Source organism: Schistocerca cancellata, chromosome 5, assembly GCF_023864275.1.
Source record: "Schistocerca cancellata isolate TAMUIC-IGC-003103 chromosome 5, iqSchCanc2.1, whole genome shotgun sequence".
NCBI lineage: Eukaryota > Metazoa > Arthropoda > Insecta > Orthoptera > Acrididae > Schistocerca > Schistocerca cancellata.
The window spans coordinates 433,503,650-433,647,828 of NC_064630.1; the positions used below are offsets into that span (position 1 = coordinate 433,503,650).

The 144,179-nt window shown below is 39.4% G+C and overlaps 1 protein-coding gene across 1 annotated transcript; it reads left to right on the top strand.

Annotated features, from left to right (window-relative positions):
- Positions 1-40,298: 40,298 nt before the first annotated feature.
- LOC126188136 (uncharacterized) lies at positions 40,299-96,752 on the top strand. The gene is made up of 4 exons (XM_049929627.1): positions 40,299-40,478; positions 85,260-85,496; positions 94,944-95,137; positions 95,247-96,752. Exons 2-4 carry the CDS (start codon positions 85,312-85,314, stop codon positions 95,432-95,434), a joined length of 567 nt encoding a protein of 188 aa, XP_049785584.1. The 5' UTR covers positions 40,299-40,478; positions 85,260-85,311; the 3' UTR covers positions 95,435-96,752.
- Positions 96,753-144,179: the final 47,427 nt, after the last annotated feature.

Consider the following 144,179-nt stretch of genomic DNA (forward strand, 5'->3'; position numbering starts at 1 on the left):
TGATTTGGAACCTTGTTCAAACTAGCTATGGAAGAGATACACTTCATTTCCTGCTGTAGTAGCATTTAGTCAAAATAATGAAATTCGGCTGTATGGGACGTTTGAGACCTCATTCCCAGCTGTATTACATGGGTAATTTGCTCCTAAAACGACTTGCATGTGGCTGCAATACTTTTTCTGAGACATTTCCTATGAGGTACCTATAAATAAAGTATAATTTAAATTACGGAGGCCAATTTGTTGACAAAAGTACCCAGAACGAAGAAAGTTATTACGTTGGGATGTAAAGAATTTCTGCTGTCTCAGTATGTTTGAAAATTTGTACTGAAATGAAGTTTTTGAAATCGAAACTGGCAGCTTCTTGCGTTTCCTTATCGCCACTCTGATTACTCGCGTCAGTGTGCGCTGTGGGTTCGGAACTTGCTGCTACATTACATCCACAAACTGTATTATTCCAGCAATAGTTCTCTGGAAAGGTATACAACTGTTTGCCAAGGATTCGTTAACATCGGTAACTCCCATTTGTTCTCTTCCCTTAATTCCTCGAATGACTTTTATTTCTGTTCTTCTAGTTTTTCGACAGAACATTTCATAAAAGCAAACAACATTTCAAATTTATCTTTCTACCTTGTTGTGTTATCAGTCTTTCTGTTAAGTGACGACATATATGGGTTGATCTGAATATTTTCGTGGTTGAAGGGTGAAGAGACTATCTTTTTGTCATCACAATCACCAAGATATTGAAAGCTTATAATTGCTTCGACAGCCGGCCGCGGTGGTCTAGCGGTTCTAGGCGCTCAGTCCGGAGCCGCGCGACTGCTACGGTCGCAGGTTCGAATCCTGCCTCGGGCATGGATGTGTGTGATGTCCTTAGGTTAGTTAGGTTTAAGTAGTTCTAAGTTCTAGGGGACTGATGACCATAGATGTTAAGTTCCATAGTGCTCAGAGCCATTTGAACCAATTGCTTCGACATGTTGTGGAAATATGTTTTCTGCTCTGGAATTGTCCACAGAATTTATGCTATCTGATGTCTACATTTAGACATCAGAAGATTTCGTTTCAAAGCCGCTAAAATTTGACGATTCTTCCGGGACAAGTGGTTCTATCCAAATTTCTCAATCTGAAAATTATTCTGCAATTGCTCCATGTTATTACCTGCACTATTGACTTGATATTCTTTTTGACTTCGAGTCATCACACCGTAAGAGGAAGTTGCCCCTAGTTAACATTTACTTTAACAACAAAAATGACTAAGATAATAAAAAATTATATGTACTGAGCAACATGCAAACCTGATACAAATTAATTTGCCTGTCACAAAACTATCTCTTATGTTCTCAGTTACAAAGTACAACGCCGAATTACAACGACGAGATGTAGTACAGAATTAAGCTGAAAATAACAAAAGTGCTTATTAGATGTGGGAGTGCTACACTAATAACACAATGCGACTACTATCTTTGAAAGAAAAATTTTAATTTTGAATTTTAGATGCAAATTCTAAGTTAACTTTATTTCATGACTGCTTCACAAGAGAAACACGAGATTTCGTATCGTGGCAGGGCCGCTATTTTTTGTGAAAAATGCCAGTTGCAGTAATTATTTTGCTAACTGTCCTCTGGCTCATATGTGTATATTGAAATGCCACACTACTCCCCTCGAGTTGAATCCCTGATAAACCTGTGCAAGGATTTAAAATCTGCTTCTAAAGGAGTGAATCTGACTGTTTGACCTTTATATCAATGTATTCGAAAAGGCTCCTGTAACTGTCTCTGCAGAAAGACCCATAATAGACACTGCTTCGATCCATTTGATAGACCTGTCAGTGGCCATGAGAATGTATCTGAATCCTTACACTGGTATTAGTGGCCCTACAAGGTGTATGTGGATATGAGAAAAATGATGTGTCATTTCTTGAAGGGAACTGAGAGACTTGTAGATGTGAAGACTGACTTTGACCAATTGACAAGGTAATCAGATTTTAACCCACAAACGACGATCGCATTGTACTTTCCAAAACAAACATAACTTTCTGTTCCCATATGAATAGCCATGTTGGCCCCAAAATGGGTGAGGCTGTGAATTGTGTCAAAAAATTGTTTCCTTCAATTGAAAGGTACAAAAGATTGGTGTGGGCTCTGAGAAACATCACACCGTAAGAGGAAGTTGCCCATAGACAATTGTTCCAGCTCTACTCCTGTCATTTGTTTTGTATGGAACACTTGTAGGTCCTTGTCTGTTGCCTGTGCCTTAGGTAGCTGGGTTAGATCCGCCCTTGCAGAGAGCACATTGATTCTTGAGAAATAGTCAGTAACCAAGTTGTCATCTCCTCACAGATAACGGAAATCGACAGTGAATTGCGTGACTAATTCCAAATGGCGGAATTGCTGAGAAGAGAAGGAATAGTAAGGATTCTTAAATGCCAAATAAACAGTTTACGGTCTGCAAAGATGGTGAAGTGGTAGACCTAAACTTGTGTTTGGTAGTGTCTAATTGCTTCGTAGACCACTAACAGTTCATGGTGGTAGGGACTCTAATTAGTCTGCACATCAGCCAACTTATAGGGAAAAAAAATAAGGGGCTGCCATGACCCTTTTACCTTCTGTTGCACCACCGCCTCTAAAGCTGTCTGGCTAGCATCGACGACTACAGTCAGAGCGCTGAAGGCAGAAGATGAGTAAGAAGTATTGCCTCTGCCAAGGAGGATTTGCCTTTGTGAAAAACAGACAACATTTCAAGTGTCCACATGACATAACATTGTCCTCATGAAGTAATGCCAGAAAACACTGCTGTGGGCGGTGCCTGAGCCGCCAATGAAAGTGCCATGTGTCGCCTGTAAAAATTAGCAATGGCTAAAAGAAAAGAAAAAAAAACACTGCAACTGCTGACATGTTTCTGGAATGGGAACCAACTGAAGTAATTCCACCTTAGATTGTAAGGGCTTCATAATTTCGGAAGTCAGCAGATATCTTGATAAGTCCACTGCCTATTTGCGAAGCACAGACTTGTCACTGTTTATCTTCAGTCCATAATCCAAAAGTCTTTCAAAAATAGTCTGTAGCTGAATTTCGTAGTCTGTAGCTGAATTTCGTAGTCTGTAACAGATGCGAAAAAAATCAACAAGTCATGAAGATATGCGTAGCAAGGATTCAGGCCGCGGATGATCTCGTTTGTTAAATCCAGCGTAGTCGTCAAAAATGGGGTGTCTAGGAAACCTGCTTTCTCGGATCGCTAGATAAAATTCACACAAATCATACTAATGAGTTTTATTACAAAATGAGCCTTTAACAATACTTAACTTTGCGTTACACACGTGTGTTGCAAGCAAAGGGCGACATAAGAAATAATCAAGTTTCTTCAGTATAACAATTCCCAAGTCCGTGTTACGTAGATTGTACAAGCAAAGTAACCAACGTCGATGCTGCTATAGAACTCGCTAATCTTGAAGCTACTCCTCAACTGGACCGCGACCAGTCGGGCGTGGCGCTTATGTTCTCTTCACGTAGGGGTAACTGCTGTCGCATTGTCGTCCTGGAGAGGAATCGGTCAGCGTGCAGTTGGCTGTCGTCTTCTCACAGCCCTCTCAGCTCTATCGTTCCCGACTGGCGTGCTGGCGCTTGACTTTACGCCGTAACATCGTCGTCAAAACCTTACCATGTTTGTGTGGCATTCTTAAGGCCGAATGACATCTGTACATACTTGTATTCAAAGAGACCACAAGGTGTGACTGCTGCTGTCTTTCATACATCTTCTGGTGCTACTGGAATCTGATGATAGGCCTTTTGGAAGTCAATAACACTAAATATCTGGGAGTTTCCAAGAGTGATTGTGAAATGTGACTGGGGAGAATATAGCAATCTGGTGTGGTGCGTGTATTTAGGGTGCAATAGCCGCCACATTGAAGCCATGATCTGTTCTTCTTTCGAGCTAGATGTAGAGGAGACACCCAACGGCTGTAGAATGTCTGATAATCCCTGTAGCCAATAATTATTCAAACTCAATCTCTGCAGCAGTATACTTATCAGGAACCAGGTGCTGGGCCATATAAACAGCCGGGGGCCCAGGTTTAGTGGGAATATGGTGTGGTGTGCCATACTTGAAACGGTGGTGCTGCGTTCACAGTCATACCAGCAGTGGTGTCATCTGTGAGTTGACGTAGATGATCTTGAACTATAGGAAGTATGGGAACACCATCTGAAAAACTTTATTTCAGTACAGATTTTCAAACATACATAGACAGCGGAAAGTCATTACATCCCAATCTAATGGCTCTCTTCGTTCTGGGTACTTTTGTCAACAAATTAGCCTCCGCAATTTTAACTGCACTTTATTTATAGGTACCTCAAAGGAAATGTCTCAGAAAAGAGCGTAGCGTTGCGGCCACATGCAAGTTATTTGAGGAATTCAAAGAGGCGTTCTTGGACAGATACTGGTCCAAAGCTGTTCAGGGGATAATAAAACAAGAAATTATGATTTGTAAGGATTTCGAGTCATCCAATTACAAGAGGTTCATGAAATATTTTGACACAATGACTGGATACACGTTGGAGCACTAGTGAAATTATATGCTTGTGCTACATGAGTTTACCATTATGGTATCAGCAGTCCTTAATAAAAAGTATGGTAGTGACAAGGAAGAATTCAAAAACTTATTTTGGGAAATAAAATTTCCACTTGAAGAAGACAGAGGACAATAGTTAGTTTGCCAGATCGCCACGTCATAATAATAATGGCAATGTCAGATACAAAAATTGGACCTTGGGAGGAGGAAATTAAGGATAACAGCCATATAACAGGGACAATAGAAACCGTTATCTAGACAAGAGACGTAACTGGCGGCCCCAGCCAAATAACCAAAGACAGAGGGTTTCATGATCACTTGGATTGTACTCCCTTGGATAACAGTTGTCATGATTTTTCGCTCTATGGAGTAATATTTATTCTCATTGGATTGATAATTCAAGAATAGGTTGTGAATAAAAACTCAAAACTAGTCATCATCAAGTAATAAAAACAGCTATTTTGCAACTTCGGCTGTTTGTCATATCGAAAGAGTATTAGAAGTTGCGGACCCTTCAACATCTGAGCTTGCTGGAAATCCGTAGAGCAATACTTTGCTGTTATGAGGATTTATGTTTTGGTCGCCGACAGTACAACATATTTGTCGTTATTGAGAAGTTTGGAGTTTTGGAAGGCTGTATGGTGCGCGAAAGTAGAACACTTTGTGTACAAGAGCACGGCAATGAGTGAGTAATCGTGGAATGCTGAGGAATTACCTGACCAAAAAAAGGGAATCATAGTCTAGTTCATGCTAGGACCACCAGAAGTCAATTAGCACGACGATGATTCAGGGAAGAAATTAGGCGACATAGACAGGGAAATTATAATTTATATACTTCTCTGAGAACAGTTACAGTAATCCAATGGTAATCTGGAAGACAAAGAATAAAACGTTAAAGAAGAAGGCAGGACTTAAGATTGCACAAAAAGATAACTAATAAAAATCGGAAGCTATAAACAAGGAAACCACAACTATAGGAGAAGAAAAACACTAAAATGAAGAGAAATAAACCATACCTCACCAAATCGTAAGTAGCACCAGCCAGGGTACACTGTGCATGTAGCGCAGTGAAGAAATTCAGTTTTGTCCCGTCATTTATATCAGCACTAATTTCGAAAAAGGCAATGTGTGGTTTACATTTAACTATCTATCTGTGTGTGTTTGATTTTTTTTCAGATTGGAAAAGTAGAAGATATTCATTTTATCTAAATTCCATGATAAATTAGGAGGTTGGATTCTAACTAACAGGTTGGAAAATGTATTTCTGAGAGTAAAGAAAAGGAAAGTGCGGAAATCAGGTCGCAACTGTGTCTTTACAAAACAATACAGACAGTAACAATTTCAAATATTTATCATAACATTGGTGGCAGAAGTAGATAGCTACATGAATTAGTGCTACAGCACATAGATAATAGTACAATCTACTTATATACCCATCCTGAATCACTGCCTACCCGAATGATAAAATCCAACAAACATAAAATATGTGATATATTGACAAATCTGAAGTAAATTTTGTACATATTATAAATGTAAATTTAAATATGACATTATATGCACAGACTGTGCGCTTAAGATAAATAAATTAATTAACCCTTCATCTATATATTATATAATGTGATTTGATTCATGTTTCTTTGTTTATAATGGTACAACCTGGACTCAGTGGTCTCAGACAGGTAAAAAATAATAAGTTAATATTTCAGAATGTTTGCATTTTTATGTCACAATTTGTTTCATACTTTTTTGTTCACGAAAATCTGAGCCAAGTGGTCCCAGATTTATAAAGTTAGGGTATTTCAGAATGTTTGTGTCATTTATGTCATGGTCATAGGCTATTTCTATTCATATACTATGTTGTACTGTAGATCAATAAGAGAATTCCTGTAAATTTGTACAGAGACGCTGAGCGCGACGAAGCAGACACACGAGCTCGTGACTGGCGAATGGAGGAAGTGGTAGCGGCTAACGACAGGCCGCAGCTAGTGACACTCTTGATGTCATCTGGGCCTTCCATCTCAGTGTAGCAGGTAGCGGCCAGCGCGTGGCTGACCGAAGGTCACCTCCTGAATAGGCCTAACTACAGCAGCACCGGGAATGAGTTAGCACCCCAGAGGCGTGACGCAGAAAGCAGTTAACATAGCCTACAGCTGATTCTCTACGAATGTAGAGCACTGGTGTTAAAGAGACTGCAACAAGCTTTCCACTTGCTTTGATAATCGTCAGTATGCGACAACGTATTAACATCAAAGCAGAGAAGAAACAAGGAAGAACCTTTCCGTTTAACCTTCTCCAACCATAGGAAATGTCAGCCCCTGGTAGCTGAGTGGTTGCCGGCACGGTAGCTCAGCGTGTTCGGTCAGAGGACTAGCTGCCCTCTGTAATAAAAAAAAAAAACTGAGTTAATGGATCACCAACAAACTGAAACGGGTGTCTTCCGACGTCCGCCCAGAGCAAATACAACGAACGAAAAAACGAACAACATGAGATTAAAAAAAAAAAAAAGTGGTCAGCGCAAAGGAATGTCATACCTAACGGCCCAGGTTCGATTCCCAGCTGGGTTGAAGATTTTCTCCGCGCAGGGACTAGGTGTTGTGTTGTTCTTATCATCATCATTTCATCCCCATCAACACGCAAGTCGCCGAAATGGTGTCAACTCGAAAGACTTGTACCAGGTGAACGGTCTACCCGACGGAAGGTCCTAGCCACACGGCATTTCCATTTACCATCGGAAATAATTGTGCCAATAGCGTGGTACTCTCGAGAAGCATCTTGTACCATATCATACAAATGAGACCAAACACCATGACCTATTTTGCATTTCTTTGTTGAAACGCGAAGAAGGAGTCCATAAAACAATTGACTTGTCATGCGCTTCAGAGGCAAAAGATAGCACACTATGAGCAATGTCAACACCTAAAACTACCAACGTTTCGGTCACTGTTGCAAGTGACCGAAACGTCTGTAGTTTTACATATTGACAATGCAGTCACAAACACAGAAAAAATTTATTGACTGGATCTGGCATGGTCTATGAAGAGCCCGATCTGTCAACATACTTCATGTTTCAGCAGTTGACGACATTTTCCAGTGGCCAAGCCTATGAGAGCTATGACTGAGTATCAAACCCGTGAAGGAAGAAGGCAACGACGCAGCGCCTTGTAAGCATTCAGTCAAGTTTCGTCAGTCTAAATCCATTTCCTCCACCGAAACAACTGTGTGGCAGTAACTAGAGTCCCAGTGTATATCTGTGCTCCATAAGCAAAACTTGTGCTAAGTGCGAAAATGTAAAGTTATGTGCAGATCGTAAAAAAACCAATTGAGTAGGATATCTCTTTTGTATTTTTCTTATTTTCAGTGGACAATATAAATGGACGTCCATAGCAACAAAATCGTAACATGTGTATACACTCTTTATCATTCATGTAGGTTCAAAATTAACGTCTCTACCACGTGCATATCTTTTCGAATATATCGTTTTTGTCTTCACATTTTATGTAAGAGAATACTGTGTAGATGTAACTGTCAAATTGTTTGTTATGCTAGCCTAGTGCGTCAGTAAAAATGTTGGAGCGCACAATTATGTCAAATATCGAAACTGAATTTAGAAGACAATATACTGTTTAGTTATACTAAGCGATAAAGATTGCGGCGTTTATCATGTTCCCTGTTGCTGCCATACTTCACTGTACTTGAAACAAGGTGTAACATCAGCCTCTCTTTGTCTGGTAGAATGTGGAATATGTTAACACTGGACTGACGATCGCCTATAATAATAATTACGAGCTGGACATGCCAGTCAGTTTCAACCTAACTTCTTGCATTGCTGCATATCTTTGATTTCAAAGTGCGAGTGCTTCACTGAAAGAGAGCAGGGTTTCTGCTATCATTAACAACGTAAATTATTTTTGGCAGCGACTTTGCTTTAAGCACTGTATTTTATTCCTTAAACTTACACACTTACAACTCGCACACCTATAACAATAACTTTTAACCTGGATGTTCTTTCAAAATCAACCAGTATATGTACTAGTATTGACATTCTTGGTGAGGACTAATTGAATATTCTATGGCGGTCCCTCTAAAACACCTTCAGCTGGCGGCAGCATGGAATAGTGCATTCCATCAGCAAGTGTAGACGCCCACTCACCGCTCAGACTACATAGCCAGGTGGTGCCTTATCTCACTTGACTATGAGGTGTGATTGGAAAGTTTAAAAATGTATTCGCAACTGCTTATTGGTTTGGCAGGCAGGTCCTTGAACGCCCTCTGACAGGAAACTGCGTTTCCTTTATTCCGTTCGCTGTGGCAGCTGCTTGAATGCGGGTCTGTTAGGGCTTGTTGCTGGATTCTGTACGCGTGAAAATGGACGTAAAAATGGAGCAACGAGTTTGTGTGAAATTTTGTTTTAAAACCGGGGAATCAGCTTCTGAGACTTACAAACTATAAAAAACAGCTTTTAGACATAATTGTATGAGCCAGTCAAATGTTTTTGTCTGGTTCAACAAATGTAAAAATGGTCGCGAATCATTTGAAGATGAACCAGGGTTCCCTGGAGTTATTCGCAGATTATGGTTAATTGTTTGCTTCTTCAATGGATTATAAATGCAGTCTCTCGCCGTAATGTCGAACGAGTTAGTTTAGACTCATAATGCCCGTTAACAGCGAAAAATATAACAACTTACTGACCATTTTTATGATAGTCTTCTCATTAGAGTTTTCTACCACTAATTCTTTTTTGTGCACAGTGATTACGCTTAACTACAGTCGAACACACACACACACACACACACACACACACACATTTAAAAATTCTGTTGAGTAGAAGCAGTTGTCAAGCAAATATAACGATTTCGGTTTGTGCCTGAAGTTAGTTTGTTGTGTATTAAACTTTTACTTATAATACAGTTCAAATCGCAACAAATGATAATTATTGTAAGCAGTTTCAATGATCTTGTCGATAGACAATCGTCATTTTGAGAAAAATTGTTCTTCACGTCTTCACAAAGCTGTGTCAGCTGTTCTCGCCTCTCGACCTCATGCAGAGTAAACCTGTGGAGCAGTGGGTGCATCATCAATACGTGAATTAACATTTCTCTCGCGACGACCGACCGAAATTGGTTTTAATATTTAATATTCCCCTCATAGATTTGAATGTATAATAGAGTGTACCGTAGGCAAACGAGCCTGACTGTTGTCCGCAGTAACGCAGTTCGGCAACGTGGACTCCGTTTTGCCCGCTCTCTTCTGCCACGCATGCGCAGTTCTCATCCCTCCACCGTTCCGCCTCTATGAGCGGAAGTGCCGTCTTACATGAAGTGAGCTATAATAAGTCAAAGACTACTACTATTGCTAATGTAGCTTAGTGGTGCCGGCACGGTAGCTCAGCGTGTTCGGTCAGATGGTTACGTACCCTCTGTAATAAAAAAAAACTGAGTTAATCGATCATCAACGAACTTAATCGGATGTCTTACGACGTCCGCCCCGAGCAGATATAACGAACGAAATGAGATTAAAAAAAAAAAAGAGTGGTCAGCGCAACGGAATGTCATGCCTAACGGCCCGGGTTCGATTCCCGATTGGGTCGGAGATTTTCTCCGCTCAGAGACTGGGTGTTGTGTTGTCCTTATCATCATCATTTCATCCCCATCAACACACAAGTCACCGAAGTGGCGTCAACTGGAAAGACTTGCACCGGGCGAACTGTCTACCCGACGGAAGGCCCTAGCTACGCGGCATTTTCATATACTACTGCTAATAATAATAATAATAACGAATCTTACTTTTTTCGCACACGATCTGGTAGACTGGGTATTTGGCATTGTTACTTGTAAAACTAGGTAATTCAATGATCCTTCTTCTTCCCGATTCGTTGGATACCATAATAGCATTCTCGGCTTTCAAGTATTCGCAGTACTCGTTTTTCAATTAAGGTACAAGCAAGAGCTGATAAGCGATACTGGATCATGACATTTTTCAAATACGATTTTTTCGCGTCTAAGACAAAAAAAAAAAAATTCTTTCAACTGAAGCAATTATTGCAGGAGCGGTAGCAATTACACAAAATAGTTTGAAAGCTAATGGAAGAAATTTGGTCCATTTTTTTCTCAGTCGTCTTTTTGATTACGTCTCCCAAACTGAAAGAGTGAAATGTTTATCTATGTTTTGAAGAAAATAGTCTGCAGTTCTTATTAAATGAACCTAATATCGTGTTCACAACCAGATTCAGTGTGCAGTCAACTGTGCAAGATAAGAAACATAGTGCATGTGATAAAATTCATTTATGAGCTGAATGTGAAACTATATATACGAGGAGTGGTACATCCGAAAGAATGCTTAACAACTCAATTATTGTTATGAAAGAAAAAGAGTCTGAAAGGCCTAAACACTTGAATGACTTAAATATCAAGTGTCTTTCCAGCACTGATACTAAATGTTTTGGCTACAACGCTGGTGGACCTTCTAAACATACAAAGAAATCTGAACGAAAAAAAAGTAGTTGTTATGGCAGACAGTCATGCTGGTAGTGTTGTTCGCCTTCTGAATGGTCAATCCAGTGTAGAAACAATCGCTTACATAGAGCCTGGTGCTTCTTTGTAGGAAGTTTGCAAGCATGTACAATCCACGGACGTTGCTGATTTATCCTCTGAAGACTTTGTTGTGCTATTTGGTTCGTCAAATGACGTGTACAAAAACGAAACACACAAAGCAAAACAAGAACTAAAAAGGTGCTTAAGACGGTTGACACACACAAATGTTTTAGTGCTGAACATCCCACATCGGCATGACTTACCATCTTGGTCATGCATTAATAAAGAGATAATTAATATCAACAACAAATTTCATTCCTTTGCAAACATTTCAGAAATATACAATTTGTAAATGTAAACAATATTGGGCAGAGACTCCACACACTACATGGACTGCACATTAACAACATGTGGCAAAATCTGCTTATCGAAAAAATTAAAGAAATTGTTAACAAAGGGCATCAAACACTCAAGAGCAATATCATCATCATCGTGGATTGCCCCCCGCCCCCCCAATATACAAAAAAACAACGCCGGCAAGACCTCAGTCACCAACATCAACAAAAACAAAAGAAGAAACCAGGTGCCTCCAATATTCAGTCACAGCAACAACAATGAATGCAGTAGCAGCTCCACCAATTGCAGACCCATCTGTAATACCAACAGCAAAATCATCAGCAGCAGAATCAACAACTGGAGCCGATGAACAACTAACAGGGGAGCCAGACACAGAAGACAACTCGGCAGCAGATGATAATAGAAGAATAAGTGCTGTAGGGAAAAGGAAAGTAGTACTTTCAGTACACCTGGATGATTTTTTACTGACAAGATAAAGGTAAGTGATCAATTAAATATGCCAAAGTCTAAAAAATCTTTTAATTTCATGCTGATTCATCAAAATATCCAGTCATTGCAAAACAAATTAAGTGAACTTGAAATTGATCAGATATTTATAAACACAAATGTAAATCACAAATTCTGTGTCAGAAATCTTAATATTGGCTTCAGTGATCACTATGCACAGTTTATTATTTGTCACACCAAAAGTGAAACAAATGAAAAAGAGGAAATTGGAAAAAAAACAAGACAGTTCACTAACAAATGAAGAAATGTTTTTATACAGGGACTAAATGAAGAAACCTGCTGTGAACTGTATACTTGTGAAAATACCAACAAAAAGTTTCAAAAATTCATGGACATCTTCATGTCATATTTTGAAGCTGCATTTCCATTAAAAAACAAACATGTCAACTTAACTTCAAAAAGAACAAATGGATTACCACAGATATTAGAATCTCTTGTGCAGAGAGGAGAAGATTACACAATATAGCAGAGACACAGAAAATGCCTCATGAATTTCATTTATCCCTGAAGAATTACAAGAAGATCCTCAAAAATGTCATGAGGAAAGCTAAAACAATGGCAAATGACAAATACATTGAAAATTCAAAAAACAAAATGGTTCAAATTGCTCTAAGCACTATGGGACTTAACATCTGAGGTTATCAGTCCCCTAGACTTCTAACTACTTAATCCTAAGTAACCTAAGGTCATCACACACATCCACGCCCAAGGCAGGATTCGAACCTTTGACCGTAGCAGCAGTGCGGTTCTGGACTTCAAGAAACAAATCTAAAGCTATATCGGAAGTTATAAAAAATGAAACAGCAAGTGAATCCAAACAATATAAACTTATGTTATGAAGGGTAAATGATTTCTTGCCCAACAAAAATTGCAGAGATCTTCAACAAATATTTTGGGAAGATAAGTGAACATAAGTGGACTGGAAGAACAAAACAAAATATCACCTTGAGAAATGTGTCTACATCATTGTTCCTTTCACCTGCAAATACTGAAGAAATTTTACCAGTTATGAAAACTTTGAAAACAGAGTACTCATGTAGAACTGATGGAATACCAGATGCAATTATTAAAAAATGCTGTCTTGCCTTAGCTGAACCCTTGACATACTTGTGCAACAGCTCACTGGCATCAGGAACCTTGCCTTCATGCTTAAAAACAGCAAAACTGAAACCACTCTTCAAAAAAGGAAATCCAGAAGATGTTTCACATTATAGAACAATAGTCCTACTGCCTGTGTTTATAAAAATTTCAAAAAAAAGTTTTATAAGAGTGAAAGGATACAATACCGCCCGACATTGAAGATAGGTACAACATTCTTCGTTATTCTTGTCAGTACAACATATTTTTTCTAATAATAACTCAATTTCAATTAATACAGCAAAGCCAGATACCAGTGTGGGAAAGAATGGCAATTTATTTATTTAATTGATCACATGTGCACTCCCACAAAATAAATCCCTACATCCAGTTTGGTGAGATCTGTGAAATGAATGAATGTATGGTCGTCTGCTAACCGCAGATAGTGAATGTGAATATATGATCATCTTTGAGACGATCTTTTGGTCACCTATGGTGGAACCAAAGAGATGAAATTTACCGGAGCTTTGAGCGCCTGAAATTCGGCTGACCAATGGGTAGCATGGTCTTCCCCCACCTCGACGGAGGTGCGAGACGACCTGAAGAACGGCCATGTTTCAGCACTCTGCAGCTGGATCTTGTGTTGGTAAGACCTGTCTTAGGTGTACTCCGTAAAGACAGAAGAATGGAGACATGGTATGTACGTGAAACACTTAAGAGTAGTTTGGAATAATAATTTCTCTATTTCAGGAACTTTTGTGTGGAGAATTAAATGTCAGGCAGGTAATCTTCGGAAGTGACTAATGGTCGCAATGAAACCACGTGTAGCAATAAGTTGAAATACTTCCGAGTGCTTAAGTTAAGCTGAATTACTAGCGTGTGTACTATAAGTTGGAAATATTTAAGAAATGGCGTGTGCAGGACTTGAAATTAGAGACGAGTACTTCCATGTGGTGAGTACTGTGTGAGTCTCAATCTGTGTATGTGACAAGGGATAAAGAGAAGTACTCGCCCATGGTATCAGTTGAGGACTAGCGTATGTGATGAATATGTTCTTAATATTACTTTGTGTGTTATGTTTCCGTGTGTCGCTTGATTCAAACTATAATACTCTGAGAGAGAAGCAAGGTGAGTCAGCCGTCTATCCAGCAACGCCGCTTAGCTTGCATTGCACAGGAAGACTTGCATATGTCCTCCAGAATTCATAGTAGGAAAGAAAAATTACAAAGTGGGGCAGTGTCGTGTGAAACTGGGATAAATACTAATTGAAGTGGGAAAGCTGAAAATGGTGTGATTATAAAGTTGTGACTATTCTTTGTATAGTATGTTGCCAGTGTGATGTATTTCATGAAATTTAAAAATGTGTGGTTGGCATGGGAGAGTAACAAGATAGTTTCAGAGGCAGTGGGTTATGCATGTTCCTTTTTGTACCGCTCGCTCTGGAGGAAATTTTCGTAATGATGGGTGTGAGAGTCGAAGTGTGAGATATAGAAAAAGATCCACCATCCTATCCAGAAAGTGCTCTGTAGCGTTAAATAATTACGAGACCATAAGATAGAGAATCACCAATGTAAAGCCATGCCCACTGGGCGGAATTTCTCATATGTTATTGTTGTAGGTTATAGAATTTGTGTGTTTAGGTTATAGAATTTATCGGAATAAATAAGAAGTGAAAAGAAAAAGATTGGTGGCCTTTTCCTTCGAATAGTATGTTGTCACGATACCCAGAATTTATAATGTGTGCGCCATTCATATTCAGTGCGATGGCCACGTGTTGATCAAAGCCGTTAAATAAGAAAGAAAATGTGGTATTGCCAGTGCGTAACGAACAGTCAGAGATGTGTAAATTACTAATAGTCAGATGTGCGTTTCCGTACCCATTGCGTAATATTCAAACAAGAGAATAACTTGTAACTTAATTGTGAGTACTAGATTTCATGTTACTCGATAAATAAGAATGAGTCCACTCGCTTGGCAGACCACTCATCTTGCAGGCCTGACTGCTTGATGCCACAGTATGAGCAAGGCATGTGGGTGCCTCTCATAATTCGACCTTGCCAGGATTTTGCTGTTAGGGTTTGCTGTTAAGATTTTTTTTGATGGAATATATTGTGATAGAGCTAAGAAGTAAAATTTTTTTGTTTGCAATTTCTTTCTAGATTGGTGAGGATCTTTTATTTTTTTATGTAATTAATTGCTATATCGTCCAAGGCTGGAAGATAGTTGTATAATTTTTTTTTTTTGCGTAATGTCCGTAGTAACTAGGTCGCAGTCGAAAAGTGTAGTCACCATGGAGGAGAATGATTCTGGGGTGAATGTAGCAGTGGAACAGGAAGTAGGTGTCGACCTTGGGTTAATGAGCGAGAACGGCAAACACTCGGAAGGGGCTGAATTGGTCAGCGGACCGGGGCTAGGTGATCCTTTACGCGGCGGGCTTTGTCCACAAACAGGGACTTTTCCCGACGGCGCGGACGAGCCGGCACTAGGTCGGGTATGCAGTGAAAGTGTAGCTACCCTTAGCGAAGCTATTGCTTCTCAGGCGAACGAGGTGAGTGCGTCGAAAGTAGTAAATGACAATGTGCTACTGCAGTTTTTACAGAGGATGGATAGAGATAATAAGGAGAGAGATAGGGAGACTAAGGAAAGGTTGGAGGCGAATAAGGAAAGATTGGAAGCGATGGATAAAGATAGTAAGGAAAGATTGGAGGCAATGGATAAGGGAAATAAAGAGACAATGAGGAAGCTGCACTCAGTTATCGATGAGCGTCTGTCTGCAGTTAATAATCGGTTAGACGAGGGGGAGAAGATCTGGGTGCGTTGAAGCAAGTATGTGACGCTGTGGAAGAAAAAGCCAATAATTTGGAGGTACGAATAATTGCAATAGAGAGTGATATTACAGAACGTAGGGACGTGTTGCCGGATGAGCGAATCAAAGAGATAGTGGAGGACTTACTTGCAGATAAACAAGGGGCATTAGACAGCGTGGAAGCTCAAGTCACCCGGCAGGAAACGGCGCTAAATAAACACAGGGATGAAGTTGCGGAGGTAGTGGTCAGAATGAATACGATTAGTGCTGATGTAGAAAAGATTAGTATAAGAGGCGAAACAGATTCTGACAGTACGCAGCGAGAGGTTTATGCCGACCAGGAGATACAATCACTATTACAGTTTAAAGAGGCACAATTAGAAATAAATAGGAAACATAGGGAAGAACTAGCACAGTTGCAATTAGCGTGCGGTAGCGAAGGTGAAACACCACCAGGTAGATTGCAGAGGGAGAGTGAGATAAATTCAAAAAAAGAAAATAGGCAGAAAGAGGAAGACGAACTCAGAGAGTTAGAAGAACGGTTGTGCCGGATAAAGCAGGTGGCAAACCCAACTGGATATAGTTCAAGATCGGAAAACATAAATGCGGAAGAAGAATGTAGGAGGCACTTTGTGTTGGTACAAACGTACACTTGTTTTCTGGATCCAGATAACTACCAACATCCATGCCTGTGGCTGTGTCAATTTCAAGATTCATTACCTTCATAGTGGGGACCGCTCTTCAAAATGAAGTTTGTGTGTAACCATTTGAGTGACGAGACTAGAGCGAAAATGCCGGAAGTTATTAAAGACTGTAGTAGCTACAAGATATTTTGTGACAAGTTTTTAAATGAATTCTGGTCGTAAAGTAAGCAAGACCAGGTTAAGCAAAGCATATTGATGATGCCAAATTGTAACGAAGGTGGTATAAGAGATCCTGTGCTGTGAAATCAGGAAATGCTGCGACGAAATAGGTATTTGGATGTGCCATACGAACCTGGGGAGCTCATTAGGATCTGTATAACGAAGTTGCCAGTGAAATTGCACAGAGATATAGTGATAGCAGGCAGAGGCTTAGACGATTCTGCGTCATTTCAATACTTGTTACAGGAACTGGGTAATGAGAGCAACATTGTGAACGGAGACACGACTCATAGGATAGGAACGGCACAAACTATCAGAATGACAGGAGAGCATGGAATCCTGGCATTTCATTCTTGTCATAATGGATTGATGGATAGGAGAAACTAATCCAACATATCAGCCCTTAGCATCTTGCCTTAAAACACATGCCGCTGGCACTGAAAATTGTCTATGTAGCAGACATACTCTACTGATATGTAGGAATGCAAATACCTTACTTCTGATCATAGAATAAAACAGCAGTGACTGTATCTGTTAGGCTGGTCTCTCAGAGCAAAATTTGCAAATTTTTATTTGGAACACTAAAGTAAAAGGACTGTTTCTCCCAAAAAAAACCAGTTGCTAAAAATGTTATGTAATAATGCCAACGAGTCCAGTTTAATTAGTGCGATTTGACTATTGCAGGTACTTAGCACGTAATTTAAAAAGTCAACATTGTGATCGAAGTTTTTAGATTAGCTGCCATCTGATCTGTAGTATGTCATTGTCATAGTGACATTTATAATGAAGTGCTGCGTATGGACGTTCGGAATCTGGTTTCAGGGAAAGAGGCCACTAGCACCAAAGTTTCTAACACTTGTGCTGTCCCTTTCTCCCAGCTTTTATATTCTCTGCACATATTTAGTTTTCATGTAAGCACATATTCCTAACTAGCAAATTCTTTATTGTGTGCAGTGGACTATTCAGAGTGAGGCGGATTGCCCGTGAAAATGCTGTACTTATTGAGGCGATCAAGGGAAAACGATCGTGTGGGCTTCATCACATTTCTAACATCAAATTATGGAAACGTTAAGGATAGATAGAAAGTAGGCAAGTTATGGTAGATAGTCAGTGTATTTATTTGTGGTGTGTAACGTTGTGCAGGGTACAATCGAAAATACGAATTTTCAGGCGGGAAGTCAGGAAGTATGACGGAATAGACTGGTCGAATGAGTCGTGAACAGGAGTCGACAGACTGGTGTATGTACGTATTTTTTGTCATATGAATAAGGATCAAGCAGAAATGACGTGATGATTAATGAGTAGATAAAGATGGTAGATAGTGAGAGAAGCGATGTGATAAATAGTGGTTGATAAAGGTGATATTTAAGGAGAGAAGCGACGTGAAGTAGTGTGATTAATAAAGAGAGATTCGACGTGATGAAACAGTCGTAAATAAATGTGAGTAGAATTAATAATGTGGAGATGTCTTAGATGTATGTTACAGAGAGGCCTGTGTATGCTGCAATCGAGATTGATGCGAATGGCGAAGGAAGACCAAGACGAAATGATGGAGTAATGGACGGACAGAGAGCAGAAATACGAATGAAGAGATGAGGACAACTGCGCAACGTGAAAGGACATAAAGGGAGTATGAGATCCTGACGGTGAACGTTGTGGAATACTGACGTAAGATGTAATTTAAGTGTAAATCTAATTCTTACCATAACATTTGCAATATGGCAAAAATAATATTTATTTGTTGTTGCTGAAGCCTAGTACGAGTATAACTAATCAAAACGGTCGCAATAATATTTACAGTTATTTTTCAGGATGAATAATTTGTATTTTTTTGTTCTTAGATGAAATGTCGCAATTCTAAAGTGATATTTAGCAGGATGAATAATCGGTAAAGTGAATGCAGAGGTAAGCAGATGGAGAGAGGTGCCAGAGTGAAAGGACGAATTCGGAGACTGGAATGCTATTTCCGAAACAACTTCATGTGTTATGTGGTTGAGTATAAGGGAGCAAAGGTATGGTATGTTGTCGTGAGTGTGGTGGTGTTAAGGTTAGCTGACTTCTAGACGTATTCTGTTGGTGTATTAATGGATTGAATGAGAAGGAAAATGTGATGTCTGGTGAGTGAGAATCGTTGAGTAGTGTGATCAATGCGCACACTCCTGTAAAGGGGATGTTACCGATCCATAACTAAAACATTATTGTGCTTTATCGTTTGATTTGGATGAACCTCGATGGCAGGTCAGGATATGACGGCATGTGGATGGTACATACATGTCCTAAAACTGTTGTTATATATAATAAAAGGTAAGATATGTAAAGAGATACTAATTTCAGTCTGTCACTAGCACAAAGGTGCATTGTATGTTGTAGATTTAGAGCCATCAGTTTCTAAAATGTTTATTGTGTTAGGAAGTTAAAGTAGTTTACTAATTAACATCATGTGGTAGGTAATTGTGAGCTGTGTAGATTGTTTCTTTTTTTTTTTTTTTTTTTGTTAGAACACTTTCAAGGGGCATTAATTTCAGTCTGTCACAAGCACAAAGGTTCATCGTATATTGTAGTTTTAGAATCAACAGTTTCTAATATTTTCACTGTGATAGGATGTTAAAGTAGTCTACTATTTGATATTATAATTATGAGCTGTATAGATTGTTTCTTATTCCTTTTTTTGACACTATCATGTTTTGTATGAGGGACGACAGGTACAATCAATAGCACAAGTGTGGGTTGCATATAGAAAAGGGATAAATGTTGATGATGTATGTGTAGAAAACTAGGGTGTATGATTTTATGCTTTTTAGAACAAAGATTCTTTTATTACCAATGTATCTAATAGATCATTCATGTAATCAATGAGTATTTAAATACTGTAAGAATATCCTTTTGTCTGTAATGTTGCGAGATACACGGAAGGGTCTGACTGATTGGGTGTCGTAGCGCTGAGGTGCCCACGCAGAACGCGCTCGTACCTACATAAAAATGGGAGAGGCCAAGCTGACGTCGTCATGGGAGAGGCGACAGAGCTGCAGCGCTCCCCACTCCACTGCCGGTCGAGGTACACTCCACGCGTCCGCTACAATGGGTCAACGGCCTGGGACGACACGCACCTACCACTGGCTGCCATTCATAAGTTGCACCACCCTTATGACTGGAGACAGTATCCCGTGGAGGCAACAGCTGGTGGTTTTTTCTGCTCAATGGCTCGCATGGCGGCGGAGAGACGGCAGAATGAACAACGCGCGGGAGAGTCCGGCGGGCATTTTTAAACAGCAACTATTAACTAGTACTGGACTGTGGAGCCGTGAAACAAGATGACTGCTCGTATGTCTCCATAAGGTGGAAAGTGAAGGACTGGTGTTTCCACGTTGTGAGTGGTGGAAAAGATTTTGTCTTTAGCAAACAGGACGATTGTTTTGTTTTGTCTTGACCACTGAACGGTGGGATCCATAAACTTTTGGCAGTGACTTGTTAAGTGTGCTTTGTAAATTGCATGTGGGACGCTTGTTATACTTAAAGAGGACAGTTGTTGTATGGTGACTAATTATTGTCTGAACGCAAGAAACTAAAGTGGGACATTGACATTTGCATTTGTAGTAGGAGACATTTCTTTAATTGGTGCGGGAATAAGTGCTGTATGTTGGAACTTACGACTTTAAATTACACCATGAACTGAAAGGACAGAATCGTGGGTAATAGTAGTTGTAGGGCCATTCCTGGACGACCAGATTCGTGTGGATGGTACTCTGAGAGTGACTATGACATTTGTGTTTCAAATGCCGATTTGAGTGACTTAAAGACTTTCGTCTGGGTAACCATGGGAGAGCTTTGGCACCGAGACAGTGTTTCTAGGAGAACTATCAGCAACTTTTTGACGCCAAGAAAATCACAGAATGAAATGATTCCGTGTGATTTGCAAGATAGGGAATAATGTATTTGTACTTGTAATTGTGTAATTTTTTTTATATGTTTCATTCCTGAAGGGACAGCAAGTGTAATTGTATTTCATTAACATTTGTGTTTAGAATAGTTAGTGTTTTTTTTGTTTGTTCTGGGTTATCAAGTTCACGTAGCATGTTTATTAGACTATTTGGTACAATGATGCTTTAATTATTAGCCAGTGGCGTAATACTAACGTAGTGGTTCTTGTTGCTTTGGCCAGTAGGGTTGTCACAGGGGACAAGAGTTTGCACTGCACAACAAATATCGGAATTAACTGATGCATTTTGATGTCGTGGACAGTAATGATCTTGTTGGTGTGTTGATGAAACCACTTATTTGCATCATCACAGTGGTGATATTTCACATTAAAGTGTAAGGAAGGCTAGTCGAAATGCAAGTTCTTGTCATCTAAATGTGTAACAACAGAGAAATGAGCAGTAGAGTAAGATACGAGAGCTACTGGTGGATTCAAGCACTTATTGCTAACTATTTACTGCGTGTATTGATCAAAGTTGATGGACTGACTAGCTCAGCAGCAGGTATTTGTACTGGTGGACAAGGATAAGGTTAAACTCACAGTTGAGTAGTGGTGGCAATTGCTTAAGTGATGATAGTTAATGAGGTATGACATGATGTCTTGGATGAACTATATTACGTAACCAGTATGTAACTTGTGGTATATTTCATTGTTTTTCTTCTCAGTTTTATTTCTCTGTAGGTTTGATGTATATTTTAGAGTAATGGTATGGAGCCTGACATTCCACATGTAACTAGTGTACGCAATGTTTTTCTTTTGTTGATTTTGTTTTGTATTTAGACTTTGCGGTGTAAAGGTTTTTACCCCACAATTTATGAATGTTAGATTACTTGCTCTGTGTTTGGACAGTGAGCTATTTTAAATTTCATGAGTACAATTAGTATTTTTTTTTTATTTGTTATAGAATTAGTGAAGTTTGGATTACTCAAAAAATAACGAAGATCCCAATAACTAAGCAAATTTTATCTCAACATTATTTTTTATTTGTATGATGTAATGTTTTATTTGTCGTGTGGATTGTTGTAAATTTGTATGTGTGCGTTAGTCCAGATTGTGGAGAGTACAATAATGCAATAACTGGGTCAATAATTTGGTAAAGTAACAGCATTTGATCGTCCATTTCAGGTCACCAGGGGTTAAGGTCTCCTACTGGATTAGATTAGATTAGATTAGATTAATACTAGTTCCATGGATCATGAATACGATATTTCGTAATGATGTGGAACGAGTCAAATTTTCCAATACATGACATAATTAAGTTAATTTAACAACATACTTAAGTTAATATAACAACTCTTTCATTTTTTTGTGTTTTTTATTTTATTTATTTTTTTTATATTTTTTTTTGTTTTTTTATTTTTTTTTAATTTATATCTAAAAATTCCTCTATGGAGTAGAAGGAGTTGTCATTCAGAAACTCTTTTAATTTCTTCTTAAATACTTGTTGGTTATCTGTCAGACTTTTGATATTATTTGGTAAGTGACCAAAGACTTTAGTGCCAGTATAATTCACCCCTTTCTGTGCCAAAGTTAGATTTAATCTTGAATAGTGAAGATCATCCTTTCTCCTAGTATTGTAGTTATGCACACTGCTATTACTTTTGAATTGGGTTTGGTTGTTAATAACAAATTTCATAAGAGAGTATATATACTGAGAAGCTACTGTGAATATCCCTAGATCCTTAAATAAATGTCTGCAGGATGATCTTGGGTGGACTCCAGCTATTATTCTGATTACACGCTTTTGTGCAATAAATACTTTATTCCTCAGTGATGAATTACCCCAAAATATGATGCCATATGAAAGCAACGAGTGAAAATAGGCGTAGTAAGCTAATTTACTAAGATGTTTATCACCAAAATTTGCAATGACCCTTATTGCATAAGTAGCTGAACTCAAACGTTTCAGCAAATCATCAATGTGTTTCTTCCAATTTAATCTCTCATCAATGGACACACCTAAAAATTTGGAATATTCTACCTTAGCTATATGCTTCTGATTAAGGTCTATATTTATTAATGGCGTCATACCATTCACTGTACGGAACTGTATGTACTGTGTCTTATCAAAATTCAGTGAGAGTCCGTTTACAAGGAACCACTTAGTAATTTTCTGAAAGACAGTATTGACAATTTCATCAGTTAATTCTTGTTTGTCAGGTGTGATTACTATACTTGTATCATCAGCAAAGAGAACTAACTTTGCCTCTTCATGAATATAGAATGGCAGGTCATTAATATATATTAAGAACAACAAAGGACCCAAGACTGACCCTTGTGGAACCCCATTCTTGATAGTTCCCCAGTTTGAGGAATGTGCTGATCTTTGCATATTATGAGGACTACTTATTTCAACTTTCTGCACTCTTCCAGTTAGGTACGAATTAAACCATTTGTGCACTGTCCCACTCATGCCACAATACTTGAGCTTGTCTTTATGATGACTTGCTACGTTTGTTCGAATACAGTTTTCTTAAAAAAATGTTCAGAACTACCCTCGCATTGCAAGGATAGTACCATGCCATTTTTTCTGCATGGGTAGCCGGTGGTGAAAGGGTACAGTACTGCCCGACATTGAAAATAGGTACAACATTCTTCGTTATTCTTGTCAGTACAACATATTTTTTCTAATAATAACTCAATTTCAATTAATACAGCGAAGCTGGATACCAGTGTGGGAAAGAATGGCAATTTATTTATTTAATTGATCACATGTGCACTCCCACAAAATAAATCCCTACATCCAGTTTGGTGAGATCTGTGAAATGAATGAATGTATGGTCGTCTGCTAACCGCAGATAGTGAATGTGAATATATGATCATCTTTGAGACGATCTTTTGGTCACCTTTGGTGGAACCAAAGAGATGAAATTTACCAGAGCTTTGAGCGCCTGAAGTGTGGCTGACCAATGGGTAGCACGGTCTTCCCCCACCTCGACGGAGGTGCGATATGTCCTGAAGAACGGCCATGTTTCAGCACTCTGCCGCTGGATCTAGTGTTGGTAAGACCTGTCTTAGGTGTGCTCCGTAAAGACAAAAGAGTGGAGACATGGGTTATGCATGTTCCTTTTTGTATCGCTCGGTCTGGAGGAAATTTTCGTAATGATGGGTGTGAGAATCGAAGTGTGGGATATAGAAAAAGATCCACCATCCTATCCAGAAAGTGCACTGTAGCGTTAAATAATTACGAGACCATAAGATAGAGAATCACCAATGTAAAGCCATGCCCACTGGGCGGAATTTCTCATATGTTATTGTTGTAGGTTATAGAATTTGTGTGTTTAGGTTATAGAATTTATCGGAATAAATAAGAAGTGAAAAGAAAAAGATTGGTGGCCTTTTCCTTCGAATAGTATGTTGTCACGATACCCAGAATTTATAATGTGTGCGCCATTCATATTCAGTGCGATGGCCACGTGTTGATCAAAGCCGTTAAATAAGAAAGAAAATGTGGTATTGCCAGTGCGTAGCGAACAGTCAGAGATGTGTAAATTACTAATAGTCAGATGTGCGTTTCCGTACCCATTGCGTAGTATTCAAACAGGAGAATAACTTGTAACTTAATTGTGAGTACTAGAGTTCATGTTACTCGATAAATAAGAATGAGTCCACTCGCTTGGCAGACCACTCATCTTGCAGGCCTTACTGCTTGATGCCACAGTATGAGCAAGGCATGTGAGTGCCTCTCAAGAGATTGATTTCCTAAGTAAACATAAAATTCTCTCTCCCTCACAGCATGGTTTCAGGAAAGGCTATTCAACTGAGAGTGCAATATTTGAATTTCTTAATGAGATCTATGCTAAACTGGCTGTGAGTGAGTTTATAACAGGCATATGTCTTGATTTATCCAAAGCTTTCAACTTCATTAGCCATAATGCCCTACTGCAGAAGCTTGACGAATTAGGAATTAGAGGTATATCGAATGAGTGGCTCAGGACATACCTATGTGGTCGCAAACAGGTGGTTGAAGTGCAATATACTGACCATACCAAAGGAGCTACTACTATTCAGGATGTGAAAATGTGAAATACAGCATCCCTCAAGTGTCAGTATTAGGATCCATTCTGTTTCTCTGCTATATCAATGATCTTATGTGCAACAAGTATTGTCAAACCACCCTCAAATTTGCAGATGATACAAGCTTCCCTATTGGTGGGAAAATGGAAGAAAAACTGAAAGACTCTGCTATCCAAACAATGAAAAGTGTAGAACAGTCATTCAGCTGTAACAAGTTAATTATAAACAAAGAAAAGACATTAGCACTGAACATCTACAATCTAAAAGGAGGACACCACCCAAACATACAAATAGGACTAAGAGACAAAGTTCTTGAAAGTGTGGACAGCATAAAATTTCTGCGGATCGGGCTCCAGAACAACACAAAATGGTAGGTACACATTGAAAATTTGCAAAGAAAACTAAGCAAAACCTGCTACATGATAAGGATCTTAATAGGTTGTTGCAGCAAAGACAGCTTGTTAAATGTGTACTTCTCCTATGTGCATTCTGTAATTTTCTGGTGTAATGCAACAACAAATACTAAAGCTTTCAGGATGCAGAAGAGAATATTAAGAATTATTGAAGGGGCAAACAATAGGAAATCATGCAGACTTATATTCAAAAGAATGTCAGTTCTTCCTTGCATTTTTATCTACGAAATGTTAGTTCTCATAAAACAATATACTGATAGACATCCAGATATCTTATTAAAAACGAAGATATACATACATACAATGCAAGACAAAAATCTGATCTTCATATGAAATGGGTGAGAACATTATTGTGCCAAAAAGGCAGTCTACATATTGGGATCAAACTTTACCATAATCTGCCTAACCATATTAAATATGCCAGTAAACTCAGTAGTTTTAAGGCTGAACTAAAGGCTTATTTAATTGATCATTGCTTTTACAGTCCGACAGAGTACCTAGAAACCACACAACAAAAATAAATATGCATTATGAATATTCCACTTTGTATGTTGTCTCTAATGTTTAGTGTATATATGATTCTTTGTAAAATTACTTAAATATCTAGTCCTTAGGAATGCAATACAAACTGTATTTTATCTTGTAAAGACTTTAACCATGTCCAATATCCTTGTATATATTCTATACATGTTGGATTAGGGGGAGTAAATAAACAAATAAATACATGTAACTGTGAGACGTGAAGGATGAACCATATATTTACATTAATAGATCCCCGCTGTCTACAGGGAAATGTTGAACATAATTGGCGAACTGCGAAATATCGTCCAAAATTAAGGGATGGCAGTTTATTGCAATGTTTCCAATTGTGCTGAAGTACCTTGCAAATATACCTGATTTTGTATCAACATCACTGGACCGGCAATGTATTCATCCATCATTTCAATTCTATTCTTAGGAGCTTCAGGTTGCGAGTTAGTTGAGCATTTCGTGAAATTTCAAACGTCGATCAATTTATATTAATGTCTTAAGTTTTTCATGTAAGCTATGTATTATGGGACAGCACTGTTGCAAAACAGTGCATCATTAGTTTCTTTCTGAAAAATGTTGAAATGCAATGCATTCTTTAAAATTATGCCTTGAGAAACAGAGAGATAAAAGTCTAGGAGGCTATTTTTGAAACCACAAGCATTGTAACCGTTGCACTAGAATGTGGACTGTCAGTTATTTTATTTAAAACCTCAACTGACCTCGGACGTTTTCTGGGAATGGCAAGTATTATTCTGGCGTTAAAGTTTCACCTCATTTCACTGTCCAAAGGGATGCGTTTACCAATAATGCTCTCCAGAATCACTTTGCGATTGGAAGATTGATGGAAAAAAGCAGGAATACCTTGTCTTCACGCAGGAACAGCTCCGCTGTAAAACAGAATTTAAACGACATCCAAAATAGTGATTAAAAAGCGCTTGGGGGGACAATTACACGGACCTTGAAGACCATTTAATTCTCCTGATAGAACAGAAGCACCATAACAGGTTTGAGCCACCAGCTTGTTATTCTTATCATAAATCTAAAGCATACCACTCAACATTGAGGTCATTAGCGGTGAAGCATGAGCTCGGATTGTGTCAAGGACGGCGAAGGGAATCGGATGGGCATTTTCAAAGAAACAGTCCCAGCATGTACCCTGCGCGATTTAGGGAAATCACGGAAAAAAACTAAATGTGGATAGACGTATGTCTATCCGGTGTGCTGACCACTGTGCCACCTCTCTCGGTCACAGTGAATGGAGCAGCAGCAGTTCTAACTGGGCTAACTACGCGAAAACCGAGAAAATGTTCTTGAATGTCACCCTTGCTGTCCACCAGCCTCATAACAATAGAGCATTGTGACTTGTCTGAAACATCTATTGCTTCATCCACAATGTAGGTATAAAATGAGGTTCTGTCAAAACCTGAATGTATGTATTCATGAACCTCCTCATTTAAACTTTTGGTCAATTCATAATGTATGGTTTTTGAAAATTCCTAGAAAAAGTCCATTTTCTTCAGTGTGGTTTTAAATCTTCGTTTCTGTTTAGTACAAGTTTAAAAATGGCTCTGAAATTTCCAGGATACAGGGAACCTTCTGTCGCATCATGACCTCTGAACGTTAGTTCCTGCTGATATCCATCAGAATTTTCATGATATCTCTGTTAGCCTTCACTTCATTGCTGTGTCTGATTTTCATCAGTTTATGGTATTCATTAAGCAGCTCTGAAATATTAAACCCTTGTTTGGATAGTTAGTTAAATAACATAAAACTGCTTATATTTTTTGTTGCTATGCCAGTACTGGACGTCCTTTCTTCAAAATCCCATGTTGTTCAGTTTCACATCCCCTTGCAAAGGAAAGCTCCCACAAGGAAGTGATGATGTCCTCACTCGACTGAATTACATCCACACTGGCTGCACAGGGGACAAATAATGTAAGAAAAACCTAGAGAGGTGGCATCCCAGCAACTGGCCTCCTGTAGCAAGAAAGGACACGACAGCATGGCTAAGGCGGTCTGTACCCCCATGTCTGATTCTATAGCCTGATTCAGGAATGATGGCGGTTCACACAGGTAGCCACGATATCTCAAGGAACTAAACAAAGTTCACAACTAAAATCTGCACACACAAGGTGCCAGAATTAGAGCCCAGAAGGGAACAGCAAAGTCCAGCACAGCCAGTGACAAGAAAGAAATAACATAAATACAATTCAAAGACAGAAGAGCCCTAGAAGGAAAAAAAACCCGGTTGGGAAACTGTTGTTACTAACACAAAGCACTATGCTAGAAAAAGTTAAAATCCTGACAGGACAGACCAGATGTCAAATGATGAGAACTCGGAGTCAGTTCAAGCAAAAGTCCCCAAAAGGCAGTCTACTAGTAAAAGACCAATACGACGAAATCATAGTCAAGTCTGGTGTAACGCTAACAAAAACAAAGTCCAGAAGACATACAAGTCCACTCACAGAAGCACTAACATGAAACTTCACGTCATCGTTGGGGTGGCTACAAAATGCCCTGACTCCTGGGATGCAACTGCATTCGAGAGTTGGCGGAGGAAGCCCTTCCTCTTTCCAGTGACGTGGCCCACGTAAAGGAAGGTCGTCTAACGACGCTTGGGTTGTTGTCTTGTGACCGTCGGAGTGTGGCTGCCTTCACGTGACGTCAGCTAAGAAGCTGGTCACATATGTCACTCCACTGTAATGTGATTTGGCAACAGAGTAGCTATAGGCCCCCAATTCAGCAGTGTGCTTCATAGAACCATCGTCACTATACCATTTATTTGCAGCAATGAAGTTTCCAGCACACTCATGCCAGGCCTGTGAAGTAACCACTGCATTTTCATTTACTTTCTCCTCTTGACACGCATTAGTTCAAACTGGTTCAAATGGCTCTGAGCACTATGGGACTTAACATCTGTGGTCATCAGTCCCCTAGAACTTAGAACTACTTAAACCTAACTAACCTAAGGACATCACACACATCCATGCCCGAGGCAGGATTCGAACCTGCGACTGTAGCGGTCACGCAGTTCCAGACTGAAGTGCCTAGAACTGCACGGCCACACCGGCCGGCTATGCATTAGTGCTGTCACAACTGGCCATAACTGTTCCATGGGCACTCTACTGCCCATTCTCCTAGCAGTTTGCATTTAACACGTGGGAATAGAAGGAAGCTCATTATTGCTCTGCGAAAGCACTGCTTTTAAGCTCAACTTTGATGAATCAATAAAGAGTCTCCACTCATCAGAGTTGTAATTAGTTCTGAGAGCCTTCATTAGACCATTTATGTCTACACATTCCACAAGACTATCTTGCATGTTAAAAAAGGGAGTGAATTGTTGCTCTCTTCTGTGGCAGAATGAAACATTTACATTGCTTTCCATAAAATTGCGCTACTGCAATCTTGATACTAAAATCTCAGCCTTAGTTTTAGAGAGCTCCAAATCTCTAATGAGATCACTTAACTCATTTTGACACAATTTTTGTGGATCATCACTTGATGATGTATTTGAAAGAAACTTTGGATCTTGTGATGTACATGGTTCGGGACATTCAGAATCCCCATCAGAAGTAATCTCATACTCTGTCGATGGTTCAGATGTTGGCAATCCTTCCCCAAGTAGAACTGGAAGTATGACAGATGGAATGTTATGGCAGATAGCTGTCTGCTTCTTCTTCTTAGGTATTCCCTTCTTGATAGGAGGAACCACACAAAAGTAGCAGTCACTGACATGGTTAGTTGGCTTACACCAGATCACGGGCACTGCAAAGGACATTGAACGTCCTTTCCCATGCATCCAATTCCTGAGGTTGCTGGCACAAGTGTTGCAGATCACATGTGGAGCCCAGTGTTTATACTGGTCACCTATTTTGCACCCAAAATAACAACTGTAAGCTTTTTTAGTCAATGGAGTTATTTGATGTTTATCTGAAGCAAATGTCACTTCTCCACAAACATAGCTAAATGTATTATCACTGTTAACACAAACTCATGGCATTTTTGTTCACTTCAATAGCAGTCAACTAGAACAACTGGTAGTTAATCTGGAAATAAATCAGCAAAAATTATTACATGCATTAATAAAGTCACTGAAGTTGAAGAGGAGGGAGACAAACATATCACCAAAATTGGTATAAAATGTTTATATCCAAAATATTGCACACAAGTAAGACCAGGGACAATAATATAATCCATTGTTACTAGTTGTTATGACTTTGACAAACAATTATAATACTTGATTTTAAACTTAATATAAAAATCTCTATATAATTATCTCACTGTAATACAACAGTGTAAAATGAAAACTAGAGCTAATTTTGAATTGTCTTTGTGATATTCATGATCAGCACATTAGAATTGATAGGAAGTGGCTATTTTCATTTGCTTTACATTTTCATTGTTGCACAGTGTTATCTCCAGCTATATCCATTCCGTGAAAAACTATATGAAGAAAAGTCAGTTATATATTTACCTGCTTATGCATGTTAATATTCATTTATATATCCTATAAGATCTATATTGCGTGTATATTTTTAATTTGTTGTATGTATGTTGGTGTTAACGATTACATACTACAAACTGTCGATGGGCATATTTTACTTTTGACAAGGGCGCGCTGTAAAGTAATTGGTCTTAATATTTTATTCTGTTCTCAATACCGGTTAAGATATTGCATTTCATGCATATTACATATTCGACTTCCGTGATTCACTGAAGCAACCCTATGTTTCATCTTCCATACAGCCGATCCGATCCGATTTACATCTGTTCCAAAACTTGATGAAGACCCTCAAGCACTTCACTTTGGTACTGATGAAACGGTGCAAGCAGAGCTGCGGATTTGGCCCCATCAACAAAGTCAGTCTAAAATGACAATATCAACAAAGTGGTCTCTCTTTGGGAGAAATGTCTTCATGGTGACTATGTTGAGAAATAAACATGTGGACACGAAGAAGAAAAATGAGCTTATAGCTCTGAATTTTTATGGATTCAGAGGAGCATCACAGAAATGCATTCTTTCGAAGATGCACCAGGCACCTATATAGGACAAAAAATTGAAGTATCCAGAAATAAATGAAGAAAAAGGGAAATGAGTGAAAGGAATCTGGAATATACAGGGGCAGGGGGATGTTCTCATATAAAAACATATAGGACTCTATGTGAATGCGCTAATAAGAATTTCTAGTGAGAAAATGGCAAAGACAAGCCAAGCATATTCAAGAATTTCTGGCAGCTGCTATAATATGTAAAATGTATACCTAGAAGGTGTTTATGTTGCATAAAGCGTTATCTGTAAAAGAACCTTTTAAATTTCTAATTTGGAGAGGTTTCACAGCTATGTTCTGTTAACTCTCCCACCAAGCAAACAGCGGTATGGTAAGTCAATGTAACTGATGCAAAGTGCAAATAAAGCATATTGAGTACCTACTGACGAAATTTTAAGAATGGAACTCTAGGTAGAATTTAACAGTTTAAAAATGTTGTTACAGTATACATATGTGAAAACATGGTGTATTTGTTTACAAAATGTTCATACAATATTTTACTTATGAAAATTTATTGAAAACTTACTGTGTGATTTCTCGAAACAACCAAAATGTCGCTTACAACGGTTTACAGTCATCATTTACATCCACAAATAACTTTTGCCGCATAGCTACATGTATGCTAACACATTTTGCGTTTGACTTGAATAAATATTTCGAATAACGTATTCAATCGTTGTATGGTGCTACATTAAAATTCCAACAGAGTTGGTCCATATTTGTTTAGCATTATTGCACATCACCATAAGTGATGGGGAAGCCATAAGTGACAAACATAAAAACATCCACAACAGGTTTAAAGGTAATGCATGTGACCATAATATATGTCTAGCCCCCACAAACTGTGCAGAGATAATGGACATCATTAGCTCTCTAAAACCCTCTAATTCAGTTGGGCATGATGGCCTAAATATTAATGTTTTAAAAGCCTGTAGCCAAAATGTCTCTGTACCTCTGTCTGCAGCAGTCAACAACATAATGGAATCAGCACCTATCCACACAGACTAAAAATAGCACAGGTAACACCCATTTTTAAAAAAGGTGACAATAACAAAATAGAAAACTATAGACCATTGTCGATCCTTTCTGTCTTTTGCAAAATAGTTGAGAAAGTTATATACAACAGAATTGTAAACTTTCTTAACAAACACAACCTGATGTTTGAAAATCAAAATGGATTCCTAAAAGGTAAATCAACTAGCACTGCAGCTGCTCAACTAATTGAAGAGGGGGTATCGAAAGCAAGGAACATGTGGTGGGTGTATACCTAGACCTGGAAAAAGCCTTTGATTGTGTGAATGTTGACATCCTATTAGACAAGCTATGGAACACAGGCATTAGAGGCGCTGCTTATGACCTAATAAAGTGTTATATGAGCAATAGAAAACAGTCTGTTCTGCTTAAGATGGAAAATGGTCTCTACAAATCAGAGATCACTTACATAAAATATGGCATGCCCCAGGACTTGGTGTTGGGCCCCCTTCTGTTCTAGATCTATGTAAATGATATTAAGGGGTCCACATCGTGGTTCAGGTCGAAAAAAATCTTTTTTCGGTTTTCATCGTATTTCGACAGATTAAGGTTTTATTTAAGTACTCTGAAAAGGATTTTGCTGAATTTTTTTTTCAAGCATTTAAGGAGCATTTTCCTACCATGTGTGTTTATGTGCTATGACCACTTTTCTCTCACCCACTTTTCTGCATATCTTTAAATCTTTATATCCCCTACATGTCACATTAGGGATTTGTTTTAATCCTGAGTGTGTTGGCTATCTGTGGAATGCCACGGTCGGTATTCTTTTGTTTCTGCTGTTTGTAAACAACGCACTTTCAAAGACATGGTTAGTTTTGTTCAAGTGTGATTGCGAGTAGTTGTTATACTTATGCAGTGCTTGTTTACGTGTGTTTTGCTGTGTTTATTGAAGATGACGAAACGTAAAGGCATTTTCAAGAAACAACAATTTAGAGGAAACAAATTTAGAAAGCTTTCTGTACAGGAGGTTATGTCACCTGGCAAAGATGTTTCTAATTGTAATTCTTCAACAAGTGCATCATCAAAGTAGCTCTCACCATTTCACGAGAGTTACAACGAATTTTCTGTAAGTGACAAGGGGTGCAGTAACATTATTATAAATTTCAGAATATTATCAGACGTAATTTCTAAATTTGTACAATGTAGACAGTGTGGTCAATCACAGAGTGTGAAAATTTGTGAGACTGACAGTGGGAGAAAAGGCCTAGAAATTGCTTTGGATTTAATTTGCACTAAATGATCTGCTGTGATTTCATTTATGAGTTCTTAAAAAACCAGATGCAAGTAGCCCTTATCAAATCAATACTAGATTAGTTTATTCCTTATGATCCATTGACAAGGGCATGGCTGCAGAGAGAACATTTTGTTCAGTGGTGAACTTACATCTCCTTCAAATAAATTTGAAAAACTGACTGCAATATTAGAGAAAGTTGTATGTGAGATCAGCGAGGAAAGCATGAAACTGGCTGCTAGGGAAGCAGTGGAAGAAACTGATGGATGTTCGGATATTGCAGTTGCACTTCATGGAAGTTGGCAGAAAAGAAGACATACTTCTCTGAATGGAGTAGTGACTGCCACGAGTGTAGACGCCAGTAAAATGTTAGATGTGGATATAATGTCTAAATATTGCAAATGTTGTAAAGTCAATGAACATAATGAACGCAACTGTGTGGCTAATTTTAGAGGAACAAATGGTGGTATGGAAGTTCATGGAGTACAACAAATATTTCATCTCTCCATAGAAACAAGAGGCATACGGTAGACCAAATATTTGGGCGATGGTGACAGTAAGGCATACAACAATGTGGTGAATTCTAAGGCATATGGAGCGGCCATTATTAGCAAAATAGAATGTGTAGGCCATGTTCAAAAACGTTTGGGAATGAGGCTCAGAAAACGAACTGTTGATATGAGAGGAAAAAAATTAGAAGATGGAAAATTGTTGACCGGACAGGGTCGGTTAACTAAAACAGAAATAGAAAACTTGCAGGTATACTATCAGCAGGCAATTAGGAGAAATAAAGAAAATGTGGAGGCAATGAAGAGAGATTTTGGGCCATGTTCTTTCATAAGTACTCTACTGATGATAAGCCATGTCATGGATTGTGTCCATCAGGAGAAAATTCGTGGTCCAAATACAATAGGGCTCAGGCAATTGGAGAATCTTATTCTCACGAGTGCTCTCTTCTTGCTGCTGTTATTACAGCAATTAAACCTATTTTCAGAGACTTGGCTCATCCTGACCTTCTAAGGAAATGTCTGCATGGGCAGACACAGCACCCATATGAATGTTTCACCAGTATAATTTGGAACTGCCTTCCTAAAAGGGTATTTTTAGGCATGCATACAATGAAACTAGGAGTTCATGATGCTGTTATTACATTCAATTGTGGTAATATCGGAAAGTGTTGGATACTGAAAAAGCTGGGAATTAATCCTGGTGAATATATGATCACTGGGCTGCAACATTGCGATAAAATGAGGATAGCTGATGCAGACGGGTCTGCGTCTAATATGACCAAGAAAGCAAGACAAACATCCAGGAAGGTGAAAAAGAAGCTAGAAGACCTTCTAGAGGCCAAAGAAGGGCCATCATATGCAGCAGGACAGTTTTAATTCACTGTAAGTAACAAATTTCGAAAGTTTTTTCTTTAAAGTCTATTTCCTGAACACTAAAATTTTCAGTACGTATGTCCCATTATATCAGAAACTATTATAGATAAATGAATGGAATTTTCAGAGACTATACATAATATAAAAAGCCACCTCTGGTATTACACTCATTAATATTCCCCCATTAGGAAGTTCACAAAACAATATTTTCTGCAGAAAAAACTTAATATTTTTTGTTAATAAATTTAAATAAGTATTTCTTAAAAACTATAAAATGGATATAGTAGATTTTAGCACAGTTGACTCTATTAGCATCTTGTAAAAATATTGAGGTCCTGCATCAAATAGTTTTTTTCAGAAATGGGTCAAATACTTGCCTAAATTAACATGGGTTAGATAGGCATAGTGTGTTCCCCTTAAATTCTGTACTATAAATTCCAAAATTGTTCTGTACACCGATGACACATGCATTGTGTGTAAAAAGGAATCATGTAATGAACTAGAGGCCGAGTGTAATAACGTGACAAAAGACTTTGATCAGTTTTTTAATGAAAGCCACTTAAATGTAAGCACCAGTAAAACATGTCTGATGGAGTTTAACAAAAGTAATTTGAATAATGAAATTAAATTATACATTGGCAACGAATTGGTAAAGAAAGAGTCTAGTGTAAAATTCCTCGGCCTAACAATCCAAAGCAACCTGAAATGGAACACACATATTGACTCCCTGGCAACTAAGTTGTCAAAAAATATATTTGCAATCAGTACTATTAGCAAGTTCTGTAAAGACACTGTAGTCCTAAAGACTGCATACAATCCTCTTTTCTCCTCTCACTTGAACTATGGTATTGAAATTTGGGGGGGGGGGGGGTCAACAACCAAGGCTAATCTAGATAAGCAACTCATTTTTCAAAAAAAGGGGTGTGAGAATAATATGTGTAGCAAAATATAGGTAATCTTGTTGCAACTTGTTTCCGAAAACAGGGTGTTAACTCTTATAAACACATACATTCTAAAAGCTATATTGCACCCAAACACTTATTCCCATTTCCACCAATACAATACTAGAAATAAAGAAGGGTCACTCCACATGAAGTGTCCTAGGGCTCCCAGCTTTACCATCTTCAGTTTTGATGAAATTTGTACAGGATGTACCTGAGGGGCCTACATGAACTTATGCAAAGTTTCAGGCTCACCTGTAACTTGGTTGAAGTGCTAGAGCCATTTTCGTGAAGACCACTTTTACAGAAACCGAAAAGTCGTGAAGAAATCAAGTTTGGCATTCCACTGTTCCTAATGTAAAAGAGCTAGACTCTTGCTTCTGGGTATTGGTACAACTTTGTTTGCTCTACACACAAATGTTGCAAGTAGAGTTGAGAAGACAATGCATTTGGTATAATCTCAGTTCAAAGTGGGCAACAAATCATGTCGCGAGAAATTTGCCCCATAAATTAATGAGGCATAAGTAGTGGAGAAAGTGCGCTATGGACCTGGTCTTTTACCAAGCTACTGCCTGAGTGGGTGTTTAGTATATCACAAAATTTGGCCTAGTTTGTGTGTTTAATTACTGTGCTACCATCCTGTAAATTTGCTACAAAACATGAATGTATCAAAATATACCCATGTTCGAAGTCATGTATCTCAAAATGGACACCTACCACATTGCATTCATGAACACCATTCAACAGAGCACATTTCATTTTATTAGAAAAACTTATTTTCATTTTGGTGTCTCTTTGGGTAAGGTGCAAAAAGGTCACCTAAAATTTGGAATGTTGTTGATTATGTCTTCATTGTTTAAATATTCAATTTGCTGTGATTTTAAAGCTGTTTGTGACAGGTTCATTGCTAAATTTAACCATTTAACTCTACTAGAGACTGCTACATTACTTTTTGGGAAGCTGAATGATTATTAACTTTGTTTCTTTTCTTTATCTAGGACTCAACAATTTGATTTTAGTGTCTGAAGCATATCAAGTTGTTGCTGAAATGGAAGAACAAGATCAAGTTAATGTATGCAGTTTCGGAAATACTGATTCCCCATGCCATTTAACGACATACAGTGCCTTAAAAGGTCTGAAAGCTGTAAAGCAACTTTCCTTAGAAGAACAAGTATTACTTACTACATGGAGTGGTTTACAGTTTACTGAAAATACTCAACTATGCTTCCATCACGAAGCTTTACTCCTAAAAAGATTTTAATTTTTGCAAAGTTCATGCTGCAACTCATTTGGCAAGAAAAACCACACTGCAAGAAAAAGCTTGTGCTCAATCAACATTGAAACAGCTGACCTACAAAAAAGGGTAACCATGTCTGGTATTAAACCAGGCCAAAAAATGTGCCCTTTCTGTAGCAAAGAATTTGATACACTGAAATATTCACAAATGGACGTTACATATCAGTCAGATGAAGATGATGAGACTAATGTTGGTTACAATTTGAATACAAGCTTAACATCTGTAAGAATATCACCATTAAAATTTCAACAAATTGGTGCAAGGGATACAAAAGGATATGCAAAGCTCAAAATACATCAAGTTGAAGGTGCAATTATTCAGAAAATTGCAGAAGTGGGAGGGCTTGATCCCATTGAATTGGAGCAACTGTCCACAAGCAAGCAATGCTTGACTTGTTCAGATTACATTGAGCTGATCCAAAAATTGAAAGAAAAATTACATATATCAATTAATAACGAGAAAATTCAAATTTTGACCTTAGTTTCCCAAAGCTGGTCTATTAAAAAGACTATGGAAGAATTTTGTGTTTCAGAAAGAATTGTAAGGAAGGTTAAAAAGTTAAAAGCTGAACTGGGAATATTGGCACAGCCCAAAGGTAAATCTGGGAAAAATCATTATTATGATGAAGAGTTTAGTCGGATTTGTCCAGGAAAAAGGACTGTATTACTGTTCGGATAGATGGAGAAAAGGTTAAAAAACAGAAATACCTATAACTGGGCAACTTGAAAGAAATGTTAGTTGCGTACCGCAATAAAAATGCACCGGAAATTGTATTTTCCAAATTTTGTGAATTAAGGCCAAAATGGTGTGTGACTGTAGGCACAGCTGGTTCACATTCAGTTTGTGTCTGCATAATACATAAAAATGTGATACTAATGTTGGCACATAGTCCAATAAAAGAAGATTAAAAAAATTTCTGTAATTTGGAAACAAAGGATAGCATGCTTCATTACTGTGAAGTATGTCCAGGAACAGAAGTTCTAAATGAATATTTGGAAAGTGCTTTTGTATGTATTGATCCTGAGGATACAATTTAGTTGAAACAATGGACTCACATTTATAGAAATTAACTTGAAACCAGAGAAATGATAGTTGAAGAATTATTGAACTATTAGTTACAAAATTTTTGGTCCTTTCTACTCACCACTACATTGCAAAGCATCAGAGCAAGCATTTCCAGTTCACTAAAGAAGATCTAAATCCAGGAGAATTGATTATATTAATGAATTTCATAGAAAATTACTCCTTTATTGTCCAAGACACAGTGCAGGGATTCAATTGGGAAAATAGTCATACTGCAATACATCCATTTGTCATTTACTACAAAGGTAATGAAGACCTAAAGAGTGTTAGCAACTGCATAATCAGTGATTGCCTCCGACATAACACAGTTGCAGTGCATTTGTTTTGAACATACTTGATCAAAACCCTTAAGTACATTTTTAAAGAAATTAAGCATATTCATTATTTTAGCGACGGTTCTGCAGCACAGTACAAAATTTTTAAGAGCTTCCTAAATCTTTGTCATCATCAAAAAGATTTTGGCATTACTGCAGAATGGATTTTTTTCAGAACAAGCCATGGGAAATCACCATGTGACGGAATTGAAGGCACAGTTAAGCGTTTAGCAGTTAGAGCTAGCCTTCAACGCCCAATTGACAACCAAATCTTAACTCCAACTGATCTGTTCGAATATTGCAAAAGAAATGTTCATGGCTTAGAATTTATTTATATTAAAAAAGAAATTATTAAAGATGCAAAAATTGATTAAGAGAAACGTTTTGACGATGGATGTACAGTGGTACAAGAGACCATCACAATTTTGTGCCAGTTGATGAAAAGTGACTCAAGATTCACAGATTATCAAATGATACATTGTCCTTTATAGCAAATGTTAACTGACATGCTAAAGTTGCTACTAAACATGTTGCCATTAATGAACTACAGCCTGGCCAGTATGTTGGTTGCGTTTATGATGGAAAAAGGTTGATAGGAAATATCTGTGAAATTTCATGTGAAGAAAAAGATGCTTTGATTAATTTCATGCATCCTCATGGAGCTGCTCAATCACTTCGTTGGCCTACTAGAAGAGAGATATGCTGGATCTCAGAACAACAGATAATTGCAGTCAGGCCAGTCACAGCTGCTTCAATGATGGGGTGGCAATACAGTTTGCCTGAAGCAATAGTTTTGGACATCAGAAAAAATTTAAAACATTTAACAATTGGAGAATTCTGTATTACAGCTTAGAAACCACAGAGAGACCCAAAAAAGGCATGTGGTACCCTTGACATGGAATGACCCAGAAAGATTTTACATTAGCAGCCACAGGACAGCTCTTTACGAAAAGGTGTCTCAGTACACAGGTATAAAATTAGCTAATGCACTGCCTAGTGCAGTCATGGCTCTTCCTACAATTAAACTGAAACATCAGCGTAAGAAATTTTTAGTAAAACACCCTTTCTACACATTAGAAGAGTACCATACATATATGAAGAACAATAAATACTTTGTGAAATTATGAAAATAGAAATCAGTAAACATCTTATTGTAATTTTAATGTAAATGAATGACGTATTCAGAAGAATGTGTCTTGTATATTGTACAAACAACTGTAATCATTACTGTTTCTGTACATGTGCAGTGTACCATTAGTCGTTGAATAAAGCTATTATTATTATTATTGAGTTCAGCAACCGGTTAAATTAGCTCAGTTGCACTCAGACGTGCTGCTTTTGCGTCATGCTGTTGCCATTCTGTGCATGGTGCCTTTTGTATCCTTATCGGATCCCATGACAATACCACACATTCGCGCCTAGTGTTCATAGTACCGGTAGTGGTGATAGTTGTGGTAGTAGTTTATTCATCCTGAGAAAACCTAGGCTTACACTGCACAGATTTCACCACGAAATACATTTCATACAAATGTGGAAGTGTGCCCTCGAGTACGAGTGAACGAAGCGAAATAGACACAAATACAAATACACTTAGTCCAATCATCAGGCCATTAATGTTCGTCAAGATTCACTTTATAATCGTCATTTTTAGCTATGTTGTTATAGATGGTTCCCGTTACCGTACGAACGATTGGTATCAACAATAATTTCTTCCACCAACACGCAATGGATTTGATCAGTCTTCTCCTAAAACTACGTTTCGTTCAACTAGACGTGGCCTGGGCCCATGGCCTGTTGTAGAATTTTAACCAAATCGGTTTCATTAACGAACAGTTTATTCCCGGGAGACATACTGTTCCGCAACAAAAACATATTACGAAGAGTTTCTGTAAAATTCAAGGCTATTTCAGAAATACCATGGAATAATAGTTTACACTGCATCCTTAAACATGCTTCCTTTTCTTACAACACATGGGAAGATGTATGTCGGTATTCTGTCGTTTATTTTTATTCCGTTTATTTTTCTGTCCAATTATTAATATTGTATATTGTGTTATATTTTATGTATACTTGTCATTTGTGTATTTTATCTTTATGTTTACGTACCCAATAAAACCCAAATAATGTACACAACCAACAACGCTGTATAAATATAGATATGAATATGCGCGTCCTTCGACAATTATTATACACTCGGTAATAAATGTACACGATTGCTTCCGCGATCAGAGCTGTGGGCGTTACAGTTTATGTGAGACACGATAAATGTACAAGCTGCTAGTTTCTACAGTGAAGTGCTCGTCGATTTCCGTATGCGCATGCGTATTCATCTGTGGAGTGCTTATGTCAATGCACTAAGGCGCGACGTGTAACTCAAACTTTCCGCCCCGCCTTTTTTATGCATATATCAGCGGATGTCCTGTGCCACCCTCGTATCTACTGAGAATGAGATAATTTAGGTCTTTTTAGTTCGTAGCAACCTTCGAGGAATACCGCTATACCAATAATTGAGGTAAAATAAATTCAGAATCGCTTGTAGCATGAGCCTGTCTTAATAATACCCATCGCAATGCTATACAAGGTAGCTATGTAGAAGGAAGGAAAAAAAAATTAAGATATCGCTTAGTACTTTCATTTCCTTTACTTATTTTGTAGACTTCAAGGCCGTAAATATTTACTGTCGGTCACAACGTACTGAAACGTTCCATCCTGTAATGATAATGCTGATTTCAGAATTAAACCTCAGGCATTTGCAAAAATGTTGTAGTAGTAATTACCACATCTCTTAAATTGTTCTTAAATGTTTACCTTATTGTAATAGTGTTATCGGAATGAAGGCAACACACAAATAAAACTTATTGAAAAACGTGTTTCCTGTGTTTTATCTCTCAAAAAAAAAATTGGCAGCTGCAATGCAAAACCTTGCAGACCTGACTAATGAAAATTGTTTGATCCTGAATAAGTGACGTAATCTAAATAAACGAGGTGGTATATAGAGATGTAACTGCAGAAATTATTAGTACTTTATTAACAGTACTGTAACCCTCTACAGTTATAATTGTCAATTCTGTAATACACAGAAATTTTCTTTGCATGTCAAGAGCTTGTTAGTTTTTTATTGTACCCGTAATAAAGAGTCCACAATTAAAGTCCGAATTTACATTGCATTATTTACTTATCAGTCTTTAAATGTTCTTATACAGTGGATGTCATTGTTGTATGTCCATCTACATACAAGGTACACATATAATTAGGCGGATACAGTATCTCATAACAGCTAAAATTCTCATTATTACACATTGTATGGTTGCAATAGTGTATTTATATATTAATGTATAGTATTAACAACTTATGTTAAAGCAATATTGAGAATTAATCATGTTACTGGCATGATGTAAATTCTTTCATTTCTTGAAGCAGTTGCATGCTTCTCTTTGTATGATATGAACTAATTGCACTTGCGAGTAGCTGTAACTACTCTGCCACACTCTAGTTTGTGCATAGTAGCAGATATGTTGATCACCTGCCTGTGGTGTGTGTCATGCTGGCAAACGAATAGTTGTTTTAGCTGCTATTTTTTGTTTTCATAAACCAACTGTTTGTACGTATGAATGTGTTAAACAGTTTCTTTGAAGTCAGTTTCCAAGATTCGTTGCTTTTTACCCTGCTGGTGTACATGATAAACTTCACTGCGAAACAAACATTCTTTTGCTCCAGGGAAACAGCACTGTATATGTTAAATGGCTTTGTAGAAAAATGCATAACAAGAGCTGATCAAGTGCAACTGATAACTAGGTTTCCACAAAATCTTTTTACAAAGGTGACAACTACTGTTAATCTATGTTAAAATTATGTGCGTATGAATTCTGATGTGGTAAACACACAAATGATTATCGTTACGTAAACTGAAGAAACTATCAGTGGCTTTGCCTTGATCGATATGTAATTTATTCACTTTTTAACCACATATTAAACTATTTGAAATGTTCTTCAGTGTGCTGCATTGATGTCTCCAAATTCCTTTAGGAGCTAAGGGAAGTATTTTTAAACATCCTAACATAAAACTGGACAGATCATTTGTGTAAATTAAAACATTGGAGACCTATATACATAATCCTGCTAAACACTTGCTGTGAGACCTTCATATTAAATCCACTATTGTTCAAATTGTACTGTTCCCAGGCAGTTCTCAGGTAAGATTTCATGACAAAGGGTTTTCAGCCACTACTGGTAACACTCTAATGGCACAAAATCTTTCATCTTAGTATTAAAAGTAATTTGGATTCAGATCAACATGATGTAGGCCTAATTGAAAGCAAATTTTTCATAGCTTTATTGTAGATATATAGTAATGCTTAAAGAAAGGTGCCTACAGATTTACTGTTGTGTTACTTTACTGCTGTTTTAGTTAGGATAGAATAAATTTGAGAGAAATTGTATTAAAAAGGTAATCATTGTTTTATAGTAGCTTCTCTATAAGAGAGAGGAAATGATGAGGTGGAAGGAATGTGTCAGTTTAGCATAGGAATGGAGTGGAAAGTGATAAGGAGGGGAAACAGGTGGGCAAAACGTGGGAACTGCTGCTCAGCATGCCTTGAGATGAGGGGTGTTGTAGTTAAAAATGATGTCTTCATCCCCCAAAGCTGTATTTCATCACCCATGCAATTTACACAATATGCCCACTGATTTGTATGTCATTTCTTCTACCTATTCTGTACTCCATTGGGTATTGCACTATTGAAGTCCTGAGTACAAGAAGTGTCTAATATATCTACCCACACACTGTCTCCTGCAGTCCACTCAAGAGCATTTCCTATCCTAACATTTAATTTGTTTTTTACTCTGATATGGTTGGCTTTATCTGTGTCATACCTTTTGACTTTTTTGGGATACTATCTGCCAAGATTGATAGCACTAGCAAATGAATTGTACATCACTTCTGTACAAATGTGAGGTTGCCTTTGCTGATAGCTGCTTCATTTTATTTCACTACTGTAGGTCAACCATTACTAAAAAAATATTTGTCTATGTACTGATAATTGGGTTTGTGGCAGCTACATTGTTTTACTTCACACTTTAATGCCTTGTGCATGCAAAAATTTAAATTTGAATTGACCATTAAGCATGAATCCAGTAAGCTGGATGGTGGGTCATTTTCATGTGGAAGAAGGCAAGGACATATTAACTCCAATACAACTATACTTAGGAAAGCGTAAATACGGAAGCGTCCGATCCCGCCTGTCTGCTTTGACCCATGACGTCTCAAATATGGCAGAAACGACCATAAACCACGATTCCAATATGGTGCATATAAAGTCGGTACGTACACATTATGAGGATGAAAATACATTGAAAAACAAACACACGCACTTTCCACAAAAAGCCTAATGACACTAACGGGACAAACGCGGGAAATAGGGAGTTTTTAGGTGGGGGCAAACTAAATATAAACAAATTTAGACACCCACCTCCATACAAAACCACACAAAATGACAAAAAAAAAACGACATCACGAAACTCCCCAAATACCACTAAACACAATATCATCTGGAATCGGACACTTCCCTTGACCTATATAGCTCAACAGCAGCTCCCGATCCCATAAATTAGGATCAAACTCTTCCCGTGGCCTATATAGCTCATAACCATCTCCCGATACCAACATACACAGCCACACATTGGGATCGAACACCTCCTTTGACCTGCACACTGTTAATTTTATCCATCATATCCATTCCTGAACAAAAACAACAACCGATTAATTTTACTAAAATTACCACACGATGTACAGCGAACAACACTAAATTAACCTTCACACAAAATCGTTAACTCACTGAAACGAATTCCACTACAAACACAGCCAACACTCGAACAATTCTGGATAATGAGCAAAAGCAAACTGAGCCCACTACACCACACAAACAAAAACCCTGAACATACTACCAGAGAGCACAACAAACCACAACATGATGACATCTACAAATATGCCACACTCACAAACCAATCTCCGCGCCGTCATGACGTCACACATGACAACACCCTTACAGTCACGGGTCAAAGCCGACGCGTGGGATCAGACGCTTTAGTCGACCCAGGAAAGCATTGCGGAATTCTAATCAGTTTTTGAACTGTTGGCTGCTTCACTTTCTACTAATAAATAATGTTTAACATTTTCAATGCTCTTTCCAGCGTGATAGCAATCCACTTCGCTACTTGTAATTGTGTTGTGTAGGGCTAAATATGGATCACATGTTCTTTCCAGCATGATATCAGTCCACTTTGCTACTTGTAATTGTGTTCTTTGGGGCTAAATACAGATTGCACAATATTTAGTCATTTTCTTCGGGAAACAATGATATGGGAAAGAGGACCACTCATTATGCAGGGGAAGTGCTGAGAACCAGAAAAGTACACAATCAAGGTGTAAAAAAATATAGTTCAGTTTTTAAATTTAATTCTTTTAATTAATTAATTGTGCTCCATACATTTCATCAGGAAGGAATGTGAAACAAGTTAAGTATACATTAACAAAATCGGTTAATTGTCAGGTACTTTGACGTGCATGAATCTGTTTTAAAGATGAAGGTTGTCTGTTTGTAAGGAAATCGATTGGCTATCCTTACGTTTCTGATGAATGCGTAGAGAATGCATTCAACAAATTGTTCATAGTCCAATAAAAATCACTTGTCAAGTAAGTAGAGAACCGGTAATCCAACTATCACGTGTGGCTTGTATTTTATGGCTTTCATTGGACCAGTCTAGCTAGCTTTATACAAAGAATTTTTCAGTTTCCTGTCAGCCCAGTACTTCTTCATTCCCTCGAATCTCATCCTTCTTTCTTCATCGGAAATTACCCTTCCTATTGTCTGTTTGTTGATTCTCGTTTGCGGTCTGGTTTGTTTGTCTGTGAGTTTCCTGATTTTGTCAGTTTTGTTTCTTAGGTCTTCCACTGTAATCTGTAGCTGATCCATATCTGTAATCCACATAATGTTGCACTTACTATTCCACAATTTTTCTGTTATTCTCCTTAGGATCCTGTTCTCCGGTGTTCTGATTAGATGTCTGAAAAGAGAAATGCATTTCTTCCTGATTGTACTCATTACTGGTTCTGTTTCCTTGTAGACTGTTTCATTTGTAGCTACTCTCCAGTGTCCATCTTTCTGGTACGATTTCAACCTTATAATAGTTAATTGGACAAGAAGAGAATAGAAGCTTTCGAAATGTGGTGCTACAGAAGAATGCTGATTAGATGGGTAGATCACATAACTAATGAGGAGGTATTGAATAGAATTGGGGAGAAGAGGAGTTTGTGGCACAACTTGACTAGAAGAAGGGATCGGTTGGTAGGACATGTTCTGAGGCATCAAGGGATCACCAATTTAGTATTGGAGGGCAGTGTGGAGGGTAAAAATCGTAGAGACCAAGAGATGAATACACTAAGCAGATTCAGAAGGATGTAGGTTGCAGTAGGTACTGGGAGATGAAGAAGCTTGCACAGTATAGAGTAGCATGGAGAGCTGCATCAAACCAGTCTCAGGACAAGACCACAACAACAACAACAACAACAATAGTTAATTATGATTGCTCTGTATTACTTGCAGGATACATCACGTAGAGTTTTATAATTTTACCCTCAGCACAGGATGAGCATACTCTGCCACTGCTCAGTGACAAGGTACTTCATCCATGTTGGTTGGTAGACAACAGTGGTGTTCAGTTTATGCAGGTTGTTGAAGAAAGACTGTCATAAACTTAATGTATTTTTGTATCATTTCTCGATAGAGGTGTATGACCCAGACTTCTTTTTAACTGACACTATTACAGAAATATCACATTTGTAAATTATGAAAAACTGGCTTTTCTGAAAGGTAGTGTGTGACTCAGGTGATGTCATTTCCCAGAAGGGTGGAGTTGTGTAACATTATTAAAATGATTTTTGAAAGTATTTTAACACAGTTAACAGTGGATAGATCTCATGGGTCCAAACAATTTGTGATTGTGTAAATGGCTATTTATGTTGCCCATCATTCTGTGTCTGGTTTTGTTTCCTTGTGGGATATATTAAAGACACTTATCCATCAACTTTTGGGTCTCCATCAATGCAAAATTCATGTCTTATATGAATATTTTTGGCACACGTATGCTGGCCATCCATTGAGTGAGCCAAGAGAATAATGGCACAGGAGGAGATACATTATGCAATGACACAGTACACACAAATTGGTGGCAAAGACATTGGTAGTTGGTAAAGGTCCCTCATGGTTATGTGCCCCTACAACAGGTGGAGAATGTGCTCAATTCATTGAGTCACTCGGCATTGTATTTTTGATCCTGACAACACTGTATAAACTTTTCTGTAAGCTAACTACAGTGTGGTCCAGATTCCATGCAAAATTCACTTTTTATACGGATATTTTTGGCACACACATGTTGCCCATCCTTCGAGTGAGCCAAGAGAATAATGTCAAAGGAGGAGGTATATTATGTAATGACACAGTACACACAAATCTGTAGCAAAGACTTGGCAAAGGTCCCTCATAGTTATGTGCCCCTACAGCAGGTGGAGAAATTGCTCATTTTGTTGAGGCACTCTGCAAAGTATTTTTGATCCTGACAACACTGTATCAATTTTTCTGTAAACTAACTACAATGTGGTCCAGATTCTGTGCCTTGTCCTGATTGAAACCACTATTGCAAATTAGGCAACCTCACCATGACCTTTGGAGTGTATGTTTAGGCGTCTGTATGGTTGTATGTGTGAATGTGCCTACTTTTGCTAGAAAATGAGTGTGTGCTTGAAAGCTAGTATGAGTGGTGTTTTTGTTATATGTTTCAAGCATTGATCTACTGTAAGTGAGTGGTTGTCTTTCCCTTATTTTACACATGACTGTTGTAACTTAAAGAGTTCCATATGTCAGTGTAATGTTTATTGGGACTACCAGTCAGGTTCAATACACCTTTCACGAATGGTCTGTGTTGTTTGTTTAATATTTGAATTGCTATAGCTGCCACAAGAAACGTGGTACACATCTGTCTAAATGAAGCAACTAAATATATTTGACGGAACCAAAAATAAACATAGTCTTCACATTGTAACAAAGCAAGCTGGAATTATCCTAGCTGCTCTCATACGACTCCTGATGTGTACATTATTTTCTCCTTTTCTATTGTCTTTTTGTTATTAGTTGATATACGACAGTTACAGGAAATAACTAATGTCTCTTTTAAGCAGTATTTCATTAAATTTCATTATTCACTGTATAATTTACAGATTGCTGATGACAGCAGTTTATTTAGTTGTCTTGGAAATGTTATATTTAAAGACATATTCATTATTTACTATGCAAGCTGTATAAATGTAAAAATTCAATAATGATACAATTGTTTGTTTTAAGAGGGACATAGCATGTCTGAAAACCTTTGTTCTCCACTTCGAATCAGGCATCTTACTTTTCCTGATAACGCCATGTTTCAAAAGTTATTCATGTTTAAAATATTAATGTTCCAGAATGCCCCAATCTTAAAATGTAATTCCTTCCAAAATCCAAACTTCACAGTTTTTGTAGCACCAATTTTTCTATTTCCAGAAATATATACTTGTACTTAAAAACCTGTTAGTGTGTTAATTATTCCAATTAAAATTTTACTTTCTTGAAGATTTTTGGTGAACTTTGGAAACTCCTGTGCACATTAAATTTGGTCTCCCATAAAATAGTACCAATAACTCTGTTTTCTAATGATTCAGTTAATAGTTAGAGAAACTTAACTTCACTATATATTGCATCTTTGTCACTTTGAATTGTCTCCTCTTTTATGTTAAAATATAAAATGAAATAACATAGCATTTTCCCATTTTATAATTCCTTTAATACTCACGTATATAATAGGCATTGCAAATTTAGCATGAGTCAGTCACCAGTTATCATTCATTTAGTGCAGCCATGACGTCAGTCAGGGCCCAGCAGTGAACTCGCAAAATATCTAATGTTTCATTACGTAATTTTCTTTTGTGGAGAAGTTTTAAATCATCACAGGTGCAATGTCAGCCTATACACGGTAATTGAAATGTTAGTTTCTGTGTCATTCAGATGTGATTCAACGGTTGAAGTGTGTAGATGCAATATGTCAGAATGGTGAAGTTTGCAGTGAGTCTCATAAAATTTACATTTATTTTGTTGATTATTTCCACTTGTGAAATGAGTGAACATTCTCTGATGTTGTGTAGCGTACTGATGTGTGAAAATACAGATGTCCTACAGTTTACATAGCTAGTCTTTGAAGCAAACTATGTATCAGTAAATGTGAAGAGAAATTTAAACAAAATTCTACTGTTTTGTGTACAATTTAATAACAGTGCATCATAGTCTGTAATCACAGGAAGAAGAAAAAATAAAAAATTCAGTGAGATTTATGAGGCAGAGGCGTACACAGCAGGTTGGCAAGACAAAACATGAGGGCAGAAAATCACATTTCCTTGATATTTTTGGAATGTCTGTCCTAACTTGTAGAAAGAGCACGCACAAAAAACACACATACCGCATACTTAAACACATCACATTCATATTTCTGATCTTATACCTGCACCACGGGTTTATGTGAAACCATGCTGCTGACATCCATTTTCCTCAGAACCACTCTCCAGTTGTGCAAGATCATCGTCTAGTATATCCTTCTCAGCAATACTTTGTGCACTAAGCACCTAGCCTGGTACAATTAGCTCTGGGAGCTGTGGTGGAACACTGCATTTTATTGTGTTATATTTGAAGGGGCACTAAGCAGTGAATTCATATGTAGAAAAGATGGCAATTTATACAAAATCCTTCTTTCTAAGGTAATAGTGATGATCTGTCCTCATATAAGTATTATTAGCTGAGATTTTAACAACCACATCACTTTTTGTGTCTAGGTGATAAAGACAGCTGTGAAGGTTTTTTATTGGTGGAGCTCAATAAATCATGATAATAGTTTTGATTTGGATAAGGCACACAATCTAGCTTCACTATAATTATATCGCAGAAAAGTAACAACAGTTTTGCCAGCAACAAAAATACATTGAGGAATGAGTCAGTCAGTTGAAACACCCATTAAAGAACTGTTTATGTACCTCCACTTCATTCACTAATGTGAATGAACTACACAATCAGATCACTGTGGCATTGATTCTTGGCGTGCTCACATCTGTATGGTGTGAAGTGCCCTGTAATATCGACAAAATGTGCTCATATAAACATTTTAGACATTTTATGTAAAAAATTTTATTTAACTATATGTTTAAAGACAAGCACTTATTTTTGGTTTGATGATTAAAAATATGTAGGCTTTTGAAATCAAATTATTTTTTTTGAAGCAGCCTATGTTGTTATGAGAAGTGTTGCATAAAACTACCAACTACATTGTGGTGGCAGGACAGAGTGAGAGCATTAATTGCAGATATAGAGCAACTGGAATTTGTAAGTTGGTGTTTTGATAGTGAAAGAAGACAGCTGATGTTACTCAAGAGTTGTCTAGGTATCGTATGTCAGATGAAAAATGATGGAAAACGATTGGGTGATTTGAGGCATGTACATTAGACTACATGAAGAATCATGTATGAATTTCAGTTTAGCTTGCAGTACGCACACGGGATGAAACATTTGTAGGTGGTACTGAATGCACAACATTAGATCACTGATGGTTATATGCTCTGCAGGTTGACTGTACTGTTCCACACACAGCTGGTTTCATCAGTGATTATATTAAACAGAAAGAATTTCAGCTCTCACCTGACTCCTTTTAAGCATGATTTCTATGCTTGTAAAAGGCTTGTTGTTACTGACAGTCCTCTCCTATCATCTTTCCTGTGTTGCAGGAAGAATTGTTTTTCTCTTCTCTGAGGCTCATTGATGCTGTCAGTAACAGAATCACCATTATACTACCACTTTCAGTACTCACATAATCACACTCTGTACTGACATTCCTTGTGCTTTACCAAACTAATAGACATTCTAGGTTCGAACATAAATTCTGTTTTGCTTATCAAGTCTTCTATACTCTGGCTTAGTTTCAACACAACCAATGCACATCTGTTTGAATTTCGACAAGTTTTGTTATTTTTTTAAAACCATGATCTCATTTCATCCTCCAAGGAGCACATGGAACCATTACTTAGCACTTGCTTTCTTCTTATCGTCATCTCCTCAAAACTTCCATATTTTTACCTTGATTTATAGAAATCAAGGTATTAGGTTAGTGCATAAGTTTGCAGCATTTTTCCACAAGTTTAAGAAACACAACAGAAACACTTAACGGAGACTTTAGTCATCAATAATATATTCTCCTTCACTATTTACAATAGCCTGCCAATACTTGGGTAAATTTGCAGTTCTGCCTCGAGCCATGTTCGGAGCGCGTTTTCATTTGAAAGGAAGTGCCTCAAAGATTGTTCGATAGAGCGGAAAAGGAGAAAATCTGAGGGTGCAAGACCAGATGAATAAGGTGGATGTGGAATGACTTCCCAACCCAACTTACATATAGTGGTTTTTGTGTTTAGCAGAATGCAGGCAGGCAATATGGTGGAGTAGCATCACTTCGTGCAGACTTCCAGATTGTTACTCTTCAATTGCATCTGCAAGACATCTCAGTTGTTGACAATAAATGTCAGCAGTGATGGTTACACCTCAGGGAAACAATTTCTAGTACACTACGCCATCACTGTTCCACCACATGCTTAACATTTCCTTTTGTGGATTTGCGTGAGTCTTTGTCTGTGGAGTTGCTGCTTTGTTTTGGCTCAGCCATTCGTTTATTTTCCATATGTTAGCATAAAGACACCATTTACCATCACCAGTAACAATACAGGGTAGGAAAAGTTGGTGCTGTTCACTAGCCAATTGATGACGAGCAAGCAGAAATGCATATATGACCACACACTGATTCATGTGATTTTGGCATAGAGTGCACCCAGGTTTTGACCCTTCCTCATTGCATGCAAATGTTGCATGATGGTGGCATGATCACATTCCTTACATTTGCCAGGTCTTGAGTACACTGACATGGATCATTGTGGATTAATGCTTGTAAATGATCTTCATTAAATCCTGATAGTATTCTTGCGCATGGAGAGCCACTAATATGAAAACAGTTCTCCCCAAAAGCAAGACAGCCAATGTCTTACTGTGCTCTGTTCAATGGATTTATCCCTATGCACGGTGCAAATGTTTCTGGCTGCCTCCATGCTGTCATCCCGTTATTGAACTCAAACAAAATAATATATCAAAATGTAATGAGTTCTCCACTTGGTACTCCATATTCTAGTATCCACAGCTCCACTCACTATGTACATATGACAAAATGACAATAAGTAAACTTCAGTAGCAACAATGAACTACAAATAAAAAATGACAATTGATAAATAAACCTATAGTGACCACAATACCAACATGCAAAATAAAAACACTATGGACATACCCACCAAGCTAATACTTTGATCGTATAAGGTAACAAACATAATGGCTTTCTTTGCAGTTGTTCAATATATACTGTTAGTCTAATGTGGTTTCAATTTATATGGATGAGAAATATTCATGAGTAGGCAGTGTGAATGTTTTAACTATATTTTCCTTTGCAGATGAGCCATAGTTATAAAAAATCACACACATTCACACAAGCATAACTCAAACACACATGACCTCTGTCATCTCCGGATGCTAAGGCCAAACTGCAGCTGAATCTGAGGTGAGCAGCAATCTACCTAGGGTAGGTAGTGGGGGCACAGAGGAGACGTGAGGCAGGGAGGAGGAGGGTTAGCAGGGTACGAATGAGGGGAGACACCAGTGCTGCCTGTGCTGTGAGCTGTGGGCAGGGGGAGAGGGGGGGGGGGGGGTGTGAAGTAGAACAGAAGAAACGACTATATGCATGAATTGGTGGAATGGAAGGCATGAGTAGTACTAGAGTGGGAGCAGTGAAGGGAAGAGGCAACTGGAGAGTAGGAACTAGCAAAGGTTGAGCCCAGGAGCATTATGGAAACAAAGGATGCATTGCAGGGAGAGATCCCACCTAAGCAGATGAGTAAAGGTGGTGTTGGTGGGACAAATAAGGGTAGCACAGGCTGTGAAGCAGTCATTAAAGTGCTGGGCAGCACGATCAGCAACTGAGTTGGCCAACTGCCTCTTGGCCACAGTTTGGTGGTAGCCATTAATATGGACAGACAACTTGCTAGTAGTCATGCCCATGGAGCTTGCAGCACAGTGGTTGCAGCCAAATTTGTAGGTCACATGGCTGCTTTCACAGATGACTGTGCCTTTGATGGGGTAGGATATGTCTGTGACAAGATTGGTGTAGCTGGTAGTGGGAGTATCTATAGGACAGGTCTTGCATGTAGGTCTATTGTAGGGATGTGACAGACGAGGCAAGGTGTTGGGAACAGGGGTAGAGTAGGTGGGCTGTCAAAGATAATGTGTAGGCTGAGTGGGCCGTGGACTACCATTGCAGGTAGGATAGTAGAAAGGTTATTTTTCATTTCATGGCATGATGAGAGATTATTGAAATTCGGGCAGAGAATGTGATTCAGTCACACCAGTTCTGAGTGGTACTGGGTCACATGATGAGTACTTATTTGTGGATGGATAGTGGGTATGTGGGGGGGGGGGGGGGACTGGGAAGACAAGGCATGGGAGATCTATTTATGGGCAAGGTTTTGAGGGTAATTTTGGTCATTGAAGGCCTCAGCTAAACCCATGGCATATTTTGAGAGGGACTGTTATCACTACAGATGGGAGGGCCATGGGTGGCTAGTCTGTACGAAGGGACTTACTGGTGTGGAATAGGTCACAGCTGTCGAAGTGGAGGTATTGTTGATGACTGCTAGATGTGATGTGGTACTGATGTATCATGTATCCATCCTTCAGGTGGCAGTTGACATCAAGGAAGATGGCTCATTGGGCTGAGGAGGATCCGGTGAAGTGTATGGGGGAGGAGATGTTGACGTTCTGGAGAAATTTGGGTAGGGTGTTCTGCCCTCGGTCCAGATAATGAATCTGTTACCAATGGATCTGAAAAGAAGTTTGGGATTCTGGATGGATAGCCCACGAACAGATTAGCACAGGAAGGTTCCATGTGAGTGTCTATTGCTGAACCTTGGATTTGTTTGTAGGTGATGCCTTCAAAGGAGTTGCAACTGTGGATGATGATATTGTTGGTCATGGTGACCATGAAGGAGGTTGTAGGTTTGGAATCAGCCATGGATTGGGAAAAGTAGTTTTCAATAGTGGCAAAACCATGGGCAATGGAGATGTTAGTATAGAGGGAGGTGCCATCAACAGTAATGAGCAAGATGATGGGTGGCATAGGGAGAAAACTATGAAGAGTCAGTGGAGGAAATGGCTGGTATCTTTGTTGTGGGAAGGTGGGTTACATGTGAGTGCAGATGTGAGGTTGGTTTCCATGTTGTGGAGTGGGATAAGAGGAACGATGGCTAGGCAAGGTTTGAGGTTAGGAAATTCTGCAAAGTTAACGGGATGATTTGGGCCACTGGGGATGCATCACAGTTACATGGAGGAATAAAGGCTGAAGGTGTTCACTAGGGCAGAGATACTCTCTGTGGGGGCACAGTAACCAGCCATAATGGGGTGTCCTGGATGGTTGGGTTTATGTCCTGTAGGTAGCATATAAAAGGTAGGAGTGCAGGGATTGTTGGAGGTGAGGAGAGAGACAGAATCAGGGGAGAGGTTTTGGAACAGACACAAGGATTTGAGGAGGGACTAGAGATCCTGTTGAATTTCTGGAATGATGTCAATGTGGCAGGGCTTTGAGGTGGACGTATCTGACAGCTGGGGAAGTCTTTCTGCCAGGTAGTCCTTGTTCATGAGCAGAGTGGTATAGCCTTTTTGTGACAAGTAGGAGTTTAAGATTGGTATCAGTTTTTAGGTGAAGGAGTGTGGTTCTCTCTACAGATATGAGGTTGGTTCCCATGTTGTAGGATAAGCGGAATGATGGCTAGGCAATGTTTGTGGTTTGGAAATTTTGGAAAGATAACAGGGGCTGATTTGGGGCCACTGGGGATGGATCACAGTTAGATGGAGGAATAAGCTGAGTCAGGTAGGACCCTATAATGGTTTTGAATTGAGTCTGATTGGTAGGGTTAGTGGAAGAAAAATGTTACCACCATAGGGATAGAGAGAAGGTCTTTAAAAGCTCAGTATGACTTTGGGAGAGGGCAAAAGGCGAGGCCTTAGGAAAGGACTGTACTTTTGCAGATCTGAGGCATTTGGAGGAAAGGTTGATGACTGTGTTGTGGGCCTGTTTAGGCTCTGTGATGTGTAGGATGGAGGGAGGGAGGTTCTGAAACTCCTTATGTAGGCATGCAACTGTGTTTACTGACAAATCACCAATGTTTCAATCAAATAATTGTATATGACATGTCATGTGACAGGAAAAAATTTATTATGTTATATTTGAAGGGGCACTAAGCAGTGAATTCATATGTAGAAAAAATGGCAATTTATACAAAATCCTTCTTTCTAAGGTAATAGTGATGATCTGTCCTCATATAAGTATTATATTCCATTATTAGTTTACCACTCAAACAAATGCAAAAAAATATGCATAGATGTAAACAATAGTAGGAGTGAAAAGGAAATGAAATTGCTCGATGGAAAAGAGGCCACTAGATCCTGTGAGATAACTCATAGAATATATATTTATTATCCATAAGAAACTGCCACAAATCTGTTAGTTAATTATAGATTGCTACTGCAAAGGTGCATCACATGTGATAGGGAAAGGGCACAGCTCTTTTCAGATTTAAGGTGGATAGCAAGACAAGTGCATAATTGTCAGAGTAGTTTATTTTTGTCCATGTACAATACCAATCAGGCCATAAGACAGTGAGTTTATGGATGCCCCAATAAATTAAGCAGAAAAATAAAAATGGTCTCAAGTGGTTTTAGAGGACTGAGTAGAATTTTTTAAATGGAGATTCTTATGTGTATGAAACTGAAAATTTTCAATCTACACTCCTGGAAATTGAAATAAGAACACCGTGAATTCATTGTCCCAGGAAGGGGAAACTTTATTGACACATTCCTGGGGTCAGATACATCACATGATCACACTGACAGAACCACAGGCATATAGACACAGGCAACAGAGCATGCACAATGTCGGCACTAGTACAGGTATATCCACCTTTCGCAGCAATGCAGGCTGCTATTCTCCCATGGAGACGATCTTAGAGATGCTGGATGTAGTCCTGTGGAACGGCTTGCCATGCCATTTCCACCTGGCGCCTCAGTTGGACCAGTGTTCGTGCTGGACGTGCAGACCGCGTGAGACGACGCTTCATCCAGTCCCAAACATGCTCAATGGGGGACAGATCCGGAGATCTTGGTGGCCAGGGTAGTTGACTTACACCTTCTAGAGCACGTTGGGTGGCACGGGATACATGCGGACGTGCATTGTCCTGTTGGAACAGCAAGTTCCCTTGCCGGTCTAGGAATGGTAGAACGATGGGTTCGATGACGGTTTGGATGTACCGTGCACTATTCAGTGTCCCCTCGATGATCACCAGTGGTGTACGGCCAGTGTAGGAGATCACTCCCCACACCATGATGCCGGGTGTTGGCCCTGTGTGCCTCGGTCGTATGCAGACCTGATTGTGGCGCTCACCTGCACGGTGCCAAACACGCATACGACCATCATTGGCACCAAGGCAGAAGCGACTCTCATCGCTGAAGACGACACGTCTCCATTCGTCCCTCCATTCACGCCTGTCGCGACACCACTGGAGGCGGGCTGCACGATGTTGGGGCGTGAGCGGAAGACGGCCTAACGGTGTGCGGGACCATAGCCCAGCTTCATGGAGGCAGTTGCGAATGGTCCTCGCCGATACCCCAGGAGCAACAGCGTCCCTAATTTGCTGGGAAGTGGCGGTGCGGTCCCCTACGGCACTGCGTAGGATCCTACGGTCTTGGCGTGCATCCGTGCGTCGCTGCGGTCCGGTCCCAGGTCGACGGGCACGTGCACCTTCCGCCGACCACTGGCGACATCATCGATGTACTGTGGAGACCTCACGCCCCACGTGTTGAGCAATTCGGCGGTACGTCCACCCGGCCTCCCGCATGCCCACTATACGCCCTCGCTCAAAGTCCGTCAACTGCACATACGTTTCACGTCCACGCTGTCGCGGCATGCTACCAGTGTTAAAGACTGCGATGGAGCTCCGTATGCCACGGCAAACTGGCTGACACTGACGGCGGCGGTGCACAAATGCTGCGCAGCTAGCGCCATTCGACGGCCAACACCGCGGTTCCTGGTGTGTCCGCTGTGCCGTGCGTGTGATCATTGCTTGTACAGCCCTCTCGCAGTGTCAGGAGCAAGTATGGTAGGTCTGACACACCGGTGTCAATGTGTTCTTTTTTCCATTTCCAGGAGTGTATATCTATTATGAGATTCAATTTATAACAATGAGACATGAACGTTAAATGTGAAAACCATATAAAAAATTGAGGGTCATTGAGCAAGCCATGAGGAGGTGAATGGCTGGCACTTAAATGTGAAAACCATTAAAAAAATTGAGGGTCAGTGAGTGAGCAATGAGGAGGAGAATGGTGCACACTCTGGTGAACAATGAGAGATTCATTCTGGAGGGAATCCCTCAGGCTGTGGGCAAGCCATTTCTCCACAGTATCCTCTCTTATGGAAGACTTGGTCCTGTGTGGTACACAGGAGAACTATTGTGAAGTTTGGAAATTAGGAAAGAGGTATTAGCAGAAGTAAACCTTTTAATGCTGTTGGGAGTAATGCTGGGGTAGCTTAGTTAGTAAGAATATTGCCTGCAACATGCAAGGCTCCAGGAATGGCACATAGTTTTAATATGCTAGTAAGTTGCAATACAGTGCTCACTCTGCTCTGTGGGGTGAAAGATTCATTAATGAAGAGGGGCATGGTGGAATTTACGAGGAGAGATATAAAAACAAACAAATGGGTCAGTGGACTGAAAGATACAGTTATGGCTGTAGTGAAAATGAAATGCTTGTTTTTGTGTGATTCCCTGATATTGGAAAAAACTAAGGTGATGAACTAATGGTAGGTTGGTGGATGACTAATTTGAAAAAAAAAAAAAAACTTTTATGAAATTATTTCTCTAAAAGTAGAAATGAAAACCTGTGAGACACTTTTGAATGATGTTCAAAATCATGTGAGCAGATGTGGCATGTCAAATGCTTCTTTCACCTACTTTATTTCTTACATGTAGACAAATCATTTCACAAAACGTTTGACTATTTTCTTTTTTTTTTAATTATTTTCTTCTTGAGTTTTTTTTCAGAAAGCGTGAAACATAATAAATTTTAATATTGGATGGTGTTCTACCAGGATAAATCAATAAGTATCTGCAATCTCGCTTTAATTCTCTTTGGATTGGCTCTATGGCATTGTGTGCCCAAAAACTGCTAAATGGACTGTTATCTTCGCCTGTAGTGGGTTACAGTGTTATCTCAACAGTCCACTTTGCACTGTTGCAACATAAAGATGGCTAAGTCACTCTCCGTTTGTACCATAGACAGCATTCTGTAATCTATTTTTTGTGGGGTGTGTGTGTACCAGGAGCACCAATTCATAGAAGACTTTCAGCACAGTAGGGGGACAATGTTTTGTTACAGCAAAGTGTTTACCAATGGACTGAACTGTTCAAAAGTGATCGAATGAGTGTGAAGGATGAGGAAAGAGCAGAGCATCCAGATACAGCCACAACTGATGCCTATACTGAATAAGTCTGTGCCTTTGAGTAACAGGCAAGTGACTGTTAATTATGTGCCAAACCACATTAGTCCACTTAAAGGTGTTTTAAGAGGCATTCAGTTCAGCTCTGATTAGTGGGAGAAGGAAGTGGTGCAAACATGGCTTGCTGCACAACCAAAAAACTGTTTTTTCAGAGGTATTGGAAAGCTTGTGCAGCAGTGGACCAAATGCATTGAGAAACAGGGGGACTATCATGAAAAATTATATAATTAAATCGTATAGTCCTATTGTAATAAATTATAAAAATTTATTTCAGACACTTATTGACTTATCCTTCTATTAATGTTAAGAGTATACAGATTAAGACAAAGCACAGATGTTTCAATTTATGCTGTAATTTGGTATTTATTTTGGGTTTCAATATGAAAGAAAGAATTCCACAATTTCTACACAAATGTAACTTTTTCCGCACAAAATAACTAGCCCTTGAAGAGGCAAACTTATTGACACTTCATTTAAATAGCCAGTAGTAGCCATTTGTGAAATATTTCAGTTTTTCTTCTTATCACTAACTATGTATTTTCTTAATAATCCTGATTACTGTCAAGCAAGTAAATCTTTTCTTGCGAAACCGGACGTTGCACTAGTAGTTTGATACCCCATTTGACCCTTTCCCATTCTTTGTTTGGCTATGAAAATTCAGTTAAAAATTTTTCATCTGATCACTCATTAACTTTTATTAGCTATCCTGATTACTTTCAAGCAATTAAACCCATTTTGCAAAACAAGACCTCATACTTGTCAACTTTATACTCCATTTGTCCAGTTCCAACTCCTCGTGTGGCTACAAAAATTCGGACAAAAATCCGTTGTGTAATATCTGGGGAGTCTTGTTTCCACTCCACTCAGACATTTGATCAAAACATGCAGCAACACTGTGATACATTTAGCTGAAGAGTGTAATACATGGAAAAGTCTGAAGGTGGCTTTTAAAAGGGAAAGAAATTTATGGTATAACATCACGTAGACATCAAGGTTACTAGAGATGGAGCAAAAGCTCAGAATGTTTCAAGAATGTAGAAGGAAATTGGCTGTACCCTTTGAAAGGCGTTTTTCAGGTGTGATTTAGGAAAATCATGGAAAACCCAAATCTGGATGGCTGACATCAGATTTAAACTGTAGTCCTTTTGAATGTGAGTCCATTGTGCAAACCACTGCACCACCTCACTCATTGGGTGGCATTTATTTAGCAGTGGATGTCATATGGTTGATGTTGATGATTATGGAGAAATAGCTGACATCAGATTTTATTCTGGTAGGTCTAATAAGTTAACTGATAGTGATCATTAAGTTCTACAGCATACTGTACAAATCAACCATCAAACACCCTTATCTGTTTCCTCAGAGCATTCTATTTGCAGCTCGAGTACAGAGATCAGTGACAGAACATGCCATTGAGATGCAATACAATTTGATTTTCATTGTTTTATACAAGCCCATAAATGCTAACCACAAGGTGACATTTTGAATGGTGCAAACAATGCAATAATTCTTCTGTGAAGTTACAAGTTTTATTGTGTGATGAATTTGGTACATTGTGTGACAGGTAGCTTGTGTGGACCTGCAGAGTCCTGGCAGATGACATTTACGAGTGTGTGCTGTAGTGGTAGTAAACTTCAGTGGAAGTGATTTGCAGGTAATATTGTATTACCTGTGGTGCAATCAGTCTGTCTCATGGGGTAACCAGCTGACCTGTATGATCAGCCTTTATGGGTGCCCCATTGTCAGAGCACATCACATTTTTGGATCATAGGCTCTTGATCCTTGGACTGCTCTCTGGACAGAATATTCAGTGCATATGACAACTCAGAACTTTACCTGGACTTTCCAAATCTTTCATATAGTCCGATTAAAATTATGTAATAGTTGACACTTCATGCATAGGAGCTGGTTTCCTCCAATCAGAGCACTCAACATCATGCCTGATCCAATTGCTATTGCCAGACTGCCACAGCAAGTGGTCAGTTCACTTCCAATTCCTTGCCCGGCATTCTTACTTGTGTATTGATCTTGAATCATGGGTCTGCACTTTTATTTCATGTTTCATCATGCATGATAACCACACAATTAACAAAAAACACACACATAATGATGGTAATGAAATATACATATTTCATACCCAGCACTAACTAAACACTACTGGATACTTGCACACAAGACCTGATTCAGCATCACATATGTGGTTATTATAATCACAAACCTCAGGTCACATTAGATAAGCTTCACACAATAATTGTGTGAAAGCAAATTTTTGAAGGCTGCAATTCATCTTTGTGACTGGCTGGTCAAGATCAAAAATATAACAAATGTACTCAGTGTTCTGCTTTATCACAATGGTTAGCATATTAATTTGCCATTGTGAACTTCGTAGATTTGAATCTTGTCAAATGTGAAATTTATTTTTTCTAAATCTAATCAAAAGAGTTGTGATTATCATTTTTATTCAGCAAATTTTTTTATTCCTATTTCTTTGCCACATCATGTTGATCGTGGTATTGACTTTTTTATTTGCTTTTATTTTTCTACCTAACATCCTTTTTTCATTTGGAATCTGCCTTTGTCATCTATAGTCTGCAACCAACTGCCAATAAGGACTGCAGATTTGTTGGTAATGCAGCAGCTCACAAAGCCAGATGATAGTTTCAGGTAACTAATGATAGCAAGGAGTTACAGTTTACTTTTAGCGCAGAAACTGAACTTTGTCTGTCTTGAGTTTGCACTTAGAAGTTAACTTTAATAGCCATGAACAAAGCAATTGTGATTTTAGTTCTGCCACAGATTGTTGATCACCACTTTCTCAAATACGTATCACATCATAAGGTTGTGTTTAGGTTAGGACACGAGTTTAAATTCAGGGCCACAAAATGTGTCCCCTGCTGCAGTTCAGTCTTTGGTCACTTAAATTCAGCTGTTGACAGAGCATCTTGCATTTCCAACATACTTTGTAGCGGCTACTTCCAATATTACTGTGTTACACCTTAACAGCATTTGTGAAGTGACTTGCCATGTTTGTGTGTTACGTATAACAGAGTAGTAGCTTACGGCTACTGTGGCAACACTGCTGTGGCAAGTGACAGATGTCCACTATCAAGTAATTTTAAATGGACTATAGGTAGTGTATTAATCTATTCACTGATGGCCCAGCAAGAACTGGCATTGATGAGAATACTGTGCCACATCTGTGTATTTTTCCTTTGCCAGATGCTGTGTACTGTTGGGCATAGGGACTATTTATCCAGTTCTGCACTCTAATTTTGTTTTAATGTGTATAGATTATTGTAATTGCTATGACTATTTTTTCAGTATATTCCTTGTTATTTGTCTTATGATCTCTTATAGATCTTTGGAATACATGTGCAATAAATAAATAACTGATTACTGTAAGGTGTACGAGGGATTTATTTTTCGACATAGGCTCCTTTTAGACTTATACACTTCGTCCAATGCTGATCTAATTGGCTGATCCCTTCCAGATAATAGGAATTGTCCAAGTCTGCAAAATAGCTATTAGTTGCTGAAATCACCTCCTCATTTGAATAAAATCTTTGTCCTGCCAGCCATTTCTTCAAATTGGGGAACAAATAGTAGTCCAAGGGAGCCAAGTCTGGAGAATAGGGGGGATGTGAAACGAGTTGGAATCCTATTTCCATTAATTTTGCGACCACAACTGCTGAGTTGTGTGCTGGTGCATTGTCGTGATGGAAAAGGACTTTTTTGCGGTCCAATCACTGTTGTTTTTCTTGCAGCTCGGTTTTCAAATGGTCCAATAATGGTGAATGATATTCACCTGTAATAGTTTTACCCTTTTCCAGATAGTCATGAGGATTATCCCTTGCGAATCCCAAAAGACAGTCGCCATAACCCTTCTGGCTGAAGGAATGGTCTTTGCCTTTTTTGGTGCAGATTCTCCCTTGGTAACCCATTGTTTGGATTAGTTTTTGGTCTCAGGAGTATCGTAATGTATCCATGTTTCATTCACAGTGACGAAACGATGCTTAAAGTCCTGCAGATTCTTCCTAAACAGCTGCAAACCATCCTTGCAACACTTCACACGATTCCGTTTTTTGGTCAAGCGTGAGCAATCGCGGAACCCATCTTGCAGACAGCTTCCTCATGTCCAAATGTTTATGCAAAATATTATGTACCCGATCATTCGAGATGCTCACAGCACTAGCAATCTCACGCACCTTAACTCTTCTGTCATCCATCACCATATCATGGATTTTATCAATGATTTCTGGAGTCGTAACCTCCACAGGGCATCCAGAACGTTCAGCATCACTTGTGCCCATATGGTCACTACAAAAATTTTGAAACCACTTATAAACTGTTCTAATCAACGGTGCAAAGTCACCGTAATGTTTATCAAGCTTCTCTTTAGTCTCCCGAAGCGTTTTGACTTTCATAAAGTAATGTTTAATCACCACATGAAATTCTTTTTCGTCCATTTTTCAACAGTCACTCGACTTCCTTGATTAACACGAATGCCAAACACAAACCAATAGACAAATATGAATGAAACTTGGTGTGCGTTCTATCCAAAGATGCTACTAACTAAATATGACCTTGATACATGCCAGTGGTACCATCTCTTGGACTTTGCGCGAACTTTTCAAACGCCCCTCGTAGTCAGGCAAATATTATTCCAATCTCTGTATTAAATGGTTTTCATTAGTTTTAGGCATCTATGATCACTGAGAGATAGTTTTTTTTTTTCTCCAATAAATCAAGTTCATCATGAGCTAATGCAACTGTATTAATTTCTTACTTTAATAAAACAGTGAAACATGTATAAGGTATGCCCAATTGAAAAGGAGGTTCATCATGAGCTAATGCAACTGTATTTAATTTCTTACTTTAATGAAACAGTGAAACATGTATAAGGTATGCCAAATTGAAAAGGAGACCTTCACAGTAGTGGCATTGTATGAAGTCCCAATGTGTGAATGTGTTTTCTGAGAAGTGGTGTGCTGGTATTCCCAGCTGCAGAAGTGAAGTTAATGGCTTCACAACAATATCCTTATTTCTGGCGAATTTTTTCCACAGTACATTGCATGATGGGTTCCTCCTGATCAGCACAAAGAGCTATTATCCAGTTTCTATATGCAAAGGGGAGCATGCTTCACAAATTTATTGCAGGATGAAAGAGGTTTACAGTGAGCAGTGTCTTATACAGTGCATAATATTCTGGTGTTTCCAGTGTTGTGAGGCAGGACATGTAAACATCAAGAGCACACCACACCATAGGGAATGCACATTGTCACCACCAATGCCACGATTTTGGCCTTGGAGGAGCTCATACGGATGAATCGTTGCATAAGCACATATGACATTGCTGTTGAACTGTCATTAAGCAAAGGGACTGTGCTCGACATAATCCATGAGAAGCTTCGGTATGTGTAACGCTACTGCCCGCTCGGACGTACGTTAACTCTATAAAGCCTGTACTGTAATAAGTTCATGGGCTTCACCTTGTAAACAAGGATTTTAGTACAAAAGTTGACCGCGTGTACTTAATGGAAGCAAGATCGGACCTATACTCAGTCAGTAACTACAGTGATGCGTCAAGCAAATGCAAAGTATAATTACGCGTTCGCATGGACAAGAAGTACACACAGTAGATACTACCAATGATTAATAATACGGTCGCCAGCCTAATTAGGCATTGAATGAGTTTTTCCTTGTACAAGTGGGCGCAAGTACAAGCATGATGACACGTAGTAATGTTGCGTTATATGGCAAAGTTTGGAAACTGAAAAATCCACTGAACTAAAGTTTTCTCCTTTTATACTAATTTGGACGAGCTATAAATACACAACACCACACAGCAATGATTACTACTAACTGCATTTTGTATATTGATCACACTGAAATCAGGCATAGATTACCCTAGAATTAGCAATTTTGAAAGCACACATACAATGTCACTATTAAAATTGGAAAGAACACTAATACACTTAGGTTTAATATAGAAATTAACTTTGCTGTTCAGATCTGATCAGTACACTTCAAGATGTGAAAGAATGGACAAGAGAAGGGGGGGGGGGGGGGGGATGCCCTGAAACTGTTATGGTCGTTATACTGAAACTATTAAGTCCTGAAGGTAAATTAACACTCAAAATTATCAATCTATGGATAACTACTCTTTTCTCTTATTTCTGAATTATTTGACTGTCTCACATTAATTAAATAACGTTGCTAACTCATTTCAAAAAACTCTCTTTCAATATAGTCATCCTTTTGTTCTTTATCAACATTTACAATAACACACATAAATTTTAACTTCTTTATAGCATAGCTTTGTCTACTGATAATTCTCGTTAATACTATCTTTAAACTTTCAGTTCAGGATACTCGGGTTGCGCAATATGTGGTAAGGACCCTGTCTAGGTCAATGATAAGGATAAGTGATGGCTAAGGCAATTCTGGTAAAAGTCACGTTATTATTGAACAGTTAAAACAGTTTCGACACTGGTCCACACAGGTACAATTCTAAAGATGAAATAAATGTTTGACCTGTGCACGTCGGTGCGGCGGATGGCGGGCAGCGAGATAGCGAGAAGCACAGCACACATGCAAGCACGGCTAAGGCTCTCACTGCATCGGCACTTTTCTTCTTCTTAGCGTCGTAATCTTTCCAATTTTGTGCCTAAGAATATAGCCATGCCAAGTAGTCATCGGAATCGGCACTTCCGAGGCTCAATGGAAACCACTTTTCCTGGATAGCCTCCTTGGTACCGTACATGTTCCTCTGACCGATGCCCCCAACTCCGACTGTTAACTGAGCCCGTTGTGCCAAACCGCGCCAGTGTGCGTTTTCCTGCGCTCGCCTATCTCCACCTTTTCCCGCTCCCCTACAGGTAGGGTATTCACCACAGGTTTTCTACTACACATATCCTAATGCATTACCTGCGTATGGACCAAGTGTATAAATTACAATTTTCACATCTTACAATAGTTTTAACATTAAGTACACTTCCTTTTGATTATTACATTGCTTGAAATCTAACATAAATAATAACATTCATTTTAAAAGTTGCTCACAGTTTCTTTAACATGACACGAAAAGAAAAAGAAATTCAAAACATTGCTTACATTAATTTATCTAAATTCATAAAAAAAAAATATTATATGTACAGTTGTCGTTACACATGCCCCTGTTTCCAGAAAATTTTCCTAAGTCCAAATTTTATGGGAACACTAAATCTTACAATTATACAGTGGTTCTGAATCTTTACGTAAATGTCCAAAAAGATTTACACTACATATTTCCGTTCACTCACTGTATATAGGTTTATACATTCTCAACACACCAAGACCAATTTCTCGTTATTTACTTAAGTGCCTTTTGCACAGTCCAACTTCCCATCATAACATTATTAAAATAGCAATTTAATCATGTTTTCTAACTTCTCCAAGAAATAATTTTAGATTATGGAATACAAATATTTAACTACAAAAACCAATGCATATTTCGTATACACTATAAGATAATTTGTTGCTGCTTGCTTTGAATAGCAGTCCATTTTCTTACTTACTAAACAAAACACACACACAAAATATTCAGAAAATTAACTACACATTTTTGCTGCCTATTATGCGGATTAGAGCAGTCCTTTTCACGTCATATTGTCACATCTCCTGGATCACATTTACAATTTTCCATCGACTATTTATCTGCTCTCATTGGTATTTGGCTGTCCTTCATATTCTGGTTCATACACTGCCCATTTTCATTTTTGACAGTTCCATCTTTTATCTGGCTGATAGCATTTATCCTTTCTTTTCAGTCCTTTTCTCCATACATTTTTACAGTTACAGTACAATTGGTAATCTGAAACTCACATAACTACATTAGCACACTTTCAAGGGTATACAGACATTTACAAAGATTAGTTACATTTGAAATAACTTGGGTTCAGCATAAGATACAGCACAATTACTCTTTCCTTGGAACATACAGTTTCAGGTCCACAATATTTCTTACACCTAAAGGTCTTTTGGATTTTGGGTAGATCAGGTAGTAAGCATTATCGTGTGGAATGTTCTGTATTATATATGGTCCATTATAAATGTATTTAAATTTTGAAATTTCATGGTTTAGTTCACTAGATTTTTCGTGGGTTTTTAAAAGAACATAATCTCCAATTTTAAATTTTGAAACTTTTAGATTTTTATTGTGTCTTCTAGACCTAGATTCAGCTTTTTGCTTTGCCCTTTTTATTACCAATTCTTTCTTTTGATTCAATCCCAAACTTGTACAAGGTGGAAACTCTAGTTTTTCTTCAATTAAACTTTTACTACTTCTGCCTAACAAAATTTCTTCCGGTGGAAATCCTGTAGTTTCATGATGTAAGGTGTTCATGACATTCTCAAAATCCGATATAAATCTGCCCCAGGCTCTATGATTGTGACTGCAGTATGTTCTACACAATCTCCCGACTTCTCGCATGTACCTTTCAACCGGGTTGCTTGCAGGATGGTAGGCTGCAATAAATTTAACCTCCACACCATTTTTCTCCATTCCTTCTTTCCAAATTTTGGATATGAATTGGGGTCCATTGTCAGATAGTACTGCCTTGGGTTTCCCGATGGCCCTGAAGTATTCGACCATTCTACTAAATACAGCTTTTGCTGTTGCTTTTTTCAAGGGGTATAATTTCACAAATTTTGAAAATACTTCCAAAATCACCAAAATATATGCACAATTCCCCGAAGTCTTTGGGAGGGGACCATATAAATCTACCGATTATAAGTCTAGGGTGTCTTCAGGCAACGTACTTTGCATTGGTCCCCTACTAGTTCTGTTCGGCACTTTGGCCTTTTGACAGACATCACATGACTTAATCCGTTCCTTTACCTTCTTACTTACACTACCAGTAATCACTACGACATTATTCAGTTTATCCAAACATTTCTTCGGTCCACTATGCCCCAATGCTAAATGAAAATAATCTATGACATCAGTATCGAACTGGTTTGGCCAACATACTCTCCATTCCTCAGTAACTAAATCTTTCCTCCTATATAGAATACCTTTATAAATTTTGTAATATTTCTTAATTTGAGGATACTGCACGCTGTCAAAATTTACCTTCACTGATTTCCAGGTCGAATCCTCATTCTGATGGTATCTCATATTTTTACATATCTGCTCAATTTTCCTCTTTCCTGAAACCTCTTTCATATATCTTATCTGAAAGGTACCCTCTTCACCATTTTCATTGGGCACTTCCCTCATACCATTAGGCAATCGAGATAAGGCATCTGCCACGTAATTCTCAGTACCTTTAACATAGCAAATATCGTAATCGAATTGTTGCAGGTACAAAGCCCAACGAGTCAGCCTACCATTAAGTAAACGGCAATCTTTAAGAAAAGTCAAAGCTTTGTGGTCGGTATGTATAATGAGCTTATGGCCCCACAGATAATTTCTAAATTTCTTTAGCCCCCATATAATGGCTAAAGCTTCCTTTTCCGAAATAGTGTAGTTTCTCTCGTACTTTGTTAGGGTTCTACTTGCAAATGCTATAGTCCGGTGTTCGATTTCTTTTCCCTCACAGATTTCTTGGAAAACTTCTATGCCAATTCCATAAGCACTGCTGTCAGTACTCATATGGAAAGGTTTTGACAGTATGGGGTGATGCAAAATATTGTCATTCAAAAGTTCCCTTTGTAAGTTTTCAAAATCTCTCATGCACCCTTCAGTCCACACAAAAGCACTATTTTTCTTAAGTAGATTATTCAAATGAGGACTATTAAAAACTTGCCCCTTGACGAATTTCCTATAGAACCCACATAAACCTAAAAAGGCTTTCAACTGTTTTCTATTTCTAGGAGCTGGACATCCTGCTATTGCATTTAACTTTTCCGGATCCTTGCCAATACCGTTCGTAGTAATAATGTGCCCCAGAAACTTTATTTCCGATTTCACAAATTCACATTTGTTCCACTTAAGTGTCATGCCCCCTGCTTGTAGAGCAACAAAAACTTTCTGTAATAACTCGCAATGCTCTTGCCATGTTTCGGTAGCAATCAGTAAATCATCTATATAAATAGTTAGCCGGGAACTCAGTTCTCTACCTAACACAAAGTCCAGTGCCCTAATAAATACTGCCACAGATGTGCTAAGCCCAAATGGCACTACTTTATACTGATAGCCTTTCCCGGCGAATAGAAAAGCGGTATATTTGCGGGATTCTTTACTCAATGGGATTTGCCAGTATCCGGCGGTCATGTCCAGACTGGTTAAATATTTCACGTTATAAAATTTTTGGAGCATTTCATCCAGATTTTCCGGTCTATCTATTTCCATCTTTACAATTTTGTTCAAAGTCCTGGCGTCGATAACTACTCTCACTTCCCCATCCCTTTTGTTCACTATGATAAGGGGACTATTATACTAGCTGCTACTTCGTTCGATTACCCCCCATTCTATCATTTTTTCTATTTCCACTTGAACAGCCTGTCTCTTTGATATGGGTATCAAAAACGGTCTTATGAAGAAAGGTTTATGCTCTATGGTCTCAATCTGGTATTCAAAATTCTTAACTAGGCCAGGCTTATCCGAAAATACGGGACTGTTACTATCTAAAATTTCAAGCAATTTTGCTTTCTGTTCAGGAGATATTCCCTCTAAATTTTCCACCATTCCCTTAAATTCATGCCCCTGCTCGTCACTCTCATTTAATAATCTCTGGACATGGTACACCTCATATTTGTTTGCCAACCCATCATTCCCTTGGTCGATTTCCAACAACAAAGAATCAATTTCTGAATCAAACACTTTCCCAATTTCCTCAACATTTAATTCCAAATTCCCAAATGTACTATTAATTTTGATCACTCCCTGGCTACAATCAATAATAACCTTTTCTTTATCCAACCAATCTATTCCCAGAATCATTTCAGTACTCAAGTCTGGCACAACCAAAAAATCGTGTTCAAAGTTTTGTCCTTTTATACTAAATTCAACCAAAATCTGGTTCTTTACCGGCTTACTAGCCTTGCCAGTTGCACCAACAATCTTTACACCTGTCACTGACATAATTACTAGCCCAGGCTTATCACAAATGTGTTCGAAAAACGATTGGGAAATTGCACTTATCTGAGACCCAGTATCAAGAAGTACTTGCAATTTCACATTATAAATTTCAACTGGTATTATAGTTTGTTTAACCGTCGAATGTTTTTCATTACCGTGGTCTTCCTTGAGCAAATCCGGGTCAACGATAACATCGTCCCAAGATATGCTTTTAACATTCACTTCACATATATCTGGCGGTTTCTTTTGTCCCGGGAGTTCAAAGTCATTAATTACCTGAACTCTTTGCGAAATAAACTCTGAGTCGTCTGGTGGTTCTTTCTTTCTTTGTTCTGTTTCAACGTCTGGATTTTGTTTTGATACGTCGTCATCGTTGGGTACAATATCGCAATTAACTGTATCCCCTTTATTTTCACTGATTTTCTCATACCCTCTTTCAGTAAAAGTATATTCACTTTCTTTTACACCTGAAAATTCATCTTCACTAGAGTCATCACTACTCTCTTCCTCAACCTCAGATTCGCTTAAGTACGCTACTTTTGCACAATAGGGAGAGTTAGTACATTCATTTTTGTCTGTATTTGCATATCTTTCATCATCTGAACTATCGTCGGAATCCGACCATTCTGGATCGCTATCAGGTTCTAACATAAAAGCTTTTCTGAGACAGGCACTAAGTTCTTCCTCTGTATTGTCGTCAGGCTTGGATTTTAATTCAATCTCCTCTTTTGGCAAAACGGCCTCATCATCAGCTTTATTTACATCTACAGTGACTTCATATTCGGTGTAATCCTCGTGGACTTTAATTACTTTTAGGTAATCATCTGCCCCTTCTCCACGGTGCCTCTCGGTAGCAGCTTGTACTATTGGCGGATTGTTAGCAGAAGTTATTTCTTCATCAATACCGAGGATTTCATCCTCCAAATCCTTCCTATCATTAACCTTCCTCCTATCGGCAGCACGCGTACTTTTCGCGGTGCCATTTATTCTCCCCTCTTCAAATTTGGGCCACGTCACTTTATGGACGTCCCTACTATTTCTCTTTCCACCAACGAATTTCTTCGCCTCATACTCCTTCTTAAAATCCTCCCACTCACATTGCTTTAGGCCCTTGTACAGATCATCGATCTGCACACGCCAATTAGTTACTTCTGCTAATTCATTATCGCCTTTTACTTCATTGCAAACACTGCTAATCGCACCTCTCTGTGTACTCACAGTCTCATTTACTGTTTCCTTTGCCACGGAATTATCACTCGTAAAATTTTCATTAGCTCTTATGGCTACGTTCGTACCTACTGCTGCCGTATTGCTAGTGGCTTCTCTCTGAACAGATGTTCTGCTAGGCTGGGTCGTTGCCCTCTGATGCTCCACTCGCCTGTTAACCTGTAGCGCTCTGGGCGGCCGAGATGACTCATTCTGGCCCGCACCTGACGCTTGTTTCGCCACAACTCGTTGCGTCGTTCCACGCCTGTCTCTAACCTGTTTCATTACATTACTGTCGGTCCTGTATCTTTTCTTAAATCGGGGCCGGTATGTATTGTCCGCTTCCGTTTGGCCCGCAACGTTCGCGGAAATTAGTTTCCCGCGTCGTTATTATTTTGCGCGGCATACCCTCTACTGCGACCTGGATAATTTCCTCTGCCTCTTCCTCTGCCTCTTCCTCTCTGTATCATATTGACGCGAAATCCATCGCCGTCATTTCGTTTGTCATGGTTTCGGTTATTACGGTTACCAAAATTTTGATAATTGGCACGACTTTCGCGCCAATGGTCTTCGTCTTCGACTCTTTCTAGAAATGCTTGGAAGCTACGATGATTGCTTCCTACATACCTCTTTGAATCCTCCGGAAGCTTTTTATATAACTCCCAGATAATTTCTGAATCTGACCTCCGGCCTCTTAAATGCGTCAACTTCCGGTACCAATACTCGCAGAAATCTTTCAAAGAATTCCTGCCCCTGTTATCATGCTGTTTGGCCATGATAAACTCGCGCCATAAATGGTCCTGCTTTTGTTCAGACCAATATTCTTCCGTAAATCTTTGCCTGAATTCTTCGAACGTCATTCGTTCGGTATTTAAATTTATTCCCCAGCGCTTAGCATCACCTGCTAAGGCGCTAATTACTACATTTATCTTTTCTTGATCAGATAAGTGCTCAGGAAATACTCTCTCGCAATTTTTGATAAAATCTAACGGATGCCACCCGTTATGTTTCTTGGCGGGATCGAAGTGTTCCTCGCCTTCTAATAGCTTTGTAATCGGTGCGCCATTACAGACAACACCAGGCCTATCTTTAATTTTGCTCTCCAGATCGAAAATTTTGCCTTGAATTTTCATACAATTTTGAACACATCCGGTTACTTTTTCACCTAAATCTCTTTCAGTGTCTAAAACTATCTTTTTCAATTGTGATATTCCATGTTGACATTTGTTTACGATCTCAGTTTTAAGACCGAAAACTTTTTCGTCTACCTTAGTTTCAACCAGAGGTTCTACTTTTTCTTGGATGTTGAGAATTTCAACATCGAATCTACTGTTAATGTTACCAATTTCCTCCTGCATAGTATCCATATTTTTGTTAATGGTATCAATTTCAAATTTCAGAGTATTTACCACAGAACTTAAATTACCTACTTTTTGTTCTACTTGTTCTATTTGTTACTAATCTTAATTCCCTGTCCTTCGACCTGTGCTTTAATCTGATCACTTTGGGTTTTGAGCTGCTTGTCACCGTGTGTTTTGAGCTGATTAACCTGATTACCAACTTGTTTTTGAAGCTGCTCAACCTGATTACCGACTTGTCTTTGAAGCTGAGTACTCTGTGTTTTTAGTTGCTCGTCAACGTGTGTTTTAAGCTGTTCATTCTGTCCTGCAATTTGTTTGGTTAATTGTTCAAACAAGTCGTTCATGCTTAAAATTTTACACTGTTTTGTTCTACGAAATCGGTGTGTTCCGATTCTACTTCAGAAATTTCTTTCGGTTCTTTCTTTATCTGTGGTGAATCAAACATGTCAGTGGATTCGTTCACGTACCCACTATCATCTACAAAGTCACCCTCTTGTTCCTGTTTTGTCCCTTGCTGTGTTCGAGACGATCTCGACATTTCAATCTGTTCGTTGACGTGTTCATGGTATTGTATGTACGCCAATTGTCTTCCGCTAACGCCATCTGTTATCTGGCCACGTTAACTCCTGCTACTGCCAGCCGCATTCTCCATTTCGCTCGGCACGTCTACCGTGTCCATGTTCCTGTCCATATTGAATTCCAACTACACCTCACTACTATACTTGATGCACACTGCAATTTCCTTTGCTAAATATTTTTGCTATTCGTGCCACTGAACATCCACTGTTCGGTATTTAACTTAATTTATGACCGACAACAACTGGATGTCCTGTCACCTGGAAGCCACTTGTAACGCTACTGCCCGCTCGGACGTACGTTAACTCTATAAAGCTTGTACTGTAATAAGTGCACGGGCTTCACCTTGTAAACAAGGATTTTAGTACAAAAGTTGACCGCGTGTACCTAATGGAAGCAAGATCGGACCTATACTCAGTCAGTAACTACAGTGATGCATCAAGCAAATGCAAAGTATAATTACGCGTTCGCATGGACAAGAAGTACACACAGTAGATACTACCAATGATTAATAATACGGTCGCCAGCCTAATTAGGCATTGAGTGAGTTTTTCCTTGTACAAGTGGGCGCAAGTACAAGCATGATGACACGTAGTAATGTTGCGTTATATGGCAAAGTTTGGAAACTGAAAAATCCACTGAACTAAAGTTTTCTCCTTTTATACTAATTTGGACGAGCTATAAATACACAACACCACACAGCAATGATTACTACTAACTGCATTTTGTATATTGATCACACTGAAATCAGGCATAGATTACCCTAGAATTAGCAATTTTGAAAGCACACATACAATGTCACTATTAAAATTGGAAAGAACACTAATACACTTAGGTTTAATATAGAAATTAACTTTGCTGTTCAAATCTGATCAGTACACTTCAAGATGTGAAAGAATGGACAAGAGAAGGGGGGGGGGTGCCCTGAAACTGTTATGGTCGTTATACTGAAACTATTAAGTCCTGAAGGTAAATTAACACTCAAAATTATCAATCTATGGATAACTACTCTTTTCTCTTATTTCTGAACTATTTGACTGTCTCTCATTAATTAAATAACGTTGCTAACTCATTTCAAAAAACTCTCTTTCAATATAGTCATCCTTTTGTTCTTTATCAACATTTACAATAACACACATAAATTTTAACTTCTTTATAGCATAGCTTTGTCTACTGATAATTCTCGTTAATACTATCTTTAAACTTTCAGTTCGGGATACTCGGGTTGCGCAATATGTGGTAAGGACCCTGTCTAGGTCAATGATAAGGATAAGTGATGGCTAAGGCAATTCTGGTAAAAGTCACGTTATTATTGAACAGTTAAAACAGTTTCGACACTGGTCCACACAGATACAATTCTAAAGATGAAATAAATGTTTGACCTGTGCACGTCGGTGCGGCGGATGGCGGGCAGCGAGATAGCGAGAAGCACAGCACACATGCAAGCACGGCTAAGGCTCTCACTGCATCGGCACTTTTCTTCTTCTTAGCATCGTAATCTTTCCAATTTTGTGCCTAAGAATATAGCCATGCCAAGTAGTCATCGGAATCGGCACTTCCGAGGCTCAATGGAAACCACTTTTCCTGGATAGCCTACTTGGTACCGTACATGTTCCTCTGACCGATGCCCAACTCCGACTGTTAACTGAGCCCGTTGTGCCGAACCGCGCCAGTGTGCGTTTTCCTGCGCTCGCCTATCTCCACCTTTTCCCGCTCCCCTACAGGTAGGGTATTCACCACAGGTTTTCTACTACACATATCCTAATGCATTACCTACGTATGGACCAAGTGTATAAATTACAATTTTCACATCTTACAATAGTTTTAACATTAAGTACACTTCCTTTTGATTATTACATTGCTTGAAATCTAACATAAATAATAACATTCATTTTAAAAGTTGCTCACAGTTTCTTTAACATGACACGAAAAGAAAAAGAAATTCAAAACATTGCTTACATTAATTTATCTAAATTCATAAAGAAAAAAATTATTATATGTACAGTTGTCGTTACATATGGTAAAGTTTGTGCACAGTGGGTGCCCAAGCATCTTTCAGGGAATCACAAGATGGCAAGAATGGGAGTTTGCATGACCCATCTGTTGAGATAGGTGGAGCAAGGAACAGATTTCATTGCTCACATCGTAGCATGTGATAAAACGTGGTCTCACCACTTCAATCCTTGCCTCCAAACAGATGAGCATGGAGTGGTGGTATCTCGGCTCCCTCACCCAAAAAAAGTCAATTCTGCCCCAAAAGCTGGAACAGTAACACTCAGTTTGTTTTTCAATGAAGAGGGACTTCTGCTTATTGACTGGCTACCATGGAATGCAACAGATAATGCTGAGCAGTATTACAAACACATGCTGACATTCAAATAGGGCATCAAGGACAAGTGCAGGAGCAAGCTGTCAAACTTTTCAAGCTTTCCCAGGATGATGCTTTTCCACGTGTGGAAAAAAATAAAATAAGAGAAATCAGTGCTCGAACAGAAAGGTATAGGTGTTCATTTTTCCTGCGCGCTGTTTGGGAGTGGAATGGTAGAGAGATAGTATGATTGTGGTTCGATGAACCCTCTGCCAAGCACTTAAATGTGAATTGCAGAGTAATCATATAGATGTAGATCTAGATGTGGCCAAGAAGACCTTCAGACTCCTGCAAATATTTCGATGGGAGGCCCTAGAATATGGTGAGCAACTGCCAGCCCATGGGTCAGATCCAACCTGTAATTGACCTGTCAAAGAAATTAATGTGAGGGAGAGCAAATTGCTCACCTTGTAATGTGCCCGGGACCCTTTTCTGCCCTGCTGTCATCGATTTGACCAGCTTTGGCCATTTTGTCCATGCAATGTATGATTCGTGCCTGTCATCTACAATGGTAGAAATGTCACATGTGAGTTAAGCAGTGCGTCTACATTAAGATTTTTATCAGTACGTCAATATTCAGATTCCTTGAGAGTGAATATCAATCTTAGAAATGTTGATGAACAGTAGTGATGCTGACCAAAATATTCTCAGTATTACCAACGTGTACTGACTGTGTGAGGGCAAGTATTATCAGTTTGATCCTTTGCCATTGTGTGTTTCCATTCTTCCTGTTTGGCTTCTGTATAATATCTACATCTACATCTGTACTCTGCAAACCTCTGTGAGGCACATGGCATATATCTTCCCATTCCATTCACTTATGGAGTGCAAGAAGAATGATTGTTTAAAAGCCTGTGGGCATGCAGTAATTATTCTAATCTTATCCTCACAATCCCTACATGAGCAATACATTGGGGATTGTAGTATACTCATTTAAAGCGAGTTCTTGAGTCTTTGTTATTAGACTTTCTCAGGATCGTTTACATCTCTCTTCAAGAGTCTTCCAGTACAGTTCCTGCTATACCTCTGTAACACTCTCCCATTCATCAAACAAACCTACACTATGTGAACAAAAGTATCCCGACATCTGGCTGGCTGAAAATGACTTACAAGTTCACGGTGCCCTCCATTGGTAATGCTGGAATTCAATAAGGTGTTGGCCCATCCTTAGCCTTGATGACAGACTCCACTCTCACAGGCATACGTTCAATCAAGTGCTGGAAGGTTTCTTGGGAAATGGCATCCCATTCTTCACAGAGTGCTACACTGAGGAGAGGTATCAATGTTGGTTGGTGAGGCCTGGCATGAAGTCGGCATTCCAAAACATCCCAAAGGTGTTCTGTAGGATTCAGGTCAGGACTCTGTGCAAGCCAGTCCATTAAAGGGATGTTACTGTTGTGTAACCACTCTGCCACAGGCTGTGCATTATGAACAGATGCTCGATTGTGTTGAAAGATGCAATCGCCATCCCAAATTGCTCTTCAGCAGTGGGAAGCAAGAAGTCGCTTAAAACATTAGTGTAGGCCTGTGCTGTGATAGTGCCATGCAAAACAACAAGGGGTGAAAGCCCCCTCCATGAAAAACATGACCACCCCATAACACCACCGCCTCTGAATTTTGCTGTTGGCACTGTACATGCTGGCAGATGGCATTCACCAGGCGTTAGTCATACCCACACCCTGTCTTCGGATTGCCACATTGTGTACCATGATTCGTCACTCAACACCATGTTTTTCCATTGTTCAATTTTCCAGTGTTTATGCTCCTTACACCACATGAGGCATCGTTTGGAATTTACCAGCGTGATGTGTGACTTATGAGCAGCCGCTCAACCATGAAATCCAGGTCTTCTCACATCCCGCCTAACTGTCATAGTACTTGCAATGGATTCTAATGCAGTTTGAAATTCCTGTGTGATGGTCTAGATAGATATCTGCCTATTACATATTATGACCCTCATCAGCTGTCGGCGGTCTCTGTCAGTCTACAGATGAGCTCGGCCTGTACGCTTTTGTGCTGTGCGTGTCCCTTCATATTTCCACTTCACAATCGTATTGTAAACAGTGGACCTAGGGATGTTTAGCAGTGTGTAAATTTCGTGTACAGATGTATGACACAACTGACACCCAATAATCTGACCATGATCAAAGTCTGTGAGTTCCGCGGACCACCCCATTCTGATCTCTCACATTATCTAATGACTACTGGCATTGCTGATATAGAGTACCTGGCAGTAGGTGGCACCACAATGCATCTAATATGAAAAATGTATGTTTTTGGGTGTGTCTATTTGTGCTGCTCTTCTCTGTTTCTGTTCAATAGCCCCTGTTAGTCTTACTTGATACAGGTCCCACACACATGTGCAATATTCTCGAACTGGTCACACAAGTGATTTGTAAGCAGTCTCCTTTCAAGACTCATTGCACTTCCCCAGTATTCTACCAATAAACTGAAGTCTATCACCTGCTGTACCTGTGACTGAGCCTATGTGATCATTCAAATTTCATATCCCTACAAAGTGTTATGCCCAGGTATATGTATGAATGAGTTGGTCAATTCCAACAGTGATGCAGTGATATTATAGTCATAGAATACTATGCTTTTTTGTTTTTTGAAGTACACAATTTCACATTTCTGAACATTTAAACCAAGTTGGCAGTCTTTGCACCACTTTCAGATCTTATCAAGTTCTGACTGAATAATTATGCAGCTTCTTTCAGATAGTACTTCATTACAGATAACTATATTATTTAGAAAAAGCCTGATGTTGCTATTAATATTGTCAGAAAGGCCATTAATATATGACATGAACAGCAAGGATCCCAACATAGTTCCGTGCGGTACACCCAAAGTCAAGTCTACGTTAGATGAGTATGTGCCAAGCAAGATCGTAAGAGATGGAAAAGAGCCACCATGGTACAACAACCGAGTTAGAAAACAGCTGTGGAAGCAAAGGGAACTTCACAGCAAACATAAACATAGCCAAAGCCTTGCAGACAAACAAAAATTACGCGAAGCGAAATGTACTGTGAGGAGGGCTATGTGAGAGGCGTTCAATGAATTCGAAAGTAAAGTTCTATGTACTGACTTGGCAGAAAATCCTAAGAAATTTTGGTCTTATGTCAAAGCGGTAGGTGGATCAAAACAAAATGTTCAGACACTCTGTGACCAAAATGGTACTGAAACAGAGGATGACAGACTAAAGGCCGAAATACTAAATGTCTTTTTCCAAAGTTGTTTCACAGAGGAAGACTGCACTGTAGTTCCTTCTCTAGATTGTCGCACAGATGACAAAATGGTAGATATCGAAATAGACGACAGAGGGATAGAGAAACAATTAAAATTGCTCAAAAGAGGAAAGGCCTCTGGACCTGATGGGATACCAGTTCAACTTTACACAGAGTACGCGAAGGAACTTGTCCCCCTTCTTGCAGCGGTGTACCGTAGGTCTCTAGAAGAGCTTAGTGTTCCAAAGGATTGGAAAAGGGCACAGGTCATCCCTGTTATTAAGAAGGGACATCGAACAGATGTGCAGAACTATAGACCTATATCTCTACCGTCGATCAGGTGCAGAATTTTGGAACACGTATTGTGTTCGAGTATAATGACTTTTCTGGAGACTAGAAATCTACTCTGTAGGAATCAGCATGGGTTTCGAAAAAGACGGTCATGTGAAACCCAGCTCGCGCTGTTCGTCCACGAGACTCAGAGGGCCATAGACACGGGTTCACAGGTAGATGCCGTGTTTCTTGACTTCCGCAAGGTGTTCAATACAGTTCCACACAGTCGTTTAATGAACAAAGTAAGAGCATATGGACTATCAGACCAATTGTGTGACTGGATTGAGGAGTTCCTAGATAACAGGATGCAGCATGTCATTCTCAATGGAGAGAAGTCTTCCAAAGTAAGAGTGATTTCAGGTGTGCCGCAGGGGAGTGTCATAGGACCGTTGCTATTCACAATATACGTAAATGACCTGGTGGATGACATCAGAAGTTCACTGAGGCTTTTTGCAGATGATGCTGTGGTGTATCGAGAGGTTGTAACAATGGAAAATTGTACTGAAATGCAGGAGGATCTGCAGCGAATTGACACATGGTGCAGGGAATGGCAATTGAATGTCAATATAGACAAGTGTAATGTGCTGCGAATACACAGAAAGATAGATCCTTTATCACTTAGCTACAAAATAGCCGGTCAGCAACTGGAAGCAGTTAATACCATAAATTATCTGGGAGTACGCATTAGGAGTGATTTAAAATGGAATGATCATATAATGTTGATTGTCGGTAAAGCAGATGCCAGACTGAGATTCATTGGAAGAATCCTAAGGAAATGCAATCCGAAAACAAAGGAAGTAGGATACAGTACGCTTGTTCGCCCACTGCTTGAATACTGCTCAGCAGTGTGGGATCCGTACCAGACAGGGTTGATAGGAGATATAGAGAAGATCCAACATAGAGCAGCACGCTTCGTTACAGGATCATTTAGTAATCGCAAAAGCGTTACGGAGATGATAGATAAACTACAGTGGAAGACTCTGCAGGAGAGACGCTCAGTAGCTCGGTATGGGCTTTTGTCAAAGTTTCGAGAACATACCTTCACCGAAGAGTCAAGCAGTATATTGCTCCCTCCTACGTATATCTCACGAAGAGACCATGAGGATAAAATCAGAGAGATTAGAGCCCACACAGAGGCATACCGACAATCCTTCTTTCCACGAACAATACGAGACTGGAATAGAAGGGAGAACCGATAGAGGTACTCAAGGTACCCTCCGCCACACACCGTCAGGTGGCTTGCGGAGTATGGATGTAGATGTAGATGTAGATCTGACAATGGCTACCCATACAAGATAACATGCTGTGGCCCCCCCTTACCAAAAAGTTCTCAATCCAGTCCTAAATTTCACTTGACGCCCCACCAAATGGCAGTTCATCAAAGAAAATATGAACTTAGTCCATCATAGATTAAATAAGGCAGAATAGGCAATAGATCATAGTATTTTGTCTTCTGAACATTTAGCTACTTTCTTGGAAAACTTCCTACATGTTTTTAATCAAACTTTTCCCCTTACTGTACATCATAAAAAGTAGGAAATAAAGTAAAGTGGATTACTGAAGGAATAAAAATCTCTACTGCAAGGAAAAGAAGGCTACCTAGGGAACTAAAACATAACAGAAGTCCAGATTTTGTTACCTATGTAAAAAGTTACAAAAATATTTTTCAAAAAGGTTGTGAAGGTAGCAAAAGAACTGGCAGATAATAGATTTATTTTTGATAGTGAAAACAAAACAAAGGCATTATAGTTAGTGATCAAAGCTGAAGCAGGTGCCAAGCTAGAGGCCATGATATTTCTGAAATCAAAATAGAGGATAAAACTATTGTAAATCCTCCTCAAATTTCTGAGTTATTTAATGAATTCTTTATAAATGTAAACAAATCAAACATCATTGTAGAAGATTACATAGATAAGGTAAATTCTTCAACAGTGAGCAATTTGAAGGTGAACTCTGCAGTAAATTTACCAAAAAGATATAGAAAATGTGATACTATCACTAAAAAGTAAAACATCGGCAGGATGGGATGAGATACCAACAAAAGTGTTAAAAACACTCTCTAAAATAATTGCACAGCCACTGTCTACAATGCTTAACCAGTCCCTTCAAGAAAGTTATTTTCCAGACACACTGGAGTATGCCAGCTCCTCTCTGGACAGCTCACTGCATGCCACAGGATTTTTTTGCGACCTAACGAAGACCTTTGATAGTGTGAACTACTCCTTGCTACTCTGTAAACTGGAAAAGTATAGAATTAGGGTCACAGAATTAGAATGGTTTACGTCTTATCTAACTAATCAAACATAAAGAGTACTTATATCATCAGAGAGAGGAACGTATACTTACCAAAATGGAAAAACATTTCACATGGAGTACCCCAAGGCTGTATTTTGGGTCCCATTTTGTTTCTGATTCACATAAATGATCTACCACTTAACATTGAGTGTCTCAGTTTTATTTGCAGATTAAACATCTGTAAGCATTGAAAGTAATAGCACTGACCAAATTCCCCAAACTGTATTAAATACTTTAGAAAAATTAGACACCTGGTTTGATTTAAACAGGTTAAAATAATCATGGAAAAGACTCAGTTAATGCAAAATTAAATGATATTCAGGTCAGTCACAAAAACAGGGTTTGCAGGAAGCTACATCTGTGTGAAATTCCCAGGAATGCAACTGGATAAAAATCGATCATGGGGCTCACATATACAGTACCTCGCAAATAAAGTAAGTAGGATACTGAACAATGCTGCCAGTATGGGCATAAAAAGTAGTATATCACAGCTACTTTGAGTCAGTAATAAGGTGTGGAACTGTGTTTTGGGGTAACTCAAACCATATGTGTTGAATGTTAAAACTTTGGAAAACTGTCATTAGAAATATGCACAATATAGGGCGAAAAAAATCATGTTGCCCACTCCTAAAAAATCTATACATATTAAGTGTTCCTGCACTCTACATCTGTGAGCTGATTATCTTTTTGCACAGTAGCCGTGATATATTTGTAACAAATCATTTTCAACACGATTACAACACCAGAAATCAAAATAATTTTATGCTGCCCACCCACCATTTAAAACTTTATGCTCAAACTCCACATTATATGGGTATGAAAAGTTATTACAAAGTAAAAGGAAGAGAAGAGTCAGATGCTTTTCAGAAATCAAGAAATATTGCATCTGTCCGATCGCCTTGATCCAAAGCTCTCAGTATGTCATGTGAGAAAAGTGCAAGTTGATTTCCACATGATCAGTGTTTTCAGAGTCCACACTGGTTAGTATTGAGGAGGTCACTCTGTTCAAGAAAACCAATTATGTTTGAGCTCAGAATATGTTCTAATACATGTTATAAATGATCCAACATACAATAAGTTCAAGCAATCTAGAGTTTTAAACATTTAAAAATGAATAAATAAATGATGACTTAATTTATTTAGTGTGAAGAAACCACCCATGTGTAAGTTAACAGTTATCAGAAGTATATTGGGGCAAATATTTTAAAAAGGCGTGCTGATAGTTTTTGTAGATATTAACACACTAAATTTCAAACACTCAGATGACCTTGCTATGGCAAAAAATTGCAAAGTTACTCCTAATTGCTTGTTGACTGGGATTGTCTATCCACCTCATTTCCATATTTTGTTTATTTTTATATTATATATATTAATATTGTTTGTAGGTATTAATGATTCTATCAACAGTTACTTTATGTATACTAGGCAACTAATTTCAAACATTACAGGTTCATTTTCAAGCCTGGCCTACTGAGGCTGCACTGATGGTGCCTGATTGTAATAATAAAAAGAAAAGTAGCAGTATTTGCAGAATGAATGCCACAATCCACACATGCCTCTTACAAAGTCTAAATCAAATGTCAAAACTGAAAAAAGCTATATTTTGTGTTTCTACTCTGTCTTGTAGTAACACTCGTAAATAATTCTTGTCTGTTGTGGATGTATTAGCCACCAAAACTGTTAAAATTGAGGGAAGTTATAATGAATTAGCTGCAACCATTTTTTCCACAATGATATTTTAAAACGCCTGTCATCCCAAACTCAGATATTTACATCTATTTAAGTACCATGAAGTTTGTTTCTTTACAACTGCAGAAGATTGCAACAGAAGTTTTTAAAGCAGCTATTGTAAGAGTAGTAAGTAAATAAACAATGCTTATGATGTGTAATTAAATGTAAACGTCTGAAGATGGGGTGAACATGAAATGAGCGTACTTTCAAAAAGCTTGTTTTGAGGCGTAATTTGTTCACGTGGCTTGTTGAAAAAGGGGTGCCATTCATATCAGTGTGTTATCCAGTAAATTTTAATGACATGGGTATTAAAATTTTGACTTTATGCAGTAGGAATGCTGCTGTCACATCACATGATGAGGCAGCCCTGTTCAGGCTTCAGTGATTATGTGAATCAGAACTATAGGTCACCAAAGATTGCCCTAGAACACTCTCCTTACAGGTCTGATGTCTTCCCTTGTGACTCGCATAACATCAGTCCCATAAAACAATTTCTGATAAAGAAGCAACCCAGGAGTTTTTACACTGGAGCCATTCGCTCCGTTCCTATGTGCTGGGACCAGTGTATCAATGTCAAAGGCAGTTGGATGTATAGCTGTACTATTCCATATAAACTGTAATTATAATATTCTTATTAAAATTTCTTTGCATGTGTCTGTAATCTCCTGTTCATTTGGACACAGATAACAGTTGACACATGATCAGTGATGTTGCTGGGAGACTTTCCGTACCAAAGATTTAAAGATACACATAGAGTTATCTCTTAAAAGTAACCCCTTGAGTGTGAGCTCATAAGTTCAATCTTTAGTAAGGCTCATTTGACAGGAAAAATATTAGCTGCTAATGACTCACCACGTGCATCAGGATGGCAACAGAAAATGAATGTCTGGAAGGTGCAGAGATCAACCTTATGTAGAATGTGTGTATTACATTTCACAAAATGGACATTGTCAACAGTGAGGGAATGCTCAAAATTAACCATTAATGGACACCATGAACACCGAATGACAAATGGCAAGCCACACTGGTTTGCACCATCAAGATCAAACTCCTTGGCAGTTACAAACTGTGCAGGGCCTTCAGCTAGGCATCCACTTTTAAAGAATGCATATAGAATCATATAGGTGTAGTGTGGTGATGAGAACTGATGGAATGTGATGGCATGCCACTGAATGTGAAGCAGTCTGGTGTGGAACTTACCTTGTAGCCTTTAAGGTGTAGCTGCAGATAGTGCAATAATTTGTTTTAGAGGCATGGAAAAAACAAACATCCAGAGGCTGAATTTGTCCAGTGATCCCAGGTGGTGTGAACTGAAATGTGACACACTTTTCAGGAGTGATAGATTGGTCTAAGGGGGTATGATTTTTTATATGCTGGCCAGGAATCAAACAAAAGCAAGTTATTTTGACGAGCTATTGGCCAAAAGCAGTGTTCATAATGTAGTTATTGTTCTCTTACACCCATTTTCCCATGCTTGCTTGTTATGATGTAAATATTCCCTACTGTCCTTGCAAGATCATGCTCACGAGAAAGAGTAGTAGGGGTTAGAGCATCTCCAACTTTAATACCCAATAAATGACTTTCCAGCCAGTTTACCATACAGATCAAAAATTGGCATAATTGTGTATGAATGCATTAGGGCATTGATGTTAGTTGATCTTGGTACAGCTATCTTGGTACCTCTAGTTCACAGGGTTCCTTTCATATGCATTTCCTCTTCAAGTCCCAATTAGTCAGACCTGAAAACAAATCCCATACTAAATGATGGGATAAGTTTGTTTATATCATCTACAAATTTTTGGGCCAATTTCTCAGTTTACAGTGCATTATCAAGTTGACACTTTGAAATTTTGTTATCTTACTTCTTCCATGTGCAATTTGATTTGCATAACATAGTAGGGCACTATCACATACATCCTGAAATGCGCAAACACCAGTTTTTGTAACAAGTGCGCCTTGTCCTCTCTTGAATATCCATAGTTTTTCTTGTCTGCAACATGGTCATATTGCTGTGGACCTATTCAAAATCTGTTCATAATTGTTTTTCTTACTATGATGCAGATGATCTTTCATGTATGCAATTATGTTTAATACCCAGTCCTTGGACAGTGATTGCATTTGACTGGAGATGGGATTTGTAGCTCCCTGTCCAGCAATTATGATGAACTATGAGGCTCAACACCTGTTTCAGTATAATGTTCACTTGTTAAGCATGTATTGTCATCACAGTACTCCTCATGTAGATTGTCCGCAGAGATGAGCGTATACGACACCACATATTCCACTGACTCATCATGCAGAAATGCTAATATTTCACTGGCCACTTCTTTCTTACTCTGCAAAATTTCTTGGGTTTCCTTCTGACAAAATGTCAATTTCAACAACTGTTGTTGTAGGTATAATCTAATGCTTGCGTTGTTTGTCATTGTCATTGCTCTGCTTTGTATCAACATAGCTAGCACTGTTGTTCAGATACTTGCTGACTAAGCAGTTCAGCTACACTCTGCAGACTCATATCTTATCACCCAGCAAAGCAATTATTTAGCTAATTAATCCAATGGCACCCTTACAATAGTTTGTGGGAGGGGGGGGAGGGGGTGATTAGATTTGGGCCTTGGAGTATTTTTAATATTTTGGAAGATGAGTGATGATGTTTAAGTAACCAAAAAAAGCTCCAATTCTGACCCAGTTAAAAACCTGTGTAAAACCAATTTTTAGACAATTTTCTTGAAAGAAAAACACCTGAATACACTATATTTTTTCCGTTCCCTAAGAGGTTGGGGGGGAGGGGGGGGGGGGGGGGGGGAAGAGTGGCCCCTTGCCCTATGATATGGACACCCATGAATGAATCTAAATCCTGTGACTTAATGTAAATCCTGTAACTACAACACTAAGGTGAATTGTAGATATAATTTGTAGAAACAATGAAGGGAAATATTTTAAGGGTTGCTCATTTCTTCCTTCCTTTGGAGCTGTTCACAAATATTTCACTTGAGTGTGCCAACAGTTTCTATCTGGCAGTTAAGCTTACTCTCGTAGGATTTAGAATAATTATTTGTGTAATTGCTTTGTTGAGGGATAAGATTTTGTTACTTACTTTGAAGATGTAACACTGTGTTTGCATTTACTCTTCTTTATGGATAGCATTTGTTTTTGTTGATATAAGTCAAATTCATCATTTGATAATGCAGTTGTATTTAAGAACTTACTTTAAGAAAACAGTGAAACACATAGGTAATATTTTGCATATGATCATTAATAATATAATGAGAATTAATTTTTGGAATAGCAGTAACATAAATTGAATTTCAGAAATAGAATATTAAATGTTTTGTGCAGTTTTATGAGAAACTTTTTGCATTTAAATTTTTTTCAGTTAGAGCTGTTACCCTACAATACCACAGAAAAAAGATAAAATTCCTCCAACAATGCAGATCCGTTGGTACAAGAAACGCATTACTGCTGTTTCTATTGCAGCAATTGTGCTTTATTTTATCTTTCGTTCTCAAGAGCACAGTGCCATTTTCAAAATTATCATACGAGATACTAAACCAGCTGATGTCTGGGAGTATGTTGCTGATTTTAGTAACATGAAGAAGCTCAATCCTACAATGTAAGTACAATAAGGGCCTATACTACATTATTGTAATGCATAGTAGTTTAGAATTTTCTGTCTTCATTGCAGCAGTTTGCTTTGTTTGCTTGCTTGTTTCTTTACTTTACTGCAAAGTAACAGACTAATTCTTCTTTTTGGCAGACAGTGCATACTATTACTTGTGTGCATAAATGATATAGGTAGCCATACTCCAGGTGCAACCACTGTTGTTGTTGTTGTTGTTGTTGTTGTGGTCTTCAGTCCTGAGACTGGTTTCATGCAGCTCTCCATGCTACTCTATCCTGTGCAGGCTTCTTCATCTCTCAGTACCACATTGGGTGGATATTGGTGGAGAGGCCAGACTAACATATGGTTCTTGAAGAGGAGCAGCAGTCTTTTCAGTAGTTGCAGGGTAAACTATCTGTAGGTTTCACTGATCTGTCCAACATGGCTTTGCTGTATAGGTACTGTGAATAGTTGAAAGCAAGAGGGAATTACAGCTGTTAGATTTCCTGAGGACATGCAGTTCTTCTTTATTTTTTAAAATTAGGATCACATGTACTAACAAAAAATATTCTAGAGGCAAATAGTGTCCCATTTGGATCTTCTCACAGGGGCGACTTTGGACGTTGTTGCCACCAGAAAAACAAATCAGGTGTTATGTGGGTAAGAGCATGGAATTTGAGATTCCTAAGTAAGTAGGTTGGAGAATTAGGAAAGCGAAATCGATAGGCAGAGGTTACATAAAGGAAAATTAGTGAAGTATGGTGTCAGGATGAATAGGCTTTCTGGGCAGGGAGTACAAGGTTATCTACATAAAATCAAACAGGGGTAATGAAGGAATAGGGCTATAATGAATAAGAAAATAGGAATGTGGGTAAACTATTATTTACAGTATAGTCAACACATTATCATAGTCAAGATATCACAAAGCCAAGAGCCCACCATCATAGTACAATTTTATACGCCTACTAGCCCTGCAGATGATGAAGAGACTGAAAAAACCACGTTATATAATAAAAGAAATTACTCAGTTCATTGATGGAGATGAAATTTCAATTATAGCTGAGAGACTGGAATTCATTAGTAGGAAAAGGAAGAGAAAGAAAAATGCTAGGAGAAGATGGATGGGATAAAAGGAATGAAATAGAAAGCAGCCGTATAGAATTTTGCACAGACCAAAATTTAGTCATTGCAAACATTGGATTTAAGAATCACGAAAGAATTTTGTAACAAAAAAAGAGACCTGGGTACACTGGAAAGTTTCAGATTGACGTTACTGGTAAGACAAAGATACAGAAATAAGATTTTAAATTGCTAAACATTTGTAAGAGCAGAATTGAACTCTGGCCATTATTTATCAATTGCAAACTGCACATTTGGAAACTAAGAAGGTGGGACTGTCTAATTGAAAGAAACAGAGGATTTTGAGAGTCTCCAAGGGAGCATTGTGGCATTTGGTTGTAATTAATGTGCGGCAACTCACAGAGGTCCAGTGTGTGCTGTAATTGTTGTGTGGCTGACATTACAGAAAGGTAGGAAATTAATAAGATGGGAGCTATCTGATTGAAAGAAATAGAGACATTTGAGTCACAAAGGTAGCATTGTAGCAGGTGCTTATTATTAAAGTGCAGCTACTCACGGAGAAGTGAAACTTGGTAGATATTCTTATGCATTAATGTGGAACCGATTTACAATGGAAAAAAAATTAATTCCAGTTTTGGCCACCAGGTGAAAACCTGGCGCTGTAAATGCGAGAAAGACATATAGAAATGTTTCTATATATAATGGATTAGGTACAGGAGGGGTGGGCAGAAAAGGTCAAACAAGTGAGAAGTGCATAATGTTGATTTTATTTTTAACATCTGCTTACACAATTTGTTCAGGATGAGCACTGGACTCATTGAGGAGATGCTGCATCCATAAAATGACATGATCAACAGTTGCTTGCAGCAGTGCTGGTGGAATCTGAGTAATGTGTTCTTGTATACTGCCCTTCAGATCGGGTAGGAACCGAACATGTCCCTGATAAATCCCCAGAGCCAAAAGTCACATGGATTCAGATCAGGTGATCTTGCAGGCCATACATCTGGGAAACCTCTGGTCACAATACGTTTGTGAAAGTTTGCATTAAGCAGATCTTTTAATGATTGAGCAACATGAAGTGTTGTCCCATCTTGCATGGAAACAGTGGTTTCCACACATTTACTCTTATCCAAAACAGGAATCATATGATGGACAGGGAGGTCTCGATAACATGCTGATGCCATGGTACACCTGACAGGCCCTCTGAGTGTATTAACACACACACACACACACACACACACACACACACACACACACATCTGCAGTCTCAGATAACAGTGTTGTTTCAGTTATTTGAGACTGCAGACATGTGTGCAAGTTGTGTGTGTGTGTGTGTGTGTGTGTACTGCTGACAAATGCCTTAATGGCCGAAAGCTATAATTGTATGAATCTTTTTGCTGTGCCTATCGCGACTCAGCGTCTCTGCTAGATCAAGAATAAAGGTGCTTGTGAATCCACACCACACAGTCACATACAGAAAGTGCAACAGCTGTTTGTGCACAACACGGAATTTAATAGTATCGTAAATCCAGCAGTTCTGTGTATTCACTGTGGTGTAGTATGAATTGCTTCTCCTAGGTGTAACCATCACTGCTGACATTTATTGTAAACACCTGAGACACCTTGCATATGCAGTCCAAGAAGAATGACCAGGAAGACTGCATGAAGTGATGCTACTCTTTTATAACACCCACTCCCATTGTGCTAGAGAGATAAAAAAATCTATACAAGAGTTGGATTGGGAAATCATCCCACACACATCTCATTCACCTGATTTTGCACCCTCAGGTATTCTTCTTTTCCACACTCTATTGAATAACCTTCAATGGACTTCCTTTCCAGATGAAAATGCACTCCAAACATGGCTCAACAAGTTCTTCACATCAAAATCACATATTTTCAGCAGTTGCAGATTCAAAAAGATACCCCAGCAATTACAGATTGTTATAAATAGTGGAGGAGTAAATATTATTGATAACTAAAGTCTCTGTTATGTGCATCCGTTGTGTTTATTAAACTTATGAAAGAATGCTATCTTGGAATGCCTGACGCTAAGTCACATAGAAAGCGTCTTGGAACAACAGATCATCCCACAGCAGGCAGGTTTCCGACCAGGCAAATCGTGCTGCGGTCAAGTCCTGAACCTGACCCGACATATCGAGGATGGGTTTGAGAGGAAAGAGATCACGGGAGTGGCATTCATAGACCTTTCAGCTGCATATGATACGGTAAACAATTGGAGGCTCCTTAGGAAAGTATATAATGTAACAAGAGATTACCATTTAACATCACTGATAGGTACTTTCCTGCATAATAGGAGATTTTTCGTCTGTCTCTAGGGCAAGAAGAGCAGGTGGAGAAATCAGAGGAATGGCCTACCTCAGGGAAGTGTCCTCGCCCCAGCTCTGTATAATACATATACAAATGACCAACCAGTGCCAAACATCACGCGCCAATTTATGTATGCCGATGACACTGCAGTTGCAGCCCAAGGTCACAATTTTATGGATGTAGAAGAGAAATTAACCAGTACCTTGGAAGCTCTCTCCCAGTATTATGAGGCAAACCACCTAAGGCCGAACCCTTCCAAGACGCAGGTCTGTGCATTCCATTTAAAGAACAGGGAGGCAAATCGTGAATTAAATGTAATATGGAGAGGTGAACGTCTCGAGCATTGTAAAATGCCAAAATATCTTGGTGTCATGTTGGATCGCACACTGACCTGTAAACATCATTGTAATGCCACAAGGGAAAAAGTCTCAACTAGAAACAACATCATCAGGAAACTAACCAGCGGATCCTGGGGTGCAAACCCAAAAGTCCTGAGAACTTCAGCCCTTGCGCTCAGTGTGTCAGCCGCGGAATACGCCGCTCCAGTATGGTCTGCATCGACACACGCGAGAAAAGTTGATGTCGGGGTGAATGAAATGGCACGGATTGTTACCGGATGCTTGAGGCCAACCCGAGTGCACAAGATGTACTTAATCATGGGGATCGCACCGCCCAACATACGACGTGACATCGCTGCCGAAGCCATAAAATCCAAGCAAGAAAAGAACATGCGTCACCCTTTATATGGACACCAGCCTGCTGACCGACAGCTTTGTTTGAGGAAGAGTTTCCTGTCATGTACCGAGCCCTGGAAGGGTCGGCTGCAGAGAATCATTTGAAAAAGTGGGAAATCGACCTGAGAAACCCTCATAAAGAAGTAAAAGAAGAACTGGCACCTGGTGGGGACCTATCATACACAGTCTGGAGAACCCTAAACCATATGAGGGTAGAAGTGCCAAAGTGCAAGACAAACCAGCAGCAATGGGGTTTCCTAAAAGAGAATGAGAACACTCTCTGTCTGTGTGGTTCTGTCCAGGAACCTCAACACCTGCTTATCTGTCCATATTTAGACCAGCCCTGCACAATGAATGACTTATGGGAGGCAAATGACAAGGCCATATTGGCTGCTGATTTTTGGAAGTCTGAAGTCTAGTTCCGGACACGGAAAGTAAGTAAGTATGCAACAACTCAACAGTAAAGAAGTTTTACAGTCTCGGTACAAAATAATTGACATTGGCAGAACTATAAAGGATGTAAAATGCAGACTTCCAGTTACAGGTCGAGCTTTTATGAAGAGAGAGAACTTTAACATCTGACATTTAATTGTTATGAAGTTGTTTCTGAAAGTATCTGTCTGTAGTGTTGCTTCACACAGAAGTGAAATATGAAAGAAACAGAACAGGAAAGAAGAGAATATAAGCATTTGATATGTGGTGCTATAGAATAATGTTTGAAGATAATTATTAAAGTGGTACTGAATCATATTGGGAGAAATATAAATGTATGGCACAACTGGACTGAAGAAGGAATAGGTTGATAGAACACATCCTAAGGCTTCAAGGAATAGTCAGTTTGGTTGTGGAGGGAAGTGTAGTGGGTAAAAATGGTAGAGGGAGAACAAGATCTGCCTACATCATGCAGATTCAGGTGGATGTTGGTTGCCATAGTTATGAACTATTGAAGAGGTTTGCATGGTGTAGCCTAGTCTACTTGCATACTCCACAAACCACTGTGAAGTGTGTGGCGAGGGTCCATTCTATTGTACCTGTTATTAGGGTTTTCCCTGTTCCATTTATGTGTGAAGCTTGGGAAGAATGATTGTTTAAATGCTTCCACATGTGTTGTAATGAATGTAATCTTGCTCTTGTAATACCTGTTGGAGCAATATGTATTCCTGGAGTCATCGTTTAAAGCTGGTTCTTGAACCTTCACAAGTAGGCTATTTTGGTATGCTTTACATCTGTGTTTAAGAATCTGCCTGTCCAGTTATTTCAATATTTCTGTGACACTTTCCAATGGGTCACACAAACCTGTGACCATTTGTGATGCCCTTCTCTGTACGTTCAGTATCCCCAGTCAGTCCTATTTGATAACACTTGTCTGCAAAGTTATTAATACAGAACATGACTGAAAAGGTGTCAACACACTTCCCTTGGGCACCAAAAAGTTACTTCTACACCTGCTGATGACTCTCCAAGCAGGATAACTTGCTGTTTCCTCCCTACCAAAAAAGTCCTCAATCCAGTCACAAATTTCACGTGATATCCCATATGATCATATTTTTGACAATAAATGTAGATGTGGTATTGAGTCAAATGCTCTTTGGATATCAAGAAACACTGTATCTATCTGACTGCCTTGATCCAAATCTTTCAGCAGTCATATGAGAAAAGTGGAGTTTGGTTTTGCATGATCAGTGTTTTTGGACTACGTGATCATTAGCATAGAGGATATCACTCTTCATTAAGTTTGAGCTCAGAATGTGATCTAAGATTCAGCAACAAATCAATGTTAAGAATATTGGACAGAAATTTTGTGAATCACTCTACTACTTTTCCTGTAAATGGATATGATCTGTGTTTTCTTCCAACTGCTGGGCACTGTTTTTTGTTCAAAGGCTTTACAGTAGGCTACAGTTGAAAGAGGGACTGACTCAGCTGCAAATGCAGTATGGAATATGACAGGGATTTTATTGGACCATGGAGCTATGTTCAGCATTAACAATTTGAGTTGTGTCCCAACACTGCTGACACTAACATTTATTTCGCTCAACTTTTCAGTCTCTGTATGTCCATCTCTTTAGAGATGGTTGTGGAACTCGGCTGTTTGATAGAGGATGTCAAATTAAACACCTTTCAGCTGTCAAATTTCCAACCTTATTTTATTTGGCAACCAGTTTCATCGTTTTACCACTCCAGCTGACTGATGTGTAGGAAGAATATATCTGGATTATGCTCAAAACAGGGGCCAGTAACACTGATGTTAGTAGATATTTGCTACAGTGATTACTTGAACCATCACCTGCTGACCTGCAGGTAGAAGAGATCACTGTAGGGGTCTGAAGATGGAGTATTAAAATGCTGAAACTGGTTGCCAAATAAAATAAGGTTGGAAATTTGACAGCTGATAGGTGTTTAATTTGACATCCTCAACTTTTCAGTGGTGTGAGGATTAAAATTGTGCAATTGTGTTTTCCTTTGTAAAGAAACATTGAAAATGGAGTTTCATGTCTCAGTTTTTGCTTTGATGGTCTCAGTTTCAGTTCCTGTCTCATCTCCAAGTGACTAGGCACTTTGATGCCTCTTTAACCTTTATATTTGGTCAGGATTTCTTTGGATTTTGTGAAAAATCATGTGACAGTATCCTCTTAGTAGTCATTGAAGGCTTCAGTTGTTGCTCCCTTGACAGCCGAAAGTGTTTCATTCAGCTTTTCTCTATTTATAACCCTACGCTTTGTTTTTCACTTACTAGGCAGTAATCTCTGGATCTTTAGAAGTTCCTTTACAGTGACTGTATACCATGGAGGGTCCCTTCCATTACAAACTGTTCTACTGGGTACATATCTACGCAGTGCATGGTCAACTATTCTTAGGGTTTGGAGAGTTACATCAAACCAGTCTTCAGACTAATGTGTTACATATACATGTAATAGCCCCCCCCCCCTCCCCCCAGCACTGTCTGCTCTTGCTGAAATGAGCACTGACATTATAGTGTTCTGTCCTGACCTCCTTCTCATGCTTGTAGGCTTAATTAACCTTGGCCTGTAGCCTAATCACTGTGACTGTGATAAAGCTACTAATAGATATGAAGACAGGTGGGGAGATTACAAAGCTACATAAATAAGAATCATAGATATACTCAAAGAAACATATATACTGAATAAAAACCTCTGAGACAGTTACAAGAAGCTCTATTAATTGATGTAATAGTGCTGAAATCAGTGGCAAAGATTGGTTAAACTCTTCTACTTGTAAAGGTTATTCAAATGTGTGTCATGGCTTGGAAAGTAGGAGAAAATCACACACAATAATTGCTGAATTACATGCAAAAATGAAGGCAAGCAAGAGAGTGATCCTGTCAAATAAAGCTACAGGGGCTATAGGCATTTTAGTGTTACCAGAATCTGAAGGTCAGTTACAGTCACACTTTTGAGTTTTCTTCATAATATATGTCTCTCAGGTCTGCCACTGGACCATTTTTTACATACCCCACAATATTTCTTCAAGTAAATAGCTTGACGTTGTCAGGTGGCAGCTGCTTGTTAATACTGGCAAGTGACAACTCCCATTGTTTGTACTGCTTTGGTCTTTTAGGAGGCCAGGATTAAAGACCAGCATGTGTGGTCACCCTGCTTGCAGACAGATGACTGTAGCATGTTGAGGGGCCCCTACTAGGAACTAAGCTGTGGCCTTATGTGCATACACCAGGTTACTGTTACTGCTGATGAGTTTTACTGTGACTGGGAGCCATACAGAAATTGTTAGCTAGATGGACCCTCCATGTCACTTGGCACGTGTGCAGAAGGCCACTGCATGCCTCCTGGTAGGATGCTCTGAACGTGCTACCGTCATCCATCTGCATGCAAGTTGTCCATGATGCATGTCTTTAGACCAAATGACGCCTCCTAACAGAGCGTAACAGTGCTGACACCAAGACTTACTACTTGCCAGCAGTGATAAGATGATGTTGAGCAGTTGTTTCAAGAACACATTGTGCTGTACACAAAATGTGATCCAGTGGCAGACCTAACAGTAATTTATTGGAAATATCTGTTGGGAGAGCCTGAAGAATCATATCATGGTAATGTAAATCTAGTCACCACAGTGAATGAGAAACAAGGCTCTTAGATAGTTTGCTCATCAAAAACCAGTAACTTTCCCTAATCTTCTGAGTCATCAGTGAGCAGCTATAGTGCTACAACATGGTGCCAGGCTGCTGATCCTTGTTGTGTGGAGGCTGACTTAACCTATTGTGGAAATGTATGTTGACTTCTTCAAGAAGTGAGCAAGTGAGACCCAGTGAATTCTTATCTGCCACCTTATCTGAATTGTTAAATATGTACTTGAACCATTGCCATAATTGTAAGCAATAAACAGCTGTTTGTGCTTTTATTTCCAGGAATTATTTTCTCCTCTTATTATATGCCTTACTGCTGTATCTCAAACACTACAAAAACTCATAATTTGAAACATTCAGCTTCTAAACTGTATAGCTATGATTTCATTGTTGACTGTGGGTATACTTTAAGCGTCTTTAGAAGGTTAAAGTATATTAACAGTCAACATTGAAGTCATATCATTTCTTATCTGTTCTCACACAGTAATGCAGAGAGTGTTCAGGTCTATCAGTATGTATTCTGTGTACATAAATGTTGGCTGTTATCATACGTCAGTGACCTAAGAACACTTCAAAAGCTAATGCAAGCATTTCATTGACAAAATCTGGGTTGTCGCACATTGCTTTGCCCAAATTTAGAGAAAGCACATGTGTATGTTTTAGAGAATATATTTGCTTTGTGGTTGTGAGTTTTATTTCATATTGTAATAACCATGCCAAAAGTTTTTAGCACACCCCATTTTATCCTTGTTACTCACTATTATGCAGTGATCATACTTTTGATCAATGAAGAGTGGCTTGAAATATAATGCCATAATGTGTGAACTGAAAAAGTAAGTCAGGTTTTTGATATTTTCATCTCAAAAGTCTGCTATTCTCAACAATGACAAACAAGGCTGATGTTGATTCACGGACATAAAAACTGTTGTAAGTCACTCTAAGGAAAAAAGAGGTTACAACCATCTGTAACTGATTGTTACTTGACATTTCCCTAGGAATGTCCTTTAACAGCTTTTGAAGTGTGGTTCCAAAGAAACGAATCGTGCTAAAATTTTAAAGAGAAGTTTTTGGAAAAATTATATTAGTGCCTAGTTAATGAGTGTAATCATGGATTCAGCTGAAAACTTTTGGCATGTTAATTGTATCATTGTTCAATACTTTAAAAAAATCTGAAACTGACAAAATAAATTTGTGTGTTTCTTGAAATTAAAGTGTAGACTTCAGCATTTTGACAGAGAGTGGTAACTATGATCACTGGAAATATTCTGCTGAATATAAAGAATTTCTGCCACATGCACCATTTATCCACCACTCCACTCATGCTGACTTTGAAGTACGACAAGATGGAGAGTCTTACATAATCAACTCAAATCATAGCACATGCTTTTTTAAGGGCGTGGCTTGCTGTGAGTATCTTGCTTTATTTCATTTACTAACATTCTTCTACATTGTTTTTATTTACATTAATATGTAAATGCATTTAAAAAGTTAATAGTTTTTTTCCTTTTCATACAGTTCCTGCAACATCTGAATTCATGTTTTCCAAATTAGGGTCAAATACTCTCTGTGTTGAGCGGGTGACTTATAAGTGCCCATTTTTGTTTGCAAGAATGTGTCAAAAAGATGTGGATTACCAGAGAAGTTCAGTAATGCGAAATTTGGAGAAACAATTCACAGTTAAGAAAAAAGTTAAGAAGAGCTAGAGAAAACAGATGTCTTAACAATTATCCTGGAAACCGTATGGTTACGTAGCTGAACAACACTGAGTAGTTTGTGCTGCCCTACTTACCTTTATAATTTTTTATGTCAGCTATGATGTATGACTGAGAAAGTCAGTTGAACAGAAGACAAAAGTGCTTTGGAAAACATAATTTTAATAAAAAAAAATTATCATAGAATTATTGTGTTAGAGACTTTTCAGTATTTCATGTTAGTGAGTGTCACTAATATTTTTATATAAATTTTTGTATTTGTGCATAAAATTTGTATTTATATTATGCATTTTTAGTATTAATGTTTGCAGCATAATTAAATGGTTTACTGTATTTGTCTCTGTTTTTTTATCTGTGTATGTAAATACCTGTGGATTTTAAACCTTAGTTAAATGCAATCCGTGTAAATAGTTAAGCCTATTTGTCCAATATTATAATAAATGAACATAGTTTATGGTTTCATATTGCAGATAAAGTCACACATGGGGAAAGAGTTGTGAATATAGTATTTTTCTAACTTGCTGTGCTTCGGACAACTAGGTAAATGAGTGAAGATTTTTATCGGTCAGTACTCCACTTCACTGAATAATGGATAGGGATGAGAGTTTTCTCCTTTTAGTATTACAGCAATATTGTCAATTTTGGATCATTACTGATTACAGCAAAATCATTATTAGGTAGTAAATGTTTTGCGAGGCTGTCATCAGTGTGCTGGCCTCTCTAAGTGATTGTCAAGAAGAGTTAGCCACCACACATTATCCATATTACTCATCGATAAGCACAACATTTTTCCTCAGTGAAGTTTTGCCACAGAATGTTAGTCATAAGACTCCAATAAATTAAAGTACATAGAAGAAGTGAACTTTGTAACAATTGTATTTCAGATGCCCACTGCCAAATGCAATACAAAAGTTGCTGAACTTCAATTATAAGTAAATTTGTGACATGGGCAGAAGTCTTATTACTGTGAATAGCTCTGAATAATAGATGACTTTTTCCATGAAGCCATACTGTAAGTCAGAAAAACATATTTTGATTTTGTTATGTATCCTGATAGTACTTGGAATGAACACCATTTTTGTTAAAACTAGATGTCCGTCTTGTCATTGTACTGATCACCATAATCCTTTACCAAGGCAATGAATAAATTAAAATTCAATGGACTGAAATGTTAGTGCTTGCAGTATTGAACTGATAATAATCTTTCTTCCCATTGCTTATATGGCTTTCACTGCTGCTTTGTCCAGTGATTAAAGAGTGGCTGCATGCATTCAATGTTTAGAAATGTAAAATAAAGCTTTAAAAAACAGCTTGAGAAAATATGTTTGTAAACTACATTTTTAAGTCATTTTTGTTATGTGTATCCCATGCTCAATGTTGGACTAGTTGAATATGGAAAACCTAAATCATCTTCAAGTTGGCTTGTAGAACTGATTCTTAACATCCTAGGATTGAGCCTAGACCATCATTGCCTCCTCAATTTGATGTATGCGACCATGCCAACTCAGCTGCCTTATTTGTAACTATGTGATTGCATACTGCACTGTGTTTCACTCTGTTGAGATTGAGAAAGTGCCAACTTCTTTTTGACAGTACAATTTCACTCTTTGTTTTCCCATTTCTAATGCGCGAATTGGTATTTTATATTTCTGACTGTCACATATGTGTAAAGCATAGACGGTATGGTCATTTATTTTCAGGTTTTACTACGATTCCTTTGACATATAAAATTCAGTGTACTCTCAACAAGCTGTCACAGGTCTTGTTTGACTATGGACAAAAGATAAACTGCTGTTGTGCAGTAGGGGAGGGAAATCTTTGTAGAATGTTTGGATGGATATCAGCCAGGCGTATTATAGTCATGTTTATGGATTGGGAGTGAGACATCTCAGCACCTGATGCCGGACTCTGATTAGGGAGATGACCCAGTCCTTTTCTGCAGCTTGATAAGGACTGTATGAGCAAGTGCCAGAAGAGAAATTGAGGACTATTTTGGCAATATTATGTAAAGGATTCTCATCCTCGTTGACTGCAGGCAACACAAAAGCTGCCACTGCTCTAAGGAACTAGAATAATTTCCTCTGTGCAGGGTGACAACCCAATAAACTACAATTATGTAATCTCAACTAAATCTACAGCAATTATCTTCTTACAGTTTCTAGAATCACAAACATTTGTTTTTAGAAATGCATCATAATTCTGAAATGAGTGAGAAGTGTATCTTCTGATTCCAAGAATGGGGCAACTGCCATGGACTTCACAGAGTATGGATGTCAATGTAACTGTGGGTATAACAGCATCAGTGATGTGTGGCAGTGGACATAAGAGATTCTTTGTCTGTTGTGTGCAATACTCTTGAATATTCTTGAAAAAATACTTTTTATTTCTTAAGTCATGCATCCCAGTTTCATTTTTTGAGGCAGCTTATGAGGGATGTTATCTTCTGCACAGACACGTGAGTGATAATTTAAAAAAAAAAATCCTACATACTGCTGATGCATTAAGTACTGAAGTACATCATATATTATGTTTACAGTGTCTTCTGCACCACCTTTTCTACTACTTTCATCAAATTGGAATTGAGACACGAGAAGAAGTAATCGTTATAAACTGCCTGAATATCATCAAGAACATCAAAATCACTAGGGAAAAGGTTAGAAATCTTCAAAACAAGATGTTCTTGTTCCACTGCTTGAGTTACACAGCTCAGAAACCTATGTTGTAAACTGAAGCTTCTTTCACCCCATTGTATCTTAATAGCCTACTGATTTGCTACTGTGCTATGCATCCATATATTTAACATACAGAATATTACCAGTGGTATTTTGATACTTGCATTAAATTGCAAAAAGACAACATTGGAAAAGTGTTTAGTATAGCATACATGAAATCTCTTATGTGAATATAACATAGCAAGTTTTGTGGTATGGTTTTGTTTGCAAAAAGAACCTGCTTTCACCATAAAACATCATCAGATGAGCTGAAATGTGAAAATCAGAATTTTTCACTCACAGTGCATGTTCTGCTTGTCATGTACAATCTTGCTGACATCTGAAGGTATGGAGACAGTCACATACGATGATTTATTAAAGTTTGCATTAGTTACATTACATTACATTCAGTATCATGCAGCACATGGTACAAAAAACACCCAGTGGTAATATTATAAGTCTATGATGCTACACTTTATATAAAGTAGCATTAAACATATTTTATAGCAGTAGTTATCTCTGTGCTGTATCTAAGTTTCCTCAGCTTTGGCCACTTTGTACCACAGTAAGCAGGCTATCAGTCTGACAACATGCAGCTTCTATTGCAAGATGCTATAACCATATACTATCTATTACATTATTTTACTGAATAACCCATCATTTATTTACTGTATTACACAACAGTGAAATACAAATGACATAGCATTAGAATCTGTTGCAGTCACAACTATGTTATCAATAGGAGTTGATACATGTGGCACCAGATATCACTGGCTGCCATATCATCTCTGTCTCTGGCATGCACAGGGTTCCTGTTGATGGTCATGGCATTCTTGTACCTCCATCACCTAATGTTGTACAATCAATGGATGAAATGTAGGCAGCACACAATTTACTGAAGGCATCACTTGTTTTATCTCATTTTCACATTTAGTAAATTCATAAAGGCCTTTGTTGGCTCTGATTTTGTTACATTACTAAGTGTACTGTAGCTAATTATCTTTCTCTGTGACTATGTGATCTAGAATTCCTTTAGGAGGAAAACATCTACAGTACTCTACAGGTCTCTTCCTAACAACAGTGCTGCAGACTGTAAGAAAGTGCACCATTGCCCAATCTAACTATATTGTATATCACAAAAAATATCAGCCTTTCCATACCATTTATGAGAAGTTTTCCATGCATATACAATGTGTCTAAATAGGTGCCCTTAATTCCCTGCTTGTTTAAATGCTGACTGACTAGTATTCCCACTTCTTCAGCCAAAAGATTGTTGAATTAACACATGCAATGGATATAGCTCCAATATTACTAATGGTGTGCCAATTGGAGTGGTTCCAATGCCCCAATACTTCAAAGAATAACATTTCTTTGGAATCTGTGTGTTACACTAAAGGTGTCACATTATCACCACTGGTAGGTAGATGGAGTAAATTTCATGCACAGATGGCTAGATGTATTATGTGAAGTGCTACATTATTTATAAATGACAAATACACCTGTTGCATTATGTGCACAGAATTTTTAAACATGAATGATATGAGGACAGTATCCTCTTAAAAGGAGCAATGCATTGGTGCACTTAATGAATAATCACCTGAAAATGACATTGGAAGCCAAAATTGTTATCATTCTGACTAACTTTAATACAATGATTATGTTAACCCAGAATACTGTTTAATTCTTTTGGGTATTATCAACATGGATTGGTGGAAGAAAATGAGTAGGCAAACTTAGTAACCAGCCCAAACAATGCCACATGAAGTAGAGAGCCAATGCTGGAGATAGACTGTATAAAGATTACATTGGTTTGATGTTATTCCGTTGTAAACTGTGCATCTGAAACATGAGTTTGAATGTTTCACATGCACGCTTATTTAATATATGCAATTCATCTAATGTACTGGCATACCAAAGAAACCATCTACAGTGGGACAGTGGATAGTATATTTGTGGGACAGCAAACAGATCACTTTTCTAGAGGGAGCCCACGTCTCGAGCTGCACAGTTTGGGCACTGTGAAGCATTAAAATTTGAGAATGGTGTTATCTGCATCTTTGGACTGTAAATAATTTAAGAGTAAAAGAGACCACTCGCTGAATAGCAGAAGCATTGAGTCATTGGCAGACACACACAAAAGAGAATGAAAACTTCTCTAGCATTTGGAAGAAATATTTTGATGAGCTAGATTACACACACACACACACACACACACACACACACACACACACACACACGCGCTAGCCATTTCCCCACACACGTGTTTGACACACATGCTATTGTACGGCACATCTACCCCTCTCTGTGAACACTTCTTCTTTCTCCTGTCTCTCTCTGCACATCATTCCTTCCTCCTGTCTCTCTCTGCATCTCATTCTCCCACCTCTACCAATCCATCTATTCCTCCCCAATCTGTCTGTCTCTTCATCTCCTCCTCCTCCCCCCCCCCCTTCTGTCTCTCTTTGTCCACCTCCTCCACTCCCTCTCTCTGATCACATCTACCTGCCCATCTCTCTGATCATAACTGCCTCCCCCTCCTTGTGTCCATATATTTTCCACCTGCCCAACACCCAACTACACTTTCCACCTGCCTCCTGCATCTCCCCCTCCTTCACCCTCTCTCTGTCCATCTCCTTTTCAGCCCCTGTGTGTCATCTCCTCTGCCCCCTCTCTGCCCATTTCAACCTTGGCACTCTCTGTCCATCTTCACCTCCTCCCTCTGTTCATCTCATCCTCCCTTTTCTCCCTATCCATCCCACTCTCCTTTTCTCTGTCCATCATGTCCATTCACCTCTCTGTCTATTCATCTCCTCCTCCTTCCTCTGTCCACCTCATCCTGCCCCCTTTCTCTGTATCCTTCTCCTACACCCCCTTTTCCATCTGCTCAGTTGTGCCCAGCTATATGTATAGCCCCCACAAGGCATGCTGATGCCACCTGCACAACACCCCTGTTATGCAGGGCAACCTAGGTGTCAAGAGTTCAAAAGACCTTTTCTTGCTCATATCTCCACTCCTAGGGGAGCTAGAAGTTTCAAACCTCCACAGTGATGACTTTTGCAGGGCAAGCAGTATATGTACCAAATTTGACTGAAAATGATCCAGTGGTTTGGGAAGAATGCTGTACACACACACACACACACACACACACACACACACACACACACACATGTATGCACACATTGTGTTTGTCACCCTCATTAGTTGCATTAGTTGGTACAACCTGCTAACTACCCTCCGGGTAAGGCACTTTCCTGCACTGCACCAAATAGATTTTGTGCATCTCCTTATAGCCCTTTGTTCTTGTCATAATTGGGTAGTTATGTTCAGTGCCATTGCAGTAACAATGTTGAGATCATTATGAGAAGTGTCAGTAAACAAATAACAAAATGAACAATATGCTGCTTGTATGCAGAGTTGATGGCAACAGGTGGAGATGACGTGCAGTTGTATGTTTAAAGGTTTCCCAGCAAAAATGCTCCTCATCAATTGATGTTTGCAGTTGAGAGAAGGCTATAGGAGACCAGAAAGTTGCAAGTAGATACCATACTCCATGACTGTGGTTTTTCCAAAATGTTAGTATGTGTATGCAGCAAAGTTTGTTTTTTGTGTGTGAAACATTTTCCTATACGTTCAGTAGTACTATGTTGTATTCAGAAATTGCTTTTGCAAATGTTTGGTCTTTTGAATACTATAGCAATACTATATACAGTGTTATAAATATAACTGCACAAACTGTACTCATTGTGGCCAATCCTCCACTACTATTGCTTGAACTTTTTACAGATGGTATGAATGTAGTAAAACTTCTTCACAGTCAACTCTTCACACATTAACATGAGATGTTCCCAGATGATATGTCACTTAGTGAGTGTTGTGAGTTGGTTCCTCTTTGTATGTTACAAAATATTCTCTTCAAAGGCAGTTGCTTGGACAGAGTGTGGGTGGCTGGTATATGTTTCCTACAGCTGATGTGGTACAGAAATGCATACTAAGTTCTGTAGCATCATTTTCTTTCTTAAAGAATTTAATTTTCTTTCTGCAATGACAGATACATAATCTCTATGTCTCATCAACCTATCCTTTTGATATACACTGACATTTACTGCAAAAACCTCTCTCCTAACAATTTTTAGTTTTAGCCAAGTTATAAAAAAAGTCTGTTTATCTGCTCTGTATCATCTTTATTCAGCCTCTGACAAAATGAGCCACATAACATTCAATAATGAGATTGAACTTCTCAAAACAAGTTATATGAATAAATAAATTTGTATAAGAAGTGCTAAAAGTGATTGTGATAGGATTATTCATTGCCTTCCTGAAGTACTTTAGTCAGTCATGTACTATCATGAACATTGTAAAAATTAATAAAACATAACAAGATTAATTATACTATAGATAAGTTTAACCCTCTAACCGGAACATCGTTTACTCGGCGGTAAGATGGAACATCGGTCTGCTAGACCGCTAGGACATTTAAAGTGTATTTTTCTCTATTTTTATGACTTTTCCGCACTTCTACGTTGCTTCTCTCTCTCTTTAAGGTGTAATTAAACATAATAATAGGTTTTTGAACCATAATATTTGTTAAAATACCAGTAAATTCAAGTTTATTACTAGGAAAAACTTTAATTTGCAGTGTTTTGTTGTTTACACATTACTCCTTTAGAAATACTTTTTTTTACATTATTATAGTTACAACACAAAGAAAATGAATACTAAAATGTAATGCAAAGAAAAAATTTAACTTTTATTTTTAATTGCACAAGTCTTGCACACTTTTCGTGAACACTCCAAGCACGTTGGTTCTTCGCAAGAAATACACTTGTAGGCAGTTTTCCTCTTTTTTTGATATGGACAAAATCGACAGGTTTTTCTTTTACCAAGTGTGTCCGTCGGACACTCATCAACTCGAACAACAAATTTATTCCGTTGGCTAACGATTTGCTTTTCTTTTGCTGCCTCTTCTTCTAAAGATGAAATAATACTTTGTAGCTCTTGAGGCAGATTGGAGATTGCCAGTCGGGATTTTACGAAATCGTAGACCAAATATAGAGAAACTCTTTTCAGGAAATCAAAACGTGATACGGTTTTCTTCTCTCCAAAAAGTCCATAAAGTATACTTGCGTTTGATCCAGCCATGGCCACCATGTGGTAAAAAATAGCCAACGGCCACCTTCTTGTTTTGCGATTAGTAGAATAAACACTGCACTTCATATCTAGCGTGTCTATTCCACTTTTTGTGGCGTTATAAAAAGATATGATTTCAGGTTTATCATTTGAAACGTCAGTGTAATTGGAATGATGCATTGACGAAAGAAGTAGGACTGCCTTATTCCTTTTTGGGACATAAGAAAGCAGAGTCATTTCTTTCGTAAAGCCATAAAGGCTGGACCCAATTTCACGATCGCTTCTTGCTTGAAATTCTGCTGGTATCTGGGGTCTGTTTCTTTTTAGTGTCCCAACTAATGTCAAATTGTGAGCTAGTAGCTCCTGGGCAAGTTCCACAGAACAAAACCAATTGTCGCAACTAATATTTCTGTTTGTGCCATACAGCCCTTTAGATAGGCGGATTACAGACTGCGTGGGAATGCTCTTTTTCTTTTCTGCTGTAGAAAGTGTGGCTCCATCACAGCCTTTGCCGGAGTAGATGTAGGCATTGTAAATATATGCATTGTGTGCATCTGCCAGACCCATGACCTTAATGCCATATTTAGCCGGTTTATTCGGCATATATATACGAAATTTAACCCTCCCTCTGAAAGGCACCAAAGTTTCATCAACTGTCAAATGCGCTCCAGGGCTATAAATTTGTTGGCAGTTCCAAATAAACTTATTAAATATGTCTGTAATGGCAGCAGCTGGGTCATATTTTTCCCTCTGTTCCCTCGTGCTCGAGTCATCGAATCTAAATGCCCTAAGCAATATTCCTAATCGCTTTTCTGTTATTATTGATCGAAAAATTGGCCTCCCCAAGACCGAAGTGGAAAACAGCGAGGTCATAGGCTCCCTCGCAGATTTGAATATGCTGCAAAGAACTGTGACTCCAATCACAGCGTTCACTTCCTGCACAGTAGTGTCTCTGTAAGCTACACTTTCTTTTAGTTCAATAACAGAACGAATTTTGGCCAACTTTTCATTAGTATGCTTTACAATCGTCTCAATCATGTCGTCAGTAAACAAAAGGCGCCACACTTCACCTGGGAGTGGGTTTTTCCCCACGGTAAGAGCAGGCCCTTGTATCTTTGATAGCCGTACCTTTATTATATTGGATGCTGCTGTTCGCGTCTTAGAGCGAACAGGAGTTGATGACCATGTGAAACACTTGTTTCTTCCGTAGCAAGAAACTGGAAGACGACTCTCATCTAGAGTGTCATCAGAACGCGTAGATGAGCTAGCAACATCAGCAGGCTTCTGTGGAGTGATTAGTCTGCTTCCACCAGAAGTTATGTCAGACTGTGGTTGCTCTCCAGTTTCTTCGCGAACTGCGGTATTTTCGACTTCAAATATTTCTCGAATAGTTTCATCATCGCGATCATCATCATTGGGAGAGTCATCGTCATTATCTGTTTCATTGCGAAGATCTTGGATAGTAAGGTCCTCATCTGGAATGCATGATTCATCTGAATCCACTTCCGAGTCTGATTCTTCAAGGTAATTTTGAGAGCGTGCAAGGGCTACAATTCTTTTCGACCGATTTGAAACATATTTCGGACCTTCCATTGTAAACCTGCAAGGAAAAAGGGAAAAATGAGTTTTAACGAAATTTAATGGGGATAATTCTATCGCTGTAATAAGTTTGCGCGGTAAATTGGAGAATGTGTGTGAAAAACGGAAAGAGGAAAAATTAAAACGTTAAATACGAGTTGTTACACTTTTTTCTCGTTCTTCTATGAACACAAAAGTATTAAGCATCGTGTGGTGGCAAAAATTTCAATCAAATAGATGAAATGTTGCTACACAGAAAACAGAAGAGTTCAAAGAGTGGAACATCGGTCATACAGACCGACAAATGCGTGATACTTTAGGAACACCGGTCTGGGAGACCGGCAAAAATTTGACACTTTTAGGAACACCCGGTCTGTCAGACCGGGAGGGGAATGCATTTTTTCGGAACACGGTCTCACAGACCGACAATACGTAACAAAAATTCTACTTACTTGAAAACAATGCATGCGCCGACAATACGTTGTTGGCCAGCTGCGGTTCGGGACCCGACTGAAGATTACTGGGCTTCTCCCCACCCTCACGAACAATGCAGCGCCGTTAGCATTGTTAATGTCAACTATGGCGGTATCTCAGACCGATGTTCCGTTCAAAGGGTTAATACAGCTGTAATACAATAACTTGTTTCTTATAATACTTCTGTTTTCATATATGAATGCTGGCTGAGGTAAAATTAGTTGAAAGATTGTCAACTTAGAGAATTAGGAATTGCTATATCAACAAGTAACGTCTCAAAAAATAAAACATAACTAGAGATTTGGCAACAGCAAGTCAGGGATCAGATTGGTGTTCCGTGTCCCGGTCCAAGGGGTATCAACAGGCATCCAACAGACATGCAGTAATGTAAGGCACCAGGAACTTCATTTAAAAAAATGACAATTTGAATGTTATGATGAACAGAATATGATTACTCTATATTTTTTTGGTCACAGAACTCGAAAATGAAGTTTAAATTTATTAACTGGCTTTCATTTCTGAGATAACAATATTCATTGCATGTGTCTTACAAGAAAAGGCCAAAAATTGTAAAATACCTTCTGACCTCTTTTTGGCCTGCCTCTAGTTTTGTGCTGTATGAGCAACTAGTTTTCTGCATCCAGCAATACTGTCTTTACATGGTAGCGTTCCATTTCCCTTTGTACTTTTGTTCCATCAGTGAAATATTGTTGCAAAATCACTCACCACATCAATTCCTCACATCACTACAATTTGATGGGGAGAAATGTAGGTATGATTGAGGGACTCCATTTTTATCCAGCCACATATATTGAACAATGAGAAAGGAAGACACTAGACTTATATTTATTTTAAGAATTCTAAGTAGTGTAACTGATGGTTGAAAGCAGTCTCTTTACCCTTGATTAATGAACTGTTGCATATTGTTTGAGAATCTGGGATCCTTACCTTACTGTATTGATGGAAAGTACAGAGAAGTTCCAAAGAAGAGAATCATCAAGGGCTCAATCAGTGAGATAGTGAGTGTCACAGAGCACTAAAATTAAAATTTTTGGGGACTGCCTGATCATATCACTGTCCATGCAGGTGGGAGAGTTTGTGTGCTCCAGTGAGGCTGAGAGCTATATTGGCAGTAGCATAGATACTGGTGGATCTAACTTACCTGGAAAGACTCAGCAGAGGAACCAGACAAAAGTGTGCCTCACAGTGATCTGTCTTACCTATTTTTCCACTCCTTACATATATCACATATGTATCTGCTCCACAAGGAAATATAAGCTCTTGAGGTGTAGTGAAACCTATTCTCTTAGAGGAGAAAACCCTGAGCACAAATCCTGCTAGCCCAGGAGTAGAAAAGTGCCAGCCACACTATTTGGCTAGCCCTGCACAGCGCCCTTAACATGGCCAGGAGACATTTATCATCACCAAAAACCTTTTAAATGTGTCTAAGAAAAGAATGGAACCGTGTAAGATGAAAACAGCCAGACAGGCTGGTTTATGAGGTGGCACATGGAATGTTAGACTCTATATAGATCAGCAGCTGCCAAAATTTTATATCAGAGTTGCAGGAATATAAAGTTGATGTCATGCATTACAAGAAATTAGATTTATGGACAAGAAATTTTGTACAAGAATAAATCAGTTATCTTTTATGGAGAATGTGAAGAGAATGTAAGGCACGAATGTGGAACAGGACATGTGGTCAGTGACCGTTTGGCAAGGCAAGTGGAGAGCTTCAAGAGACATCAAGAGAGTGTTATATCTCACTATATGGCATAAGTATGGAAATGAAACCTTTGTTACTGCATATGCACCAACAAATGTAACTGGTGATGAGGAGAAAAGTAAATTTTATGAAGAACTAGAATTTGGGAGAAATCAATGCAAAAATAGGACAGGAAGACATGTATAGGCCAACAGCCAGGAAGGACAATATACATGTGAAAACAATCACAATGGACTGCATCTCATCAGTTTTGCAGTAAGCCAGAACCTTGTGGCAAACTCAATGACCATCCCCTCACGGATACACAAGGGTATTTGGACTTCCCCAGGTGGTAATACCATCAATCAGATTGATCATATTCTTACAGATGGGAGGTATAAGAAGTATGTAACAGATATTAGATCTTATAGAGGGGCTGATGCAGCCAAAAATCATTAACTAGTAATTGGCTAACTACAACTACAGTTATGTTATACAAGAATGAGGAACTGCAGGGTCAAGAGACAGTTTGGTGTTGAGAAGTGTAAGGATCCAGAGTTGTATCATCAGTATAATATCAGCGCATAATAAATTTGAAGCAATGACATTAAACCACAGTAAAGAAACAACAGGAAGATGTCAAGACCACAGAAACAGAAGCAGCAAAGAAAATTCTACAAAAATAAAGCCAATAAAAAAGAAGAAATGATTCATTGGTAAATGTCAAACAAGCTGTGAAACGCAGGAAGAGAGCTAGGAAAATGCTTGTGCTGGATACAAAATGTGCAGTAAAGCAGGAAGCAGTCTAGAACAAAGAAGAGAATTTAACAGTATTCTGAAGAGAGTGGAAAGAAAATCCATGACCAAGATAGTTAATGAAACAGAGGGCAAATACAATATTTGACAGCAGAAAAGTGTTTCAGATGATGAAACATGTCAGAAATGGTCAAAGAAATGAAGCATTATTTATTATTAATACTAATGGACAAGGAAAGGATGCTGAACTGGAGGAGTTTGATACGTTGTGTTGTGTTTGCATAGTGTATTGCATTGTTGTGTCAATGATCTCTAAATATGCTTCAAATGCAAATGAAAGTTAAAGTTAATATTATTAATCATTGCATTAGAAACTGACATTATGTCAAGGGAACCACATTAATATTCAGACACAATTATGATACCAACAACACTCTGATGCTATGTCACTACATTTAACTATTTACAGGCAAAAGTGTGAAAGGTTTGTGCAAATTACTTCTACACATATCAGAGCAATAAATTTTAGTAGAGCATGAATTAATAAAGTTCTCAAGGATATCATTTGTATCTGTTGCTAAGATTCAATTTGCAACTAGCCTGTATTTTTAATTAAGATTCCATGATCACTGTAAAGGCGAATATGATAAGCTGAACATATTCAGCAGCATGTGTCCAGTATGACCACTGTTTTCTTAAAAAAAATGTTATTAAACATTTACTTCTAACCTTGGATACAGATTGAATGAACTTTTCATAAGTAGGCTTGGAGTGCTGTAATTGACAAAATTTGTTAGGTCGGTAGCAATGGTGGCCAACAATAGAGGACTGAACTACGTAAAACTATCTTAAATATCTCAGGCAAAGGCACTATGTCACAAATAAAAGAAGTTTTTTATAATTAACAACTGTTGTTGTTGTTGTGGTCTTCAGTCCTAAGACTGGTTTGATGCAGCTCTCCATGCTACTCTATCCTGTGCAAGCTTCTTCATCTCCCAGTACCTACTGCAACCTACATCTTTCAAAATCTGCTTAGTGTATTCATCTCTTGGTCTCCCCCTACGATTTTTACCCTCCACGCTGCCCTCCAATACTAAATTGGTGATCCCTTGATGCCTCAGAACATGTCCTACCAACCGATCCCTTCTTCTGGTCAAGTTGTGCCACAAACTTCTCTTCTCCCCTATTCTATTCAGTACCTCCTCATTAGTTACGTGATCTACCCATCTAATCTTCAGCATTCTTCTGTAGCACCACATTTCGAAAGCTTCTATTCTCTTCTTGTCCAAACTAGTTATTGTCCATGTCTCACTTCCATACATGGCTACACTCCATACAAATACTTTCAGAAATGACTTCCTGACACTTAAATCTATACTCGATGTTAACAAATTTCTCTTCTTCAGAAACGCTTTCCTTGCCATTGCCAGTCTACATTTTATATCCTCTCTACTTCGACCATCATCAGTTATTTTGCTCCCCAAATAGCAAAACTCCTTTACTACTTTAAGTGTCTCATTTCCTAATCTAATTCCCTCAGCATCACCCGACTTAGTTCCACTACATTCCATTATCCTCGTTTTGCTCTTGTTGATGTTCATCTTATATCCTCCCTTCAAGATACCATCCATTCCGTTCAACTGCTCTTCCAAGTCCTTTGCTGTCTCTGACAGAATTACAATGTCATCGGCAAACCTCAAAGTTTTTATTTCTTCTCCATGGATTTTAATACCTACTCCGAACTTTTCTTTTGTTTCCGTTACTGCTTGCTCAATATACAGATTGAATAGCATCGGGGAGAGGCTACAACCCTGTCTCACTCCCTTCCCAACCACTGCTTCCTTTTCATGTCCCTCGACTCTTATAACAGCCATCTGGTTTCTGTACAAATTGTAAATAGCCTTTCGCTCCCTGTATTTTACCCCTGCCACCTTTAGAATTTGAAAGAGAGTATTCCAGTCAACATTGTCAAAAGCTTTCTCTAAGTCTACAAATGCTAGAAACGTAGGTTTGCCTTTCCTTAATCTTTCTTCTAAGATAAGTCGTAAGGTCAGTATTGCCTCACGTGTTCCAGTATTTCTACGGAATCCAAACTGATCTTCCCCGAGGTTGGCTTCTACTAGTTTTTCCATTCGTCTGTAAAGAATTCGTGTTAGTATTTTGCAGCTGTGGCTTATTAAACTGATTGTTCGGTAATTTTCACATCTGTCAACACCTGCTTTCTTTGGGATTGGAATTATTATATTCTTCTTGAAGTCTGAGGGTATTTCACCTGTCTCATACATCTTGCTCACCAGATGGTAGAGTTTTGTCAGGACTGGCTCTCCCAAGGCCGTCAGTAGTTCCAATGGAATGTTGTCTACTCCGGGGGCCTTGTTTCGACTCAGGTCTTTCAGTGCTCTGTCAAACTCTTCACGCAGTATCGTATCTCCCATTTCATCTTCATCTACATCCTCTTCCATTTCCATAATATTGTCCTCAAGTACATCGCCCTTGTATAGACCCTCTATATACTCCTTCCACCTTTCTGCTTTCCCTTCTTTGCTTAGAACTGGGTTTCCATCAGAGCTCTTGATGTTCATACAAGTGGTTCTCTTATCTCCAAAGGTCTCTTTAATTTTCCTGTAGGCAGTATCTATCTTACCCCTAGTGAGATAAGCCTCTACATCCTTACATTTGTCCTCTAGCCATCCCTGCTTAGCCATTTTGCACTTCCTGTCGATCTCATTTTTGAGTCGTTTGTATTCCTTTTTGCCTGCTTCATTTACTGCATTTTTATATTTTCTCCTTTCATCAATTAAATTCAATATTTCTTCTGTTACCCAAGGATTTCTACTCGCCCTTGTCTTTTTACCTACTTGATCCTCTGCTGCCTTCACTACTTCATCCCTCAAAGCTACCCATTCCTCTTCTACTGTATTTCTTTCCCCCATTCCTGTCAATTGTTCCCTTATGCTCTCCCTGAAACTCTGTACAACCTCTGGTTCTTTCAGTTTATCCAGGTCCCATCTCCTTAAATTCCCACCTTTTTGCAGTTTCTTCAGTTTTAATCTACAGGTCATAACCAATAGATTGTGGTCAGAGTCCACATCTGCCCCTGGAAATGTCTTACAATTTAAAACCTGGTTCCTAAATCTCTGTCTTACCATTATATAATCTATCTGATACCGTCTAGTAATTAACAACTATGCTACTATATTCATACAATCATTGTTAACAGACCTGTAGTTTTATAAGAACTATTTCAATCAAGTCCATCTAAGCCAGCGGTAATCTTGAGAGAGGTAGTGTCAGTCAGTGTTCACAAAAGCAGAAAAGAATAGTAATTATTAATGTCTTTTGTAGTCAGAAGCAGAGATCGCACAGTCATATGTAATTGTTCATCAGCATCACTGACCACCTTTTATCACTCACTTCTCAAAATTTCTTTTGTTTTATATAGTGATTTGAGCTTATCACATAAATCAGAAATTATTGTATTTGTTTTTCAGTAAATCCTGACAAGGAGACAGTACAGGAGAGAATATCTTCAAGTGGTGCTGAATGCTGAAGATCCTGAAAGTGTCTTCCAAGAAGGAAGAAATGCATGAGGTGTAGAGGAAGAAGGAATTGAAGTAACTCATCAAGACACAGAGAGAGCAATTAAGAAACTAAAGAATAATACGGCACCAAGAGAAGGTAGGATAATGGCAGAGATGTTCAAGGCAGGAGATGGAACACTTCTGAAAGAGTTAAACAATCCCATAAGTGAAGCATGGAGAAAGGAGGAAATCTCAGTACAAGGTCTGTTCTAAACATTCCGTAACTTTTTCCACAAAATTATTCTACGCTAAGCTTTTACTTATTCTGCATGATATCCTTGGAAACACTCTCCTCCACAGCTGATACATCAGTCCCAATGCCATTTCCACTTCCGGATGCAGTCTTGGTATGTCTCTTGCTGGATTGTGTGAAGTGCCGTCTGTGAGTTTTCTTTTATCGCACCTATCATTGCAAATATTCATCCTTTCAACATCTCAATATCATAACCATAGGCCCATTTCTCACCACGAGTTATGATCCTCTTAAGGAACATCTTGATCTCATTTGTGAAATCCAAAACCTCTTCACAGACTGTGAGGTGAAGGTCTTTCTGGTCTTGACTCATGAGCCGTGGGACAAACTTGGCAGCAACACAATGCATTGCAAGATGCTGTGTTAGGATTTCATGATGTGATCCAACTGGAATGTTACATTCTTCTGCAATCTCTCAGTCAGTCAGTCTTCAATTGGCACGCACAATTTCGTTGGCGTTCCTGACATGAGCATTGTCGGTAGACGTTGAAAGGCGTTCTCAATGAGGATCATCTTTAACTTCAGTCCAGTCATTTTTAAATCATGTGAACCATTTGTAACACTAAGTATGGCTTAGGCACCCTCACCATAGGCTTCCTGCATCATTTGGTATGTCTCTGTAAAGATTTTCTTCAGTTTCATGCAAAATTTAATGCAGATGTGTTGTTCCTCTTAACTCTGCCATCTCAAAATTCGCAAGCTGTGCAACACAATGTTCTACTCAATACAGCACAGAACAGTAACTAACAGATATACAACAATGAAACTTCTGGCAGTTTCACATAAAACACAAGTGTGTGCAGGGAAGCCAATCTCATTTTGCTCAAATACACCATTGGCGTTAAATTACGAATGTTCTGGAATTTTTTGAACAGACCTTGTATAGTGGAAGTCAAATACTATTATCCCAATGTGCAAAAACAACAATACAAGGAACTACAGTATTTATAGAAGTGCTATCATTAACAATTCTTGAAACGCTGAAGCATTCTGCTGAAGATCTTGTTGGAGAGTACCAGGCAGGCTTGAAGATCAATTGTGGACCAAATTTTCACCAAGTGACAAATTTGAGAGAAATGTTGGTAATTCTGCCATTAGTTCCTGACAACCTGTAGATTTCTGAAAGGCTTATGATATATGTAGATTAAGTATGTACTTCACCAAGAGGGAACTTGGCATAACAACTTGGTGAAAATGCTGAGACAAAAGCCAAGATGAAATCCCAGGGCAGTTATCCAAGGAATTCTACATCAAAACAGGTGTAAGGCAAGTTGATGCCATTTCACCATTGCTTTTTAATTTGGTACTGGAGAAAGGAATTTGAGAAATGAAAAGAGAAGGCAAAGATGTGAAGCTAAATGGAAGAACACAGTTACTGGGATATGCAGATGATACTGCAGCCATAGCAGAATCAGGGGAAGAGATGGCAGAAACTGTAGAGAACTTAGCAAAGAATTCCAGTAAAGGTAGACTGAGGATTAATACAGAAAAGACTGAAATTGTGAAAGTATCTAGAAAATATGAAACGTAGCCATAGCGGCAAATTTTAACCTTCTTGGCAACTGGTTCAACAGGCACAATAACTTATGAGAGGTGTTCAATAAGTAATGCAACTAATTTTTTTTTCTGAAAGCAGGTTGGTTCTATTCAGGACCCCAATACACGATATTGTTCCCCACTCTTTGGGCTATTGGACCCTATTTTTCAACGTAATATCTGTTCAATGATATGGGCTTATGCCACCTTACTGTGAGCGCCTGTATGTCCACATGGTACCACTCTATTGGTGGTTGATTTCAGAGCCAACATTTTGGTGCTCAGTAACCCCCATCATCCATCTACTGCTTTCCATGTAGTGCATCCTTCACCGAGCCAAACAGATGAAGTCGGAAGGTGCAAGATCTGGGCTGTAGGGTGCATGAGGAAGAGCGGACCAAAGAGTTTTGTCAGCTCCTCTTGAGTGTACGGATTTGTATGAGGCCTTGAATTGTCATGGAGAAGGAGGCAAACTTGCTGAACTTGTCTCTTCAGTTTCCTCAGAACTGGCTGACATGCGGGAGATTGGACAGTTTAGCATGACCGTGTTGCAATGATGACGGATGCCTTGCACAACAACTCACTATGCTTTTGTTCACTGCCAGATCTTTGTTGACATTCTGCAAGTGCCTATAAATACTGATGATGCTCTGGTTTTCTACCAAAAGGAAGTCAATGACACCTCTTGATTTGGAAGCCACTTCCATTACAGATACCATTTTGAAGGCTACATTAAACACCACCAACTATCAGAACTTCACGAATCATATTTGCTGTTAATTGTAGAAATTATTAATTTCACAACTGCAGTTTCGGTCTTTGGGCCATTTTCAAGTGGTACTGCAGAAGATTTGGATCCAGCACTTGTCAGACTTTAAAACTCTCTGGAATGTACCTGTCATCATCCAAAATAAGCCTTTTCATTGAAGAAATACAGTAACATCAGATGAGTCCGAAGCTGTGTACATCATGAAATGGTGTAAATAACTTTAAATGTTACCAGTGAAAAGGCTAATTTTTGATTGTGACACGTATAAGTGTGAGAGGGTTTTAAAGTCTGAAATGTGCTGAGCCAAAATCTTTTGCAGTTCCACTTAAAAATTGTCTGAAGTCCAAAAAATTTCAATTTTCAAATAAAATCGAGAAGTGTCAGCTGCAAACCATTCAATGAAACACCATCAAAATGGGCTTTCGGAGTGTAAGACCCACTCATGTACCCTTGATGACTGCACGACACAAAGCTTTACGCCTCACCTGGGCCTGTCAACACTGACATTGAACTGTTGATGATTGGAAACATGTTGCCTGATCGGACGAGTCTCATTTAAAATTGTGTCAAGTGGATGACATGTATGGGTATGAAGACAACCTCGTGAATCCATGGACCCTGCATGTTAGCAGAGGACTGTTCAAGCTGGTGGAGGTTCTGTAATGGTGTGGGGTGTGTGCAGTTGGATTGATATGGAACCCCTGATATTTCTAGATACTGTTCTGACAGGTGACATGTACGTAAGCATCCTGTTTGATCACCTACATCCATTCATGTCCGTTGTGCATTTCAATGGACTTGTGCAATTACAGCAGGACAATGTGACACCCCACAGAGTGGTTCCAGGAACATTCTTCTGAGTTTAAACACTTCCGCTGGCCACCAATCTCCCCATACATGAACATTATTGAGCATATCTGGGATGCCTTGCAATGTGCTGTTCAGACGAGATCTCCACCCCCTCATACTCTTCAAGTGATTTAAACCAGTAAAAAAAAAAAAAAAATGCACGCATTACAACTTGGTTGACTTTAAATGGGGGTGCAGGATGTGTGGGAAGCAAATATCACTAGTAAGAGGAGCAGGGCAGAGGAAGCAAATTTTGTAAATACCCCATTGTGAATAGTCAGTTATCTTTCCTGAGATGGAGTTGTGGGGGAACACTCAAGAGCCACCAAGAATTACATCATCCTTCATTCTGGCCTACACACTATCTACATATGGAACATAGAAAAGAATATGGCATTCAGGATTTGTAGATGTGAAAGTAGGTTTTTGTTTGTAATAGCAATGGAACAAAAAAGGTGACTGAGTGGACTGCGAGCATGACTTATGATGAGTGTTGAGTCAGAATAAACCAAATATAAAAAAGATTGTTACAAATAAGCAGTACCAATTGTCTCACTGATTTGTTATTTCTTGGTTTAATAAAGCACTCACAAGAATTAATTATTATTTATATTTTTGTCATTTTAAAAATAAAAATCTTCAAGAAAATTCTTTTTCATTCTATAGTTTAGTTTCATGCTTATGTTGCTGATCAAGGTGTCAGAGGCAGGCAGGGAGTGGGGAGGCTACCAACTAATATCTGATTGAGCTAAGAGGTAATGATCTCAGAAAGATTGGGATCCACTGCTCCATTGTATACAGTACACAGTGTTGTAAAATTTATTCATATCCTCCCACATTTAGCACTTTCTTATGCACAGTAGGGTGACCACACCCTAACCAAGAAAAATACCCCCCATACTGTAATACCACCTTTTCAGTACCCCACTGTTTACACTACAAATGATGGCAAGCAACATTCTCCAGGCATTCACCAAACCCAGACCATTCCATTGGATTTCCACATGGTATAACATGACTCATCACGCCAAATCACTCATTTCCAGTCATCCACTATCCACTGACATCACTCTTTACATCACCTTTACTTATCACTTTCTACAGAAATATGTGGCTTTACAATCACATCACCAACAGCCAACAAGGGCAGCTTTAGAAGGATCAAAATGTTCCTGATGGATTTGTTACTCAGGTGACATCCAGTGACTAACCTGCATTCAAAGTCACTGGGTCTTCTAACCGACCCATTCTACTGTTACTACTTCTCCCCTCCCCGCATCCTTTTATACTGGTGGATCTCCTTCTTATGACATCTAGTGGGCAATTCCACATTTAATATAGATGTATGGATACTTTTGATCAGATAGTGTTCATTATGCCAATGTGATAGATATATATGCAGCTTGACTTAACCAAGTTGTCATTACATACTGAACTATTTTGTTCCCATTGTGGAATTTGCTGATGAAGGCATTCCAATATACAAAGTTATGATTTTAAATCCTGCAGTCATGAATGGTTTAGATTATCAAATGATGCTTTAACATTCTCTGATACCTACTCTGTTAGTACAGTTTGTAACTCCTTTCTCATTTTCAACGTGAAAATACACTACGTGATCAAAAGTATCTGGACACCTGACTGAAAATGACTTACAAGTTCATGGCACCCTCCGTTGGTAATGCTGGAATTCAGTATGGTGTTGGCCAAACCTTAGCTGTGATGACAGTTTCCACTCTCAAAGGCATATGTTCAGTCAGGTGCTGGAAGGTTTCTTGGGAAATGGCAGCCCATTCTTCATGGAGTGCTGCACTGAATAGAGGTATCAATGTCAATCGGTGAGGCGTGGAATGAAGTCGGTGTTCCAAAACATTCCAAAGGTGTCCTATAGGATTCAGGTCAGGTCTCTGTGCAGGTCCATCTATTACAGGCATGTTATGGTCGTGTAACCATTCCGCCACAGGTTGAGTATTATGAACAGGTGCTCGATCATGTTGAAAGATGCAATTGCCATCCCCGAATTGCTCTTCAACAGTGGGAAGCAATAAGATGCTTAAAACATCAATATAGGCCCGTGCTGTGATAGTGCCATGCAAAACAAGGGGTACAAGACCCCTCCATAAAAAACATGACCACACCATAACACCACTGCCTCTGAAGTTTACTGTTGGCACTACACACGCTGGCAGATGACGTTCTCCGGGCATTTGGATCAGTTGCGTAGGGCGGCCACTCTGTCAGACATTGGATTGGTTCCTGTCGAGGCTATTGATAGGAGGGATTTCACAAGGCATGGCCTACATCTCAATAGGAAAGGGAAGGGTAAACTGGCAGGGTTGTTAGTGAAATCTATAAGGGGGGACACTAGTACTCATGGATGTACCTCTTTTTTAGGCTAATATGAGTGTCCAATGAGAAGTTCAGGCAGGCAGGTGCTAAAGAGGTACAAAACTCACAAAATTCTCACAACAAGAAAGTAAATAATAATTTTACCATATTTAACCAATATATTGGTGGATTAAAGAAAAAAATAGATTCTCAGAAAAGTAAAGTAAAAAATAATGTTACCATTTTTCACCAAAATATTCCGGGATTGAAGAATAAAGTAGATGAGCTCCTGGTTTGTTTAGATGACATTGAATCTAATAATGTAATAGATATACTATGCCTGTCTGAGCATCACATTGTGTCTGATATTTAAAAAGGTAAATGTCAGTGGTTATAAACTAACTGCACATATAAGTAGAGAGAATAAGGTGGCAGGAGGAGTTGCCACATATGTCAAGAGTTATTGCTGCGTAGAAAGATTAGATACAAAAAAGTTTTCTCTAGAGCAACATATAGAAGCATGTGCCTGTCAACTTAAATGGAAGGAGGGCTCTTTTATAATTGTAACAGTATACAGGGCGTTACAAAAAGGTACGGCCAAACTTTCAGGAAACATTCCTCACACACAAAGAAAGACAATATGTTATGTGGACATGTGATGGAAACACTTACTTTCCATGTTAGAGCTCATTTTATTACTTATCTTCAAATCAGATTAATCATGGAATGGAAACACACAGCAACAGAACGTACCAGCATGACTTCAAACACTTTGTTACAGGAAATGTTCAAAATGTCCTCCGTTAGCGAGGATACATGCATCCACCCTCCGTCGCATGGAATCCCTGATGCGCTGATGCAGCCCTGGAGAATGGCGTATTGTATCACAGCCGTCCACAATACGAGCACGAAGAGTCTCTACATTTGGTACTGGGGTTGCGTAGACAAGAGCTTTCAAATGCCCCCATAAATGAAAGTCAAGAGGGTTGAGGTCAGGAGAGCGTGGAGGCCATGGAATTGGTCTGCCTCTACCAATCCATCGGTCACCGAATCTGTTGTTGAGAAGCGTACGAACACTTCGACTGAAATGTGCAGGAGCTCCATTGTGCATGAACCACATGTTGTGTCGTACTTGTAAAGGCACATGTTCTAGCAGCACAGGTAGAGTATCCCGTATGAAATCATGGCGGTGAATCGAGGAAGTACAGTACATACTGACGAAACTAAAATGAGCTCTAACATGGAAATTACGCGTTTCCGGACACATGTCCACATAACATCTTTTCTTTATTTGTGTGTGAGGAATGTTTCCTGAAAGTTTGGCCATACCATTTTGTAACACCCTGTATAGGTCCCCTTCAGGAAACTTTCATTTATTCCTGGAAAACTTGGATGCCTTGTTGTGCTATCTTTCAGATAGGGGAAAGCAAATCATTGTTTGTGGGGACTTCACTGTTGATTCATTGAAAGAGTGTAATAGGAAGAATGACCTGGAAGTCTTGCTCGGTTCTTTCAGTTTGACATCTGTCATTAATTTTCCTACTCGGGTAGTAAAGGACAGCAGCACATTGATAGATAACACTTTTATAGACCAAGATAGGTTTAAAAACATAAATTCTTGTCCTGTTGAGAATGGGCTTTCTGATCATGATGCTCAGCTAGTTACAGTATATGACATAGCTCCATTCAGTAATTCAAAACTACCCTCCAAAGTTGTGCGTTCAATTAATGACTCAACAATTAGAAATTTCAGAGAAAATCTTCAGCAGTTAGACTGGGATGAGTTGTACAAGGAACCCGATGCTAATTTAAAATATAACTTATTTCATGATACACTTGTAAGAGAATTTGAAAACTGTTTCCCCAAAAAAGTAGTTAAATCTAATTATAAGAAACTATGCAAAAAACCTTAGCTTACTAAAGGAATAAAAATATCTTGTAACCACAAAAGGGAACTGTATCTAACAACAAGAAAGAGTAATGACCCAGAAACAGCCAAATATTATAAAAACTACTGTGCTACATTAAGAAAGGTTATTAAAAAGTCCAGAAGCATGTGCATCATGTCTGAGATTAATACCTCTCATAACAAAATCAACACAATTTGGAATATTATTACAAGGGAGACAGGACAACCAAGAGTACAGGATGATGGCATCACCATCAAAGCGAATGTAAACTCGATAAACAACAAGGCGGAAGTCGAAAACATTTTGAATAATCATTTTTTAAATGTTGTAGAGAAAATAGGATCTAAATGTTCATCAGAAGAAGCAAGGCAGTTAATGGAAGAGGCCTTACCCACACCATTTGATACAATTGAAATTCCACCCACCTCTCCATCTGAAATTAGGAAGATAATAAACTCTCTCAAGAATAAAAGCTCACATGAGATTGATGGCATTTCCAGTAGGATAATAAAAGCTTGTTCCCAAGAAATAAGTGGGATTCTTAGCCACATATGTAATAGCTCTCTGAAGCATGATATTTTCCCAGATAGACTGAAGTATGCCATTGTTATACCACTGCATAAAAAGGGGGATACGTCTGATGTCAACAACTACCGCCCAATCTCTCTTCTGACTGCCTTATCCAAAATTCTTGAAAAAGTAATGTATTGTAAAGTAGCTTCACACCTTTGTAAAAATAAAGTTTTAACAAAATGTCAGTTTGGTTTCCAGAAGGGTTTTTCAACAGAAAATGCTATATATACTTTCACTAATGAAATATTAAATGCTCTGAGTAACCGGAAGTCACCTGTTGGGATTTTTTGTGATCTATCAAAGGCTTTTGATCATGTAAATCATGGAATACTTCTAGATAAGCTCAAGTACTGTGGTATGAATGGGACAGTGCTCAAATGGTTTAAATCATACCTAACTGGAAGAGTGCAGAAAATTGAAATAAACAGTTCACATAATATGCAAAAAACTGGTGATTTTTCAATCTGGGTAACAATCATGAATGTGGTGCCACAAGGTTTGGTCTTGGGTCCTCTGCTGTTCATAATATATCCATTCTATATTCATGAAGATGAAAAGGTGGTACTTTTTGCCGATGATACAAGTATAGTTATCACACCTGACAGACAAGAATTAACTGGTAAAATTGTAAACGATGTTTTTCAGAAAATCATTAAGTGGTTCTCTGCAAATGGGCTCTCATTAAACTTTGACAAAACACAGTGTATACAGTTCCACACAGTAAATGGAATGACCCCATTAATAAATATAGACTTTGATCAGAAATTGGTAGCTAACATTGAATATTCAAAATTTCTAGGTGTATACATTGATGAGGGGTTGAACTGGAAAAAACACACTGAGGATCTGCTGAAACGTTTGAGTTCAGCTACTTATGCTATTAGGGTCATTGCAAATTTTGGCGATATACATCTGAGTATATTAGCTTACCACGCCTATTTTCATTCTCTGCTTTTGTATGGCATCATATTCTGGGGTAACTCATTATTGAGTAAAAGAGTGTTCATTGCACAAAAGTGTGTAATCGGAATAATTGCTGGAGCTCGTCCAAGATCATCCTGCAGACAGATTTAAAGAGCTAGAAATCTTCACTTTAGCCTCACAATATATATATTCACCTATGAAATTTGTTATTAACAATCAGAAAGAATTCAAAAGTAATAGCAGTGTACATGGCTACAACACTAGGAGAAAGGATGATCTTCACTCAAGGTTAAATCTAACTTTGGCTCAGAAGGGGGTAAATTATGCTGCCACAAAAGTCTTTGGTCACTTACCTAATAGCATCAAAAGTCTGACAGATAGGCATATAGCATTTAAAAGGAAATTAAAAGAATTTCTTAACGGCAACTCCTTCTACTCATTAGATGAATTTTTGGATATAGTAAGTGGCTAATTTCCCAACACCCAAAAAAAAAAAAAAAAAAAAAAAAAAAAAAAAAAAAAAAAAAAAAAAAAAAATTTGAGTGTCATGTAATATTTTGTCTAATGTAATATCTTGTATAGACACCTTTTATAAACCTGACACGTTCCACATCAGGCGCTCAGTCTTCGCTTGGCAGCCGTTGAGAATGGAGCTCCCATTGGATGTTACCACCAAGTGCGAACTGCACGCAGTTATTCGGTTTTTGAATGCAAAGGGCACTGCGCCGATTGAAATCCATCGCCAATTGTCGGAAGTGTAGGTGAGTCGTGCATGGGCAATTCAGAACCGGAGAAGAGGAATGTTGAGCAAGGGCGTACACATTCTCCATGACAACGCTCACCCACACATCGCTCGGCAAACCGTTGCTCTCCTGCAACAGTTTCAGTGGAACATAGTCACCCACCCACCCTATAGTCCTGACTTGGCGCCCAGTGACTATCACCTGTTCCCTAGGTTAAAAGAACATTTGGCCGGAAAACGATTCAGCTCTGACGACGAGATGAAAGAAGAGGTTCATAACTTTTTGAACAGCATGGCGGCGGGCTGGTATGACATGGGCATACAAAAACTGCCACAGCGTCTACAAAAATGCATTGATAGAAATGGTGATTATGTCGAAAAATAGCTAAATGTTCAAGCTGTAAACTGATGTAAACCATTTTAGAAATAAACAGGTCTATGTACTTATAAAAAAAATAGGAGACCTTACTTTTGGGATTACCCTCGTATTTCAGAGACATGTTCCATCAAGAAGAGACAGACAACTGCTGAAATTCTGCAGCAGACGAGGACCGTGCTGACAGATGCAGATAGGACGTTGCTAACAGAAAATGTCGACGAGGACGACGTCAAAGAAACGATGAAGACCAGCGCCAGAGAAAGAGTACCGGACGTTGACGGCTTCCCGCTCGAGTTCTACCTCGCGTACTTGGACGTACTAGGAGTGCAGTTCACGGAGATGGTGAACGAGATACTCAATTTGGCGAAAATTCCACCTGGGCTGACCGAAGGGACCATAACCCTCACCCCTAAGTAGAGAGCCGCCCGCCGCATTGAAGAGATTCGCCCGATTACGCTCCTCAACGCCGACTGTAAAATAATAGCGAAATGCATCGCAAACAACCTGAAATCTACGATGAGGAAAGTCATCAGTCCGTGGGAAACATGTGCGGTACCAGGGAATAATATATTTAACGCCACATCCATCTACAGGGACATAACAGCACAGGCAGCCACTACCAGAAGCAACAGGTGCCATAATTTCAGTGGAATTCAAAAAGGCTTTCGACAGGCTCGATCACAGATACCTCGTAAAGACACTAAACAGACTCGGGTTTGGGCACAAATTTATCACAATCATACAGAAGATAAGTACTGCGAGATCAACAATAACAGTCATTAGTTGGAAAACAAAACAGATGAAACTGGACAGATCTATGAGGCAAGGCTGTCCATTGTCAATGCCTCTCCTCACTATAGCACTGGACCTGCTGCTGCGGTAACTCACAAACGATATCAGAGGATTCTCCGTAGGAGACAAAGCAATAGCGTGTATAGCCTACGCTGACGACCTAGGTATTTTTATTGCAGACCAGGAAGATACTGGGCGATTAGAAACCATCATGAACACATTCCAAAAAGCGTCAGGCGTCCAAACCAACCCAAGACAAACAATGCTACTGCCGATAGGAAATCAACGACTCAAACCAGACGGGCAATGGTACAAAATAGCAGAAAGTCATAAAGTTCTTCGAATATTTATAAACTTTTGTCAACTTAGAACGGCCGCATACAACTGGAGAGACGTGCTACACACCATAAGAGGTCTTTACAGACAGAACGTGAACCAGAAACTAACAATCCACCAGAAAATAGACCTGATAAAGACGACAATCGTGTCGAAAGCATGGTATCTGGCGCAAATCCTAAGCATCCCGACCGAAATTGCTCGAGCACTTACGAGCGCAATGTACTACCTGCTGTGGCTTCGAAATATATTCAAAGTGGCACAAGCAACATGCTCGCTGCCAACGGAAGTAGGGGGACTATGTCTAGTTGATGTAAAGATTAAATGTGCAGCACTTCTATTAAAACGAACGCTCGCCATCCAGGACAATAACGCTGATAGCGTCACAGCCAAAATAATTGCAGGATACAAGCCCGCATCAGAAGAAGCGCAGGTCGACATGATGCACATCCCCTTCAGAAAACGACACGTCAGGCTGCAGCAGGTCAACAAAAGTTACGCTCTGGACACTGTGGCGAACCTCGGCCACAGAACAGCCAAGAAAATATACTGGGCCCTCAGGGGGAAACCAGCGAAAAACAAAATTGAAAACAAACTTCTACAGTACAATTGGAAACAAGTATGGGGAAATGTCTCGGAAAGAGTATTGCCTAAATATGCAAAGGAGACATGGTACAAAATAGTAAATAGAACGGTACCTACCAACCAAAGACTGGCGGAGATAAAACTCATCGCAAGTGCGACGTATGTGGCATGACCGACACCGTCGAGCACCGTTTCACCTGCAGGAATGCCACCAGCATCTAGGAAGCGTGCCAGCAGATGGTGGCCTACATCAACAGAACGGCGCTGGGAATCATCACAGAGGAAGCAATCACCGCCCCAAACTCCAACCCATTTACACGACCCAAGCGATTGGCGACTCTCTGGATCCTATCCTCGCCATGACGGCAAACGCCATCGTAGCGAGGAGGCAGACCGACCAGCTGGCCTTTCTGATGGACCTCTGGGAGGAGAACAAGACGGCCCAACAGCACAGGCACTACCGCGAGAACTTCAAAACCTTCCTGCAGATTCCACTGCAGACAGCAATCGGCGGAGTCCTCCCCAGCCTGTCACCCTCAGCACCACCACCAGCCACCCCACTGCACTCATCACAAGAAGAAAGTGTGCAGTGAAAGTGAATAAGTGCAACAGAAAAGATAAAGTGTTTCTTCTCTTGCCTCAAACAGTCAAGTATAGTATTCTAAAGTGTATCCTCTCAGTGAAATCAGTGTTACAAAGTGCTTACTACTAAACTTCTGTCATGCTCACATCCAAATCAGTGTCAAAAATACATCCAATAGTACTACCAGTGTTTCTAAACGTGTGTTTGTTGAAAAAAGACAATAATTATTCCTCTCAAGCGATGTTGCATAGCATCCAGATATACTTCATTATTTGTTCTATATCATTTAGGATACAACCATTACTTAATGAAAAGTGCCAATTACTTACAAAAAAACTGAATGTTTCCTTTACTATGTGCTTTATAAAATTTATATTGCTTACTCACACTCTCCTCTCTGCTTCTCTTATATAATATGACATTATTTTTGGTTTCTTCTTCAATTTACCTTTTAGTTTGTAGTATATGTAAAAATTTATTCCACTTTGCTTCATCTGTCATGCTGATGTTTTCTCTCACACTGTCCCACCTAACAGTATTGACTAGAGGAAGATATCAAACCAGCAAGCAAAATGTGCTTGTGGCACCACAAAATGCATCACATACACAAATCTGAACTAATAATCAATTTTTTGACGCTAGATATAAATTATTTTGCCTGTCGTGCAATGGTTTATCCACAAAAAAAGACGACAAATGGCCATGGAAAAGGGTTCGAGGAACAACAATAAGAGAAAAGTGAAAAGAAAAGAATATTCAAACGAAAACCTATGAAAACGACAGTAATGTTAACCAACTGTAGGAATATAATAGCTTAATAGAAAGAAATGTTTTAAAAATGTATCGTTGTTAACACTTTAAATAGATATATATGGTTACCAAAAAAAAGATGTCGAGACCCGATTACTGTTTTCATTTATTTTATTGCTTTCATTTATTTACTCATTTCCGTAGAAGGTTACTGCATGAATGTTTCTAGTCAAGTTAGGGATACAATGGCATTATATTAACTGTAAAATTACAACTGGGTTTCACAATAAGTGTCACTCATTTATTATGTGTGTATGGTATTTTCAGGGGTTGTCTTTTTAAATTCTCATATTCTTATAGTTCGCTATTCAGTTATTAATTCCAATATTTTATTCCTTTTGTTTATTCTTCAGGAAGATTTGGTACACTCCTTTGGATGATACCGATGATAGAAAAATTCGAAACCTGGAAATTCCGAACACCACACGCATTGCATGAAGGCAGGTTTGCAACTGTGATATTTCTTCATATGAATGTCACCCGGGAAAGAAACATCGATAACACTGCTGAAGATTTTACACGTTAGCAATAATTTCGTGGCAAACCATATTTAACGGATCACTTTACCGAAAACTGGCGCTTGCAGTTAGTTATGAATGAAGATACACTACAGCAATTTCACCAAAAAATAATTTCAAGTAGTTTTTCCATTCACTTACTGTTATTTTTTAAATTCGTTTACCAGACATACAACTTCAGACGAATAAAGAAACTTTTTTCAGCATAGGCCTACATTAGGAAACATTCGTGAAGCAATCTCCTACAGGCTATGGGCAGATAAATGAAAAACAAAAACGAAAATAAAAATAATAGTCTGGTTGTGAACATGGTGCTCAAAAGGAACATAGAGTACACGAAAATTTTCACCGTAGTTTTCTCAAGAATGGTCGAATATCCACAGATTAGCCGAGACACATACTCGCTTATTTTGAGTCCTCTACCAATGAGTGAAATATCTCGGAAATCGAACTATGGCACTTAACCTGTTTCCTCGTCAGTGGAGAGTGTCACCAAGACGCCGAAGAACCTCAAGCAACAAAAACTTGATAAAGTTTACAAGTTTCAAGAATCAGTAGGTGAGCGAGGAATCTAGAAGAATACTAAAACCCAGTACGCACGGCATCCGTAGGGACCGTGAAGACAAAATTGGACTAATTTCAGCGCGCACCGAGACATTTAAGCGATCATTGTTCCCTCAGTCCATGCGGGAACGGAACGGCAATAGACCATAAAACGAGATCTGTTCAAACAATTCCAGAACTTTGTCCACAAAATTTTTTTACGCTTATCTTTTACTTACTGTGCAAGGTCTCCTTCGAAAAACTCTCCTCCATAATTAGCACACTGCTCCAAACCCCGTTTCCACTTCCGGAAGCAGTTCTGGTGCGACCCTTGCTCGATCTCACGAAGCGCAGTCTGCGAATTTTCTTTTATCTTGTCAGTCGCTGCAAATCTCCGTCCTTTCGAGGCCGTTTTCAACTTTGGAAATAAAAGAAATCCGCAGGACCCAGGTCTGGAGAGTACGGAGGATGAGGAAGCACAGTGATTTCGTTTTTTGTGCTATAGTCACGCAACAACAGGGATGTATGTGTGGGTGTTTCATCGTGATGGAAGAGCCATGACTTGTCTCGCCACATTTCAAGCCGTTTCATTCTTACATTTCCTCGCAGACTCCCGATAGTACCATCGATTAACAATTTGTCCTTGTGGAATGAATTCGTGATGAACAAATCCTTCAAAGTCAGAGAAAACTGTCAGCATGGCTTTGACATTTGACCTGACCTGACGAGCTTCTTTTGGTCTTGGAGAATCTTTTACGACCCATTGTGAAGACTGAACCTTGGTCTCAACATCACCGTAGGCTTTCTGCATCATTTGGCATGTCTCTGTAAATGTTTCCCCGAGTTTGACGCAAAATTTAATGCAGACGCGTTGCTCCTCTAACTCTGACAACCCCAAATTCGAAACCTGTGCGACACAACACTGAACAATAACTAACAGACACACAACAACGAAGCTTCTGGCGTAGTTACACATTAAACACAGGTATCTGCGGGGATGCCAATGCATTTCGCTCCAACACACCATTGACGCGAAATTACGAATGTTCCTGAATTTTTTGAACAGGCCTCGCATGTGGTACAATGGGAGGTACCCTCCGTCATGTACTTCACAGAAGTTTGCGGAATATGCATGTAGATGTTGAAGCGCACTTTCGCTCTACCGAAAATTTCGTGTACGAACTCATGTGTAGATGAAATGGGAGTAGTGATACAGAATTATGTGCTTACGAAATACTCGTATGTCCACCTAGTTGTGGGCACCTTCAGAGTGAGGGCTCTTTGAATTTACAAACTGTACCGTTGCCTGTATTTTTTTTCTTTCAGTTGTCAAAACATTTCTGCCTTTTGTTTTCTATAACGCGCTCTCCAGTGGAGCGCAATATCTCTTCTGCAGTAAACTGCTAGTACATCGCCACTGAGATTTTTTTAAAAATTTTATGTATTTAGGACTATTTATTTTCACTTTACGCGACACTAGCCATACAACCAGCGATGGTTATAACTGTTCAGAGTTAACTTAAAAATTCGCGGTAAAATAAAAGAACAGTGTAAGCTTAGCTTTGTGGATAGTATAAATTACCAAGGAGATTACATCATATTCAAGTCTACTGATTACAATGGATTCTGCTAGGCAGTACTTATTCAAGATAGTTTGAGGTAAAATGTACACATACAAGTTCTTAATTTTTAAAATAATTTACATAAGAACGTTCGCAGCTCGTGGTCTCGCGGTAGCGTTCTTGTTGGCTGAGCATAGAGTCCTGGGTTCGATTCGCGCCGGGGTCAGGGATTTTTCACCTCCCCCGAGATGACTGGGTGTTGTTGTGACGTCTTCATCATCATTCACGCCCATTACGGTCTAGACGAAGGCACCGGAAAGCCACCTCCGTTGGGACCCTGCCCAAATGGCGGTGCGGGTCTCCTGCGTAGTTCCTCTACGCTCTGTCAAGAAGCGTGGGATTTCATTTCCATTCCATGCATAGGAACAATAATTTCAGTCGTCATACACAAATATAAATTATTATCAATATACCAGAATGAGATTTTCACTCTGCAGCGGAGTGTGCGCTGATATGAAACTACCTGGCAGATTAAAACTGTGTGCCAGACCGAGACTCGAACTCGGGACCTTTGCCTTTCGCGGGCAAGTGCTCTACCAACCGAACTACCCAAGCACGACTCACGCCCCGTCCTCACAGCTTTATTTCTGCCAGTAGCTCGTCTCCTACCTTCCAAACTTTACAGAAGCTCTCCTGCGAACCTTGAAGAACTAACACTCCTGATAGAAAGTATATTGCGGAGACATGGCTCAGCCACAGCCTAGGGGATGTTTCCAGAATGAGATTTTCACTCTGCAGCGGAGTGTGCGCTGATATGAAACTACCTGGCAGATTAAAACTGTGTGCCGGACCGAGACTCGAACTCGGGACCTTTGCCTTTCGTGGGCAAGTGCTCTACCAACTGAACTACCCAAGCACGACTCACGCCCCGTCCTCACAGCTTTATTTCTGCCAGTAGCTCGTCTCCTACCTTCCAAACTTTACAGAAGCTCTCCTGCGAACCTTGAAGAACTAACACTCCTGATAGAAAGTATATTGCGGAGACATGGCTCAGCCACAGCCTAGGGGATGTTTCCAGAATGAGATTTTCACTCTGCAGCGGAGTGTGCGCTGATATGAAACTACCTGGCAGATTAAAACTGTGTGCCGGACCGAGACTCGAACTCGGGACCTTTGCCTTTCGTGGGCAAGTGCTCTACCAACTGAACTACCCAAGCACGACTCACGCCCCGTCCTCACAGCTTTATTTCTGCCAGTAGCTCGTCTCCTACCTTCCAAACTTTACAGAAGCTCTCCTGCGAACCTTGAAGAACTAACACTCCTGATAGAAAGTATATTGCGGAGACATGGCTCAGCCACAGCCTAGGGGATGTTTCCAGAATGAGATTTTCACTCTGCAGCGGAGTGTGCGCTGATATGAAACTACCTGGCAGATTAAAACTGTGTGCCGGACCGAGACTCGAACTCGGGACCTTTGCCTTTCGTGGGCAAGTGCTCTACCAACTGAACTACCCAAGCACGACTCACGCCCCGTCCTCACAGCTTTATTTCTGCCAGTAGCTCGTCTCCTACCTTCCAAATTTTACAGAAGCTCTCCTGCGAACCTTGAAGAACTAACACTCCTGAAGAAAGGATATTGCGGAGACATGGCTCAGCCACAGCCTAGGGGATGTTTCCAGAATGAGATTTTCACTCTGCAGCGGAGTGTGCGCTGATATGAAACTACCTGGCAGATTAAAATTGTGTGCTGGACAGAGACTCGCCGAGCTAGGACTACCTCTGACAGACCTCACCGACGCTCTTGATGAATGGTCGTCTACAAGTTATTTGTTTTTGTGTGTATATAGTGATTGTTCGAGAAGTGTAGTTCACTTTCAATAAACGACATTATACTGCGTGTTCTACAATACTGAGTATTTCTCACTACCCACTCCCCCTTCTCTCTGTGCATCTCCTTCTGCCTCCACTCCTTGCACATCCACTCTTCCCCCTCTTCCTCTACATCTCCTCGTCCCATTCTCATTATTTATCCCCTCCTTCTCCCTCTTACTTTGTCCATTTTCTCCTCCCCCCTCTCTCTGTCCATCTCCTCCTTCCCCATTTCTCTGTCCATTTCTCCCTCTCCTATTCTCAGTCCATCTCCTTCTTCACTCTGTCTGTGTTTCTCTCTTCCTCCCACTTCTCTCTCCACATTATCGCTTCCACCCAAATAGAAAGTTCTTACCCCCACAGTATTTCTTTCCAGATAGTAAGTAATATACACTACTGGCCATCAAAATTGTACACCAAGAAGAAATGCAGATGATAAACGGGTATTAATTGGACAAATACGTATATATATTAGAACTGACATGTGATTACATTTTCACGCAATTTGGGTGTATAAATCCTGAGAAATCAATACCCAGAACAACCATCTCTGGCTGTAATAACGGCCTTGATACGCTTGGACATTGATTCAAACAGAGCTTGGCTGGCGTGTACAGGTACAGCTGCCCATGCAGCTTCAACACGATACCACAGTTCATCAAGAGTAGTGACTGGCGTATTGTGACGAGCCAGTTGCTCGGCCACCATTGACCAGAAGTTTTCAATTGGTGAGACGTCTGGAGAATGTGCTGGCCAGGGCAGCACTCGAACATTTTCTCTATCCAGAAAGGCCCGTACAGGACCTGCAACATGCGGTCGTAACACATCTGAAATGTAACGTCCACTGTTGAAAGTGCCGTCAATGCGAACAAGAGGTGACCGAGATGTGTAACCAATGGCACCCCATACCATCACGCCGGGTGGTACACAAGTATGTCGATGACGAATACACGCATCCAATGTGCGTTCACCGCGATGTCGCCAAACACGGATGCGACCATCATGATGCTGTGAACAGAACCTGGATTAACCCGAAAAAATGTTTTGCCATCTTGCACCCAGGTTCGTCGTTGAGTACACCATCGCTCCCGTCTGTGATGAAGCGTCAACGGTAACTGCAGCCTTGGTCTCCGAGCTGTTGGTCCATGCTGCTGCAAACGGCGTCGAACTGTTCGTGCAGATGGTTGTTGTCTTGCAAACGTCCCCATCTGTTGACTCAGGGATCGAGACGTGGCTGTACGATCCGTTACAGCCATGCGGATAAGATCTCGACTGCCAGTGATACGAGGCCGTTGGGATCCAGCACGGCGTTCCGTATTACCCTCCTGAACCCACCGATTCCATATTCTGCAAACAGTCATTGGATCTCGACCAGCGCGAGCAGCAATGTCGCGATACGATAAACCGCAATCGCGATAGGCTACGATCCGACCTTTATCAAAGTCGGAAACGTGATGGTACGCATTTCTCCTCCTTACACGAGGCATCACAACGACGTTTCACCAGGCAACGCCGGTCAACTGCTGTTTGTGTATGAGAAATCGGTTGGAAACTTTCGTCATGTCAGCACGTTGTAGGTGTCGCCACCGGCGCCAACCTTGTGTGAATGATCTGAAAAGCTAATCATTTGCATCGTGTCGGTTAAATTTCGCGTCTGTAGCACGTCATCTTCGTGCTGTAGCAATTTTAATGGCCAGTAGTGTAAGTACTTACGTGTTTGACATCAATCCAGCGGTTTAGGAGGAGATTTTTATCCATGGCTTTAGCTTCATACGTACTTGTCACATCTATTTAACACGTTTCACTCACATTTGTACACATATTTCGCCTTTATCTCTAGCGAAATTCGTTTTCCGCAATCAGTGTTTATGGCGTCATATCTTCTGAAGCGTGTATCTTACAATGACAAATTTGAAGTTATATGAGGACACTGCAAAATGTGTTGCGAATAGCATTAGAAATAAGGAAATAGAAGGGTTAAAAAGTCAAGTCCAATGTGGCAGTTTTACTGCTCGAACATCGAAAATGTAGTAAGTGTTAAAATCTTTTCCTTTCATCGTTTTGTAGGCAGTGTCAACAAGAAGTAGCCTCATAAAGGTTTTACATTTTGTGTAATGTTTGTTGCAAGTCACTATGTGCTCTCATTCTCCAACACTGGATGAGTATAGTCTGGCTATCTGCACGCCATGAGCTACGATACTTTTTCACCTCCAATTCTTTGAGTGGTAGGTGGTTCTTATCCGCACAGTGGTTCTTTCTAGACAGTAAGTCATACATGCACCAAGTCTGGTTAAAATCTATGTAGTGATTTAGGAGATGTGGAACATACATACGTAAATACATACGTGTACTTTTGTATATCTATGGATACAGTCTATGTCAAGAATTGGCTCTCTAAATTCATGCGGTAACATTTTTGAGAATCCTGCTCCTTTTTCCAAACTGATTCTAAATTTTGCATGACAATCTATGTAACACTTTTGTATTGATTCAGATGATCAACCAGCTACAGCTCTGTTAGTGTAGCTCTTGCTCCAGTCCAAGTTAATAATATCCAGAAGAATTAATCAGCACCGTGGACTAACCTATTTGCTGTACTAAATTTAGGTATCATGGTCGCGATTTCAGCTTACAGTTCAGTCTTCAAATAATCACCCATGAAGTGTCCTTGTAAGAGAACACTGTCCTTGTGTCTTTCAAGTTTAAATATTCCATGTATCTATTACAACATGAGTCTTAGGTGTGACACTTAATGTCACGCCGAAGGTGTAAAACACAGATTCCAAAGAAAAATTATTCTGTGAAGTCTTGGGAACTGCCAGCGTCAGATCACATAAGTTAAGCGCTGCCAGGCGTAGCTAACATTTGATTGGATGACTGCCCAGGACTGCCGAGCGCTGAAGCTGGGTACGCTCAGCCCTTGTGAGGCCAATTGAGTGGATACTTGATTGACAAGCAGAGTCTCCGGTCACGAAAACTGATGATGGCCGGGAGCCCGATATGCTGACCACATGCCCCTCCATATCCGCAGTCAGTGACGTCAATCGGCTGAGGAAGACACAGCGGTCGGTTGGTACCGTTGGGCCTTCCCAGGCCGGTTGGTAAGAGGTTTAATCTAGTCTTTGGGCATTGGAACGGCTCCAACTGACTCAACATTAGTAATGTAGGAACTGTATCCATTGCATGCGTCAACTGAACAGTCAGCTGAAGATTACTGATCACAGAAATCAGAAGTGGACGAATTAAACAAACTTTTAGTCAGTCAGCATTTAGCAAGCAGGAAATTTAGACACGTGATACATCTGTGGAAATATTCTCATTAACGTCATGGAAATAATGGTATTTCTTCTGATACATGAGAGAGTCTGAAATCATGAATTATTAAGTTATACTGTGGGATGGCGCAGTTTCTTACTAGCCGTAGTATTGTTAGTTCATAAGGAAAAGACATACAGAAAACTGCGAGCGTTGTCCTTCTGAAGGAATTCCAGATTACGTTAAGTACTACTATGCATAGATGGCTTTGTGGGAAGTCAGGGATTGACCAATACAATTAGCTACGTCCAGCCAAATCAGTGTCAAACGAAGCTCAGTATTACTTTTCTAGGTGTAAAAACACCTGTAGTAAATTGTGTGCTGTCTACGTTTCCTCCATTTATTGTACAATACAGCACTGGATGATGGAGGTACAGGAATAGCATGCCATCAAGAGCAATAGCATGACCATCAACAGGAAACCTGTACTTGTTAGTGATGGACATGGCCTGACAGCCTATGTGATCTGGTGCCCAGTGTTGCTATTTCTAGTAATAAAGTAATAGTGACTGCAACAGATTATAATGCTATGTCAGTTTGTAGTACTGGTGCAGTAAAATTAAATGAGTGGTGAGTTATTCAGAAAAAGGATGTAATAGACGGGGTATGGTGGTATCATCCTATAGCAGAGGCTCTGTGTAGCCACACTGATAGCCCGCTTACTGTAGGACACAGTGGAGGAAACTTAGATGAATCAAGATGTAAATACTGCTGTAAAATAATTGTAGTGCAGCATCGCACAAAGCGTAGTACCAGAGACATGTAATATTGTCACTGGGTGTTTTTTGTACCAGATGATTTATTTCCAGTGAATTTAATGTAATAAATGCAAACTTCAATAAACCATAGTATGTGATCGTCTACAGGAAACCATACCTTAAGACAGCAAGGTTTTACATGAAGAGCAGAACATGCGCTGTGAATAAGAAATTCCGATTTTTAGATTTCAGCTCCATCTGATGAAGCCTCATGGCTTTTATAGTTTTTCATGATTTATGTAGTTTTACTGTGATCGGAAATGACACTGATTTTGCAGCCAAATATTGTTCAACTGTGTGATGATGTGTGTCTTTGACTTCAAACCTTTGACGATTTATTAAACTATATAATGAGTAACTGCACATAGATCACCTAGCTAGGGCTCTAACAGAAAATTTTTCTGACAGCCAAAAAAGTAAATGTCAGGCGGTCGTTAGTAAAACAGTATATGGAATCATCTAAATTACTATCCTCAGTCGTATGAGAAGTTGTGATTGTTCATATGCGGCACTGGTTCAGTCAGCAACTTGGTGTGAAAGAAGTGTGTACACTGAGGAGCCGAAACATTACGGCCACTGCCCACCGCGGCGCTGGATGCCAGCCATCTGGTGGCGTTGCGGGCATGTGACGCGGTAACAAAAACAAGCAAGCGGAGAACACTCAGGTGAGGGATCACTCTAGCGAAGATATGGGCTGCAGATTGGGAAGTCCTTTGAGATAAGCGACTTTGACAAAGGGCAGATTATTATTAAGCAGAGCCCGTGAACGCGTATCTCGAAAACGCTGAAGATGGTTCACGTGCTACTGTCGTGAGCATCTACGAAAAGAGGTAGAAGGACAGTGAAACTACCACCAGGCGCTGAATCGTTGAACGTCCACGACTCTTCACAGAACGTGGAGTGCGGAGACTTGTCTGGTCTGCAAAGTAGGATAGGTCGTGATGTGTGTCACCTCCGCCGAAAGAGCATAATGCTGGTGCACGCACAAGTGTTTCGGTGCACATCGTTCATCGTACATTGTAGAACAGAGAGCTCCGCAACAGACCAGCCCTACATGTTCACGTATTGACCCAACGTCATCATCAGTTACGATTTCAGTGGGCACGGGACCACCGGGATTCGACCGTCGATCAATAGAAACATGTCGGTTCTTCGAGTGAATCACATTTTTGCTACACTAGGTCGATGGTCGTCTCCGCAAACTGTGTCATCGAGGTGAACGGCTGCTCGAAATGTGCAGCGCGTCACGGACGCAGTCTGGTGGGAGCAGTGTTATGCTGTGGGAGACATTCTCCTGCGCTTGCATAGGATCTGTGGTAGTAATCGAAGACACGTTGACAGCTGCGAATCTCCTGCATCCCTTCATGCTTGATGTCTTCCCTGACGGCGAAGTTATCTTTCAGCAGCATAGTTGTCCTTCTCTCTGAGCCAGAACCGTGCTACAGTGGTTTGAGGATTATTAAAGAAAACTCGCCTTGATGTCTTGGCGGCCAAATTCGCCTCATGTAAATCCTATGGAACCGATCTGCGTCGCTATCCGGTGCCATCACCTCGTACGCAAATCATCGGTCCGTTATTTACACGAACTACATGACATTATGCGTAGACATCTAATGCCACATACCTCCACAAACTTACCAACAAACTATCGGATGCCTGATACCCAGAATCAATTGTGTATTTCGTTCCAAAGAGAAACAAACAAGCTATTAAGCAGTTGGTCATAATGTTTTGCATCGTCAGTGTATGAAGTGCGCTAAAACAGGTTTGCCTGGAGCTGCACAAGGCATCTTCAGAAGTTTGATATTTCTCAGAGGCCAGATATTATTTGGTAGCGTCATCAGTGTCAAACCTTCCTGTTTTAAGTCTATTATCTTCAGGGATGTTGACAGTTGTTGGGAGCACCTATATGATCCCTCGTTTTTCACTTAAAAATTGAAAGGCTGGAATCCAAGTGGTACGCATTGTTGTAATCTGTGATTTACTACACTATAATGGCAGGACTTAGGCTAGGCTGGGGATCCACAGTACTGGCAGAATATCTGTGCGACTCTCAATGTCACTGAACACGCACGCAGTCATCTGTGGTAATACTGAGCAGAGGAACAGACAAAAGGTCAGGAATATACTGATGCATGTCTCGCTATTACAATCCCACCCTAATGCGAGGGAATTTTGATGGTTGGTGGAATGATGCCAAATGAAGCAAACTCCAAAATGCCATTATCACTGTTCGACAAATCTACTGAATATTTTCTCTATTTATTTGCCGCATCGCATATTTGCACATGGCTTATTGCTGATACACTAGTGGAAAATGTAAGATCAACTACTGTAACTAAATATATTACCCAGAAACACAACAGTTAGTGGGGAGTAAAGCCAGTGATTCAAAACGCCTTTTTTTTTAGATGGACAAGAAAACATACATTGGACTTGAAAAAGTTGATTCCTCAACAATTCTAACAGAATTTCTGAAAGAGCGCAATGTTGTTTTTCGTATAGTACTGCCTCAGTGAAGTGTACTGGCAATGCCAAGTGTACTGGCAATGCCAGCTGGAAAACAGGCCTTACTGAAGCCACAGCCTGGATTGACGTGAACATAAATAAAGCCACAAAAGGATTGACACAGGAAATTAGGAGAATTAAAATGAAGAAATATAAAGAGATTAACTGTATGTAGTGTAGTAATCACATCAAGGAGGGGCCTCATGAAAGGGAGCCGTTACAGGATTTTGTATTTAATGGTCAGTGGTCTATAATAGCATTTTTTGAGCACAAGAAAGGTAACTGCTTTTTAAAAAAATGTCGTACACAGATAAGAAATAAAGGCTGAAATGTCAGAGATTTGTGGCAGTACTACGGGGTTGGAATCTTATTGGATATGACATGCCGTGTTATTACAGAGAGCAAGCCAATTCTGGATTATTGACTAAGGTGACTCCAGCTAATTCATTAATTTAAGACCGTACTGGGCGGTCGAACTGAGTGTGTTTGTCACAGGGAATCCTAGGAAACTATAAAAAATAGAGTGGAAATTATTCACTGTATCAGGGGCCACGGGAAAGCTGACCAAGACAGTTAAATGGGTGGATGGGGTGGTGCTATTACTATTCATTGTAAATGACATGTAACGAAAATTCAGTTTTTATTAATTACCTAATTATACAATAGACAGTTTGTTAGGAGTAGGCTAGCTTAACGAAGTGAAAGGCCAGTTCGACTTTGAATCAGGGATCATGGTGTTTCATAGTGATGGAGTAGAGCAAAAGGCCACTCTAATTGGAATGATCGCTAATTGTGAGTGAAGGTTATGACAGAGAAACAGAAGAAGCTAATGGAGGTACGTCATTTGAAGAGATTTCGAGAGCAGAGGGAGAAGCCTAGGAGAGAGAGTCTTGGATATGTATAGGGAATAATTGAAAGAAGTGCTATCACAGAATAAATCAGCTTTTTGAAACAGGCTTTGGAGTGAAAGAAATTTTGGCTCAAATGGCTCTAAGCACTGCGGGACTTAACATCGGAGGTCATAGGTCCCCTAGACTTAGAACTACTTAAACCTAACTAACCTAAGGACATCACACACATCCATGCCCGAGGCAGCATTCGAACCTGCGACAGTAGCAGCAGCGCGGTTCCGGACTGAAGCGCCTAGAACCGCTCGTCCACAAAGGTAGGCTAGACATTTTGGATGCGAAACAAAGGTGAGGAGTCCTTTGTGAGAGTCTTTCTGGTGCCAGCTGCTAAGCAAATGTGGTGAGGGGTCAGATGCGGAGGATGTTGCAATGATGAGTCCACAAACAGCGTTAAAAAAAAAAAAATGGAAATGAGCGCATGGCATAGTTGGCCGGGAGGCCCTATTCGGGGAAGTTTTGCCGCCAAATGCAACTCTTATTTCATTCGACGCCACATTGATGAGGATGAAATGATGGTGTGGACAACACAATACCCAGTCCCTCAACGGAGAAAATCTCCAATCCAGCCAGGAACCGAACCCGGGCCCGCTTGCATAGGAGGCGAGCATGTTACCACCCATCTAAGCAGGCGGATACAATGTTAAAGTTATTAAGTAACTATTAAGTTGTGGTTACAAGGAAATATTTAACAATAGTGCTAAAGCAAGACGCTGGGTCAGACAGAATGATAGAGTTATTACAAAGATCCCATGGAATAAAATTCCAATCATTCTTTCTTAAAAAAAAGAAAAAAAACTAATCTCAGAATATCAGTTTGGCCAAGGAGTCCAGAATGTATATAGTATATCTATATGAGGCGTAAGTTACTGTTTATGTGTAGTTGCCATTGCGTAAAAATTTTTCAATGAAAGTTTTTGTTAGGGTTGTGAATACTATGAATGGTCCAAGTTTCTTACGGCGCATTATGAGACAGAATCAAATCCCTCTCGAAAAAAGAAAATTGAAAAAATTGAGGATTTTACTTCGCCACTTTATCAAAGACAGCTAAAAACTATGCTGACATTATTTGAGTTCTGTAGAAACTTGTAACAGGACAAACCGATCTTTAATATCCCATGTGACTGCTGAAAACGAATGTAAAAACGCAATTATAGACCTACAAGATGAATTAATGAGTACGAAGATACCATATCTCCTTGACTTTGAGGCTCATTTTGTATGGCTAACAGCACCTACTGTTACAATAGGTGAACATCCTTAATGGTACCAGTGTTGGAAAGAAGATGTAACAGAGAGCCACAGCTTTTGCAACCAAGGCTATGTCAGCTTACTAATTAAATTATATCTGAGTCAGAAATTCTACGTCTGTAATGTGTTTTCAGAAGTTATTAAATTACTTGCTGTGAGGTAAGACAGTAATGTTAAACGTATAAAAAAGCGTTCAGTTCGAAAGCTGAGACATGAACAGCTAACAAGGTGGGCCATGCGCACTGATTGCCATTAAAATTGAAACACCTTAGTGTATAATGTAAGACAGCATACAAAAAAGACAAATTTGCAGGAAGTGTAGTACATTTTTGGACACGGAAATGTTTAGCATTTCAGCCCAACCGCACAAACTATATATTAATAATGCCATCTGCATTCTGTATGTATAAGGAAAGGTTATGCTGCAAAAAAGTCTCTCATTCAGAAACAACATTTGTGTATTGGTTGTTTTGAGATGTTATGCTTGGTGTAAGAAGGTTCAAATCAAATGACTCTAAGTACTATGGGACTTAACATCTGAGGTCATCAGTCCTCTAGACTTAGAACTACTTAAACCTAACTAACCTAAGGACATCACACACATCCATGCCCGAGGCAGGATTCGAACCTGCGACCGTAGCAGCAGCGCGGTGCGGACTGAAGCGCCTAGAACCGCTCGGCCACATCGGTCGGCGTATAAGAAGGATAAATGTCTAGCAGCATATGGGAATTCGATAGCAAAATAATCGTGGCCTGTCGAGAATGCCGTTTATTGTTCCTCACTTTTGCTGCTTACATTGGTCGGAATCCCACTCCTGTCAAATGGTTCAAATGGCTCTAAGCGCTATGGGACTTAACATCTGAGGTCATCCACTACTGTCACGCAGATAGAGAATCAATGGGTTCAGGAGGGACATACTCAGTCCCATAAATCATATCAATGGCCCCACGTGGCTAGCGTCCGGCAATACAGACACTGTTTACTTGGATGTGCAGGATCTTACAGCCACGTCATGTACCTTCAGTGTGGAAATGAACTTGTTTACGGCGAGACGAGTATCCGCACAGGTGGTTTGACGACGTCTGGAACCGTATGGACTGCTAGCATAGAGAGTATTATTGCAACTTCCTTGACACAGCGGTGTAAACATGTGCGACATCAGTGTTGGCCCCAGCAACAATGGACGCGTGGGTAGCAACTAGACGACTTCCGATTCGAGTCTCAGTTTTGTGAAAAGTATGACAATGAATGTGTCCGTGTGTGGAGGCTCCGAGCAGAGCGACCTTGCCAGATTATACGCGTATTCAACATCGTCATATGAGTGCGACATCTGGAGAGATGGTATGGGTTACTATTGAGTACGCAACACAGTCACCTCTGAATCGCATAGCCGGTAGTATGAACAGCAGAAGTTCAGTATCTGATGTACCAGCGGATGGCTGCGTCCCAATTTCGAAATCTTCATCACGTTATGTTTCAGCAAAATAAGCCAAGTCTGCATGTTTCCCGTGCTGTTATGACTTACCTCTCTGCAGAATGTGTTCGACTGTTATCCTGGATACCACATTCTCCAGATATCTCCCTCAATGACAACATGTGGTCATGGTTTATCGAGATACTGACACGTCACCAATCGTCGCCCACTACAACGGATGAACTGTGGCACAGGCAGCTGTATCTGTCAGTTGGCTCGGTGCCCAGCCGGGCAAGAGCCATTGTTGTTGTCAGACGTGTACCAGGTTTCACACCTTATCTACCCTCAAATTACTTTCAAGTTTAATTACATATATACAATAAGTAAAATTTCCTTATTGGCTTGTCTTCCTGGTGCTGAAATTAGAATGATCAGCAGTTTATTATACATATACACACATCAAAAAAAGTTTTGCATCACCTCGGTTCCGACAATTCCGGAACCTGTACAGAAAATTGGAATAGAGATAAACATAAACATCATTTCCGCTCTTTTTATTGCTCATGAAAGCCACACATTGCATGTTGTACCACCATACAGCTAGACCTTCAGAGGTGGAAGTCCAGATTGCTGTACACACCGGTACCTCTAATACCCAGCAGCACGTCCTCTTGCATTGATGCTTGCTTGTATTCGTCGTGGCATACTATCCACAAGTTCATCAAATCACTGTTGATCCAGATTGTCCCACTCCTCAATGGCGACTCGGCGTACATCCTTCAGAGTGGTTGGTGGATCACGTCATCCATAAACAGCCCTTTTCAATCTATCACAGGCATGTTCGATAGGGTTCATATCTGGAGAACACGCTGGCCACTCTAGTCGAGCGATGTCATTATCCTGAAGGAAGTCATTCACAAGATGTGCACGACGGGGGCGCGAATTGCCGTCCATGAAGACGAATGCCTCGCCAATATGCTGCCGATATGGTTGCACTATCGGATATAGGATGGCATTCACGTATCGTACAACCGTTACGGTGCCTTCCATGACCACCAGCGGCGTACGTCGGCCCCACATAATGCCACCCAAAAACATCAGGGAACCTCCACCTTGCTGCACTCGCTGGACAGTGTGCCTAAGGCGTTCGGCCTGATCGGGTTGCCTCCAAACACGTCTCCGACGATTGTCTGGTTGAAGGCATATGCGGCACTCATCGGTGAAGAGAACGTGACGCCAATCCTGAGCGGCCCATTCGGCATGTTGTTGAGCCCATCTGTACCGCGCTGCATGGTTTCGTGGTTGCGAAGATGGACCTCGCCATGGACGTCGGGAGTGAAGTTGCGCATCACGCAGCCTATTGCGCACAGTTACAGTCGTAGCACGACGTCCTGTGGCTGCACGAAAGGCATTATTCAACATGGTAGCGTTGCTGTCAGGGTTCCTCCGAGCCAAAATCCTTAGGTAGTGGTCATTCAGTGCAGTAGTAGCCCTTGGGCTGCCTCAGCGAGGCGTGTCATCGACAGTTCCTATCTCTCTGTATCTCCGCCATGTCCGAACAACATAGCTTTGGTTCACTCCAAGACGCCTGGACACTCCCCTTGTTGAGAGCCCTTCCGGGCACAAGGTAACAATGCGGACGCCATCGAACCGTGGTATTGACCGTCTAGGCATGGTTGATGGACAGACAACACGAACCGTGTACCTCCTTCCTGGTGGACTGACTGGAACTGATCGGTTTTGGACCCCTCCGTCTAATAGGCGCCGCCCATGCATGGTTGTTTACATCTTTGGGCGGGATTAGTGACACCAAAGTCAAAGGGACTGTGTCTGTGATACAATATCCACAGTCAACGTGTATCTTCAGGCGTTCTGGGAACAGGGGTGATGCAAAACTTTTTTATATGTGTGTATATTCTTCCTACTACACATTTTGTGCACAATAAGTAAAATTTCGTAATTAGTTAGTCTTCCTGGTGAAGAAATTTGAATGATCAGCAGTTTATTTACATTTGTTCGACACTGACATCATATCTTTGAAGGAAGGTGAGCATGTGTAGCAGTTGTCGTGCTCAGGATGCGAAGAGTGAAGAAAAACGGAAAACTTCCGAAAATGAAAATGGGCAAGGAAATGACAAGAAAAAATTGGAGAAAAATCAGTAGAGGACAAAATCGTTACAAAAACTTGCAGCTGGTGAAATGTTACTTGTTTTGAACGATCAACCCAAGGTTATACAGAGCTATTACAAATGATTGAAGCGATTTCATAAATTCACTGTAGCTCCATTCATTGACATATGGTCACGACACACTACAGATACGTAGAAAAACTAATAAAGTTTTGTTCGGCTGAAGCCACACTTCAGGTTTCTGCCGCCAGAGCGCTCGAGAGCGCAGTGAGACAAAATGGCGACAGGAGCCGAGAAAGCGTATGTCGTGCTTGAAATGCACTCACATCAGTCAGTCATAACAGTGCAACGACACTTCAGGACGAAGTTCAACAAAGATCCACCAACTGCTAACTCCATTCGGCGATGGTATGCGCAGTTTAAAGCTTCTGGATGCCTCTGTAAGGGGAAATCAACGGGTCGGCCTGCAGTGAGCGAAGAAACGGTTGAACGCGTGCGGGCAAGTTTCACGCGTAGCCCGCGGAAAATTGGCTCATGCCACAACTGGAGACCAACAGCGCCGACTTCATCTTTCAACAGGATGGTGCTCCACCGCACTTCCATCATGATGTTCGGCATTTCTTAAACAGGAGATTGGAAAACCGATGGATCGGTCGTAGTGGAGATCATGATCAGCAATTCATGTCATGGCTTCCAAGCTCTCCCGATTTAACCCCATGCGATTTCTTTCTGTGGGGTTATGTGAAAGATTCAGTGTTTAAACCTCCTCTACCAAGAAACGTGCCAGAACTGCGAGCTCGCATCAACAATGCTTTCGAACTCATTGATGGGGACATGCTGCGCCGAGTGTGGGAGGAACTTGATTATCGGCTTGATGTCTGCCAAATCACTAAAGGAGCACATATCGAACATTTGTGAATGCCTAAAAAAACTTTTTGAGTTTTTGTATGTGTGTGCAAAGCATTGTGAAAATATCTGAAATAACATAGTTATTATAGAGCTGTGAAATCGCTTCAATCATTTGTAATAACCGTGTATTTGGCCACATTTCAGGAGAAAGCTAGAAGATATAGAGAAATAGAAGTTGTGATTTCTGGATTAATACATAGAGATGCTAACTGATTACATACGTGAGAGCTGTCGGTATTTCATTGTTAGGAATTTTATAACCAAATTACATTCGTTTGTGAAAGAACGTAGAGATTATGTTAAAGGTATGTGACCAGTATCAGCGAGTAGAATTATCAATCGTTCTGATCACAGTGTCCAAGACACAGGTCTAAGGTCTGCAGACCCTAGAAAGTCGATGATGGGGGTTGATTTGTTCAGTCCATTGCCAGTGGAAAAGGCAGCTCGTTCACACATTTTTGTCATTCTGGACACCTATTAAAAAAGTAAGATATCCGATCGAAACTGTTGTTTGTTGTTGTGGTCTTCAGTCTGAAGACTGGTTTGATGCAGCTTTCCATGCTGCTCTAGCCTGTGCAAACATCTTCATCAACGCATAACTGCTGCAGCCTACATTCTTCTGTTCTGCTTACCTCCAACACTAAGCTGGTGATCCATTGATGTCTCAGAATGTGTCCCATCAACCGATCCCTTCTTCTAATCAATTGTGCCACAAATTGCTCTCCTCCCTAATTGTATTCAGCACCACCTCACTAGTTACGTGATCTGCCCATTTAATCTTGTTTTCTTCTGTAGCAATACATTACAAAAGTTTCTTTTATCTTCTTGCCTTAATTTTTATCGTCTATGTTTCACTTCTACACATGGCTACACTCCATACAAACATTTTCAGAAAAGACTTCCTAACACTTAAATCTATATTCGAAGCTAACAAATTTCTCCTTTTCGAAAACAGTTTTCTTGCTGTTGCCAGTCATTTGTTATTTTGCTCCCCAAATAATAAAACTTTAAATGTCTGATTACCTAATCTAATTTCCTCAGCATCATCTGATTTAATCTGACTACATTCAATTATCCTTGTTTTGCCTTTGTTGCTGTTCAACTTCTATCCACGCTTTCCATTCCGTTCTATTGCTGTTGTAAGTCGTTTGTTCCCTGACAGAGTTACGAGGGTTGTCTGAAAAGTAATGCCCCCACCTTCATGACTCTTCAACAGTTGGCAGCATTGGTATGCAGCAGGTACTGGCTTGTTTCGTAGCCTCTCCTCTACAGCTCCAGTTGGCGGGAAGCCTTAGCATTGAACGGTTGTGTTATTACAGTTTTAAAGTATGGAACCCTGCGCAGACGATCGGTCAATGCGATTTAAGCAACGTACAGTCATTGATTTCTTGACAGCAGAAGGTGTAACACCAAAGGAGATTCATCAGAGAATGAAAGCAGTTTATGGTGATTGTGTTTATATGAGGACTGTGAGTCGTTGGGCGAGTAAGTTTAAAGATGTTGAGGCGGGAACATGTGATCTGCGTGACAAACAAAGAGTTGGACGTCCTGTGACAGCAACCACCGAGTTTCACAAGAAAAATGTTGACAGTTTGATTCAGAACGATCGACGTATTACTCAGAGAGAAATTGCAAGCACAATCGGCATTTCACAAGAACATATGGGTCACATTATTTCTTTGCTTGGCTATCGGAAGATCTGTGCACGGTGGGTACCCCGGAACTTCTCACCACCTATGGCATCCTCCATACA

Coding starts and splice junctions, on each gene's coding strand:
- LOC126188136 (XM_049929627.1), top strand. CDS start 85,312: ATGCAGATCCGTTGGTACAAGAAACGCATTACTGCTGTTTCTATTGCA. Junction 85,497..94,943: donor AAGAAGCTCAATCCTACAAT/GTAAGTACAATA, acceptor TTGAAATTAAAG/TGTAGACTTCAGCATTTTGA. Junction 95,138..95,246: donor TTTTAAGGGCGTGGCTTGCT/GTGAGTATCTTG, acceptor CTTTTCATACAG/TTCCTGCAACATCTGAATTC.